At 43.8% G+C, this 143,263-nt stretch overlaps 1 protein-coding gene across 1 annotated transcript; it reads left to right on the top strand.

The window, feature by feature from the left end:
• Positions 1–26,379: 26,379 nt before the first annotated feature.
• Positions 26,380–138,309, top strand: KAT6A (lysine acetyltransferase 6A). The gene is made up of 17 exons (XM_067470662.1): positions 26,380–26,665; positions 33,943–34,880; positions 62,737–62,845; positions 65,988–66,103; positions 69,522–69,603; positions 69,851–69,986; positions 70,852–71,168; positions 74,807–74,925; positions 94,081–94,196; positions 95,709–95,850; positions 97,917–98,078; positions 104,552–104,645; positions 116,519–116,750; positions 125,739–125,943; positions 127,063–127,818; positions 129,054–129,357; positions 131,979–138,309. Exons 2-17 carry the CDS (start codon positions 34,278–34,280, stop codon positions 134,669–134,671), a joined length of 6,186 nt encoding a protein of 2,061 aa, XP_067326763.1. The 5' UTR covers positions 26,380–26,665; positions 33,943–34,277; the 3' UTR covers positions 134,672–138,309.
• The last annotated feature ends 4,954 nt before the right edge of the window (positions 138,310–143,263 follow it).

Raw genomic sequence — 143,263 nt, 5'->3', positions numbered from 1 at the left:
GCCTTCCACTTTCCCCAGCATCATTCCCTTCTCTAGGCTTTGCTGTCTCCTCATGATGTGGCCAAAGGACTTCAACTTTCCCTCTAGTTTCCTTCCCTCCAGTGAGCAGTCGGGCTTTATTTCCTGGAGGATGGACTGGTTGGATCTTCTCGCAGTCCAAGGCACTCTCAGCACTTTCCTCCAACACCACAGCTCAAAAGCGCCTCTCTTCCTTCGCTCAGCCTTCCCGAAGGTCCAGCTCTCACATCCGTAGGTGACTACAGGGAATACCATGGCTTTGACTAGGCAATGGATCTTGGTTGCCAGTGTGATGTTTACCAATACTGAATGGCAATTTGGATGCCCATCCAGTCTGAGATGTTTATTGAACAGCACAGTGTGTATATGAGCTATTTTTTTCTGTGTCCCACCAGGCTTTTAGTTTGTGGTCTAGTGAATCCATGTTGCTCATTAAAGTTGGTTTTCTGTTTTGTTTTGTTTTTTAGTATGTTGATAAGCTTGTTGTACCATATGTGTCACGAACACGTGTTGTTGTTCATTCGTTCAGTCGTCTCCGACTCTTCGTGACCTCATGGACCATCCCACGCCAGAGCTCCCTGTCGGCCGTCACCACCCCCAGCTCCTTCAAGGTCAGTTCAGTCCCTTCAAGGATGCCATCCATCCATCTTGCCCTTGGTCGGCCCCTCTTCCTTTTGCCTTCCACTTTCCCCAGCATCATTCCCTTCTCTAGGCTTTCCTGTCTCCTCCTGATGTGGCCAAAGGACTTCCACTTTGTCTCTAGTCTCCTTCCCTCCATTGAGCAGTCGGGCTTTCTTTCCTGGAGGATGGACTGGTTGGATCTTCTCGCAGTCCAAGGCACTCTCAGCACTTTCCTCCAACACCACAGCTCAAAAGCATCGATCTTCCTTCGCTCAGCCTTCCCTAAGGTCCAGCTCTCACATCCGTTGGTGACTACAGGGAAGACCATGGCTTTGACTAGGCAATGGATCTTTGTTGCCAGTCTGATGTCTCTGTTGTTGTTCATTCGTTCAGTCGTCTCCGACTCTTCGTGACCTCATGGACCAGCCCACGCCAGAGCTCCCTGTCGGCCGTCACCACCCCCAGCTCCTTCAAGGTCAGTTCAATCCCTTCAAGGATGCCATCCATCCACCTTGCCCTTGGTCGGCCCCTCTTCCTTTTGCCTTCCACTTTCCCCAGCATCATCCCCTTCTCTAGGCTTTGCTGTCTCCTCATGATGTGGCCAAAGGACTTCCACTTTGTCTCTAGTCTCCTTCCCTCCAGTGAGCAGCCGGGCTTTATTTCCTGGAGGATGGACTGGTTGGATCTTCTCTCAGTCCAAGGCACTCTCAGCACTTTCCTCCAACACCACAGCTCAAAAGCATCTCTCTTCCTTCGCTCAGCCTTCCCTAAGGTCCAGCTCTCACATCTGTAGGTGACTACAGGGAAGACCATGGCTTTGACTAGGCAATGGATCTTTGTTGCCAGTCTGATGTCTCTACTCTTCACTATTTTATCGAGACTGGACATTGCTCTCCTCCTTGAACATGTAATATATTGCAATGTGAGGTCTGGTGTGTATTTTGTTCAAATAAAAAAAACACCCCTTTGAAGAAAAAAAATGAGTCTGGCATGACTTGTTTTTGATAAATCCATGTTGACTATTAGCGATGACCACATTTGTTTCTAAGTGTTTGCAGACCACTTCCTTGACAATCTTTTCCAGAATCTTGCCTGGTATCGACGTGAGGCTGACCGGACATTGGTCATTGTTTGGGTCATCCTTATTTCCCTTCTTGAAGATTGGGACCACATTGGCCCCCCTCCAATCTGCTGGAACTTCTTCTTCTTCTTCTTCTTCTTCTTCTTCTTATTATTATTATTATTATTATTATTATTAGAAGTATTGCAGAGAAAGCGGAGGGGAGCAATTATATTGATGTTGTTGTTGTTTTTGTTATTGTCCATATTATTGTAGACAATGAGTCAACATCTTATTGTTATAAGATTGTTTCGGGGTACGGTGTCATCTGTACACGCAGCAATAATAGAACAAATAAACATGTTTTTGGAGATATATGTTGTGTATATAACATTGTCTTGTGGGGTTCCTCAGGGTTCCATACTGTCCCCTATGTTGTTTAACATTTACATGAAGCCGCTAGGGGAGATCATCCGGAGTTTCGGGGTACGGTGTCATCTGTACGCAGATGATGTCCAACACTGTCACTCCTTCCCACCTTCTTCTAAGGAGGCTGTCCAGGTCCTGAACCGCTGCTTGGCCGCTGTGACGGTCTGGATGAGGGACAACAGATTGAAATTGAATCCAGACAAGGCAGAGGTACTCCTGGTCAATCGCAAGACCAAACAGGGCATAGGGTTACAGCCTATGTTGGATGGGGCCGCACTCCCCCTGAAGACGCAGGTTCGCAGCTTGGGTGTGACCCTGGACTCATCGCTGAGCCTGGAACCCCAGGTTTCGGCGGTGACCAGGGGAGCATTTGCACAGCTAAAGCTTGTGTGCCAGCTGCGCCCGTACCTTGGGAAGTCTGACTTGGCCACGGTAGTCCACGCTCTGGTTGCATCCCGTCTAGACTACTGCAACGCTCTCTACGTGGGGTTGCCCTTGAAGACAACTCGGAAGCTCCAACTAGTCCAACGCTCGGCAGCCATGATTTTAACAGGAGTGGAGCGCAGGGAGCATACAACCCCCTTGTTGCGCCAACTCCACTGGCTACCGATCTGCTACCGGGCTGAATTCAAAGTGCTGGCGTTGGCCTTTAAAGCCCTAAACGGTTCCGGCCCAAGCTACCTATCCGACCGCATCTCTGCCTATGAACCCACCAGGACTTTGAGATCTTCCGGGGAGACCCTGCTCCCGATCCCGTCTGCTTCTCAAGCACGGCTGGCAGGGACGAGAGAAAGGGCCTTCTCGGTGGTGGCTCCTCGGCTGTGGAACGCCCTTCCCACGGACATTAGATTAGAACCATCTCTAATGGTATTCTGCAAAAAAAGTGAAGACCTGGCTGTTTGAGCAGGCGTTCCAATAATTAGTGCAATGATTGGTTAATGAACACTGGAATGGAACAATGGATGATGAATCTGAAACATGTTTTTGATGACGAGACGACAGTGAATGGGTATTGTAGTAACTGTTTATTAATTGTGTAATGTGTTAGGTTGTTAACTGTTTCTATACTGTAGCACTGAATTTTTGCTGTTTGTATTTGTTGTGAACCGCTGTGAGTCGCCTTCGGGCTGAGAACAGCGGTATATAAGTAAGGTAAATAAATAAATTATTGTTGTTGTTATTTAAAATGGTCATATCTCAATTATACAAATGAAATGGCAGGTTATATTCTAATGGCCTTTCCCATTGCCGCCCTCTTGTGGACACAGGAATATTTGCACTTGCCTTGAGATGGCAATCAAGTGGCAATCGTTTGCTGCCACCAAGTGGCCAGATAGGGTAACGCGCCCTTGAGCCGTGGAGACGCCTCTGTGCTGCCCTCCTGTGGACAGAGTGGAAACCGCACCTCGATATTATATTTCTCAAAATAATCACAAAAATAATGGAAAAAATACTGGAAAAATAAAATAAAAAATATTCTCCGAAATAATGGAAATAATAATGGAAAAAATCAAAATAATAATAATAACATATTATCTGAAATAATGGGAAAAATAATGGAAACATTACAATAAATAAATAAATAATAATAATAATAAATAATATCCAAAATAATGGAAAAAATCAAAATAATAATAATAAATATTCTCCGAAATAATGGAAATAATAATGGAAAAATCAAAATAATAATAATAAATATTATCTGAAATAATGGGAAAATAATGGAAAAAATCACAATAATAATAATAAAAGATATCCAAAATAATGGAAAAAATCAAAATAATAATAACAAATATTATCTGAAATAATGGGAAAAAATCAAAATAATATTAAAAATATTATCTGAACTGTTAGTTGCAAGTAATGGAAAAATAATGAAGTAATGGAAAAATAATGGAAAAATCATCATAATAATAAAAATATTCTACGAAATAATAGAAAAAATAATGGAAAAATCGAAATAATAATAAAAATATTGTCCAAAATAATGAAAAAAATCAAAATAATAATAATTCTCCAAAATAATGGAAAAATATAATAATAATAATAATTCTCCAAAATAATGGAAAAATTAATGTAAAATAAATAATAATAATAATAATATTCTCCGAAGTAATGGAAAAAATAATGGAAAGAATCAAAATAATAATAAAAATTTTCTCCAAAATAATGGAAAAAATCAAAATTAAAAAAATATTATCAGAAATAATGGAAATAATAATAATAATAATAATAATAATTCTCCAAAATAATGAACAAATTAATGTAAAAATAAATAATAATTAAAAATATTCTCCAAAGTAATGGAAAAAATAATGGAAGAAATATAATAACAATAATAATAATAATTCTCCAAAATAATGGAAAAATTCATGTAAAAATAAATAATAATAATAATAATAATAATAATATTTTCCAAAGTAATGGAAAAAATAATGGAAAAAATCAAAATAATAATTAAAAAATTCTCCAAAATAATGGAAAAAATAATGGAAAAAATCAAAATAATAATAAAAAAAAGAAGTTGGGCTGATAGGCTGATCAGTAAACATATTCATGGGTTCCCTGCTGTTATAGTAAGACTGTTACACACACTACAACATGCTTGAAGTCAAAATTTCATTTATTTGTAATTAGAAATAAATATTTCACAATATATATAATTACATATTGTTTTTGTGATGAATCACGATGCTTTATGTTCAGTTTGTAACAATGAAAATACATCCTGCATATCAGATATTTACATTATGATTCATAACATCTCTGCCTATGAACCCACCAGGACTTTGAGATCTTCCGGGGAGACCCTGCTCTCGATCCCGCCTGCTTCTCAAGCTCGGCTGGCGGGGACGAGAGATAGGGCCTTCTCGGTGGTGGCTCCTCGGCTGTGGAACGCCCTTCCTACGGACATTAGACTAGCACCATCTCTAATGGTATTCCGCAAAAAGGTGAAGACCTGGCTGTTTGTGCAGGCGTTTGAGTAATTTAGTGCAATCTGGTAATGGAACATAGGAATGGAACAATGGACGACGAACCTGGACTACGCTTGGATGATGAGAAGATTGGGTACGGTTGTTTTTTGTAATAATTGTGCATTGTAATTGCTTATTGGTAATTTATGGATAATGTGTTAAGTCAATTGTTATATGTTGTATGGAACCACTGCTCTTTCTACTGTTTTTACTGTTTGTGAACCGCCGTGAGTCGCCTTCGGGCTTGAGATACAGCGGTATAGAAGCCAAGTAAATAAATAAATAAATAAATAACAGTAGCAAAATACGATATATGCAGTGTGCATAGGAATTTGATCACAGGGTTTTTTTCAACCACAGTCCGGCCCTCCAACAGTGAACTGGCCCCCCATTTAAAAAGTTTGAGGTCCCTTGGTTTATAGCATCTCAATCATCTGCATCAAATCTGGTTGGCATGGTAAGGTTTCCTATTGCTTCCTTATTGCACTGTCCCAAAGGCTTGGTCCCACAGCCAAGTTTTTATCATCCTTCTGAAGGACAGGAGGGAAGGGTCTGGTCTGATCTTGATGTCGAGCAAGAATTTAGGGGTCTTTGCTGGGCCTGTAACAGCTCTACTTTTCTATCGGACGTATACTTTAAGCCCAGCGGGAAGCCAGGGTGCCTCAAAGAGAGGTTCTCAGGGATTTTTCTGAAGTTATGGTCTTTAGAGTCTTTAATGATGCAACAAAGTCTTTATTATGGAGGGCCGGCCAGACTCTGTACCCGAAAATTTCCATCAGTGCCTTGAGGCCATTACTGGATGGTTGCATGCCAGCAGGTTGAGGGTGAATCCAGCGAAGACGGAGATCCTTTGGCTGGTGGGAGGGAGGTCCAGCTGCCTACCCTGACACTACCAAGACACTACGTCCGTCATCTTCTGTAAAAAGTCTTGGTGTCTTGTCGAAGGCTTTCATGGCCAGAATCCCTAGGTTATTGTAGGTTTTTCCGGGCTATATGGCCATGTTCTGGAGGCATTTTCTCCTGACGTTTCACCCACATCTATGGCAAGCATCCTCAGAGGTAGTGAGGTCTGTTGGAACTAGGAAGATGGGTTTATAGATCTGTGGAAAGACCCGGGTGGGACAAAGGACTCTTGTCTGCTGGAACTAGGTGTGAATGTTTCAACTGACCACCTTGATTAGCATTTAATGGCTTGGAAGTGCCTGGGGGGGATCTTTTGTTGAGAGTGATTTGATGTGCCTGATTGTTTACTCTCTGTTGTTTTGCTGTTGTAATTTTATTTATTTATTTATTATTTACAGCGCTTATATACCGCAATTCTCAGCCCAAGAGCGACTCATTGCGGTGTACAACATAGAAAAACAGGTGCAAAATACAAAACATAGTGTAAAATAATCCACAATTCAACATTATCAGAAAACATCTCATCAAAACATCAGCATTGCTACAAAGCCATTCCGAGTCGTCTCATCGTCAAACCCACAATCCGATATCATTTCTGTTGTTCCATTCCTATGGTCAAATTACCAGTCATTGCACTTCTTGTTCAAATGCCTTCTTAAACAGCCAGGTCTTTAACTTCCTGCGGAATATCAACAGGGAGGGGGCAAGCCTGATGTCCACGGGAAGGGTGTTCCACAGCCGAGAAGCCACCACCGAGAAGGCCCTATCTCTCATCCCCGCCAGCCGTGCCTGTGAGGCAGGCGGGATCGAGAGCAGGGCCTCCCCGGAAGATCTCAAAGTCCTCGTGGGCTCATAGGCCGAGAGGCGGTCAGTTAGGTATTTTGGGCCGGAACCGTTTAGGGCTTTAAAGGCCAAAGCCAGCACCTTGAATTCAGCCCGGTAGCAGATCGGCAGCCAGTGGAGCTGGAACAACAAGGGGGTTGTATGCTCCCTGCGCCCCGCTCCTGTTAGTATCATGGCTGCCGAGCGTTGGACCAGTTGGAGCTTCCGGGCCGTCTTCAAGGGCAACCCCATGTAGAGAGCGTTGCAGTAGTCTAAACGGGATGTAACTAGAGCATGGACTACGGTGGCTAAGTCAGACTTCCCAAGGTACGGGCGCAGCTGGCGCACAAGCTTTATCTGTGCAAATGCTCCCCTGGTCACCGCCGAAACCTGTGGTTCCAGGCTCAGCGATGAGTCCACGGTCACACCCAAGCTGCGAACCTGCGTCTTCAGGGGGAGTGTGACCCCATCCAACACAGGCTGTAACCCTATACCCTGTTCGGCCTTGCGACTGACCAGGAGTACCTCTGTCTTGTCTGGATTCAATTTCAATTTGTTCGCCCTCATCCAGACCGTCACAGCGGCCAAGCAGCGGTTCAGGACCTGGACAGCCTCCTTAGAAGAAGGTGGGAAGGAGTGACAGTGTTGGACATCATCTGCGTACAGATGACACCGTACCCCGAAACTCCGGATGATCTCCCCTAGCGGCTTCATGTAAATGTTAAACAACATAGGGGACAGTATGGAACCCTGAGGAACCCCACAAGACAATGTTATATACACAACATATATCTCCAAAAACATGTTTATTTGTTCTATTATTGCTGTGTTACTGTGTTACTGTGTTGCATTCATCAAGCCCCGCACATCGCATGATGTGTTGTATGCAGAACACATCATGCGATGTGCGGGGCTTGATGAATGCAAGGCTGGGGTGAAAATTGCTGGAAGAAATATTAACAACCTCAGATATGCAGATGACACCACTCTGATGGCCGAAAGCGAGGAGGAGCTGAGGAGCCTTCTAATCAAGGTGAAAGAAGAAAGCGCAAAAGCCGGGTTGCAGCTAAACGTCAAAAAAACCAAGATTATGGCAACAAGAATGATTGACAACTGGAAAATAGAAGGAGAAACTGTGGAGGCCGTGACAGACTTTGTATTTCTAGGCGCAAAGATGAGTGCAGATGCAGGCTGTGGCCAGGAAATCAGAAGACGCTTCCTTCTTGGGAGGAGAGCAATGTCCAGTCTCGATAAAATAGTGAAGAGTAGAGACATCAGACTGGCAACAAAGATCCGCCTAGTCAAAGCCATGGTATTCCCTGTAGTCACCTAAGGATGTGAGAGCTGGACCTTAGGGAAGGCTGAGCGGAGGAAGAGAGATGCTTTTGAGCTGTGGTGTTGGAGGAAAGTGCTGAGAGTGCCTTGGACTGCGAGAAGATCCAACCAGTCCATCCTCCAGGAAATAAAGCCCGACTGCTCACTGGAGGGAAGGAGACTAGAGACAAAGTGGAAGTCCTTTGGCCACATCATGAGGAGACAGCAAAGCCTAGAGAAGGGAATGATGCTGGGGAAAGTGGAAGGCAAAAGGAAGAGGGGCCGACCAAGGGCAAGATGGATGGATGGCATCCTTGAAGTGACTGGACTGACCTTGAGGGAGCTGGGGGTGGTGGCGGCCGACAGGGAGCTCTGGCGTGGGCTGGTCCATGAGGTCACGAAGAGTCGGAGACGACTGAACGAATGAACAACAACAACTGTGTTTTTGCTTGAACACATATTACTGTAAAATAATTAATACTCAAAAGCCCTCCAATTATTTTTTCAAAGCACAAAATACCACAAAATCACCCAAGAAAGCTATTTTTTTTAAAAAAATTAAGCATGCACAAATTACATCCATACCAATTAGCAAGCAGCGGAACACCCAATTAAAAGAAATTCCTGCCCTGGTAGGAGGGTGGAGGGTGGTCTAGATGGCCATGGGGCCCCTTCCCACTTGGCTGTCCTGTCATTCTATTTCCAGAAGGTCAGCAAATGAGATAATATCTTTCAGCTTTGCAAACAGGGATCCAATTGCTTCTGCTGGAGTCTTGGCACGAGGGAGACACAAAGTGTTCCGTGACGCCACACACTTGATTACACGCTGTTGCATGATTTCGCTGTCTTGTTTATTGCAGGTGGGCCTCTCACCTGCCAACTGGTCAATGGCAACCACAGGCTTTGAATGAAAAATGTTTCCACCCACAATGCCTCCAGTCTTTCCGAATTTCTGGACTTTGGGTTTTCTTGCAGAGCAACAGCCTTTTGGGGCTGAAGCGTCTGAGTATTATGAATGCAGTTAATCCCCGACTTACAAACACCCAAACTTGGCACACAGTTCTCCCATGACCAACAGAAAATATTGGAAGGGTTTGGTGGGCAGTGTCCTTTGGTTTTAGAGTTGTAGTTCACCTACATCCAGAGATCACTGTGGACTCAAACAATGATGGATCTGGACCAAACTCTACACGAATACTCAATATGTCCAAATGTGAACACTGGTGGAGTTTGGGGAAAATAGAATCTTGACATTTGGGAGTTGTAGTTGCTGTGATTTATAGTTCACCTACAATCAAAGAGCATTCTGAATCCCACCAACGATAGAATTGGGCCAAACTCCCCACACAGAACCCCCATGTGGGCCACAGCAATGCGTGGCAGGGGACGGCTAGTGAGAAATATATATATCCCCCAAATGGGGAAAAATACCCACCCACACCAGTAAGGATAGAATGATAATAGGCTCACAGAGAGATGAATTTTAGTTCATATATATACCTACAATCACAGAGCTTTCTGAACCCCACCAATGATAGAATTGAGCCAAACCTCCCACACAGAACCCCCATGTGGGCCACAGCAACGTGTGGCAGGGGACGGCTAGTCAGTATAAATAAAAATGCAGTGTTTGTTTGTGGGATTAACATAACTCAAAAACCACTGGATGAATTGACACCAAATTTGGACACAAGATACCTACTAATCCAAGGAGTGACCATCACTCAAAAAAATTGAGTTTGTCATTTGGGAGTTGTAGTTGCTGAGATTTATAGTTAACCTACAATCAAAGAGCATTCTGAACTCCACCAATGATGGAATTGAACCAAATATGGTACACAGGACTCCCATGACCAACAGAGAACACTAGAAAGGTTTGGTGGGCATTGACCTTGAGTTTGGGAGTTGTAGTTTAACCTACATCCGGAGAGCACCGTGGACTCAAACAATGATTGATCTGGACCAAACTTGGCACAAATATTCCATATTCCCAAATATGAACAGATGGAGTTTGGGGGAAATAGCCTTAATATTTGGGAGTTGTGGTTACTGGGACTTATAGTTCACCTACAATCAAAGAGCATTCCGAATCCCACCAGCAATAGAATTGGGCTAAACTTCCTACACAGAACCCTCATGAGCAACAGAAAATACTTAAGGCCATCCAGTCCAACTCCCTTCACCAGGGCAAGAAAACGTAATCAAAGCCTTCTTGACAAAGATCCATCCAGCCATAGATATAGATAGATAGATATGATTCACACACAGAGAGAGATATAGTATCGTAGATTTGAAAGGGACCCCTAAAGAAGGACAATTCTATGTTGCATGTTCCAGAGGAGGCAAACCAGACAATCTCCACATCAACACTGACAAAGAAACAGCAAGGAATAGAATCATAGAATCAAAGAGTTGGAAGAGACCTCATGGGCCATCCAGTCCAACCCCCTGCCAAGAAGCAGGAATATTGCATTCAAATCACCCCTGACAGATGGCCATCCAGCCTCTGCTTAAAAGCTTCCAAAGAAGGAGCCTCCACCACACTCCGGGGCAGAGAGTTCCACTGCTGAACGGCTCTCACAGTCAGGAAGTTCTTCCTAATGTTCAGATGGAATCTCCTCTCTTGTAGTTTGAAGCCATTGTTCCCTTGCGCCCTAGTCTCCAAGGAAGCAGAAAACAAGCTTGCTCCCTCCTCCCTGTGGCTTCCTCTCACATATTTATACATGGCTATCATATCTCCTCTCAGCCTTCTCTTCTTCAGGCTAAACATGCCCAGTTCCTAAGCCGCTCCTCATAGGGCTTGTTCTCCAGACCCTTGATCATTTTAGTCGCCCTCCTCTGGACACATTCCAGCTTGTCAATATCTCTCTTGAATTGTGGTGCCCAGAATTGGACACAATATTCCAGGTAAAGTGGTCTAACCAAAGCGGAATAGAGCATGGGGAGCATGACTTCCCTAGATCTAGACACTATGCTCCTATTGATGCAGGCCAAAATCCCATTGGCTTTTTTTGCCGCCACATCACATTGTTGGCTCATGTTTAACTTGTTGTACACGAGGACTCCAAGATCTTTTTCACACGTACTGCTCTCGAGCCAGGCATTGTCCCCCATTCTGTATCTTTGCATTTCATTTTTTCTGCCAAAGTGGAGTATCTTGCATTTGTCACTGTTGAACTTCATTTTGTTAGTTTTGGCCCATCTCTCTAATCTGTCAAGATCATTTTGAATTCTGCTCCTGTCCTCTGGACTACTGTTTACACACAAAGCATAAAGAAATTACATATATTAGAAACCAACACTTTCTCATCGCTTATTTTCCAGATTACCAGACTAGGCCACAGCAAAGCGTGGCAGGGGATGGCTAGTAAATAAATAAAATAAATAAAATACGCAGGAGACACGAAAGGCCCCAACTCCAATGACATTGCAGGTTCTAGTGCAGTGGTTCTCAACCTTCCTAATGCCACGACCCCTTAAGACAGTTCCTCATGTTGTGGAGACCCCCAACCATAACATTGTTTACGTTGCTACTTCATAACTGTAATTTTGCTATTGTTATGAATTGTAATGTAAATATCTGATGCGTAGGATGTGTTTTCATTCATTAGACCAAACTTGGCACAAATACCCGATACACCCAAATTTGAATATTGGTGGGGTTGTGGGGGAGATTGATTTTTGTCATTTGGGAGTTGTAGTTGCTGGGATTTATAGTTCACCTACAATCAAAGAGCATTCTGAACTCCACCAATGATGGAATTGAACCAAACTTGGCACACAGAACTCCCATGACCAACAGAAAATACTGGGAGGGTTTGCTGGACATTGACCTTGAATTTTGGAGTTGTAGTTCACCTACATCCAGAGAGCACTGTGGATTCTAACAATGATGGAGCTGGACCAAACTTGGCACGAATACTCAATATGCCCCAATGGTGGAGTTTGGGGAAAATACCTTGACATTTGGGAGTTGTAGTTGCTGGGATTTATTGTTCGCCTATAATCAAAGAGCATTCTGAACTCTGCTAATGATAGAATTGGGCCAAACTTCCCACACAGGATCCCCATGGCCAACAGAAAACACTGTGTTTTCTGATAGTCTTTGGCGACCCCTCTGACACCCCCTCTGACGCCCCGACCCCCAGGTTGAGAAACACTGTTCTAGTGAGTGCCTGCCAATGTCCTCCCCCAACATCATACTACCCACCACCCAAGTTCAGGCTTTCATAGGAGACCATTTCATCCTAGATTTTTTATGTTTCCTCCTCCACCACAGGCATCCCAGTGTTTTTGACCCTTCCCATTGGTGTGGTTTCCCAGGGACAAAATGGGGGACGAAAAATCAATTTCCCCCTTTGTGTGCCTACAGCCACACATTCCCAAAATATGAACGATGAAACACACGACATCCACTAAGTCCTGGTTTATGAGGCAGTTAAGAGATCCCAGGGGCATTGCGAATCCCGGGCAAAACCAGCTGGTGTCCTGAAGTTGGAGCCTGCCACGCAGTTAACTCTTGCTGTTCTGCACTGACAGATGGCACGAAGCTCAAGTCTGGGGGTCGAGTGGGATTCTTCATCCGTTCCAAAACAATAGCGTCTTCTCCTTCGATGGTCCACCAAGTACCCCATGGTGAGCTACAGGAATACAAAAGGAGGCAGCATTATTGCACTTTGTGCAGCAGAGAATATTGTAACAGCAATATACGACCTCTTGTTGCATCTATTTAATTCTGCTTTGCACCAGACATACACATCATAACAAAAAAGGGACTGTGCTGGTACAACTGCACCAGGAGCTCCAATTTTGTTTGCTTTGCATTTAATGTTTTTTGTAGTCCTAAGTTTCAGGGACTCTGCAGATAGGTGGCTTCTTTTGGCTGCAATCATAGGGCAAACCACCTGTCAATTATAGTTAAGTTCCCTGGTCCCGCCCCCCTTTTGGGTTTTTGGAGGGAATAGGAGCCAGTTTGGGTTCAGTTCACACAGAGCAGCTTTCCATGCAGGACATAAAACCAAGAGCTCCTGTAGAAAGCTTCGTCTTCTACGGCTTGGCCGGGGAGATATACAGCCTGGCCGGGGAGAAAAGGCCCCACAGCTTGGCTGAGGATTTTACAGCCTTATAGCTCCTTTGCTGAAGGACTTCAGCTAGCCATCACAGCAACCTGAATTCCTTCTTTTCCCCTGGAAGTCTACAAAGCTCTGCTTGGTAAGGGTCGCTCGCGGAAGCCAGACTCAGTTGGTACTGGGTGCAGGGGCTCCACGCCAACAGAGGCAAAGACAGACTGCCCAGATTAGAAGTTAAGGATTTCCCCATTAGTTAGTATACAGTTATGAAGATAGTGCCTGTTCCCTGTGGACAAGATTGAAAGAGCCAATAGACTGTTAAGAAAGCTTGAAAGTACCTGTTTGTTTTCATCAATAAAGAACTTTGTTGGATTTACTTTAAGCAATCTAAAGACTCTGTTTGGGGGAATCTAAGGGCCTTTAATCTGAGGCAGCCCCGGCGTCCCGTTGGGCACACAGAATTTATGTCCTGTCTACAGTCTAATGCACAGGCCCAGCGTGCGACAGCACAGGACATATCTTAACAAAAAAGAGAAATGTCGTTATCTATCTCATATGCCAGCAAATATGGAAAAATTTATTTATTTATTTATCTAAAACATTTATATTCTGCCCTTCTCACCCCGAAGGGGACTCAGGGCGGAGCACAGGATATATACGGCAAACATTCAATGCCGGGACACAAATTCACATACACATACATAAACATTAAAAAACAATTATCAAAATATTGAAATACACCGTCCTAGTCATCCGCATCAAATCTAATTGGCCTGGTCACCTTTCCTATTGCTGCTTTTTGCCTGTCCCAAAAGCTTGGTCCCACAGCCAAGTTTTACCAAGGACAGGAGGGAAGGGGCCGACCTGATGTCACCAGAAAGGGAGTTCCATAGCCAGGGTGCACAAGAAAACACAAGAATGGCCATCAGACTGGAAAAAATCAACTTATATCCCCATACCAAAAAAGGGAAATGCTAAGACTGCTCAATCTTCTGTACAGTGGCCCTTATTTCTCATCATGCCAGGAAGGGAATGCTCAAGATCCTGCAAGGAAGAAGACTCCAGCAAGACACGGAGCGAGAGTCGCCAGATGGACAATCTGGGTTCAGAAAAGGCAGAGGAACCAAGGCAGAGACCCAATTGCCAATACCTGAATTCTGGATAATGGAGGAAGGCAGGGAGTTTCAGAAAAACATCTATTTCTGCTTCATTGACTCTTCTAAAGGCTTTGCCTGTGTGGATCAGAATAAATTGTGGCAAGTTCTTGGTGGGATGGGCATCCCAAGCCCCCTTCCCTCTCTCCTGAGGAATCTGTACAAGGACCAAGGAGCAACAGTCAGAACTGACCACGGAACAGGAGACGGGTTCCAGATTGGGAAAGGTGTACGGCAAGGCTGCATCCTCTCACCCAACCTTTTCAACTTGTATGCAGAACACATCATGCGAGGATGTGCGGGGCTTGAGGAATGCAAAGCTGGGGTGAAAATGGCTGGAAGAAACATTAACAACCTCAGATATGGCCGAAAGCGAGGAGGAGCTGAGGAGCCTTCTAATCAAGGTGAAAGAAGAAAGCGCAAAAGCCGGGTTGCAGCTAAACATCAAAAAAAACCAAGATTATGGCAACAAGAATGATTGACAACTGGGAAACAGAGGGAGAAAACGTGGAGGCCGTGACAGACTTTGTATTTCTAGGTGCAAAGATGAGTGCAGATGCAGACTGTGGCCAGGAAATCAGGAGACGCTTCCTTCTTGGGAGGAGAGCAAGGACCAATCTTGATAAGATAGTGAAGAGTAGAGACAACACACTGGCAACGAAGATCCGCCTAGTCAAAGCCATGGTCTTCCCTGTAGTCACCTACGGATGTGAGAGCTGGACCTTAGGGAAGGCTGAGCGAAGGAACAGAGGCACTTTTGAACTGTGGCGCTGGAGGAAAGTTCTGAGAGTGCTTTGTACCGCCAGAAGATCCAACCAGTCCATCCTCCAGGAAATAAAGCCTGACTGCTCATTGGAGAGAAAGATAGTAGAGGCCAAGATGAAGTCCTTTGGCCACATCATGAAAGAAAGGAAAGCTTAGAGAAGAGAATGATGCTGGGGAAAATGGAAGGAAAAAGGAAGAGGGGCCGACCAAGGGCAAGATGGATGGATGGCATCCTTGAAGTGACTGGACTGACCTTGAAGGAGCTGGGGGTGGTGACGGCTGACAGGGAGCTCTGGCGTGGGATGGTCCATGAGGTCACGAAGAGTCGGAAATGACTGAACGAATGAACAACAACAACATCTCATCATTAGCCACCATTTCATATGCGTGGGCTCATTAGCAAATATTTCCATCTGTTTGATATCATACCCCTGTATGATATAGCTGCTAATTTAATGATCCATTTTCCTTATGGCTTTGCCCTTTGTATTCTATTATGGCTGTCACTCACAAGAACATCTTTCATTGCACTAGAAAAGAGTTTTGTGCAATATTAAAACATTGAGTAAGATTAAAAACAAAGATACTCAACAAGAGGCGGCTTATCTCTTCCAAATCTACAACTCTACTTTCACACGTGCTGTTTGGACTGGATTAAAGAATGGGCGACTCTAGAAGACAATGAGATTTAGAAGGCATACATCTCCCATTTGGATGGCATGCATATTTGGACATACAAAAGGCCAAACCAACAGGTATGTTCAATGACCATTAAATACGGACACCAGTCCTAAACACCCGGAACAGATATGTAAAAAGAACTTACACAAAGACACCAACGTGGATAGATTCCCGTGAGGCAGACTACAAAAGGGAAATGGTTAAACTACAGCAGTGTTTCTCAACCTGGGGATTGAGGCCCCTGGCAGGGTTGTGAGGGGGTGTCAGAGGGGTTGCCAAATGCCATCAGAAACCACTGTATTCTCTGTTGCTCATGGGGGCTTTTTCCTAGGAAAGGAACCAATAGCCAGACAACCAGAGATTAAGAACAACCTTCATGAACGCTTTACATCTACTGAATTGGACATGGCTCTCAATAAATGTAAGAATGGCAAAGCAGCTGGCCTGGATGATCTATGGATGGAACAAACCAAAACCTTTGGTCCAAAAGCAAGGCGCTGGCTGCTGGAGCTGATGAACAACTGCACTGCATTTTGTCAGATCCCCAAAATCTGGAGAAAAGCAAGAGCCATCGCCATCTTGAAGCCAGGCAAAGACCGTAACGATCCAAAAAGCTACAGACCAATCTCCCTGTTGTGCCACTTCTAAAAAGTTCTGGAGAAACTTATTTTGCATAGAATTACGGAACAAATAGGCTCCCGAGTCGCACACCTGCAGTCTGTACCTTTCAGGTCTCTCTTCAGGTCAGACATGTGCTTTTCACCTTAAGAGCAGACAAGCATCCCAAGCTCTGAGGATGACCTGGGAAGGAATCCCACTGGAGCATTGCAGTGCACCCAAATCCCTGGGAGTCATCAAAAAGCTATAGACCAATCTCCCTGTTGTGCCACCTCTACAAAGTTCTGGAGAGACTTATTTTGCATAGAATTATGGAAAAAATAGACCCATGTCTGATCCCACAGCAAGCTGGCTTCAGGAAAGGCAAAAGCTGCACATCGCAAGTGCTGAACCTGACTCAGCACATAGAAAATGGCTTTGAAAGGCAGCAGATCACTGGAGCTGTCTTCATAGACCTGTCAGCAGCTTATGATACTGTGAACAACCTCCTCCTCCTGAGAAAAATGTATAATATCCCAAAGGACGACCACCTCACCCGCCTCATAGGAAACCTGTTACAAAACAGGAGCTTTTTTGTTGAGTTTCAGGGCCAGAGAAGCAGATGGCGGAAACAGAAGAACGGCCTGCCTCAGGGGAGTGTGCTTGCTCCATCCATGTTCAACATCTACACAAGTGACCAGCCAATGCCATAAGGGACAGAGAGTTTCATCTATGCTGATGATCGTGCCATTACTGCTCAAGCAGGGAGCTTTGAGATGGTTGAACAGAAGCTCTCCAAAGCTCTAGGTGCTCTTACCGCCTACTACAGGGAAAACCAGCTGACGCTAATCCATCTAAAACACAGACATGTGCCTTTCACCTGAAGAACAGACAAGCATCCTGAGCTCTGAGGATCACCTGGGAAGGAATCCCACTGGAGCATTGCAGCGCACCCGAATACGACATGCGAGTGTGGAGAAGAGCAAACTACAGACCACCTGCTGCAATGCAACCTGAGTGCCTCTGGTGTTAGTATAAGAAGGTCCATTGTGCATGTGGCAGGGCTCGGGTTGCATTGCAGCAGGTGGTCAGTGGTTTGCTCTTCTCCACACCTGCATGTCATGGACTCCACTTTGTGGCCCCATTTCTTAAGGTTGGCTTTGCATCTTGTGGTGCCAGAGCAGTCTGTTCAGCGCCTTCCAAGTCACCCAGTTTTCTGTGTGCCCAGGGGGGAGTCTCTCATCTGGTATCAGCCATTGGTTGAGGTTCTGGGTTTGAGCCTGCCACTTTTGGACTCTCGCTTGCTGAGGTGTTCCAGCGAGTGTCTCTATAGATCTTAGAAAACTATTTCTAGATTTAAGTCGTTGACTTGCTGGCTGATACCCAAACAGGGGATGAGCTGGAGATGTCTCTGCCTTGGTCTTTTCACTATTGACTGCTACTTCCTGGCGGATGTTAGGTGGTGCAATACCGGCTAGACAGTGTAGTTTCTCCAGTGGTATTGGGCGCAGACACCCCGTGAAAATGTGGCATGTCTCATTAAGAGCCACATCCAATGTTTTAGCGTGGTGAGATGTGTTCCACACTGGGCATGCATACTCAGCAGCAGAGTAGCATAGCGCAAGGGCAGATGTCTTCACTGTGTCTGGTTGTGATCCCCAGGTTGTGCCGTCAGCTTTCGTATGATATTGTTTCCAGTACCCACTTTTTGCTTGATGTTCAGGCAGTGCTTCTTGTAGGTCAGAGCACAGTCCAGAGTGACTCCCAGGTATTTGGGTGTGCTGCAATGCTCCAGTGGGATTCCTTCCCAGGTAATCCTCAGAGCGCAAGATGCTTGTCTGTTCTTAAGGTGAAAAGCACATGTCTGTGTTTTAGATGGATTAGGGATCAGCTGGTTTTCCCTGTAATAGGCAGTAAGGGCACCTAGAGCTTCGGAGAGCTTCTGTTCTACCATCTCAAAGCTCCCTGCTTGAGCAGTGATGGCACGATCATCAGCATAGATGAAACTCTCTGTCCCTTCTGGCAGTGGCTGGTCATTTGTGTAGATGTTGAACATGGATGGAGCAAACACGCTCCCCTGAGGCAGGCCGTTCTTCTGTTTCCGCCATCTGCTTCTCTGGCCCTGGAACTCAACAAAAAAGCTCCTGTTTTGTAGCAGGTTTCCTATGAGGCGGTGAGGTGGTCGTCCTTTGTGATATTATACATTTTTCTCAGGAGGAGGCGGTGGTTCACAGTATCATAGGCTGCTGACAGGTCTATGAAGACAGCTCCAGTGATCTGCTGCCTTTCAAAGCCATCTTCTATGTGCTGAGTCAGGTTCAGCACTTGCGATGTGCAGCTTTTGCCTTTCCTGAAGCCAGCTTGCTCTGGAATCAGACATAGTCTATTTTTTCCATAATTCTTTGCAAAATAAGTCTTTTCAGAACTTTGTAGAGGTGGCACAACAGGGAGATTGGTCTATAGCTTTTTGATGACTCCCAGGGATTTGGGTGTGCTGCAATGCTCCAGTGGGATTCCTTCCCAGGTCATCCTCAGAGCTTGGGATGCTTGTCTGCTCTTAAGGTGAAAAGCACATGTCTGACCTGAAGAGAGACCTGAAAGGTACAGACTGCAGGTGTGCGACTTGGGAGCCTTGAAGGCCGTGCTTTTTGCTTAGCGCAGAGACATTGATTACATCGTTTCTTGTCTCTCTTAAGAGCCCTCCATTCTCTCTCATTTTATCTGTGGCAGTCTTTGCAACAACTGGAACGAAGCATGGATTTTTCCAGCAACGGTCAGTGGGTTCAGCTTATAGGCTGTTGGGAGAAACCTCCGCGACTCTTCCGTCACTTCTGGGGATCCGAACAAACTAATTCAAATAGATTAAGTTAGGATTTTTCTTTCCAAAGAAAAAGGGCAGCTTAATTAAATTGACTTTTAATTTGATTGATTGAGTCTGGAATGTCAACATTAATTTAATTCCACAATTATGTTGCTAAATTATTAGTTAATTAAATGAGAGTTGGTGTTAAAGAGCCAATAAATTTCGCATTTCCCAGCTGGTTCTTCTGCCGGAGCCGAGTTCTTCTCTTGGAGGCCGGCAAGCCGACTTCTTTTGCAAACATCCATATTTAGAGATAGAGAGATAGACAGATAGACAGACAGATAGATAGATACTATATTGGGTTGTTGTGAGTTGTATGGCTATGTTCTAGAAGCATTCTCTCCTGACGTTTCACCTGCATCTATGGCAAGCATCCTCAGAAGTTGTAAGTTCTGTTGGAAACTAGGAAAATGGGGTTTATATATCTGTGGAATGATGCCCAGGGTGGAAGAAAGAACTCTTGTCTGTTGGAGGTAAGTGTGAATGTTTCTGGGTTGTTGTAGGTTTTTTCGGGCTATATGGCCATGTTCTAGAGGCATTCTCTCCTGATGTTTTGCCTGCATCTATGGCAAGCATCCTCAGAGGTAGTGAAGTCTGTTGGAACTAGGAAAATGGGTTTATATATCTGTGGAATGACCAGGGTGGGACAAAGGACGCTTGTCTGTTGGAGCTAGGTGTGAAGGTTTCAACTGACCACCTTGATTAGCATTTCATGGCCTGGCAGTTTTTTGGTGGCTTGTTACTGCCTGGGGTAATCTTTTGTTGAGAGGTGATTAGCTGTCCCTGATTGTTTCCCCTCTGTTGTTTTGCTGTTGTAATTTTAGAGTTTTTTAATACTGGTAGCCAGATTTTGTTCATTTTAATGGTCTCCTCCTTTGTGTTGAAATTGTCCACATGCTTGTGGATTTCAATGGCTTCTCTGTGTAGCCTGACATGGTGGTTGTGAGAGTGGTCCAGCATTTCTGTGTTCTCAAATAATATGCTGTGTCCAGGCTGGTTCATCAGGTGCTCTGCTATGGCTGACTTCTCTGGTTGAAGGAGTCTGCAGTACCTTTCATGTTCCTTGATTTGTGTCTGAGCAATGCTGCTGCGTTTGGTGGTCCCTATGTAGACTTGTCCACAGCTTCATGGTCTACGGTAGACTCCTGCAGAGGTGAGAGGATCCCTCTTGTCCTTTGCTGAATGTAGAATTTGTTGGATTTTCTTGGTGGGTCTGGAGATAGTTTGTACGTTGTGTTTCCTCATCAGCTTCCTTCTGCGGTCAGTGGTTCCCTTGATGTCTGGCAAGGACACTTTCCCTCTGGGTGGATCTTCATCTTTACTCTCGTGGCTTCTTCTCGGTTGTCTTGCAGTTCTTCTGATGTCTGAGGTGGAGTATCCATTGGCCTGGAGAGCCCAGTTGAGGTGGTTCACTTCATCTTGGAAGAGGTGTGAGAGAGAAAGAGCACTGAACACAGCCAATGATGGATCTGGACCAAACTTGGCACTCAGATGCAACATGGCCAACTGCGCATACAAGCCTGGTTTGGGGAGGATTGACCCATGGTTTTGGGAATTGTAGTTCACCCACATCCTTATGCATATGTTTATGTGTGTGTGTGTGTGTATATATATATATATATATATACACACACACACACACAGTACACAAACACACACACAAAGCTTTGGGCAGCATAGGGAAGGGTTAACATTCATGTGATGTTTTCCTTGTTCAGAAGATTCCACTTCACTTTCTGTCTATGTGATCATTGGATTTTGAAAAAATTGGCTTCTTGTGCAAACAAGGATTGGTGAGAAACCTTCAGTAGAGACACTTTTCCTCCTGATAATAACTTTTCCAGGAGTTAATTTCCTTCCGAGGGGAAGATTTCTCTCACTTCCTGTTGTCTTATCCCTGTTCTTAACTATGAGTCATTTGTAAGTCAGACGTTTGTTATTTGGGGACGGTTTGTATATACTGCACATTGACTCAGGGATAAGTTGACACAGATTTCCGGTTCCGTTTTCTGGCCAAAGTTTCTATTTTACTTAATTAGGCAATCTCTCATTGTCCAAGTAAGATTGTCCTCCAAGTGCGGTGTCCTGGTGGTAGGTTCGTAGGTGTGGAGCCCTATTCTTGACCTGCATGTGCTCCTGCAGTGAGGGCATTGGTTTCTAGGTGGAAGGCGGTCCCTGTCAGGGTTGGCTTGAAGCACCTTCCTCTTGGCACGTTTCTCCCTTTCTCCCTCTGTCCGTGCCTCTTCAATTTCTACAGCACTGCTGGTCACAGCTGACCTCCAGTTAGAGCGCTCACAAGCCAGGGCTTCCCAGTTCTCGGTGTCTATTCCATAGTTTTTCAGGTTGGCTTTGAGCCCATCTTTCAATCTCTTTTCCTGTCCTCCAACATTCCATTTTCTGTGGGGTTTTTTTTTCCATTTTTGTCTTTTATTTATTTATTTGCATTTCTGTCTTTTTTTTGCTTTATTTTTTTTATTAATTACTTGACACAATCTCATATATAATCAGAAAATATACATTCAGAAATAATGAAACATGTTTGGATCTGAATGCAGATGGCAACTTGTACAAAGTAAGTATAATATACTTTACCATTCACTCAAGTTTCAGGCCTTTCCTTCTAAAAACCATTTGAAGGGTTCCCAGTTTTTCCTAAATTCTGAAGGGTCTTTTGACTGGAGATATCCCATCAGAATGTCCATCTCTGCCACTTCCACCACCTTTTTCCGTTCTTGAGTTCAGAGTAGAGCTACTGCTTTGGGAGACGGTGGTCAGGCATTTGGACAATGTGGCCGGTCCAGCGGAGTTGATGGCGGAGGACCATCGCTTCAGTGCTGGTGGTCTTTGCTTCTTCTTCCAGTACGCTAACATTTCTCCGCCTGTCTTCCCAAGAGATTTGCAGGATTTTCCAGAGGCAGCACTGATGGAATTGTTCCAGGAGTTGTGTGTGACGTCTGTAGACAGTCCACGTCTCGCAGGCGTATAGCAGCGTTGGGAGGACAATAGCTTTATCAACAAGCACCTTGGTCTCCCTATGGATGTCCCGGTCCTCAAACACTCTCTGCTTTATTCAGAAAAATGCTGCACTCGCAGAGCTCAGGGGGTGTTGTATTTCAGTCTCAATGTTGACGTCTGTAGACAGTCCATGTTTTGTAGGCATATAGCAGGGTTGGGAGGACAATGACATTATCAACAAGCACCTTGGTCTCCTTACGGATGTCACGGTCCTCAAACAATCTCTGCTTCATTTGGAAGAATGCTGCCCTCGCAGAGCTCAGGCGGTGTTGTATTTCAGTCTCAATGTTGATGTTTGTAGACTGTCCACGTCTCGCAGGCATACAGCAGGGTTGGGAGGGGAATAGCTTTATAAACAAAACCCTTGGTCTCCCTACGGATGTCCCGGCCCTTAAACACTCTCTGCTTCATTCAAACTTTCTAGACTTATGCATAATATGCAAACAATTTCAAACAAGGGGATAAGCTATAATTAAGTTTTGGCCGTGGGTGGCGGTGAGCAGCACAGTCGGCACATTGACAACAGAGTTGTGACACCTGCCATGAGGAGAGTGCGGTTAGAAAGGAGGGCGGCAGGGCGGCCTTTGAACCCAGAGACAAGTCCTGGGATTTTAGAAATGTCAGGATCTGAGACCAGCTGGCAGCGATTGACGCAAGGCTCTCAAAAAGTCAAGAAACGAAAGCAAATATTCTTGGTGCTACAAGGCAGATTCCCATCTATATAAATAAAAATGTAATGTTCGTTTGTGGGATTAACAGAACTCAAAAAGCACTGGACGAATTGACACCAAATTTGGACACAAGACACCAATCAGGCCAATGAGTGACCCTCACTTATAAAAACACTGAAAAACACAACAAAAGGGACCTAAAAAGCCAAAAAAACACATTACAACGCATATACAAAACCATATATATATATATATATATACACAAACATACACATATATGCATATACACACACAAAACACATACACAGGAAGGGGGAAGGAAAGAGAGAAGGAGGGAGAGAAGGAGGGAAGGAGAGAAGGAAGGAAAAGGAAGAGCGGCCGACCAAGGGCAAGATGGATGGATGGCATCCTTGAAGTGACTGGATTGACTTTGAAGGAACTGGGGGTAGTGACGGCCGACAGGGAGCTCTGGCGTGGGCTGGTCCATGAGGTCAAGAAGAGTCGGAGACGACTGAACGAATGAACAACAATATATTATTATTATACTACAATATAATTCTAATAATACAATATAATATATAACAATATTGCAATACAGTTATATTGTTATATTACATATAATCAATACTGATAATATGTAATCATATCTTATTATTGTTGTATATCTGTATAAATTAAGTTGTCATGTTCTTCATTGTGAGCAGCTTTGAGGGCCCTTCCAGGGCCCTCTATCTCACAATATCAAGGCAGAAAATCCCACAATATCTGCTTTGAAGTGGGTTATCTGAGGCCCCTTCCACACAACCCTATAGATCCCAGAATATCAAGGTAGGAAATCCCACATTATCTGCGTGTGGACTCGGATAACCCAATTCAAAGCAGGTAATGTGGGATTTTCTGTTTTGCTATTCTGGATTATAGGTCTGTGTGGTAGGAAGGGCCCAGAGTCTCCGTAGAGAGAGATAAAGCGGGATATAAATAATAATAATAATAATTAATTTGTAGTAATTTTATAATATTTTTTTCCTTTATAAATTCAATTGAGTTTAAGCTTAATGTGTGTATGTGTTTTAGGCAGGCTTGGGCCAACTTGGGCCCTCCTTCCCTCCCTCCAAGTGTTTTGGACTTCAACTCCCATAATTATAAATAATAATAATATTTATTAATTTTTATTAATTTTATAATAATCTATACTAATTTAAATTCAATTGAGCTTAAGCTTAATGTTTGCATGTGTTTTGGGCCTTCCCTCCAATTGTTTTGGACTTCAATTCCCGTAATTATAAATAATAATAATATTTATTAATTTGTAGAAAGTTTATAATAAACTATATCAATTTAAATTCAATTGAGTTTAAGCTTAATGTTTGTGTTTTGGGCAGGCTTGGGCCAACGTGGACCCTTCCTCCCTGCTTCCCTCCAGGTGTTTTGGACTCCAACTCCCATAATTCCCAAGCGCCGGTAGGGATGATGGGAGTTGAAGTCCAAAACCCTGGAGGGAAGGAGGGAAGAAGGGCCTCCCTCCTTCCCTCCAGGTGTTTTGGACTTCAACTCCCATAATTATAAATAATAATAATATTTATTAATTTGTATCAATTTTATAGTAATCTGTATCAATTTAAATTCAATTGAGTTTAAGCTTAATGTTTGTATTTTGGGCAGGCTCGGGCCAACGTGGGCTCTCCCTCACACCCTCCAGATGTTTTGGACTCCAACTTCCATAATTCCCAACAGCCGGTAGGGATGTTGGGAGTTGAAGTCCCAAACCCTGGAAGTTGGCCCTGATGGAAGGCAGGTTCGGGCCAACATGGGCCCTCCCTCCTTTCCCTCCAGGTGTTTTGGACTCCAACTCCCATAATTCCCAACAGCCGGTAGGGATGATGGGAGTTGAAGTCCCAAACCTTGGAAGTTGGCCCTGATGGAAGGCTGGCTCGGGCCAATGTGGGCCCTCCCTCCTTTCCCTCCAGGTGTTTTGGACTCCAACTCCCATAATTCCCAACCCCCGGTAGGGATAATGGGAGTTGAAGTCCCAAACCTTGGAAGTTGGCCCTGATGGAAGGCTGGCTCGGGCCAATGTGGGCCCTCCCTCCTTTCCCTCCAGGTGTTTTGGACTCCAACTCCCATAATTCCCAACCCCCGGTAGGGGATGATGGGAGTTGAAGTCCCAAACCCTGGAAGTTGGCCCTGATTGAAGGCAGGCTCGGGCCAACGTGGGCCCTCCCTCCTTTCCCTCCAGGTGTTTTGGACTCCAACTCCCATAATTCCCAACAGCCAGTAGGGATGATGGGAGTTGAAGTCCCAAACCCTGGAAGTTGGCCCTGATGGAAGGCTGGCTCGGGCCAATGTGGGCCCTCCCTCCTTTCCCTCCAGGTGTTTTGTACTCCAACTCCCATAATTCCCAACCCCCGGTAGGGATGATGGGAGTTGAAGTCCCAAACCCTGGAAGTTGGCCCTGATGGAAGGCACCGCATCATTGCCTATAAATATAAGTCGCCTTGGGGGTAGAGAAGGCGGGGAATAAATAGGTTTGATTAATAAATAAATAAATGAATGCAAACAAATAAATAAATGCAAACAAATAAATGAATGCAAACAAATAAATAAATGCAAGCAAATAAATAAATGCAAATAAATAAATGCAAACAAATATATAAATGCAAACAAATAAATAAATGCAAACAAATAAATAAATGCAAACAAATAAATGAATGCAAACAAATAAATAAATGCAAATAAATAAATAAATGCAAACAAATAAATAAATAAATGCAAATAAATATATAAATGCAAACAAATAAATAAATGCAAATAAATAAATAAATGCAAATAAATAATAAATAAATGCAAATAAATAAATAAATACAAATAAATAAATGAATTCAAATAAATAAATAAATAAATGCAAATAAATAAATAAATGCAAACAAATAAATGAATGCAAACAAATAAATAAATGCAAATAAATAAATAAATGCAAACAACTAAATAAATAAATGCAAATAAATATATAAATGCAAACAAATAAATAAATGCAAATAAATAAATAAATAAATGCAAATAAATAATAAATAAATGCAAATAAATAAATAAATACAAATAAATAAATGAATTCAAATAAATAAATAAATAAATGCAAATAAATAAATAAATGCAAACAAATAAATAAATGCAAATAAATAAATAAAGGCAAATAAATAAGTAGAAATAAATACAAATAAATAAGTGCGCATGGCTCAGTGTCTGGCTTGGCTGGGCTGGGTGTGCTTTGTGCGCGTGCGCGTGAGCCTGCTCGGCTTCCTCCTTTTTCCCTCCCTCTCTCTCTCTCTCTCTCTCTCTCTCTCCTCGCTTGCCCATAATTACCACCAAGCCCGCGCAGGCGCAGTAGCAAGGCACACATCCTCTCCTCTCCGCCCCCCTCCCTCCCTCCCTTCAGATAGAGACAGACCTGGAGGCTGTTCCCTCAGCTGGGCCTCTCCTCCCTCCTCCTCCTTCCCCAGCCTTCTGAGCCAGAGCGAGCGGGGGCGCGCGCGCGAGAACGAGAACGAGAGCGAGAGCGCGAGCGCGAGAACGCGAAGGGGGGCTGTTCCGCTGGCAGGCGCCTCTCCTCCCTCCGCGGCGCTCGGGACCCGCCAAGATGGCCGCCGTGTCAGTTTGGGGCTTCTTCTTCTCCTCCGCCGCCGCCTGGGCGCCGCCTCAGCCAGGAACCCGGTGAGTGAGGGAAGGGGAAGGGAAGGAATAGGGAAAGCGAGCGAGGGGAGGCCCAACTCCTTCGCGTCCGGCGCCGCGGCCTATCCCGCTAGGCCTGGGCCCCTTTCCGCGGCAGGTGCAGGCCTCAGCCCGCCGAGAAGGCCTTCCGGGAGAGGGAGGGAGGGAAGAGAGAGGGAGGGAGGGGGGACGCCTCTCCACGCCAGGCCGCGGCTTCTCCCAGCAGGCCAGGCCGCGGAGGGCAAAGCAGGCCTGAGGCGGGTAGGCCTCGCTCTTCAAGGCGGGCCCCAAGGCTCTTTGGCCTGGAGGGAAGCCACCGCCACCGCCTTACGTAACGCCGCCGTTCCCCCTTCGAAGAGAGCGGCCCCATGGCTCCCATCCCTTGACTCATTTCCTATCATCATAAACAAATAGAATCATAGACTCCTAGAATCAACCCCATTCTGCCAAGAAGCAGGAACATTGCATTCAAATCTGCCCTGACAGATGGCCATCCAGCCTCTGTTTAAAAGCTTCCAAAGAAGGAGCCTCCACCACACTCAGGGGCAGAGAGTTCCACTGCTGAACGGCTCTCACAGTCATGGGCCATCCAGTCCAACCCCATTCTGCCAAGAAGCAAGAACATTGCATTCAAATCTCCCCTGACAGATGGCCATCCAGCCTCTGTTTCAAAGTCTCCAAAGAATCATAGAATCCTAGAGTTGGAATAGACCTCCTGGGCCATTCTCCAGTCCAACCCCATTCTGCCAAGAAGCAGGAACATTGCATTCAAATCACCCCTGACAGATGGCCATCCAGCCTCTGTTTCAAAGTCTCCAAAGAATCATAGAATCCTAGAGTTGGAATAGACCTCCTGGGCTATCATCCAGTCCAATCCCATTCTGCCAAGAAGCAGGAATATTGCATTCAAATCTCCCCTGACAGATGGCCAGCCAGCCTCTGTTTAAAAGCCTCCAAAGAAGGAGCCTCCACCACACTCCGGGGCAGAGAGTTCCACAGCTGAATGGAAGAGACCTCCTGGGCCATCCAGTCCAACCCCATTCTGCCAAGAAGCAGGAACATTGCATTCAAATCTCCCCTGACAGATGGCCAGCCAGCCTCTGTTTAAAAGCTTCCAAAGAAGGAGCCTCCACCACACTCCCTCCGGGGCAGAGAGTTCCACTGCTGAACGGCTCTCACAGTCATGGGCCATCCAGTCCAACCCCATTCTGCCAAGAAGCAGGAACATTGCATTCAAATCTCCCCTGACAGATGGCCAGCCAGCCTCTGTTTAAAAGCTTCCAAAGAAGGAGCCTCCACCACACTCCCTCCGGGGCAGAGAGTTCCACTGCTGAACGGCTCTCACAGTCATGGGCCATCCAGTCCAACCCCATTCTGCCAAGAAGCACGAATATTGCATTCAAATCACCCTTGACAGATGGCCATCCAGCCTCTGTTTAAAAGCTCCCATCCCTTGACTCATTTCCTATCATCATAAATAAATAGAATCATAGAATCCAAGAGTTGGAAGAGACCTCCTGGGCCATCCAGTCCAACCCCATTCTGCCAAGAAGCAGGAATATTGCATTCAAATCTCCTCTGACAGATGGCCAGCCAGCCTCTGTTTAAAAGCCTCCAAAGAAGGAGCCTCCACCACACTCCGGGGCAGAGAGTTCCACTGCTGAACGGCTCTTACAGTCAGGAAGTTCTTAGAATCATAGAATCAAAGAGTTGGAAGAGACCTCCTGGTCCTTCATCCAGTCCAACCCCGTTCTGCCAAGAAGCAGGAATATTGCATTCAAAGCACCCCTGACAGATGGCCATCCAGCCTCTGTTTCAAAGCCTCCAAAGAAGGAGCCTCCACCACACTCCGGGGCAGAGAGTTCCACTGCTGAATCGAAGAGACCTCCTGGGCCATCCAGTCCAACCCCATTCTGCCAAGAAGCAGGGACATTGCATTCAAAGCACCCCTGACAGATGGCCATCCAGCCTCTGCTTAAAAGCTTTAAAAGCTCCCTTCGCTTGACTCATTTCCTATCATCATAAATAAATAGAATCCTAGATTCCAAGAGTTGGAAGAGATCTCCTGGGCCATCCAGTCCAACCCCATTCTGCCAAGAAGAAGGAACATTGCATTCAAAGCACCCCTGACAGATGGCCATCCAGCCTCTGTTTCAAAGCTTTAAAAGCTCCCATCGCTTGACTCATTTCCTATCATCATAAATAAATAAATAGTAACATAAAAATGTAATGTTCGTTTGTGGGATTCACAGAACTCAAAAACCACTAGGAGGGTTTCACTCTCCAGGTCCAATCTGACCAGGGTTTCACTCTCCAGGTCCAGTCTGACTATTTACTAGCCGTCCCCTGCCACACGTTGCTGTGGCCCACTCTGGTGGTCATGGGGGTTCTGTGTGGGAGGTTTGGCCCAATTCTATCGTTGGTGGGATTCAGAATGCTCTGTGATAGTGGGTGAACTACAAATCCCAGCAACAACAACTCCCAAATGTCAAGATTCTATTTCCCCCAAACTCCACCAGTGTTCACATTTGGGCATATTGAGTATTCGTGTAGAGCAGGGGTCCTCAAACTAAGGCCCGGGGGCCGGATAAGGCCCCCCAAGGACATTTACCCGGCCTTCGCTCAGGCTCAACCTAGGTCTAAAACGACTTTAAAGCACACAACAACAACAACAACAATCCTATCTCATCAGCCAAAAGCAGGCCCACACTTCCCATTGAAATACTAATACGTTTATATTTGTTAACATTGTTCTTCATTTTAATTATTGTATAGTTTATAACAGGGGTCCTCAAACTAAGGCCCGAGGGCCGGATACGGCCCTCCAAGGTCATTTACCTGGCCCTCGCTCAGGGTCAACCTAAGTCTAAAACGACTTTAAAGCACACAACAAACAACAACAATCCTATCTCGTCAGCCAAAAGCAGGCCCACACTTCCCATCGAAATACTAGTACGTAAATATTTGTTAAAATTGTTCTTCATTTTAATTATTCTATAGTTTATAAGATGTGTGCAGTGTGCATAGGAATTCATTCATGTTTCTTATTTTCAAATCATAATCTGGCCCTCCAACAGTTTGAGGGACTGTGACCTGGCCCTCTGTTTAAAAAGTTTGGGGACCCCTGGTGTAGAGTTTGGTCCAGATCCATCCTTGTTTTGAGTGCACACTGATCTCTGGATGTAGGTGAACTACAACTCCAAAACCAAAGGACATTGCCCACCAAACCCTTCCAGTATTTTCTGAATTGACCCCAAATTTGGACACAAGACACCAAACAACCCAATGTATGTCCATCACTCAAAAAACACTGATTTTGTCATTTGGGAGTTGTAGTTGCTGGGATTTATAGTTCAGCTATAATCAGAGAGCATTCTGAACCCCACCAGCGATGGAATTGAACCAAACTTGGCACACAGAACTCCCATGACCAACAGAAAACACTAGAAGGGTTTGGTGGGCAGTGTCCTTTGGTTTTGGAGTTGTAGAACTCAAAAACCACTGGGCGAACTGACACAAAATTTGGACACAAGACACCAAACAACCTAATGTATGTCCTTCACTCAAAAAAACAACAACAACAACAACAGCACTGATTTTGTCATTTGGGAGTTGTAGTTGCAGGGATTTATAGTTCAGCTACAATCAAAGAGCATTCTGAACCCCACCAACGATGGAATTGAACCAAACTTGGCACACAGTTCTCCCATGACCAACAGAAAATGCTGGAAGGGTTTGGTGGGCAGTGTCCTTTGGTTTTGGAGTTGTAGTTCACCTACATCCAGAGAGCACTGTGGACTCAAACAATGATGGATCTGGACCAAACTCTACACGAAAACTCTACACAAATGTTCAAATTCTTGACATATTTAAAGAAGCAGAAATGTGGGTTGCTTTGAGTTTTCTGGCCTGTCTGGTCGTGTTCCAGAAGCATTCTTTCCTGACGTTTTGCCTGCATCTATGGCAGGCATCCTCAGAGGTTGTGAGGTCTGTTGGAATCTAGGAAAGTGAGGTTTATATATCTGTGGAATATCTAGGGTGGAAGAAATAACTCTTGTCTGTTTGAGGCAGGTGTGAATGTTGTAGCCAGAAATCTAATTCCAGTAGATTGTTTATGACAATGAGTAAAAGACAAGGCAAACTGTAATGTATACTATCCAGTTAAGACAGCTTGAAAACCAATGTTCAGGTCCTTGCTAAGCCATTGTTGTGTGTGTCAGGAGTGAACACTGGTGGAGTTTGGGGAAAATAGAATCTTGACATTTGGGAGTTGTTGTTGCTGGGATTTGTAGTTCACCCACAATCACAGAGCATTCTGAACCCCACCAACGATAGAATTGGGCCAAGCCTCCCACACAGAACCCCCATGACCACCAGAGTGGGCCACAGCAACACGTTGCAGGGGACGGCTAGTAAATAGTAAGATGTCAGGCTGGACCTGGAGAGTGAAACCCTCCCGCGATTATCCACACCAAGGGCTGAAATCGCTTCTCGGCTTCCTGATCATTGAGTGCCCACAAAGTTCATTAAAAACTATTGTGTTTCATTTCCCTCCCTTTGGGTTATTATACGACTTGGAGGTCCTTTATCCAGGCGTGGGCCAACTTCGGCCTTTATTGATTAATTTGTAGTAATTTCGTAATCTATATCAATTTAAATTCAGTTTAGTTTAAGCTTAAGTTTTGGACTTCAGCTCCCACAATTCCTAACAGCCTCAGGCCCCTTCCTTCCAGGCTGTTAGGAACTGTGGGAGTCGGAATCCAAAACACTCAGAGGGAAGGCCGAAGTCGGCCCATTCCTGCATTCTTTGGTATTTTATTTTGGGCTTTGCCTCATGTTACCCGTCCCGAGTCCCCATTGGGGAGGTGGTGGCAGGTATAAATAAAGTTTATTATTATTGTTATTGTTATTATATTGAAATGCTTCCTGGAAGGAAGGGGCCTGAGGCCGAAGTTGGCCTATGCCTGCACGATTCAGTATAGTGAAATACTTCATATGTATTTATTTATGAGGGAAGGCTGAAGTTGGTCCATACTTGCATTATTCTATAGGCTGTTCTGAATCGTAGGAGCTGAAGTCCAAAACACTCAGCGGGAAGGCTGAAGTTGGCCCATGCCTGTATTATTTGGTAGGCTGTTAGGAATTGTGGCAGTTGGAGTCTGAAACACCTGTAGGTAAGGCCAAAGTTGGCCCATGCCTACATTGTTAGGTAGGCTGTTAGGAATTGTGGGAACTGAAATCTGAAACACCCAGAGGGAAGGCCAAAGTTGACCCATGCTTGCATTATTTGGTGGGCTGTTAGGAATTCTGGGGGCTGAAGTCCAAAACACCTGGAGGGAAGGCTGAAGCTGACCCATGCCTGCATTATTTGGTATATTGAAATACTTCAAAATTAATATTTTTTTAATTAGTCCCCCTCAGGGAGATTATTTTATTATTTTATTTGGAGTGCTTCTACCCCGCCCTTCTCAACCCCCTCGGGGGGACTCCAGAATTGTAAAAAATATTGTGTATTAAATTACTTTTGGGTAATAGGTCTAATAAGATGTACAGGTTTATCTGGAACACCAAAACATTGTCTACCTGGGTGGCTGAGATAGTGACACTTATGCTTTTTTCATGGTTCAGTATTTGCAAACTTTGTTTTATGCACACATTTATTTCAAATATTGTATATAATATTAAATTCAGATTGCATGTGTAGGGAGCCTCTAATGGGTTAGGGAGTACAGCATTGCTGGAAAGTGACTTGCTTGGAAAGTGGAACCCAGTTTTTTTAAAGAACTTGCAGTTGCATTTGGGCTGGCTAAAAATGAAAATAATGCACTACAGTATGCTGTAGCATGTATGAGAGTGGTCCCAAGCAAGCCATACAGGCAAGAAGAACTGACAGAAGAGCAGATACGTTACCAATTTCATGGACCCAGATTGTAATTTGCAAACATAGTAAGAGCAAGGCATCACAAAGCGAGGCTCTTTTTCTTCTTCTTTTGTGTCAGGAGCAACTTGAGAAACTACAAGTTGCTTCTGGTGTAAGAGAACTGGCTGTCTGCAAGGATGTTGCCCAGGGGACATTGCCCGGATGTTTTGATGTTTTACCATCTTTGAGGGAGGCGTCTCTCATGTCCTCGCATGGGGACGTGCAGCTTACAGAGGGAGCTCATCTGCACTCTCTTCAGTGTCCAAAAAGACCTTTATATGATGTATATGAAACAGAGATTTATATTATCTTTAGACTTAGGTCCTATTGCCAAGAAATTTCATTAAATACATAAATTCAACAACAATATCAGGGGTGAAACCTCTCTGGTCCTAAACATTTTGAATAAGGGATATGCAATGCCTTCCTCTCAATTCTTTCTCACATCCGGTTCATGAAATGCTCAGTCCTTCCTTAGGAGGTGTCTAAGACTGGAACCAAGTTGATATTAGAGTGCCCCCCTAAGCAACTTAATAAAGGATTCCAAGTGAAAGAAAAGAAAACTTTCTCGGTGGGCTCAGTTTAGATGTTACTTCCAGCAGGCATTAAGGGTATTGTGGTTAGTCCTCAAATCTATACATCATGTGTAATTTAAGATTGTTTAAAAATGATATAGTTGCCCCTGACCTTCTCAGTTTTATCTACTTATATTGGCAGTGGCAGGTTTGGCTGTTCTGTTTTTGTATAATTGTTTACAAGCCCTTGTATCCCTCCCTTGAGGAGCTGACTTTTTTCTCCCTTTCCTTTGGAGAAATTTCACCTACCTTTGCAAGTTGCTAGCATTTTTCTCTTGATAGGTTGATGACACAAGTTCAGGGTTGTTGGAAAACCCCAGTAGGTCTATTTTTAAATGCTAGCTCTTTAATTGCTTTCAATTTCAGCCATAGCCAAATATTCTTGGATATCCTGTAGATTTCTGGCCAGCCACTGTGGGAACATCCCACTGGATAAAAATGGTCTTTGATTTGATCCAGCTTCAGGGCTTTTTGAAAACAATACAGATATATTGCCAGTGTTGCTGTGATGTCCTAGAGTTACTCAAGGTTGTGATCCATGGACTAGTGCTGTTCTGTGAGCCATTGGCTGCTGCTCCTTGGTGAATTTCCATGAAATAAATAAACAGCTGTAGCCAGTGGGCACAAATGTATTGTCAAGCCACAATTCATTTGGAGGGGCGACCCTGATGGTTCCCCACATTTGATAGTTTAATGAGTTCTAACCTAGAAAAAAATATACAGTATTGTCTGCTGTGAGATTTGTTCAAAAGTGACATAACTTTGTTTTTTTTCTTTTATTGCAGGTATATTACTTCTACTCACTTGTGGGTCTGATTTGAACATCGAGATCTGGAGTGAGATATATTGAATTCTTTTCACCTGTGTGCTGTACCTATTTACTGGCTGTTTTTGGGTTTTATGGGAAAACATGAAACAGTCCTTACCAGGATACGTGTTTTTTTAAACGGAAAGTGTGAAACACTCATGTTTGAAAAAGGAAGAGCAATTTGGGGCAAGAAACGTGTATGCTATGGTTAACTGGTCCCCATTCTCCGATCATTTGTTTTCCCACTGTGTGAAACTCCTTCAGCATAGGGATAAAGGATAGCGACTCTATGGATATACAGAATTTTTCACCATGGTAAAACTCGCTAACCCGCTGTACACGGAGTGGATTTTGGAGGCAATTAAAAAGGTCAAGAAGCAGAAACAACGTCCTTCGGAAGAGAGGATATGCAATGCCGTGTCTTCGTCCCACGGTTTGGACCGCAAAACTGTTCTGGAACAGTTGGAACTGAGTGTTAAAGATGGAACCATCTTAAAAGTTTCCAATAAAGGACTTAATTCCTATAAGGATCCTGATAACCCTGGGCGAATAGCACTTCCTAAACCACGGAATCATGGAAAGTTGGATGGCAAACCAAACGTGGACTGGAATAAACTGATTAAACGAGCAGTTGATGGCTTGGCAGAGTCCAGTGGCTCATCACTGAAGAACATTGAGCGCTTTTTGAAAGGGCAGAAAGATGTGTCAGCTTTGTTTGCAAACAGTGCTCCTTCTGCCTTTCACCAGCAATTGCGTTTGGCTGTCAAGCGTGCCGTTGGCCATGGACGGCTCCTTAAAGATGGACCTCTGTACCAGCTTAATACGAAAACAGCTACAAATGCTGATGGGAAGGAGAGCTCTGAGTCTCTTTCTTGTCTTCCTCCTGTATCTCTTCTTCCACATGAAAAAGATAAGGTAAGACTTGCTCACCAGCTCTTGCTAATGATGTCAAAAGTTGAGTTCAGGACTTGAGATTACCTTTTAAAATTACACTGCATGTAAAAGTATTTGTGACCCCTTTCTAGGAGGTAAGCTGTGGAATGGGAATTTCCCAGTTCAGATTTCGCCTGGCCTTTTACCCTCTTTCTATTATGTACTGTGAGATAATACCTTTACAGGCCCCTTATAAGGATTAGGTTAAACCCTTGTGTCTGGCAGGACTGAAGACCAAGCGGTCATAGGTTCGAATCTGGGGAGAACGCAGATGAGCTCCCTCTGTCAGCTCCATGCGGGGAAATGAGAGAAGCCTCCCACAAGGATGGTAAAGCATAAAAAACATCCGGGGACCCCCTGGGCAATGTCCTTGCAGAGGGCCTATTCTCTCACACCAGGAGCAACTTGCAGTTTCTCAAGTCGCTCCTGACACACACACACACACACACAAAATAAGGATTATAAAGTATCCATAGGATTTAATAATCTCTTTAAGATGCTGATAGGACTTCCAAGTAGTGTAATTAAAAGTTGCATGGACATGCATGTGGAGTTTATTCTAAACATTGGTTTTTTGTACCCTGTTTGGAAAGTAAATCTTGAAAAAAACCCAGTATTCTCTGTGAAAGAATGGGAATAGATCTAGCACGAGGTGGAGGAACTCTTTTTTTCAAGGTGTACATATTAAAAAAATCTGACATGCCGTATGTTAAATTGGGACTATCTTATTACTGAGTTGTGCGAAATCCACAGGACAAATATAATGCATTTGTAATTATTTTATTTACTGAATATACAGTTACCATCTGCCCCTGTTTGTCAGAATGGGTTCTTTTTTCTTTTAGAATTTCCACGTTTCGTATAGTAATACATTTTTTCTTGCCTTTTCCTAAGCTATGAACATAGCTAGGAGCCCCCGGTGGCGCAGTGGGTTGAACCCCTGTGCTGGCAGGACTGAAGACTGACAGGTCTCAGGTTCGAGTCCTGGGAGAGTGTGGATGAGCTCCCTCTATCAGCTCCAGCTCCCCATGCAGGGACATGAGAGAAGCCTCCCACAAGGATGGTAAAAACATCAAAAACATCTTGGTGTCCCTTGGGCAATATCCTTGCAGACGGCCAATTCTCTCACACCAGAAGCGACTTGCAGTTTCTCAAGTTGCTCCTGACGTGCCAAAAAAACCACAAAAAACATGCTTCATGAGAATACATAAGTTCTTGATGTTTTAAGTTTTGTGGAGTAAGGAATCAGAAATCACCCCAGATTGTTGAATGAAATTGCATTTGTACTTTTCTGCCAGTATTGGCAAGCGGAAAAAAACCTCATACATATGTGGGTTTAATTGTAAGTAGGTGGTGATGTTCACAATGTTTTGAGTGTTGTGCCAAATGTTTGTGCTGAATTTTTTCAACACATGCTCTTCCCCCTTCATTTTGGTACCATTGATTCTGCTTGCTAATTGTACAGTAAGTGTTTAATATTTTGAGGAATCTTAAGTGTTTGTGCTGATCAAAATCTTGACATATTTAGAAAACCAGAAACGTGGGTTGCTTTGAGTTTTCTGGCTTGTCTGGCCATGTTCCAGAATCATTATCTCCTGATGTTTCCCCTGCATCTATGGCAGGCATCCTCAGAGGTTGTGAGGTCTGTTGGAAACAAGGAAAGTGGGGTTTATATATCTGTGGAATATCCAGGGTGGAAGAAAGAACTCTTGTCTGCTTGAGGCAGGTGTGAATGTTGTAGCCAGAAATCTAATTCCAGTAGATGGTTTATGACAATGAGTAAAAGACAAGGCAAACTGTAATGTACACTATCCAGTTGAGAGAGCTTGAAAACCAGTGTTCGGGTCCTTGTTAAGCCTTTTTGTGTGTGTCAGGAGTGACTTGAGAAACTGCAAGACACTTCTGGTGTGAGAGAATTGACTATCTGCAAGGACATTGCCCAGGGGACGCCTGGATGTTTGATGTTTTGCCATCCTTGTGGGAGGCTTCTCTCATATCCCTGCATGGGGAGCTGGAGCTGACAGAGGGAGCTCAGCCTGCTCTCCTTGGATTCGAACTGCTGATCTGTTGGTCAGCAGTCCTGGCACAAGGGTTTAACCTATTGCACTGCTGGGGGCTCCTCCTAAGTCATTGGCTTGTTAGATGAAAAGTAGTTGGCTCATGGCCTCAGTTCACCTTCTGTTGAGTAAGAATAACTTTGGCTTGACTATTTGGCAGTTGCAGTGTGAACATTATGAACTCTGAAAGGCGTTTTGCAATTTGTTATTGCAAGGTTAGTAAATTGAGTGATACAGGTATGTGTTGTGTGAATCCTGCCCAGAATTGTAAACACTGAATATAGTTGCTCTGCTTAAGTATTTTGGAAGTTCATAACAATAATTCTGTATAGTTGCCAGTTCAGAATTCAGCTTCCTTTTTGATGTGTTGGTTTTTGAAAATCAGTGTTGAACATTCATTTCTTTAAAATACAGAAAATGAAGAGTCATTTCTGAAAAAAAAAAAACCAAATAAAAAATTAAGGAGCTACCGTACATATCATGTTCAATTTCTGTGGCACCTTTTCTATTGAGTTCCATTTCTTGCACCTTGAAATATTTGGCAGAGCATTTACATTACTATTAGGCCTCTGTTCGATCAGTGTTAACAATAAAACCTTAAACTCATTGTGCCACTTGCTTATATGTTCTTGGTTATCTTTACTTTCTATATACTTTCTGTGGTGTTTAGATGCAGTACTGCTCTATTTGAAAACTAAAAATTGCTAAAAGAGGATACATGCATATTGAAATCTAGGAAAAGGTAGTGATAACGTATTGGATCTGGAGACACAAACAGTCCCCCCAACACAGTCCTTAAGAAAACATGGACCAAGCAATCCATTCCCAGTCAGTGTTGAATTTCATTCTCAAGCCATACAACTCACTGGCTGGCTTTCCAGGTCTTCACAAAGTGGTGATCCACGAGTTGACATGAGTTAGTAAGCCATTGGCTACTAGGACTGCAGTGAGTTCCTGACACACATAATGTTCCAGTCCCTGGAACTTGGGGGAAAATTCACTCCACTACAGTGTTTCTCAACCTGGGGGTTGGGACCCCTTGGGGAGTCGGGAGGGGGTCTCAAAGGGGTCGCCAAAGACCATTAGAAAACCATTAGGAACCCCTTTGGCAAAAAAAGGCTGAAGATCTATCCGCCTGTCCTTTTCCTTTTTGGAAACAGACGGCAAATCCTCAGCCAAGGGAAGAGCTGTTTCTGAGACACCAAACAGGGAGGGGAGAGCAGGCGTGCTTGGTGCATGGCAGCGTGGTGTGCACGTGCGGATGAGGGAGAGCATGCAAGGTTGGAGGGAGGCTTGTGCCAACAAGTCCCTTCAAGGCATGGGAGTTCTGTATGGGAAGTTTGGCCCAATCTTATCATTGGTGGGGTTCAGAATGCTCTTTAATTGTAGGTGAACTATAAATCCCAGCAACTACAACTCCCAAATATCAAGGCCTATTTTCCCCAAACTCCACCAGTGTTCACATTTGGGCATATTGAGTATTCGTGCCAAGTTTGGTCCAGATCTATCATTGTTTGAGTCCACAGTGCTCTCTGGATGTAGATGAACTACAGATCCAAAACTCAAGGTCAATGCCCACCAAACCCTTCCAGTATTTTCTATTGGTCATTGGAGTTCTCTGTGCCAAGTTTGGTTCAGTTCCATCGTTGGTGGGGTTCAGAATGCTCTTTGGTTGTAGGTGAACTATAAATCCCAGCAAACACAACTCCCAAATAACAAACTCAATCCTCCACAACCCGTATCCAAATTTGCATGTATCAGGTATTTGTGCCAAATTTAGTCAAATGAATGACAATACATCCTGCATATCAGATATTTTACATTATGATTCATAACAGAAGCAAAATTACAGTTGTGAATTAGCAACGAAAATAATGTTATGGTTGGGGTCACCACAACAGGAGGAACTGTACTAAGGAGTCATGGCATTAGGAAGGTTGAGAAACACTGCTCTACTATATATCACATGGCACAAGAAACACTCCCTCAAAGCAGTCTTGTAAAGCACTTACACTCCTGTCTTGTAGTAGCTCCTAGTCTTTTCAAAACAAGAACCAGTGTTAAACAGATACAGTAGGACTAGAACTGCAGCCTTTTCATAAGTGTCTGCTTATCTCTGCAGTGTTGATGAACACTTCAGATACCAAACAGAGTTACAGAAGGATCTGTTTAAATACTGGCTTGGATAATTAGTACGAGTGACCTTCTCTCTTGTTTTCATTTCGAGCCTTCAAGATTGAAACAATTCTTTACTTTTCCTTTTATCTGACCTGGGGATGGGAAGATGCAGCCCTCCAGCTATTTCTGGGTTGCAACTGTGTTGATCCGGTTGTTGTATTATGTTTTAATTGCACTGTAAACCGCATTGAGTCGCCTGTTAAGGGCTGAAAAATGCGGTATAAAAGTGAAGGAAATAAATAAATAAATAAATAAATAAATAAACTCCATGCAGCTTTAACAATAATAGCCAACGGCATCTGGACTCCCACTTCAGTCTTGCTATTCCGTTAAAGGAAATGCTGGCCATGAAATAGTGCATACTTTAATTATAATTGTAAGGAACCAATTTTGCATAATTGCAAGTAAACCTTTCTAAGAGTAGAATAATAGGAACATACTGTACATTCTAGAAATATTAAATCAAAACATCATGGCACTGAAATAGGGTGTGGTTTGTACTGGAAGTAAAACAAAATGAAAAGAACTTTGAGGCTTTTTGTGCAGAACTGGAGTGTATGTGTTCGTCTGTCGTTAATATAGTTAATAGCTTTTGATTGATATCAGAGGATTGTGTAATTCTGTGGGATCTCCTGCAGAAGCATTAAAACTAAGTTATTCAGAAAGGGGTACAAGAGTACATTATTTTTAAACTGTGATGTCCTTTTAGTTTTAACTGTTGGATAACTTTTTGGTTCATTGATATTCGACATTGTGGTACTTTGGGAAAACTTGTAAGGACAAAAATTTTCTTGTTTAAGACACGTTTCAGAGTCTCAGGAAAAAGATATCCTGTTGAAGGCTTTCATAGCTGGAATCACTGGGTTGTTGTGAGTTTTCCAGGCTCCAAAATCATAACAGTAAATAAAGAACACTCAAAAACAGGGGAATTCCAGACAAGAAACCACCAGGACCTGCTAATCACCTACCAACAAAGGATTCCCCCAGGCAGTAAGAAGCCAGACCTTGAAACTGTTTGCCATAAATGCTAGTCAAGGTGGCCAATTGCAATATTCACACATACTTCAAACAGATAAGAGTTCTTTCTCCCATCCTGGACATTCCACAGATATAAACTCAATTTTCCTAGTTTCCAACAGACCCCACAACCTCTGAGAATGCTTGCCACAGATGCGGGTGAAACCTCAGGAGAGAATGCTTCTGGAACATGGCCAGACAGCCTGGAAAACTCATAACTCAAAAAATATCCTGTTGATTGGACATAATCATGATTGGACATAATAACTGCATTGGAATGTCTCAAATTAACAAAAGGAGATATGTACGATTTTTCACAGCCTCTTTATGAGAGTTGGTAAACTGGGAAGTCTTTTCACCAAGTATAATTTCCCGTGTTGTCTAAATTGATTAATTGTGTTGAAACAATCTGTTTTAGATGTACTGGGAACTTAGTTAATAGAAAACATATTGGCTTGTGAAAATATCTAAAGACTCATTTAAATCTCAATATGTTATTGGATTGTTTCCTGTGGTGGCTATACTTCCTGACCTTCATTTTGCAGCACCCTTTGAGAGCCTAAGTGGTCAGGAATACTTTTCCATATTTTCCAGTTCATGCTTAATGATCATCCTAGCTGTATTGTCTAAGTGCAAGGCAGAAGTGTGGGTAACATGTCAGACATGTGTAACGTGTCAACCAGGCTGTATTCCTGACTCCCTCATGTTAGTCTTGTTTTGCACATACTTTTTTTAAAGAATTTTTTTTTGGCTCCAGGAAGAACTGCTGGAAGCAGACTTAGTGTGGTCTTCATTTTCACAGACGGAAAAGGAGCTATCCAGAGTCTGAAAATGCATTGCCCATTTCATTTGAGGTGCTGCAGTTACCACCTCTAGAGGATAATTGTTTTTTAAGTTGGTTTCTTCCCCCCTTACTGTAGGTATACTGTGGTACACAGCTTGTGTCAAATTTCCACCTTACAGCACCTTTTCAAACACAACCATCAGCAGTTCTTTAAGCTGAGATGTGCTCCTTTAAGGCCTCCAGCATGTCCCTGGACAATTGCAGACCAGAAGTCAATTGATTCACCATGTACTCTGGCCATGTCCTGTCAGTTTTGGTATCACTTACTGCTTGTTTTGTTTCATATAGTGTTTACTGTCCTTCTGTCCTTGTCTTGTTTCCAGGACAAAGGAGTTGGCCATTTGTAAGTGATGTGTTGTGTTTACTTTTGGTCTACCTGTAGCCATTATCTCTTTTCAGCTGGAAACTGAGCAGTCTTTGCCCTCAGGAATCTGATCTTGGAGGAAGAATAAAAAAGAAGAGTACAAATGATAGGAAGCTTTTTTTTTTGTTTGCCTCTTGCATAACATGCTCATCTCTGCCTGCTGTGCTGGAGGGAGGATCAAAATGTAGGATCTCTGTTATGATCTTTGACTGCAAATACTTTAGTTATGCCTTCCTTTTTCTGGTGGATGAGATCTGTACAAGATTTTGAAGGCATAGATGTAGGGAGATATTTTTGGCTCTATTTTGGTGTTCTCTCTAGAAATCTCGAGGCCCTCCAGCATGATTGGACAAGGCTAGCCATAGTGCCACACTGGATAACCTAGAGATTCTGTGAGTAATGAAATCTGCAAAAGTGGAGGGACAACTGTATTTTTAACTAGGTTGTTCTTTAGAAGCCGATTTCAAAATCAAGTTCAAAGTCTTTTGCAAGAAATTATTGGTTTGTGTCCATTTTGAAAAACATCTTTAGAATTTTTCCACTCTACTGATTGTTTGGATGGGTCAGTTAGAGCTGCATTAACATAACTAGAGATTATCCTGCCCGAGGGATCTTTGGTCACAGAAGATATCATAATTCAGAGAATTTCTGTTTCTGCGTAATGAGTTCTTAATACCGCAGCGGTTCCTCTTGCCAAAAGGAGCATCGTTAATACTACTTAGCAGAGGGAGAGGAAGCAAACAGGCTATTTATATCTGCATTTTATAATGCTAGGGATTGCCTGTGATATAAATGATTCAATAACAGATCTTCTGAAACTTTACTGATACCACAAGCTACAGTTGTATATCCACATATCTGAGTATTAGGCACATTTAACTCAGTTGGATTTAACAGCTCTGAACAGATACGTATAGGGCAGGGGTCCTCAAACGTTTTAAACAGAGGACCAGGTCACAGTCCCTCAAAATGTTGGAGGGCCGGATTATAATTTGAAAAAAAACATGAATGTATTCCTATGCACACTGCACATACCTTATTTGTAGTGCAAAATACACTTAAAAACAATACAATAATTAAAATGAAAAACAATTTTAACAAATATAAACTTATTAGTATTTTAATGGGAAGTGTGGGCCTGATTTTGGCTGATGCAGTAGGATGGTTGTTGTTGCTGTTGTGTGCTTTCAAGTCGTTTCAGACTTAGGTTGACCCTGAGCAAGGGCTGGGCAAATAACCTTGGAGGGCCTTATCCAGCCCCTGGGCCTTAGTTTGAGGACCCCTGGTATAGGTCGATGCTTGCAAACTTTCTGAGCTTTCCAAAGTAAGGAGCAAAACATAGATATTGTTTTGTTCCTCTTTTTAGCCCCAGGAAAAACAGATTAGAGAAGGCCGTTAGGTGCACATACAAAGTAGAATTAATGCAGTTTGGCACCAACTTAAGTGCTCTGGCTCAGTGCTATGGAATTCTGGTAATTGTAGTTTTACAAGGTCTTTAGTGTTCTCTGTGAAAGAATGCTGTTGCCCCACCAAAATACAACTTGCAGGTTTCTGTAGCATTGAACTATAGCAGTTAAAGTGGTGTCAAACAGCTTTAAGTCCATACCGTAGATGTACCCTAAGTGGATTTGGAGGCGCCTAAGGGAGAGATTCCAATGGAAGGAAGTAACAGTGCTATTTAGTGAAATGTCACACTGTATGGGTTATGCATCTGATTTATTAATTCATATATTTTAAAAATTATATCAATGCACCTTTTAAATATTTAGTCACTTATAGCTACCTCTGGGGTAGTGAGTGTATTGCATTATAATTGTACTACTGTTTTCAAGGGAGCAAAAGGTAGATTTCCGATCATGATACTGATTATTCATCTCTATGGCAGTTCTTTCCAGAACACTTCGATATCTGCATGGCACTTTTGGGAGAGGTAGTCCTGCTATCATATTCTTTAGTGTAATAAGTAAAATGATAATATTGACATCTATTTGTCATCTACACTGAATCCAGATGAAGTCCTTGAAATTATATCTGCTTGTGGTTGAAGACTTACTAATTGAAGAGGCATGAATCTAGTGCCCTCTAGTCTTGGGCTGCCACCCACATCATCGCCAGCCAGGATGGCCAATGTTTACTCAATGGATAATCTCTTTTGCACAAATGTATGCTGCTTTTCATGTAGCAGTAGCTTTAGAAACAAACTTAGGAACATCTTAGAAAGTTGATACCTTTCTAGAATTGCCACTTTTAGTCTCCTTTGAGAAAGAATCAGTAGATATAATTGCATGTAGCGACAACAACAATAGTTGTTTTGAGTGGAGCTAATTTCAAAATGGTTTGTGGCAGGCAGTGTCGTACAAAGAGATGGGAAACCTCACTCTCCATGTGAGCATGGCTTGTCCCAGCTGGAGCAGGATTAGGGGAGTTGCTGTATTCCTGCTTGTTTCCCTGACAGAGAGTCATGCTCTGAACAGATGGCCACCATCTGTGCGTAACTCTGGAAACCCCAGTGCCAGAAAATTAGTCTGAATGTGCTTCACTGGGTTTGTGAACAGTTGAAATGGTTCCTAATAACTGAGTATATTGGGCAAATGGTAAACAAAAAACAAAGCAACAGGAGGACAGTCCGGCCTGGGTGGAATTTTAAACAAAGGAAGTGGGTGTGTGTTGGCATTTGATTTGAAAGGTTCAGGACTGTGATGCTTTCATGCAAAGTCACAGAAGTTGATGGCAGTGGAGATATTTCGGAGGAAGAAATTGTAGCTTGTGGAAGAGCTGGATTTGGTTTGATGTATTGAGATTGAACACTTGTGGTTGAATGCAGCAATGTTCACAAATGAAATCGCCCTTATATATTCTATATGACTAGTGTTTTCTCACCTTAGAGCTGTTGATAAAGAAGGAGAAGAAGATATTATCAAGATTTATAATCTATGAGATACGTTTTGGCTGTAAAAGTATTCATGGTCATATTAATAGACTTCTGGATTCTGTAGGTTTGTATGGATCATTCTCACTTATGCTTATTAATTTTAGCAGAGATGGTAGTATATAAGAAATGAGCTACATTGATTTTTTTTTGTCGTGTCAGGAGCGACTTGAGAAACTGCAAGTCGTTTCTGGTGTGAGAGAATTGGCCGCCTGCAAGGACGTTGCCCAGAGGACACCCGGATGATTTGATGTTTTTTATCATCCTTGTGGGAGGCTTCTCTCATGTCCCTGCATGAGGAGCTGGAGTTTATAGAGGGAGCTCATCCGCCTCTCCCTGGATTCAAACCTGTGACCTATCGGTCTTCAGTCCTGCCGGCACAGGGGTTTAACCCACTGCGCCACCGGACTTGAGGAAGCAAATTGAAATAACTTTGGTTTTTCTAGTCTCTCTTGTAGATTTATTTACTGGGGTCTGCAAACAAGAACAACAAACATCTTGTATCATAAGGTATCTCCTCTCAACTCCCCACTTATGAGCTTGCTCTCTTTGACTGCTAGTACAGCAGAGTCTTGCTTATCCAACATAAATGGCCAGCAGAATGTCGGATAAACGAAAATGTTGGATAATATGGAGTCTCCAACTGTTACCCATCCAATGTGGCATTAGACACCTAGAATACTAACACCAGGGACTCAAAGAATTAAGGCAAGGCAATGCATTGGGGCTAGAGTGGCCCAGCAGGAAGCGCCCGAATGCGGAAGAGGAGCTTGGAAATCACAGAAGGAAAGAGGGAGAGCGCTTGTGCTTCTGGTCCTGCCTCTTTTCCCCCTTTCCCCCCTCCTCCTCTTCCTCCTTGTCTTCCCTTTTTCACTTATTGGGAATGGAGAGAGATTTTGGGAACGCTCATTTAATTGAAGGGGAAATGCTGGAGGAAAAGGGGGCATCGGATAAGTGTCAGATAAGACAAAATGTCAGATAAGCGAAGATCGGACTCTACTTTAAATGGAATATCAATGTTATATTGATGATAACAAATAGCGATAATTCAAAACACAAATTATAAACATAGCTTTTTTAAAAGCCCATTCACACACCCTGCCCTTACATTCAATAACAACAGCAACAATAATTTTATTTCTTGTCCGCCTCTGTACGTAGATCAAGGTGAGTTACAACATTGCTAAAAATACATAATCATCTAATTTTTTTTTGTAAAATACACATATTAATACATTTTTCCCCAAAATATAAAATACAGAGAACAAAGAGTAAAACACAGAACACAAGTTTAAAATTCATGATTAATATCGGTTTACATCACTTAGAAGAAACAAATTTAATTCTCCCTGGCATCAGTAGAAACAAGAGCACTGAGAATTGGTACAACTACACCTAGCACCAGGGACAGAGCTGTTGGGCAGCCACTTTCTTTTCCCCCTCCAAAAAATTCAAAATAGTCCTCTGTTGTTTTCTAGTTGGCTCTGTGAGACAAAATTCCATTAATCAATTTTTTTTCTGTTCAGACATAGTCCCCAAAAGGCAACTTGGTTGCTTGTGATGCAGTTAGGTTTTTTTTTTTAACCTTTGCAATATGAGTGTTATGAATTCTGCTCCACAGCTGTGACAACTAGAATTTCCTTTTTAAATCTTTCTAGCAAATATTGCCTGAACTAGTAGGCTCTGTTGTATGGGTTGCCTGCCTTCCTCTTGTCATGCTGCTGTTCAGGTCTTTTTGTTTGAGCCTTTAAGTCAGGGGTTGGCATTATGCAACCTTCCAGGTGATGATGGAGTGCAAACCCCAGCATTTCTCGAAGTTTGTTATGCTGACTGTGATTGTTGGGACTTGCTGTTCAACTGCTTTTGGAGAGTTGCATGATTCCCCTCCGCTTTTTAAAACTATTATAGACAGGATTCTATTTCTATGTATGTTCCCTGCTCTCATCCTAAAAGAAATTAAAATTCTATCTTAGAATACATTGCAATATAATTAAAAGAACCAGTCTTCAGTGGAATATGCTTCCTAGGAGTCCAGTGGAGTCTCTTCTGGAGGTTTTTAAGCAGAGGCTGAATGGCTATCTTTGGAGATTATTTTGATTGGGTATTCCTGCATGGCAGAAGTTGGATCGAATGGGTATTTTTGTCTCTTTATGATTCTGTGTATTCTGAGACATGCATCAGTTGTGCAGATGAGTAAATCTCTCATATTCCTTGTATTTTGCACAAGATATTGTATAGTAACATCTCACAGCCTGACTGGGAATTGGCAAAAGAAAGGTTGCATATCCAGTTATTTTCATTCTTGTTGTCATACATGGGTTCTGGATTTCTTTTTTTCTTCTTAGTGTGCTTTTTTTTGCTTCAGTTATCTTCCAAGTACATGGAGACATGGAATATAATTCTTGCCTGCCATTTATTAAGTTCCTCCCATTGTTGAGCTGATGGCTCATGTTTAGATTTAATTCTCTTGTGCCTTGGTCAGACCACAACTGGAATACTGTGTCCAATTCTGGGCACCACAATTGAAGGGAGATGTTGACTCTAAGCTGGAATGTGCCTGGAGGAGGGTGACACAAATGATAAAGGGTCTGGAGAACAAGCCCTATGAGGAATGGCTTAAAGAGCTGGACATGTTTGTCCTGCAGAAGAGAAGGCTGAGAAGAGACATGATGGCCATGTATAAATATGTGAAAGGAAATCATAGGGAGGAGGAGGGAGAAAACTTGTTTTCTGCTGCCCTAGAGACTAGGATGCGGAACAGTAGCTTGAGACTACAGGAAAGGAGATTCCACCTGAACATTAGGAAGAACTTCCTAGCTGTGAAAGCTCTTCAGCAGTGGAACTCTCTGTCTCAGAGTGTGGTGGAGGCTCCTTTGGAGGCTTTTAAACAGAGGCTGGATGGCTATCTGTTGGGGGTGCTTTGAATGCAGTTTTCCTGCTTCTTGGCAGAATGGGGTTGGACTGGATGGCCCACGAGGACTCTTCCAACTCAAGGATTCTATTATTATATTGCTGGAAGTAATGTGTATGTTTAATTGGGGCTACACCAACAGAATTATCATAGAATTGTGGGGCAGTTGGAGCATAGACATGAGATTGAAAGAACTGGAGATATAATAGGAAACAATTAATAAGGAAACTAAAAATTAACTCACAGTTTATTTAGTTGGTACTCTCCTGCTTTGTGGCCATTGCAAATAGTAAATGTTTGAGGAATTAAACTATGCAATATTGAGCCAGGCCTTTGATCCAGTGAAGTCTGCTTTGATAGGCAGTAGCTCTCCGAGATCTTAGACAAATGTCCTTCCCCTTTTAACTGGGAATCCTTGGGATTTGAGCCTGGTGCTTTGCCGGTTTGCTCTTCCCCGCTTTATAATAACTTCAGTAACTTTATTCTTATATCCTGCCTCCATCTCCCCGAAGGGACTTTGGGGCAGCTTACATGGGGATCCAGCCCATTATAAGCAAAGTTACAAAATAACACAATCAAAAACATATATAACAATCAAATACATTAAGACAATAAAACCCAATAAAATCTAAGACATCATAAAACATAACCAAACAGCAAGCAACTAATGGCCAAGAAAAGTGGGCATGTGCAGATTTGGGATTAATAGGGGAGGAGAGGGCCAGTGCAACATAAACTGTAAGGTCAGGGGATGGGAATAAAGTGCTGGAGATCCTACCAAAAGATGAGGGCTATGAAGACTTGATCAGTAGTTGAACCATTATTTGAAGGCATATTGGAACATCCAAGGCTTCAGGTGTTTCCGAAAGGTGGACAAGGTGCGGGCTAATCTAACCTTGCTGGGGAGAGAGTTCCAGGTTTGGGGAGCCCCCAACAAGAAGGCCCTTTCTCTCATCCCCACCAACCAAGCTTGCGATGGAGGTGGAAGCAAGAGAAAGGTCCCCCCAGCAGATCTTAGCACTCACGCTGGTTCATAGAGGGAAATACGGTCATGAAAATAAGCAGGACCCGAACTGTTTAGGACTTTATAGGTAATGACCTGTCCTTTTTGGGCCCAGAAACTTATTGGTAACCAGTGGAGCTGCTTCAGTAGAGGCGTTGTCTGCTTGTACCACTTTGTGTGTACAAAGGCGTGTACCACTTTGTGGTACAGTTGCAGTTTGGGGCACTTTAAAATATCCGTTTGATTAGTTTTTTAAATTTCCTCTCCTTGCCAAAAGGAAACTTAAATCCCAGTTATTACCAACCATAACATTGCTTAGGAAATGTTTGTTTTTATGTGATAGAACACTTTCAGTGGACCAAATGCATTTTAGAGAAATAGGCAACTTTTTCCTCTTCTTGTTTGATTCATGAAAAGCTTGTAAATGTTAATAGCATTAGTCTGTGTTACAGTCAGAGTAAACTCTGAAAACTTTTGTCAGATCAACCTGACAATTTCAGAGTGTGTTGTAGCCTTCGATAGATATATAATATAAATTGTGTATATAGAGTATGTTGCTGTTCCTTGTCCCTTGAAACTATAGTGTGGAATGTAAACAAATAGAAGCTTATCACCAACTTGTGTGTAATTGTGAAAGGTCAGGTGCCGTTTTGATGGCAGTAGCAATGCATAGCAGTGAAAAAAGTCTGTAGCGGTATAGAGGATAATTGCTGATTTTTGAGCTTACATTCTGCGTCCTATTTCTTTAGCAAAACATGGACTGTGTCCTTGATGCAAAGTTACCATGACCTAAATCCAGAGCTGGCAACTAGTGCCTAAATTAACTTTCCCCATGCACCCTAGAATAGCCCTCGACTGCAAGGGTTATTGGCCTCTACTTTTTATGCACCTCAGCCATTTTCAAGTTAAGAGACGGGCATCGACAATTTAAATCCTCATCCCACTGTTATAAACCATAGCTGAAGAATGCCAGAGTTTTGCTTTTATTAACGATGGTAGCTTTGGCCCTTCCACACAGTCATATAACCCAGAATATCAGGGCAGAAAATCCCACAGTATCTGCTTTGAACTTGGTTATCTGAGTCCACACTGCCATATATTCTAATTCAGAGCAGAAAATGTGGAATTTTATTCAGCAGTGTGGAAGATCCTTATTCTCTTGTGTGAATCCAGACACAAGGAAATAGAAGTGCCGTATATACTCAATATAAGCTGACCCGAATATAAGCCAAGGTATCTAATTTTACCCCCCAAAACTGGGAAAACGTATTGACTCAAATATAAGCCCGGGGTGGGAAATGCAGCAGGTACTGGTCAATTTCAAAATGAAAATAGATACCAATAAAATTACATTAATTGAGATATCAGTAGGTCCAATGTTTTTGAATATTTACATGAAACTGTAATTTAAGATAACTGTCCAGCTCTGATGAAACCATTATTTTCATCTTCTTCAATGTAAATGTGCTTATGTATCCTTGCAATAATAATAAAGAGAATATAATTAATAAAAATAATTTTTTACATTTATTATTATTATTATTATTATTATTATTGATTAAAATAATGGAAATGTAGTAATAGGAGTTATAATAGAGTAAAATAATAAATGTAAATTTTTATTTATTTATTTATTTATTATACGAACTTATATGCCGCCACTCCCCTGGGGCTCAGAGCGGCTTACAAGAATGACTAAAATCTAACACAATTTAAAACAATTTAAAAACAATTTAAAAACAGCAAATCAACAATTAAAGACCTGTCAAAACAGGTATGTCTTGCATGCCCTGCGGAAAGCTAATAAGTCCCCTCAAGGCATGGACTTCAGGTGGCAGAGTATTCCAGAGTGATGGTGCCACTGCTGTAAAGGCTCTGCGTGTGGTTGCTGTTAGACGCAATGTCTTGACACTGGGAATTTCCAATAGATCGTGGTCCTCAGAACGGAGGGATCTCTGGGGTTGGGAGGGGGTGAGGCGGTCCCTCAGGTACATTGGCCCCAGACCACGCAAGGCCTTCAAGGTGAGTACCATCACTTTGAAAGTGATCTGGTGCTCAACTGGTAACCAATGCAGCTGTAGTAATTAATGTAATAACAATAATAAAGTAAAATAATAAGTGTAATAATACTAATAGAGTAAAATTATAAATGTATTACAAATAATAATAATACCAGAGTAAAATAATAAATAACCTTGACTCGAGTATAAGCCGAGCGGGACTTTTTCAGCCTTAAAAAGATCTGGAAAACTAGGCTTATACTCGAGTATATACAGTAAGTTACTGAAGTGATGTGCGGTTCATAGGTGAGTGAGTCAGCAGGCAGAGCTAAAGTTATCAAGAAATCGTTGCCCTTCCTGTGTTCAACGCATGCCCTTTAAAAACAGTTGTTAAGCAGGGATCTGATATGTTTAGTCTTCAAAGAATAAACATTCGTTGATACTAAAAGAGCAACCTTTGTCAAGATGTGGGTTCAAAGTGCTTGAACATTCTAGATGTGGAAGAGAGTGATGCCTATGATTGTTGTCATACTTTTCTTTGTGGAGGTAGGGCACTTTCTGAAATTGAAATATTCTTTTCTTTTAGGGTACTAAAGGAGCTGCTTTAGTGAGACTAGTGTGGCACAACTTTAAACTGCCCCCTTGTTTGTGAAAGTAGCAGGAAGCTCTATTCAGGAAAATGATGTGCAGCAGCTGCTAAGAACTTTCTGTTCTTTGCTTCATGTCTTCATTTGCAATGTCTTTTGTGCCTGAGCCGGAGTTGCAAAATCCTGATGTCAGCCTTGTGGCAAAATAAATCTAGAGGAGTGCATTTATCTGATCACCGTATAAGAGAAATCATGATACAGGCCCTTTCTCCCACCTACTCAATTAATTATTTCTCTCTCTACCACTGAAGCAGGAGCTGGTTTTGTGAATATGAAGCTCAAGTACCTTGAGACCTGTATGTCTGACAGTCTTTCTAATTCTGGAAATTCATAGGCATAGCAACAGAAGACCAAAGTCATCATGATATATTATAGTAAATGTGATCCCTCAGGAGCAAACCGTGGTGCTGAGAATCATTGCAGATCTTGATACAGTTGCCTGTCACAATTGTTGGACAAACAGATTAAATTTTAGGTGGATTAAAATTTTGCAACAAAGTGAGAGGCACCCTCCCAAAGCAAGGAGCTAGTTTTCAGCCATTATGCAATCATATCTAGTGAGTATCCGCCTCTTAAAGCCATAGGCAAAAGTTGGCAGCTTCCTAGGCAATACAGCACAGTAACCCCAAATTACTTGAAAGGCAGGTTTTGTTGGCCTCAAGAGTAAGCAATGCAAATTAGGCAGAGAAATATTATGTTTTATATTCTTAGCAACCTCCAGAGATGGGATGGAGAAGGTTGGCAGTTGTACTTATGGAAGAACTTTCACATTTTTTTCTTACTGTGTCAACCCACCGTAGCACTACCTTTCCATTGTGATGGGATTACATCCTTCTGTGAGAGAAGAGGTTATGTTGGTGATAGCTGTGCTGCTGGGAGGGTCTCTCAGTTCAGATACCTGTTCGGGGCCCTGGGGTCCTGCAAGGTTAGATTCTATCCCCTACGCTTTTCAATATCTACATGAAACCTCTGGGTGAGGTCATCCAGAGTTTTGGAGTTGGGTGCCAACTCTGCTCAGATGACGCAACTCAACTTAATCCAAGAAAGCTCCCTGGATTCTGGACCAGTGTCTGGCAGCTGTGATGGACTGAATGAGGGCTAGCAAGCTGAAGCTTAATCCAGAGAAGACAGAGGTCCTCCTGGTTAGTTACAAGGTTGATTGGGGTATAGGGTGGCAACCTGTGCTGAATGGGGTTACTCTCCCCCTGTGGACACAGGTCCACAGTCTAGGGCAGTGGTTCTCAACCTGAGGTCCCCAGATGTTTTTGGCCTTCAACTCCCAGAAATCCTAACAGCTGGTAAACTGGTTGGGATTTCTGGGAGTTGTAGGCAAAAAACATCTGGGGACCCCAGGTTGAGAACCTGATGCCTTCCTGACGCCTGAAGCTCAGGTTTTGGCAGTAGCCAGGAGGGCCTTCACACAGCTAAAACTTGTGTGCCAGCTGCAACCGTACCTCAAAAAGCCTGACTTGGCCATGGTGGTCCATGCCTTAGTTACATCTAGAATGGATTACTGTCATGCACTCTATGTGGGGCTGCCTTTGAAGATGGCTCAGAAATTGCAGTTAGTTTAAAGATCAGCAGACAAGCTACTAACTGGGGCTAGCTATAAGGAGCACACCATACTCTTGTCAAAGCAGCTCCACTGACTGCTGATAAGTTTCTGGTCCCAATTCAAAGTGCAGGTTTTCACGTACAAAGCCCTATACGGTTTGGGTCCAGCCTATCATCGTGACCGCCCCCCCCCTCCACTCCCCCCCCCCATGAACCTGAATGGACTCTAACATCTCCTGGGAAGATCCTTCTCGTGGTCCTACCTCCGTCTCACATGCTGTTAGTAGGGTGGAGGGAGAGAACCTTCTTGGTGGTGGCTCCCTGGCTTTGGAACGCCCTCCCCAGGGAAATCAGGCAAGCCCCCACACTGCGGTGCTTTAGGGGAGAGTAAAAAACATGGTTTTTCAAGCAGGCCTTTGACAAGGGTTAACGCAGCAGCTAAACTGATTGCTATTCTACTTTGACACTTCAATGTTGGCATTTCAACTGGTTCATGGCTGGGATGGTCAAGTTCATTGTAATAATAATAATAATAATAATAATAATACCAAGCCCACAGTACATCAATAAACGATTGTACTGCCCTTTTTAACTAGTGGCAACTGAGCACTTTACTTAAATTGAGTTGAGTTCTTGTTTGTTGTTTTATGTAAATTGTGTATCATTGATTTTATAAATGCTGACGCATTGTATTCTATGTGTTTTGTGTGGTACCATCATGTGCTGCTCTGTCAGCCACCCCAAGTCCCTGTTGGGAGATGGTGGCAGGATAAAAATAAAGTTGTGGTTGTTGTTGTTATTATTATTATTATGACCACCTGCAGACTGAAAATACCTTGAAAACATTAAAAAAAAACCCAAACGGGTTTTACATAAGTGTCGGAATTTTACTATGCTTTTGAGAAGAAGCTGAGGCAGGGCGGAAGACCCACATCATCCTAACTGGGATCTCTCACTTTCTTATTTTAGAGCTTTGAGCACCTTCTAGAAACTGTTATGAAGCCAGGGTACTTGAGGGCATGCCTTTAAGTCTCCTTATACATCCAGGGTACTTTTCAGTGATCTGTTTTTATTCTTTCAGGGCAAAGAAGGCTGTGACAGAAATTTCATTAGTTTAGCAGGTAAAAACAATCTGTTTGCTGTGGCTGGCCAGACTCAGGCTAGAAACAAAGGCAAATGCTTGACCCTTGAGGTTGCAGTAGTTTATTGATCTGCTTCTTGAGCCAAGTAGCATCCTGTCTTGGTCTCTTTAAACTGTGATTGAGTGTAGTCCTAGGAGAGAACTTCATAGCTCCTTCTCAAGCTGTGGGCTGGATGTAGGAACTGAGTCGAATTTTATGTATCCTGCAGCAGGAGATAACAAGCGTCTGTTCTTAAAATCTCTGCATGTTAATAGGATTCTGCAGTTTCCAAGGGTACAATTGGTCAAGGAGTTCAGCTATTGTCAGAGCATTTCAGGATTTATGATACTCGGAGTGTTGTTGAAAGTCTAAAAGAGATATTGGTTCTCAGCATCATTAGCTTCTCATTTAAGAGTGGGGGTCAGTTAATGTGAGATAGCCTCTTATTTTTTCCCGGGTGTCTACATTAATTGACTTTGCTATGGATTTTTAATATTTACAGTATCTTTTTTCCTGGTGGGGAAACACCCTCTGTTATCATTTTCCCCACATCCTGATGCCCTGCACTGGTAAACCAGTAGAGGGAAAGAAGAGTTGGGAATGGTTCTTCATGTCCTTAAATATATGTTATGTCTAATTTAATTTTGTTCATAAGTTCCTGTAACTCCCTTTGATTTGGGTCTTTTACAATCTTATTGGTACAATGTGAGTGGTACTTTTAAATCTCCTCCTTGTTCCATCTTATTGTTGAGTGAGAATTTCAGCATATTTCCCTAGTACAACATACTAGGGCAGTGTTTCTCAACCTGGGGGCCGGGACCCCTGGGGGTTGCGAGGGGGTGTCAAAGGTGTCACCAAAGACCATCGAAAATACAGTACTTTCTGTTGGTCATAGGGGTGCTGTGTGGGAAGTTTGGCCCAATTCTATTGTTGATGGGTTCAGAACGCTCTTTGATTGTAGGTGAACTATACATCCCAAAAACCACAACTCCCAAACATCAAGGTCACGTTTCCTCAACAACAACAACAAAACTTTATTTGTATACCGCTCTATCTCCTCAAGGGGACTCAGAGTGGTTTCCAAGAAACATAATCAATGCATACAAAAAAGCCAGCATAAATATAAAATTAACAAGACAATATAAGCATTAAAACCACAATAGCACATATATATTTAAAATAATCCTGCCTGTTCAAGGCAGTTTAAAAGGCCAGGCCGGGCTAGTGTGATTGTAGAGGGCCCGGGAAATTAGGTAGAGTCTATGGCTGTACATTTCCAGGGCCTAATAGAAGAAAGTGACCTGGGTAATTGGTAGAAAAAGATATGGCCAATTTCAACAGTATCTGGGGCAGAGCTAGAGCTAGTCGTTCCCAAAGGTTGTTTAAATCACCAGGTCTTCAGGCTCTTACGAAAAGAGCGGAGGAATGGGGTCTGTCTTATTTCTCCAGAAAGGGCATTCCAGAGGCAGGGGGCCACCACCGAGAAGGCCCTCTCTCTTGTTCCCACCAACTGTGCTTGTGACGGTGGTGGGAGCGAAAGGAGGGCCTCTCCAGAAGATCTTAACGTTAGCGCCGGTTCATAGAGGGAGATGCGATCGCAAAGATAGGTGGGGCCCGAACTCCACCAGTGTTCACATTTGGGCATATTGTGTATTTGTACAAAGTTTGGTCCAGATCCACCACAGCTTGAGTCCACAGTGCTCTCTGGATGTAGGTGAACTACAACTCCCAAACTCAAGGCCAATGCCCACCAAACTCTTCCACTATTTTCTGTTAGCCATGGGAGTTCTGAACTCCACCAATTCCATCATTGGTGGAGTTCATAATGCTCTGATGGTAGGTGAACTATAAATCCCAGCAACTACAACTCCCAGATGACAAAATCACACCCCCCCCCTTCAACCCCACATGTATAGAAATTTGGGTGTATTGGGTATTTGTGCCAAATTTGGTCCATTTGGTTTTGAACTCATCTGACTGACTCTCTGGAACATTTTTGTGATATGGGCAACCCAGGTTTATACCCTTACTTAGCCATGAAAATACATCCTGGAGATCAGATACTTACATGACAATTCATAACAGTAGCAAAATGACAGTTATGAAGTAGCATTAGGAAGGTTTAGGAAGGGTTGCAGCATTAGGAAGGTTGAGAAACACTGTCCTAGAGTTTTGAACTCAGAGCATCTGACTGACTCTCTGGAACATTTTTGTGATATGGGCAACCCAGGTTTATACCCTTACTTAGCCATGAAAATACATCCTGGAGATCAGATACTTACATGGCAATTCATAACAGTAGCAAAATGACAGTTATGAAGTAGCAATGAAAATAATGTTGTGCTTGGGGGTCACCACAACACAAGGAACTGTATTAAGGGGTTGCAGCATTAGGAAGGTTGAGAAACACTGTCCTAGAGTTTTGAACTCAGAGCATCTGACTGACTCTCTGGAACATTTTTGTGATATGGGCAACCCAGGTGTATACCCTTACTTAGCCATGAGGGAATTGCACTTGGTTTTAGCACTTCAGGGTTGTTGGGAGGACATAAATATACCATCACAGCTTGACTTTGGGACTTGATTTTCTTATGAAATAAAAGTTATCTATCTCAAGGCAACTTACTCTGTGTCTGTATGTGCATATGTGTACATGCACATGTTGTTTCTAAACTTGTTATTCAACTTTTATTGTCTCTTTCCCAGTCGTTTTTGTTTGCTTCAAGCTATTGAGAAGAGAAAGGAGTAAATGCAGTACATTCTTGTAACGTGGGCCCTTATTTCTCAAAGCAGGATTTGGTATCCAAGCCTCCTTAAGATCTTTCGGGGATGCCCTTCTCTTGCTCCTGCCCCCGCCTCAGGCACGGTTGGTGGGGACGAGAGAGAGGGCATTCTCGGTGGTGGCCCCCCGTCTCTGGAACTCCCTCCCCAGGGAGATTAGGCTGGCACCCTCCCTATCCACATTCCGTAAGGAATTAAAGACGTGGATGTTTCGCTGTGCTTTCGACTGATGACTCCTGTGACAAATGGCCTGTATCATGACTTGAATTGTCATTCAATCTGATGTCCTATATTATATTAATTGATCCTATATTATATTAATTGTTAATTTGCTCTGTTTCCATGATTTTTCCTATGCCTTAATACATTGTCATCTACCTTACTAAACCACTTTATCCTTTAACTAGTTCACATAGTGGTTTTCCTCCCCCCTCCAAAATTAGTCTGCTGTTATTGTTGTTGCTAGCTATTTTGTTATATTGTTTTATGCTGTTTTTATGTTGTTTTAATTGTTATTGCTTTATTTTAATTGTATTCTGCCTGGGTTTGGGTCCCATGTAAGCCGTCCCGAGTCCCTTCGGGGAGATGGAGGCGGGGTAGAAAAATCAAGTTGTTGTTGTTGTTGTTGTTGTTCTTCTTCTTCTTCTTCTTCTTCTTCTTCACGGAGCCTCATGAGAGACCAGGGTGGTTCGACTGAGGCTGTCGTGCTTTGGACAGCTTGCCTTCCTTTAGAAGACAAGACAATAATGTTGGTCAAAGTGGAAGGCAATGTGGCAGGTGGACGGATTCAATAAAGGAAGCCACAGATCCCCTAGAACAGTGGTTCTCAACCTTCCAAATGCCACCACCCCTTAATACAGTTCCTCCTGTTGTGGTGACCCCCAACCATAACATTATTTTCGTTGCTACTTCAGAACTGTCATTTTATGAATCATTGTAATGTAAACATCTGATCTGCAGGATGTATTTCCATTCACTGGACCAAATTTGGCACAAACACCCAATATGCCCAAATCTGAATGCTGGTGGGGTTGGGGGGGATTGATTTTGTCATTTGGGAGTTGTAGTTGCTGGGATTTATAGTTGACCTACAGTTTTTATGCTGTCTTAATTGTTATTGCTTTGTTTTTAATTGTATTCTGCTTTGGGCTTGGGCCCCATGTAAGCCGCCCCCAGTCCCTTTGGGGAGATGGAGGCGGGGTAGAAAAATAAAGGTGTTGTTGTTGTTGTTGTTGTTCTCCTTCTTCTTCTCCTTCTTCTTCTGTTTGCAGACGTGTGACCACAAAATGAGATAAAAAAGAGCCCATATGTCTGCAGAACAGACTGGCTGGCTGTGTGCGTTGTGTGCGTATGTATGCATTTTGTGCGAAAGCCTTCCTTTCCAGAGATGGTTCTTTGCTCTGCATCTCTCCGTGGGAGCTGTTCAGTCTTTGAATCTGTCAAGCAAGTTGGCTTCCCAGACATCCTTTGTATAGTAACAGCATGTGCTGAGAAACTGGCAGCTTTTAAAACACAGTCACTCTTTCTCTCTTGACTCTTCCCTTTCCCTCCCCTTGTCCTCCCCTCCCTTTTTCCCTCCAGCTCTGGTGACATTACATAGATGGATGTGCTTGCAAGGAAAACAGCAGCGAGAGTTGAGTGTCTGCCAAAACTCGGCTGTTGGAAGTGGAGCTGCCCTTCCCCCCTCCTTACCTTTGTTTTCCCCGTCTTCAGTCGTATGCATTTAATTTTTCTTCTTTTTCCTCGGATTTTTCCACTGAGCAGATACACACACACACGGCGGCAAGGAAATCCTCCCCGTGAACTGTAATGTTTGATTCAAAAGATTACTCTGCCCAGGCTCCCACACCTATTTGGTGTAATTACATGTATCTTTATCACATCGTGGTAGCATTCAATATGCTCTCCTTCTAAATATACTGGCATTGATTGGACTTGTAAAGCTGTTAGTTTATTGTTCAGTGACTCCCTTAGGGATGATAGCTAGAGGAAAACCTCAAGCTGTGAAAAATGTTTTTCTTACCCTTCCGTTCCTTTCTAGGCTGCTCTCTCAGAATTGTCTGGTTGTTTGTTTTAATGGGCCAATTGCGCCGCAGGCGTGAAAAGAGCCAGGTAAAGGGACACGGGCAGCTGCGGCACAAGACAAGTAAATTGTCTCTTGTTCTTATCAGCCATGAGAAAGTTGTATTATGCAGTTTGTATGGAGGAGGGAGAATTACACAGACAAGTGAGGGATTAGCTAAGGATTCCCTTTACACACATTTGGCACTGTGGCTCTCAACAGCCACAGCCATCTTGGGCAGTGATTAGGGGATGGAGACGGAAACATATTGAGAGCCCCACTTTTGAGAATTTTGGAATAAATACGCGGTGGCTGTTGATCACCTTGGAAACAAGTCCAACCCTCTCCCTCCGACTGCCCTTTTTAGGGCCCTAGCACAAAAAGCTGATTTCTGCATTGTTCTCACCAAATTTCTCTCCTGCTTAGGCAAAATCAGTTCAGTTCTCAACAACATTTGTGTGATTTAGGATTATTGTTTCCATTTGCATCCTTTAACACATATATTAAATGTCTTTTGTCCTATTCCCGTGTCTAGAGACTGCGTTGTGGAGTTCTTCACTCCAGATCATCGTTTCTCAACCTGAGGGTCCCTGGGCAGGTTGTGAGGGGGTTTCAGAGGGGTCGCCAAAGACCATCGGAAAACACATCTTTCCGATGGTCTTAGGAAGCCCTTTGGCAGAGAAGGATGAAGATATCTCCGCCTGTCCTTCCCTTCCTTTTTGGAAACAGACAGCGAGTCCTCCCACCAAAAGCCCCCCTCCACTGTGATTGGCCAGCCTCTCAGCCAAGGAGAGGGCTGTTTCTGAGACCCCACGCAGGGAGGGGAAAGCAGGCATGCTTGGCGCATGGCAGTGCAGTGCGCATGTGCAGGTGAGGGAGAACGTGCAAGGCTGGAAGGAGGCATACGCCAGCAAGTTCCTTAATGGCATGGGGGTTCTGTGTGGGAAGTTTGATCCAATTCCATCATTGGTGGAGTTCGAACTGCTAATTGATTGTAGGTCAATTGCAACTCCCAACTGTCACACTCTATTTTCCCAAAACTTCATCAGTGTTCACATTTGAGCAAATTGAGTATCCATGCTATGTTTGGCCCAGATCCATCATTCTTTGAGTTCACAGTGCAACTCCAAAACTAAAGGTCAGTGTCCACCAAACCCTTCCGGTATTTTCTGTTGGTCGTGGGAGTTCTGTGTGCAAAATTTGGTTCAATTCCATCATTGGTGGAGCTCAGAATGCTCTTTGATTGTAGGTGAACTATAAATCCCAGCAACTACAACTCTCAAATGACAAAATCAATCCCCCCAACCCCACCAGTATTCATATTTGGGCGTATTGTGCCCAATTTGGTCCAGTGAATAAAAGCACATCCTGCTTATCAGATATCTACATGGGAATTCATAACAGTAGCAAAATTACAGTTGTGAAGTAGCAACGAAAATAATGTTATGGTTGGGGGTCACCACAACACGAGGAACTGTATTAAGGGGTCATGGCATTAGGAAGGTTGAGAAACACTGGTCTAGAAAGTGCCTTTTAGAGTTCTTCACCCTAGATCAGTGGTCTTCAATGTGTGGTTCCCCAGATGTTTTGACCTTCAACTCCCAGGAATCCTAACAGCTGGTAAACTAGCGGGGATTTCTGGGTGTTGGGGACCCACAAGTTGAGAACCACTGCTCTAGATTGTTTTGCACGCTCCTGAAAAAATTGGTCATGGGAAAGCTATCTCATTTTATACCTCACTGTATCAGGGTGGATAAGTGTGAACCTCCAACATTACTTGGACTACAACACCCATTGTAATTGAAGATTAGCTATACTGGCTGGGCTGTTGGGATTTGAAATTCAACACAATCTTAGTCATTTTGTTCTTGGTGATTTAGGAATTTTAAATGAGCCGAAAGAGATCCCAGACCTGCTGTTTACCTCATTCTACAGAGGAAAACATATACAATGGAAACCATCCTCTACTGCAGTGGTTCTCAACCTGGGGTCCCCAGATGGTTTTGGCCTACAACTCCCAAAATCCCACCCAGTTTATCAGCTGTTAGGATTTCTGGGAGTTGAAGGCCAAAAACATCCGGGGACTCCAGGTTGAGACCCACTGCTCTACTATGTTGTGAATTCAGTCTTCTGAGAGTTAGAACTTTCCATTTCAGTCTTCATACATACCTTTTAGGTAACTACTCCAGAAACAGACCGGTTAATTCTTCCTCATTGTTCACTGCTTGTCAACTCAATTTATGGCAGCCCTATAAATGAGAGACTTCCATGTCTCTCTGCCATCAACTTCTCTGCCTCGGTTTGCAAAATCAGGACAGTCCTGGTTCCTTGACTAGTGTCTCCCATTTCAGACAGATTTTTACTTCAAAGCCAGATGAAATGGGACACTCCCACAAGTCAGCTTACAATGCTGGGCTGTTATTAAAAAAAATTCAGCTTGCATGTTTTATCTGGAGATCTTTCAGGAGAAAAGGGGATGCAAATGTGATCAATAATCAGCATATTTATTTGTGTGCTGTGTGTATCTTGAACATTGAGCCAGTCATGTTGCTTAAGACCTTTGGTTCACCACGGATACTCAATGCCTGCATTATGCATAGGTAGATCAATGGCAGTGGAAGACATGTTCACTAGTGAACTGTGGGAGTAACTTTCCTCAGGCCCCACCCAGGAAGCCTGCATGGCAGAGCAGGGACGGGCTCCCTCCCCTCCCTGTTGCTAGTTGGCACTTGCCACTTATCAGGTAGACATCTTGGCTAAAATCTTCTCTAGGTAGCAAAGCTTGCTGTATCAGGGCATCACTGCACTTTGCACTCTGGAACCACACCATTTTTTCCCTCATGGGGCTCAGTTCTTACCACAACCAGACTCTAGAGCAGGAGTCCTCAAACTATGGCCCAGGGGCCAAATATGGCCCTCGCTCAGGGTCAACCTAAGTCTGAAACTTGAAAGCATGCAACAACAACCACAATCCTATCGCATCAGCCCACACTTCCCATTGAAATACTAATAAGTTTATATTTGTTAGAATTGTTCTTCATTTTAATTATTGTATTGTTTTTAGGTGCCTTTTGCACTACAAGTAAGACACGTGCAGTGCGCATAGGGATTCATTCATGTGTTTTTCAAATTATAATCCAGCCCTCCAACAGTTTGAGGGACTGTGACCTGGCCCTCTGTTAAAAAGTTTGAGGACCCCAGCTCTAGAGCAAGCATGGGCAAACATCGGCCCTCCAGGTGTTTTGGACTTCAACTCCCACAATTCCTAAGAGCCAGTAGACTGTTAGGAATTGTGAGAGTTGAAGTCCAAAACACCTGGAGGTCCGCGTTTGCCCATGCCTGCTCTAGTGCAGTGGTTCTCAACCTTCCTAATGCCGTGACCCCTTAATATAGTCCCTCATGTTGTGGTGACCCCCAACCATAATATTGTTTTCATTGCTACTTCATAATAGTCATTTTACTACTGTTATAAATCATCATGTAATATCTGATATGCAGGATGCATTTTCATTCACTGGACCAAACTGGGCACAAATACCCAATACACCCAAATGTGAATGCTAGTGGGGTTGGGGGAGGATTGATTTTGTAATTTGGGAGTTGTAGTTGCTGGAATTTATAGTTCACTTATAATAAAAGAGCATTCTGAACTCCACCAGCGATGGATTTGAACTAAACTTGGCTCTCATGACCAATGGAAAACACTGGAAGGGTTTGATGGGCATTGACCTTGAGTCTGGGAGTTGTAGTTCACCTATATCCAGAGAGACTCATGCCATGGTGGATCTGGACTAAACTTGGCACGAATACTCCATTTGCCCAAATGTGAATACTGGTGGAGTTTGGAGAAATTAGAGCTTGACATTCGGGAGTTGTAGTTGCTGGGATTTATAGTTCACCTCCAATCAAAGAGCATTCTGAACTGCACCTACAATAGAATTGGGTAAAACTTCCCACACAGAGCCCCCATGACCAACAGAAAATATTGTATTTTCTGATGGTCTTTGGCAACCCCTTTTATACCCCCTGGCGACCTTTCCAGGGGTCCCGACCCCCAGGTTGAGAAGCGCTGCTCTAGAGTGAGGTTTGCGCTTGCTTGTCATATGAATCTTCATTATAAGATACTCTGAATCAGTGTTTTCTGATGGTCTTTGGTGACCCCTCTGACACCTGACTCGTAACCCACCCCAGGGGTCCTGACCCCCAAGTTGAGAAATGCTCCTCTGAATATAAATTCAAAGGTTCCTTCTCAACTCTCCTTTCGCATTCGTTGTGACACCTTTTTATTCTGTTTATATAAGTGTTACATTTTGCAAAACATGCTAAAAACAATGACAATGTGTGTTCTTTTCCTTTCTTCCCCCTTGCAGCCAGTTGCTGAACCAATCCCAATCTGCAGTTTCTGCCTTGGTACAAAAGAACAAAACCGAGAAAAGAAGGCCGAGGAGCTCATCTCATGTGCTGACTGCGGCAATAGTGGTAGGTGACTGCCTGTATTTCAAGCGATGTGCTCTACTGTGTTGGTGACAACAGCTGGTCCCATTGGTTTGGAGTCACCCAGGAAAGGCCTTTGTGTACTTCCTTAACTGTACACAAATTCACATTTTTGAAGTTTAATTCCCCTGTTGCCCTGATCTCCATAGGGGGGGGGGGGGTTGCCATATTACAATCTCTGCTAATTGTGGGAGGGGGGTTAATTTAAGATTTTCCATATACTGCTTGGTGAACTGCCAAGTCTTAAAGTTGATGGAGACTGAAAAAGTATTGCAAAAAACATGGAGTTCTGTACCTTAAGTCATCTATTGCTGGAACCACCATGGTGCGTGGTGTTGCTATTTCAGGGCTTGCGCTTCGCCACAGTACTGCTGGATTCACATTGTTTAATGGCCAGAAGAAATAATGCCTGATACTGTATCACCAGCTGTTTAGGTTGAAGTATGACAATCTAAACGGCTCTTGTGCTTTCGCATAATGGTTTTTGTTTTCATAAAGCAGTGGGGAACCTGGTACCTTCAAGGTCAATGAATTAAGCTTCCAAGTGCACCTCAGAAAGTGGGCTTTTTAACTCATGCAAAAGTATGTAATAATATATTGCGCAGTCCTTCCAGAGTTCTTCCAGGAAAGAGGTGATGAGTGGAGTGCCATCAGCAGGATTCCATCCTGGGCCCGGTCTTGGTTCAGGAACTTGCTTAATGGCTTAGATCAGTGGTTCTCAACCTGGAGTCCCCAGATGTTTTTGGCCTTCAACTCCCAGAAATCCTAACAGCTGGTAAAGTGGGTGGGATTTCTGGGAGTTGTAGGCCAAAAACATCTTGGGGACTCCAGGTTGAGAACCACTGACTTAGATGAAGGGTGAGATGGCAGGATCATCCAGTTTGCAGACCGGACCCAATTGGGAGGGGGAGCCAATACTCCAAAACACAGGAGCAGAATTCAAAACCATCTTCACAGATTGAAGAGATGATTGGCCAAAATTAACAAAATGAAGTTCAACAGGGACAAATGCAAGAGACTCCACTTAGGCAGAACAAAGGAAACGCAAAGAGACAGAATGGGGGACGAGGATGCCTGGCTCAACAGCAGGACGTGTGAAAAAGATCTTGGAGTCCTTGTGGGGAGGAAGAGGAACGTGAGCCAGGAATGAGATGCAGCAGCTAAAAAAGCCAATGGGATTTTGGCCTGCATAAAAAACAACTGATTTTAAGTAGATGTAACTGTTTTTAGTGCTTGTCTATATTTATACTTATTTTATGTTCTGGCATGGAATACTTGCCATATGTATGCTGTGCTCTGCCCTGAGTCCCCTTCGGTGTGAGAAGGGCAGAATATACTGCATATACTCAAGTATAAGCCTAGTTTTTCAGCCACTTTTTTAGTCTGAAAAAGCTCCCTTCGGCTTATACTGGAGTCAAGGTTATTTATTATTTTTCTCTGTTATTAGCATTATTTTTATTACATTTATTTTACACTATTTATTATTATTATTATTATTACCTTTACAGTATTTTACCCTATTATTATTACATTTATTATTTTACTCTATTTATTATTATCATTACATTTATTAATTTACTTTATTATTATTGCATTTATTATTTACTCTATTTTGCATTTCTATTATTTTACTCTATTATTATTATATTTGTTATTTTACTCTATTATTGTTGGAAGGATACGTAAGTATGTTTACATTAAAGAAGGTTAGAATAATGATTTAATCAGAGTTGGGCAGTCTTATCTTAAATTACAGTTTTATGTAAATATTCAAAAACATTTCACCTCCTGAAATTTGAAATTTACCCATAGCGCCTGCATTTTCCACCCCCAGCTTATACTCAAGTCAATATGTTTTCCCATTTTTTTGTGATAAAATTAGGTGCCTTGGCTTATATTCGGGCCGGCTTATACTTGAGTATATACGCTAAATGTTTCAAATAATACATGAAATAAATGTGTGCCTAGATCCAGGGAAGTCATGCTCCCCATGCTCTATTCTGCCTTGGTCAGACCACACCTGGAATACTGTGTCTAATTGAAGGGAGAGGTTGACTCTAAGCTGGAATGTGTCCTGAGGAGAGCGACTCAGATAATCAAGGCTCTGAAGAACAAGCCCTGTGAGAAGTGGTTTAAAGAGCTTGGCATATTTAGCCTGCAGAAAAGAAGGCTGAGTGGAGACATGATGAGGGCCATGTATAAATATGTGAGGGGAATATAGCATAGGGAGGAGGGAGCAGGCTTGTTTTCTGCTGCTCTGGAGACTAGGATGCAGAACAATGGCTTCAAACTACATGAAAAAGGAGATTCCACCTGAACATTAGGAAGGATATTAGGAAGTTCAGCAGTGGAACTCTCTCTCTGCCCCAGAGTGCGGTGGAGGCTCCTCCTTTGGAAGCTTTTAAACAGAGGCTGGATGGCCATCTGTCTGGGGTGCTTTGAATGTGATTGCCCTGCTTCTTGGCAGAATGGGATTGGACTGGATGTCCCACGAGGTCTCGTCCAACTCTAGGATTCTAGGTGTTCAGGTCATATTAGCATGGACAACAAACATGACAACCTCTCTAGAATTTTGTAGGGTATCCACACTATAAGCAATGTTTTCACAGAAAAAAGATATTTATCTTTCTGTGTCTTGTGTGTCTCAAAGGCCAGTAAAAGCAGGGGGAAGATAAATATCTCAATCATAACAGTGTAGGGATACCTTAATTTCTTTTAACTACCATGGGAATAGAGTTGGGAATTCTGGTAGCATTCATGTATTTAATGAAACTTAATTAGAGCCAAAGCATTTTGAATTGCTCTACCTTTTTTTGCAGAATGTGAAACTAAAGAACATGAAGTGGATAGAGTTTATGTTTGTATCATTCATACAGTTCCTCCAGGGTTGAAAGATTCTCATAACTCTGAAAATTGTGTGCTTGGGCAAGGAACCAGTTTCCTTCCAAAGAGACATTGTGTGAGTTAATCTTCGAGTGCTGAGCACATGTCGAACTCCTCTGATAGAACTCAAGCCTTTGAGAGATATCAGCTGTTAACTGCATTTGAATCTGTACCTTGTGCTCTCCCAGCGCACGGGCTGCTCCTACTTCGTTATGCTGAAATTGTTCTCAACACCTTGGTACAGGTCATCCATCCTGCTTGAAGTTCTCCCCAGAGTTGACGGTTCGGGTGAAGGCCTTACGATGGCAGTGCATTGAGTGCAAAACGTGCAGTTCCTGTCGAGACCAGGGCAAAAATGCTGTAAGTACTACTTGAGTTGGCAATCCTTTCACTGATAGATTGTCGATAGTCCCATTTTCTAACCAGTTGCATAATACTAAACTCATGGAGACAAAGCTAGGAGTAACAGAAGGGGAGGGGAGGGGGATTGTCATACAGTGGCAAAAAAAAAAAAAAAAGCCAATGGGATTTTGCCCTGCATCAATTGGAGTCTGGTGCCTAGATCCAGGGAAATCATGCTCCCCATGCTCTACTCTGCCTTTGTCAGACCACATTACCTGGAATCACATTGTGTCCAATTCTGTGCACCGCAATTGAAGGGAGATGTTGACTCTAAGCTGGAATACTGTGTCCAGGGAAAGAAGGCAACTCAAAGGATCAAGGGTCTGGAGAACAAGCCCTATGAGGAGCGGCTTAAAGAACTGAGCATGTTTAGCCTGCAGAAGAGAAGGCTGAGGGGAGACATGATGAGGACCATGTATAAATATGTGAGGGGAAGTTGTTTTCTGCTGCCCTGGAGACTGGGACGGAGAAGAATGGCTTCAAACTACAGGAAAGGAGATTCCACCTGAAAGTTAAGAAGAACTTCCTGACTATGAGAGGTGTTCAGCAGTGGAACTCTCTGCCCTGGAGTGTGGTGGAGGCTTCTTCTTTGGAGGTCTTGAAGCAGAGGCTGGATGGCCATCTGTCAGGGGTGCTTTGAATGCAATTTTCCTGCTTCTTGGCAGAACGGGGTTGGACTGGATGGCCCACGAGGTCTCTTCCAACTCTAGGATTCTATGATTGTGTGGATGGTGCTCAGCAGAAGAATCCAGGAAGGGATTACTTTGGTTACATCCTGGTTAGACCTTTCTATGGAATTGCTATTTTTTTTTTTTAGCTTCAGTGGCGTGAAGTATGATGTTCAGGGTTCTGACAAGTATCTATATAAATAAAAATGTAATGTTTGTTTGTTTGTGGGATTAACATAACTCAAACACCACTGGACGAATTGACACCAAAATTGGACACAAGACACCTCTCAGGCCAATGAGTGAAAAACACAGCAGAAGAAACTTAAAAAGCCAAAAAACAATAAATACATTACAACGCATGCATAAAACCACACACACACACATATGCACATATACACATATACGCAAATATATAGACACACATATGCACACACAAAACACATACACAGACTGGGCCACAGCAACGCGTGGCAGGGGCATCTAGTCTGTTATAAGGGAGTGCATGTTCCTTCGGTTATGTTGCTTTACTTCCTTCTGGATCCAACTTAGAGTGCTGTGGTCAGCACTCAAAGCTCATGGATGATCTTCTCCAGTATAAACACACCAGGGAATCTCTTCAGATCGTCACCTAAAGGGCTACTTTGCAACCCTATCTCTTCTGATTGCCACCATCTGAGATTAGCCGAGTTAAAATACACAAGCAGCTCCTTTGCGGCCATTACACTGAGCGGTACCTTCTCTCTTGAGAGTTCCTTTTATACCCTCTGCCTTTCACACACCGTCCTAAAATCTTTGTGTTCCAAAAACGGTTAATATTTCTTACTAATCTCCCCCCCCCCCGCTAGTTTCTTGGTAGAACTGCATAGTAGAAGAATGAAGTAAACTGTGTGTACATTTTTATAAGCAGAATGAACAAATGTTCTTGACTCATTAGCTCTGTGTCCTCAACCTTTGAGTGAATAAATCAAATTTAGCTAGAAGAGGGAGAATGTATTTCCATCCTTCAATAAAACACATCCGCAGTAAAGTAAAGGCATAGGTTTTCCCCTGACATTAAGTCCAGTCGTGTCCAACTCTGGGGTTGGTGCTCATCTCCATTTCTAAGAGCCGGCGTTGTTCGTAGACACCTCCAAGGTCATGTGGCTGGCATCACTGCATGGAGCACCATTTCCTTCCCACAGATGCAGTACCTATTGATCTACTCAGATTTGCAGGTTGGCACAAGCTGGGGCTAACAGCGGAAGCTCACCTCGCTCCCTGGATTTGAACCGCCGACCTTTCGGTCAGCAGATTCATCAGCTCAGCATTTAACCTACTTTGCCACCAGAGCCTCCAAAATACATCCATAGCAGGAACTAATAATGCGATAAATGATAATGACAGTAATACTAATAATATTAATGGAGCAGTCAGTCAGAAAGCATAGTGAAACTGAACTGTATTTGTTAAAAAATGATCTAAAAAAGACATTTTCAAGACCCAAAGAAGACCGAGCTCGTCATTTTGATAGTTTTGATATTGCAGATGCTTCTACAATCTCTGAGTCAGAAAAGGAGACAGTCCCTATTATCAAAATGCAGGAAAAGGGGGAAAGCCCATTGGGATTGGTCCAAGTTTTAGATTTCTGTTCAAGTGCCATATGTTTTATTTCCCAGGCTTATATGTGAACTAAAATTCATCCCTCTGTGAGCCTATTCTCATTCTGTCCTTAGTGGTGTGGGTATTTTTTCCTATTTGGGGGATATATATATTTCTCACTAGCCGTCCCCTGCCACGCATTGCTGTGGCCCACATGGGGGTTCTGTGTGTGTGTGTGTGTGGGGGGGGATTGGCTCAATTCTATATGTGGTGGGATTCAGAATGCTCTGTGATTGTAGGTGAACTATAAATCCCAACAGCTACAATGCCCGAATGTCAAGATTCTATTTTCCCCAAGCTCTACCAGTGTTCACATTTGGGCATATTGAGTATTCGTGTAGAGTTTGGTCCAGATCCATCATTGTTTGAGTCCACAGTGATCTCTGGATGTAGGTGAACTACAACTCCAAATGCAAAGGACACTGCCCACCAGTATTTTCTGTTGGTCATGGGAGAACTGTGTGCCAAGTTTGGTTCAATTCCATTGTTGGTGGGGTTCAGAATGCTCTTTGATTGTAGGTGAACTATAAATCCCAGCAGCTACAATGCCCGAATGTCAAGATTCTATTTTCCCCAAACATAAAGATCAAGTAGACAGAACATATTGTAAAGAACAAAAATAACTTTCTGGCCTTGCATCGCACATTTTAGTGCAAATATTAAGACACAAATAGTGTTCAGTTCGTGTAGAGTTTGGTCTAGATCCATCATTGTTTGGTCATGGGAGAACTGTGTGCCAAGTTTGGTTCAATTCCATCGTTGGTGGGGTTCAGAATGCTCTTTGATTGTAGGTGAACTGTAAATCACAGCAACTACAACTCCCAAATGAAAAAAGCAATTTTTTGAGTGAAGGATATACATTAGGTGTATTGTGTCCAAATTTGGTGTCAATTTGTCCATTGGTTTTTGAGTTCTGTTAATCCCACAAACGAACATTACATTTTTATTTATATAGATTAGACTGGAATTGTAATGAGCTACATTTAAGAACAATCAAAAGTGTTGTTGTTTTACCAGTTGAAGTTTGTATTGGAAAGGCATTAACTCTGAACCTCTGTCTGTTACAGGACAATATGCTGTTTTGTGACTCATGCGACCGGGGCTTCCACATGGAGTGTTGTGACCCTCCTTTGACCAGGATGCCAAAAGGTACCCAGGGCATGATTGACAGAAGGGAAAACTTTCTTTAACAGTAGCATTTTGTTACCGCTTTCAACTTACAAAAGTGGAATTGGATGGTAGCATAGCCCAAGTGAAGACTTTTGGAGCATTTCACGTCTTTTATACTTGCACGCCAGTATAATTAAGTGTGCTGTTTTGACGTGGAAGTGGCTCAGGGTGTGAGCCCAGGGTTAAATTGTGTCCTAACTGTGTGCTGGCTTTATTTCCCTTACAGGCATGTGGATATGTCAGATATGTCGGCCCCGTAGAAAAGGAAGAAAACTTCTATATAAGAAAGCAGCACAGATTAAGCGGCGATATGCCAACCCAATAGGACGACCCAAAAACCGATTAAAGAACCAAAATGCAACGTAAGTCACTCTAATGTTTCTGGAGAGGTACAGCGTTGGAGCAATAACCAGTACAATTCTCTTGTTACAAATGTTGTTACTACCAAAATGACTCATTACATATTTTGGGAAATTTTTGTCCAAATTTAATGGTTTGTGTTCTTAAACCCTATACCGTGTATACTCGAAGATAAGCCGGGTTTTCGGGCCCCCTTTTTTTAACTGGAAAATGTATCCCTCTGCTTATAATGGGGCAAAGCTGGCAGTGGAGCCTGGAAGCCATTGCTTGCAATATAGGATCTATTTCTTTCTCCTCTTCCCCTCCCTTGACAGTGTGTTTTCTTTTCCAGTCCAAAGGAGGAAAGGTCCTCGTTGTTTGTATGGCTCTCTTTCAAACCCACCCAATTTCCTGGCTTTTTGTGCATGTATCTAAATGTATTAACTTTATATATGTTTGTTTTTGTTCCCTTGCAGGAACAAAACAATCATTACAAACAAACATTACATTTTTATTTATATAGATTGACCAGTAGTTGCTATATTTCCCACCCTTGTCTTATACTTGAGTCAGTAAGTTTTCCCAGTTTTCTTGTGGTAAAATGTCTTGATAAAAAGGTTCTATAACACCCATAATAATCTTTAATTGATTTTTTATTCTAAATGAGAGATTACTTCAGAGTTGTCATTCTGTGCACCATTAACATGAGAGTAAACTCATTGAAGGCAATTGGACGTATTTCCAAATAAACCCACACAAGGTTATCCTGTAGTTACCTTAAAATGCATCACTTACTCACGCAACAGACCATTTGCACATGGTTCATTAATGTTCCGTGTAACGTCTTTTGCCGTTTTCCTGACTTCTTTTGTTTCCTTGTCCCTTCAGATCAAAGGGTCCCTTCAGCAAAGTCCAGACGGGACCAGGCCGAGGTCGTAAGCGGAAAACTCCCTTGTCCAGCCAGTCGGTTTGCTCTTCGGAAGGGAGTTACCTGGAGCACGTTGACGGCCTGGAGTTCTGCCGCGATGCCAGCACCACCTTGAAGTTCAACAAGAAAACCAAAGGGCTCATTGATGGCCTCACCAAATTCTTCACCCCGTCCCCTGATGGGCGTAAAGCTCGAGGAGAAGTGGTGGACTACTCTCAGCAATATAGGATCAGAAGAAAGGACAATAGGAAATCAAGCACTTCGGACTGGCCCACAGGTAGCTGAATGCTGGAGCGCGTTGAACTTAGCACTCTCTGAAATTCACTCCCCAAAGGAAGAATCCTCCTCGCTCTTTTTCTGAGGAGAACTTTGCCGTAATCAGTTGGTTTGTCTGTTAGAGCATCATCACAATGATAGCTTGGCTTACATCTCAAACTGATTGCTTTGGCTGATAGTTTCTTGAGAAACAATGTTAAATATGGCTGAGCCATTGCATTCCTAAATTAAGGCCTTGAGGGTACAGTTAAAATGTAATAATAATAATAATATTTATTTATTTGACCAGTCATATGACCATTTCAAAATAGAACATAATAGAGTAAAAAACAAGGCAAAAAAGTGAGGACAGCAGCTGACCTTCTATTTATAGTCAGAATCTTATTTTCCTGGTTCTTCTTTCAGGAAATCTGCTCTTTTCTTGATACCTTTCAGAATAAAAAGTCTTACTCTGATTATGTTGGATCTTTCCTGACCTTGCAAGAGGGATGTCGGAATATCATTTCTGTTGGGGGACCTGCAGTTGGATAATATAGGATGTAAATATCTGCCTCACAGTTCAGTGTATGCTGGACAGTCAATTAAGAAATGTTCAATGTCTTCCACTGTTTGTTCTCCCCAGACGCAGAATCTCTCCCTTCTTGGGATGTTACAGTAGCGCCCGGTTTGCATCATAATACCGAGTTGTTCAAACCTAGCCCTAGTATATATTCTTCTTAAGGGTAGAGGAAGTGGAATAGTTAGGTAGTGCTCTAAATGAATATTCCTTTTGTGGGAAGCTTGTGGTTGAAGACCTACCTATGCTCTCTAGGTCCAGCTGTGCATAGACATCCCGAATGCGCCGCTTGAGCACTTGCCCTGCTCCCGGACCCAGAACACACAGAAATTGCAAAGGCAGAAAGAATCCAGCCAACTCATTATTCTGCAGTTAAAATGTATTTAAAACAGAAACAAAGTTTAAAACTTGGCCTTTTTGCTAAATGTTCTTTGACCAGAAGCAACCCACTTGGAGTGCCTCTGGTGTCGCTGTGAGAAGGTCCCTCATTGTGCATGTGGCAGGGCTCAGACCGCATTGTAGTGGGTGGTCAGTGGTTTGCTCTTCTCCGCACTCGCATGTTGTGGACTCCACGTTGTAGCCCCATTTCTTTTTTTAATATATGTTATTAAGGTTTTCAGATAACAATAAAAGTGGGGGAACATATGATTGGTATAGGAAAGTAGGAAAGCATAGATTCGGGATCCAAAAAAAAATGAGGGAGAGAAAAATGTGAAAAAAAGTGTTGGGGTTGTGGTTAGAATTTGGGTTAGGTTGTTGGTTTGACTTCCAATCTTCTTCACCTCGGATAGGACCTTTTTTAATTTAATCATCTGATCTTTCATGATTATTCGGTCAGTTTCTTTCCATATTCTCTCTTAAGAGCTTTTGTTGTTTATATTTATCTTATATCTTATTAACCATTTCAGGTTTTCTTGAATTATAAAGATTTTTATTGGTGTCCAATCCATTTTGGATATTTTTAAGTTCTGCTTTACGCTCATCCGTTGAGTCAATTTGTCCATATTCATAATATCCAAAATTTGCTTTAGCCATTGATCTTGGGATGGAGTCTCTTTCGTTCTCCAAATTTTTGCGTAGTTTATTCTGGCTGCCGTCACTAGGTAATTGAAAAGTTTGTCTTTGTTTAAATCAACTTCAAAGTATATTCCTAAAAGGAAATATTCCGGTTTTAATTTGAACTTCATGTAGCCCCATTTCTTGAGGTGGCTCTGCATCTTGTGGTGCCAGAGCACAATCTGTTCATCTCCTTCCAAGTTGCCCAGTCCTCTCATCCGGCCTCAGCCACGTTTTGGTTTGAGCCTGCCACTTTTGGATTCTCACTTGCTCAGATGTTCCTGTATTTCTGTTGATCTTAGGAAGCTGTTTTCTTGATTTAAGGTGTTGGCATGTTGGCTGATATCCAAACCATATTGGCTGCAACTTCCCAATGGATGTCAGGTGGTGCAATACCGACTAAACTGCATAATTTCTCCAGTGGTGTACGTCGTAGACATCCTGTGATAAGGTCTCATTAAGAGCCACATCCACTGTTTTAACATGGTGAGATGTGTTCCACACTGGGCATGCGTAGGGTAGCAAAGCACAAAAGCACAGCAGCAGGGTAGCAAAGCACAAAAGCAGATGCCTTCACTGTGTCTGGTTGTGATCCCCAGGTTGTGCCAGTCAGCTTTTGTATGATATTATTTCTGGCACCCACTTTTTGCTTGATGTTCAAGCAATGCTTCTTATAAGTCAGAACATGTTCCAGGGTAACTCCCAGGTATTTGGGTGTGAGCAAATGCTCCAGTGGGATTCCTTCCCAGGTCATCTTCAGACCTCGATATGCTTGTCTGTTCTTAAGATGAAAAGCACACGTCTGCATTTCAGATGGACCAGGAATCAGCTGGTGTTCCATGTAATAGGCAGCAAAAGCATCTAAAGCTTCAGAGAGCTTCTGTTCCACCATTTCAAAGCTCCCTGCTTGAGCGGTGATGGCACGATCGTCAGTGTAGATGAAACTCTGTCCCTTCTGGCAGTGGCTGGCCTTTTGTGTAAATATGAGACATTGATGGTGCAAGTTCACTGCCCTGAGGTAGTATGGTGCAGTGTACTTTGACTGAAGGGTCTTGGAAAGGTTTTATTTGAAAACTAGCTGCCCCCTGCCATGCGTTGCTGTGACCTAGTCTGGTGATCTGGAAAGTAAAGTCATGAGAAAGTGTTGGTTTCTAATATATGCAATGTCTTCATGCTTGTGGGTAAACAGTATTTCTTGCTGTTTCTTTGTCAGTGTTGATGTGGAGAGTGTCTGGTTTGCCTACTCTGGAACATGCAACATATAATTGTCCTTCTTTAGGAGTCCCTTTCAAATCTATGATACTATATCTCTCTGTGTATGAATCATATATTTCTATCTATGTCTGTGGCTGGATGGCTCTTTGTCAGGAGGGCTTTGATTACGTTTTTTGCCCTGGTGAAGCGAGTTGGACTGGATGGCCTTAAGTATTTTCTGTTGGTCAAAGGGGTTCTGTGTAGGAAGTTTGCCCCAATTCTCTTGTCCGTGGGGTTCAGAATGCTCTTTGATTGTAGGTGAACTATAAATCCCTGTAACTACAACTCCCAAATGACAAAATCAATTTTTTTGAGTGATGTCACTCCTTGGGTTAGTAGGTGTGGCCAAATTTGGCGGCAATTCGTCCAGTGGTTTTTGAGTTATGTTAATCCCACAAACGAACATTACATTTTTATTTATATAGACGTATGCTTCTCCGTTTGGGATGTTTTCACAGTCCAAGCACCTGCCCCTTTTACCAAAATTGAGAGGTGATTATTGTTAATTGCAAACTGCAGACATTAAGCTTCCATTTCGACGTCAATTTGTCCTGTTGTATTAACATGTTGAAAACATTTCCACCACAACAGATCAGGGTGTCATACAAAATGTATAGTTTTAGGTGGTGGAGAATTAGTACACCCTCATTTAATATCGCAGTTGTACTTCACTTTGCCTCTCTTTATAGGAAGCTATTATTTGAAACCACCCGATGGGTTGCATGCTGAGAGTCATGAAAAGATCCCAACTGTCCTTCCGTTTTTATTTTCAGACAATCAGGATGGCTGGGATGGAAAGCAAGAGAACGAGGAATGGCTCCTCGGAGGCCCAGACGTCATGGCTGAAAAGGAAATGGAGTTGTTCAGAGACATCCAGGAGCAAGCACTGCAGGTAAAGTTCAGAGAAGGAAGTGTGGGTCATATCAGGCGTTCTTCTCTAGTGTGGAGGAGAAGTGGAGCAAGCAGGATGTCCTGGGCATCATCCAGCAATGGAGTAAGTTCCCAGATGGGGGAGAGAAGTAGTCAGTCTCCTGCGAGGAGAATTTAGAATTGCGTGGCTCAGAATCAATACACTGACAGCGGGTGCTTAAAAGTTGTCTAATATTACGAGGCTTTCCATGCTAAATACAAACATTGGCTTTGTTTTTTCTAAGGTAATCCACAATTTTTACTGTTCTGTGCTCACGTACATGGCCCCCTCCTCCTTCTGTGTACATGAAGTTCTACTAAGTCTTATTTAGGATCAGAAGCAGTGTAATAATAATATTTATTTATTTATTTATTTATTTGCTTCATTTTTATACCGCATTTTTCAGCCCTTAACAGGCGACTCAATGCGGTTTACAGTGCAATTAAAACACAACAATGCAACAACAGGATCGACGACATCGATCCACAACAATTAACAATCAGACAGGACAAATCAACAAACAACATATATAACGCCTCAGTTGAAATCAGATCCGTTCTCATAGTCGTTGTGCCGTTCCTATGTTCCATTTACTGTCTTCCTTGCTTAGTTGCATTGCTTAGCCAAACGCTTGTTCGTAAAGCCAGGTCTTGACCATTCTCCGAAACGTCAGCAACGAAGGTGCCTGTCTGATGTCTACCGGCAAGGCATTCCATAGCCGAGGGGCCACCACTGAGAAGGCCCTGTCTCTCGTCCCCGCCAAGCACGCCTGTATTTATACCCCGCCACCATCTCCCCAAGGGACTCGGAGCGGCTTACATGAGGCCAAGCCCAACAACACATCAATAAAAACAAGAAAGCAGTAAGCAAATACAATACAATACAATACAGTTAATATAAATCACATATAAACAATAAACAACAACACACAAGGATTTAAAAACCTATGGCCGGGCCAAATGTAGTAGTTTAAAATTTAAAAAATAAACGGTGGGCATAAACAAGGTAGGATATATCTGGTATAAGGGATTTAAAAGAAATGAGGGAGCGCAGTCCAACCCAATCCAATAATAAAGTGCATTCTGAGGACATATTGCTGGGAATTTTTCCTTCTTTCGGGAAGGCACACTGTTTACTTGTTTGTCACCATCCGATAGAAAGTGTACTACCTCATTACACATCGGACAATTTATTTATTTTATTTATTTACAGCTTTTATATTCCACCCTTCTCACCCCGCAGGGGACTCAGGACAGATTACAGTGTACACATATATGGCAAATATTCAATGCCAATTTTTACATACAAACATATACAGACATAAAAAGGTAAAGGTAGTCCCCTGACATTAAGTCCAGTCATGTCTGACTCTGGGGTGTGGTGCTCATCTCCATTTCTAAGCCGAAGAGCCAGCGTTGTCCGTAGACACCTCCAGGGTCACGTGGCCGGCATGACTGCATGGAGTGCCGTTACCTTCCCGCCGGAGCAGTACCTATTGATCTAGTCACATTTGCATGTTTTCGAACTGCTAGGTTGGCAGAAGCTAGGGCTGACAGCGGAAGCTCATGCCGCTCCCCGGAATCGAACCTGCGACCTTTCAATCAACAAGCTCAGCAGCTCAGTGCTTTAACCCACTGTGCCACCGGGGGCCCTATACAGACATACACAGAGCCTATTTAACTTTTTCTGTCCGCCAGGGGAGCTGTTGCTTTCATCGTCCATCTGCGACACTGGTGAAGCACTTCCGCATTCCTCGCATGCCTCCCCGCTGGAATGCTTTGCTGGAGTCTTTATGGCCTCAGAAATTAGTTAATTTAGTCTCCCCACACTTTAAGGTGGTACCTAATTTTCTTACTTGACAGATGCAACTGTCTTTCGGGTTGCAAAGGTCGACAACAGGCTACACCGGTCCTGAACCGGTGCTTGGCCGCTGTGACGGTCTGGATGGGGGCGAACAAATTGAAATTGAATCCAGACAAGACAGAGGTACTCCTGGTCAGTCGCAGGGCCGAACAGGGTATAGGGTTACAGCCTGTGTTAGACGGGGTCGCACTCCCCCTGAAGACACAGGTTCGCAGTTTGGGTGTGATCCTGGACTCATCGCTGAGCCTGGATCCCCAGGTTTCGGCGGTGACCAGGGGAGCATTCGCACAGTTAAGACTCGTGCGCCAACTGCAACCGTACCTTGGGAAGTCTGACTTGGCCACGGTAGTCCACGCTCTGGTTACATCCCGCCTTGACTACTGCAACGCTCTCTACGTGGGGTTGCCTTTGAAGATGGCTCGGAAGCTCCAACTAGTCCAACGGGCGGCAGCCATGGTACTAACAGGAGCAGGGCGCAGGGAGCATACAACTCCTCTGCTGTACCAGCTCCACTGGCTGCCGATTAGCTACCGGGCCCAATTCAAAGTGCTGGCATTGGCCTTTAAAGCCCTAAACGGTTCTGGCCCAACATATCTATCCGAACGTATCTCGGCCTATCAGCCCACCAGGACCCTAAGATCTTCGGGAGAGGCCCTTCTCTCCATCCTGCCTGCTTCACAGGTGCGGCTTGCGGGAACGAGAGACAGGGCCTTTTCTGTGGTGGCCCCGCGGCTTTGGAATGCCCTCCCTATAGAGATAAGATCAGCCTCCTCGCTGATGGTATTTCGAAAACAACTGAAGACATGGTTGTTTGAGCAAGCATTCGGCTAATCCGATGCGATGAAGTCTCTGATCAAGGACTGGCAATCACAGACAACGAAATTGGATTATGATTTTAATTTAAGAGATGCATTGGTCTGTATTGGTGGCCCAATACTGTGTATTGTATATGTATGTGTTTTATATTTTTAATCGGAATATTGTTGTTTTTAAATGTTGTAAACCGCAATGAGTCGCCGATTTAGGCTGAGATATTAGCGGTATACAAGTGTACTAAATAAATAAATAAAATAAATAAATACACACAATTGGTTGGAAACCCACTCCAACCTGGGCTGGCTTCGAACTCATGACCTTTTGGTCAGAGTGCTCTTAATGCAGCTGACAGTCAGCCAGCTGCGCCACAATCCCGGTACACAAACCACTGTACGTATGTTGGAAAACTTTCAGTGAAAGTTGTAGGCTGCCTTTGTGGTTAGACACAGTGAAAAACAACAAAGATTTTAGAATATACAGAACAAGGTGGATAAAAATTTAAAAAAAATCTGATCTTGAAATTTTAAATTGATTTCTAACTTCAATCAGTTTTTTTAAATTTAAATTTACTTGCAATTTAAATAACTCAACATATCCTCAGCTTCCTTTCAAAACAAATGAATGGATCTTTCGTTCTTGCTTTGTCCTCAGTCATTGACCAGGGACACGCTTCCACTGTCCCCAGTGTAGTCTGACAAAGCCGTTCCTGTCCCATAGCCAGACCTGAGACCAGATTGAAATGGATCTAGATAATCCATCTAATCCAGAAACTCTTGGAGCTGGGTGGCCATGACACACTCGAGAACATAAATCCTGATTACTTTGACTTAAATCAGTCTTGCTTGATGGTAGAGTCTAGTGGATTTAATAGAAAGGTTTTGAGCATTTGTGTCCCAGATGTCCCAGTCAGAGATTGAACCACAGACTGTATATACTCGAGTATAAGCGGAGTTTTTCAGCTCTTTTTAGGCTGAAAATGCCCACCTCAGTTTATACTTGAGTCAAAGTTATTTATTATTTTACTTGTCATGATAATCATTTTATTACATTTATTACTCTATTATTATTACATTTATTATTTTACTCTATCATTACTGTTATTATTACGTTATATTACTATATTTCCATCATTATTACATTTATTATATTACTATATTTCCATCATTTATTCTACTGTTATTATTATACTAATAACATTATTATTCCTATATTTCCATCATTTACTCTATTATTATTATTACATTTATTATTTTACTCTATTTTTATTGGGTAGGATACGTACGCACATTTACATTGACGAAGGTTAGAATAATGGTTTAATCAGAGTTGGAAAGTCTTTTCTTATTACAGTTTTATTTAAATACTAGCTGTACCCGCCACACGTTGCTGTGGCCCACCTTCCCTCACCATTTCTCTCCTTCTTTCTTTCTCTCCTTCTTTCCCTCCCTCTTTCCTTCCTTCCCTCTTTTTCTTTCCCTTCTTTCTTCCTTCTCTTTTTATTTTCTCGCTTCCTTTGGTCTTTGGTTCCATCCTTTCTTGTCTCTCCCTTCCTTCAGTCCCTTTTTCTCTTTTTCGTTCCTTCTCTCCTTCCTTCCCTCTTTCACTTTTTTATTTCCTTCTCTCCTTCCTTCTCTACCCTTCTTTCTTTCCTTCTTTCTCTCCTTCCCTCTTTCTTTCCCTTCTTCTTTCCCTCTTCTTTCCCTCTTTCTCACCCTCCTTCCTTCTCTACCCTTCTCTCTTTCCTTCTTCCTCTCCTTCCTTTCTTCTTTCCCTCTTTCTTTCCCTCTTTTTCTCCCTCCTTCTCTCCTTCCTTCCTTCCTTCTCTACCCTTCTTTCTTTCCTTCTTTCTCTCTTTCTCTCCTTTGTCTCCTTCTCTCCCTCCTTCTCTCTTTCCTTCCTTCTCCCTTTCTGTGTATGTGTTTTGTGTGTGTATAGGCATATATGTGTGTGTTTGCGTATATATATGTGGTTTTGCGCATGTGTTGTAATGTATTTTTAGGGAGTTGCTTTTTCAGTCCCTTCCGCTGTGTTTTTCAGTGTTTTTATGAGTGATGGTCACTCGTTGGCCTGATAGGTGTCTTGTGTCCAAATTTGGTGTCAATTCGTCCAGTGGTTTTTGAGTTACGCTAATCCCACAAACGAACATTACATTTTTATTTATGTAGATTCCAAAACATTTAACCTCCTGATGCCTCAATTAATGTCATTTTATTGGTATCTATTTTTATTTTGAAATTCCCCAGTCACTGATGCATTTCCCACCTTCTGTTTATACTCGAATCAATGTGTTTCTCCAATTTTTGGTGGTAAAATTAGGTGCCTCGGCTTCTGTTTGGGTCGGCTTATACTCGAGTATATATGGTATGCCTTGGAGAATTTTTTCAGACCTTTGAAAGAAATAGTTTTGTTTCTTGTAATGAAGTGAAAAATATGGTTATCTTTGTTGACATTATGGAGCTACCCCACATCTCTTGCAAGCTCTGAGAGAAGTTTTTTGGTGCAGGTCCTGTGCTTGCCTTTGCAGAGCCAGGTGGATTACTTTCAGAAGAGATGGGGTTAACCTGGGCTGAGTGCTGACGCAGCCTGTCTCCAGGTGGAGCCGAGGGCTGCCCCCGAGAGCGGAGGTACAAGAATGTTCACCTGACTACGGAAGTAGGGAGACGTGGGGCAGAGCGCAGCCAGCGAGGCAACAGTCTACCATGGTTTGATGACGTTTGGGGCAGTGGTGATGTGCAAGCAGTTGTACTGGAACTGGGACTCTTCTTTTAGCTCAGGCATTCATTTGGAGGAATCTCTGGATATCGGGAAGGCAGAAGCGCTACAGGTGCCGATTGCATTCCTGCCTCCTTGCAGCACCTCCTGTTTACCTTGGCAGCATTGCATGAGCTTGGTGTTGCAACACTCTCTGTCTTGGATGGGATCAAGGGTTGCATTCTGGGCGTTTTTCATCGTGATTATGAGGCTTCCATTCTTTTTTAAACAGTGGTGTCTTGGTAAATGAGCTTCTGTCAGTAAATAGAAGTCTTCCACTGCATAAATCCTTTTTCTGTAGCAGATGGAGCAGTGGCTCTTTTGCTGCCATTCTGTTTGAGCAGCTGAGTATAAGACCATTGCTAGCATCAAACTTGTTTTCTAATTTGTCTATTGTATTTCCCTCCCTGTTTCGCTGGAGGCTGTCTCAAAGTGTAGGGGAAGGTAAATCCGCTGCTTCATCTTGTATCCCTCCCTTGAGGAAAACCCTGCAAATCCCCAGGCTCTTCCTCCCCATGTTTGGTTTTGTTTTTCAAGAGCCCCGGGAGTCAGTCAGTGAGCAGTGAAGAAGAAGTGCTGTTTAGCGTGGCTGAACTCGCTTATCACTGAACGACGAGCAAAGGCTTTTGTTTTGTTTTTCTGGTGCTACAGAAAGGTACAAGAGGTTGTGTTGAGTACAGTGTGAAAGCAGAGGAAGGAAAGGTTTTGTGCGGATGGCCGCCTACCTTATTTGTGCTTTTACGATGTTTACCAAGTGAGGGCAAAGTAAGAGCTGCTTCTGAAATTCCCCCAAGAGGAAAAGAAAGTTTACCTTTGATAATGTGAATACATCTTCCTTGGAGTCCCCGGTGGCGCAATGGGTTGAATCCTTGTGCCGGCAGGACTGAAGACCAACAGGTCAGAGGTTCAAATCCGGGGAGAGAGTGGATGAGCTCCCTCTGTCAGCTCCAGCTCCCCATGCAAAGGGGACATGAGAGAAGCCTTCCACAAATTATGGTAAAACATCAAAACATCCAGGCAACGTCCCTTGGGCAATGTCCTTGCAGGTGGCCAATTCTCTCACATCAGAAGCGACTTGCAATTTCTTAAGTCACTCCTGATACGCCCCCCCCCCCCAAAAAAAAATCCTTGGTGAAGGAGGTTCAGCAGCCGGCCCAAACTTCAGTCCAGTAAGTCATGGCCATGGTATGGTAAAAGTAGTTGCCTCTTGTTGCTTTTATCACTAACTATCTTGGGGACCCGGCAATGCTTGGGTTATTTGAAAAGCACATTTGTCGGCTGGGTTCAGTGCTCTCTGGATAAGAGTGAACTACAATTCCCAGGTCCAAGGTGAATCACATCCAAACCCTGCCTGTATGCACAGTTGGCCATATTGGGTCTGTGTGCCAAGCTTGGTCCAGAACTGTCGTCAGCTAGGTTCAGTGCTTTCTGGACGCGAGTGAACTATAACTCCCATGCGGGTGGGTCAGTTTCCCAAACCCCTCCATTATGTTCTGTTGGTCATCAGGGTTCTGTATGCCAAGTTTGGTTCAGGTCCATCATGGAAGGTTTTCAGAATGCTCTCTGGATGCACGGTGAACTACAACTCCGACGTGGGTGGGTCAGTCCTCCCAAAACCCCTCCCCTATGTTCATGGGTGTTCTGTGTGCCATGTTTGGTCCAGACCTATAATTCGTGGGGGTCGCAGTGGTCTCAGGAAGTGTGTGAAGGTACTGCGAGTCCCATCATCCGTGATCCATCCTCCTCTCAAAGAGTTAAGGGTGAGGCAGTAGGCGGGGTCATGCAAATTCCACAGCAGTGGAGAGAAAGAAGCACTGGTATGTCTGTGGTGGAGGAAATACATGAAATCTAGGGTGAAATTGTCCCTGTATGAAAGCCTTCCCTTGGGTGGTGGGCAGTATTGTGTTTGTGGAGGACATTGATAGGGCTCTTGGTTATGTTCATGGCGCTTACGATTACCTGCAATGTCATTGGAGGTAGGGCCATTGGTGTCTCCTGAGTGGAGGAATCTGTAGCTGTTTGTGGAGCCGAGAGATTGTCTGTGTAGGTGGACACCTCAGCTACATATTTATTTATTTATTTATTTATTTACTTTGCTTATATACATAGACACATATATACATAGACACATACAGATTTTCAGACTTACTGGGCCTTATCGTAGAAGCTCAGCGTAGCAGGCATTGGTTTTGCTGCCCTCTCGATTCTTTGGTTTCCTTTGGTAACAAATTCCAAAGTTAAATGTCACTTTACATGGAAAAGTCAAAGTCTCAGAATCAAAGCTGGTAGCCAGTTCTTTCTTACCTCTTTCATGTTCTGCAACTAAATTAGAAATGCATTTTACATGCCTGACCAGCTACAAGGGAAATGTTCTCGTATTACAGAAAAGCATTAGCAGGGTGTACTCGCTGCTGCCACTTGGCATCCGAGAACATTTATTTGAATATGTTCTCTGTGCTCTTCCAAACACCCAGTGCAGATTAAGGCATCTCAGCCTAATAAATCATGGTTTATTGGGCTGAGAAGGAGGGCTATAATCCAGCCATTTGCTCACTAAAATGTAAAGCCTCCATGGTTTGTCAAAACCAGAGTTTACATCAAAATCAGGATCTGAGGACGCCGAGAGCTCATGAATGAATGCTTGTTTTCAGCCAAACAAACAATGGTTTTTTGGAGGTTTTATGGGATCAAGGGAGAGAAAGCAAATAGTAATAATAACTTTATATTTATACCCCGCCAGCCGTCTCTCCTAGGGGACTCGGGGCGGCTTACAAGGGACAAGCCTAAAAATTACAATTAAAACACAACAGTAAAACACTTACCAATTAAAAACATCGAATAAACCAGGGGTCCTCAAACTTTTTAAACAGAGGGCCAGGTCACAGTCGCTCAAACTGTTGAAGGGCTGGATTATAATTTTTTTTAAAAAGAATGAATTCCTATGCACACTGCACATATCTTATTTGTAGTGCAAAAAAACACTTAAAAACAATATAATAATTAAAATGAAGAACAATTTTAACAAATATAAACGAATTAGTATTTCAATGGGAAGTGTGGGATGATGAGATAGGATTGTTGTTGTTGTTGTTGTGTGCTTTCAAGTAGTTTCAGACTGAGGTTGACCCTGAGCGAGGGCAAGGTAAATGACCTTGGAGGACCGTATCTGGCACCCGGGCCTTAGTTTGAGGACCCCTGGGATAAACCAATACAACACAATTGTCTGGGGGGGGGGGGCTTTTTTCGCCCCTGCCAATTTCACAAGCTCACCTAGTAAGTACACGGGAGAGAGCTTTTTCCCCTGTGCCCCCCCCCCCCCCAAACTCTGGAACTCACTACCTGGAGAAATTAGGAAAGCCCCTACCTTAGAAACCTTTAAAAAGGACCTTAAAACCTGGCTCTTCCGCTGCGCTTTTGATGAATAGGTTTACATTCTCACACTATTGCTTAGCCTCAACGTTTTGTCATTGGAGTATATGTGTGTTCCCCACTTTGTGGGAAAGCTTGATCCCACAACCCCCACTATAATGAGTCCTCCTCCGCAAATAATCTGTCTCTCTCTTACCTCGCCTGAGTTTTAACTAGTTTTAATCAGTCTCTCTTTTAATCATTACATGTAGCCCGCCCATTGTCATTGTGATTGTGCCTATTGTAATTTTATATTGCTATGTTTTCATATGTTTTATGTTGTTTGTTGTTTATTGTTTGCGTTTTCGGTTTTATTTTATTGTAATTTTCTGTTTGGACTTGGCCTCATGTAAGCCGTCCCGTGTCCCCTTGGGGAGATGGTGGCGGGGTATAAATAAAGATTATTATTATTATTATTATTATTATTATTATTACCAACATAAGAGCAGTAAGGCTGAGAAAAAATCAATGAGTACAATAAATTTTACAGGAGTGCCAGAAAAGTGCAACAAACCAATAGATTGGGCAAGAAATAGTGTCATAAAACTTGTTGACGTAGATCATATGAGGGCTGGAGTATAGTGAGGAATTCAATAGGGACAGGGAAATTACTGGTGAGCTCCTTAATCGAAAGCACACTGGAACATCCAGGTTTTTATTTGACTGCGGAAGGAGGATAAGGTGGGAGCCTGTCTGATCTCCCTAGAGGAGGGAGTTCCAGAGCTGGGGGGCCATCACCGAGAAGGATCTCTCCCTCGTCCCCACCAACCGTGCTTGAGATGGCGGGGGGAGAGAGAGCAGTGCCACCCCAGATGGGCTCTGGTTCATAGGAGACAAGGCGATCACAAAGATAAGCAGGTCCCAAACCATTTAGGGTTAGGGGTCTTCGAAGTTTAGGGGTCTTCAAACTTTTTAAACAGAAGGCCAGGTCACAGTCCCTCAAATTGTTGGAGGGCCGGATTATAATTTGAAAAAAGAATGAATGAATTCCTATGCACACTTCACATATCTTATCTGTAGTGCAAAAAACACTTAAAAACAATAGAATAATTAAAATGAAGAACGATTTTAACAAATATAAACTTATTAGTGTTTCAATGGGAAGTGTGGCCTTGCTTTTGGCTGATGAGATAGGATTGTGGTTGTTGTTATGTGCTTTCAAGTAGTTTCAGACTTAGGTTGACCTTGAGTGAAGGCCGGGAAAATGACCTTGGAGGGCTGTATCCGGCCCTTGGGCCTTAGTTTGAGGACCCCTGGTTTGGGGCTTTATAGGTGATGACCTGAACCTTGAATTGTTTTCTTGAAGGCTTTCATGGCTGGAATCACTGGGTTGCTATGAGATTTTTGTGCTGCCTGGCCGTGTTCCAGAAGCATTCTCCCCTGACATTTCGCCTGCATCTATGGCATGCATCCTCAGAGGTTGTGAGATCTGTTGGAAACCAGGCAAGAAAATCGAGCAAATGCTCCGTTCAGCAAAGGACAAGAGGGATCCTCTTACTTCTGCAGGAGTCTACCGTGTACCATGCAGCTGTGGACAAGTCTACAGAGGGACCACCACACTCAGCAGCATGGCCCAGACACGAATCAAGGAACATGGAAGGCACTGCAGACTCCTTCAGCCAGAGAAATCAGCGATAGCGGAGCACCTGATGAACCAACCTGGACACGGCATATTATTTGAGAACACAAAAATGCTGGACCACTCTCACAACCACCATGTCAGACTACACAGAGAAGCCATTGAACTCCAGAAGAAGCATGTGGACAATTTCAACAGAAAGGAGGAAACCATGAAAATGAACAAAATCTGGCAACCAGTATTAAAAAAAAACCTCTAAAATTGCTACAGCACAACAACAGAGAGGAAGCAGGCAGGGACATCTAATTACCTCTCAACCAAAGTTTGCTCCAGGCACAGTCAGCCCATTGTATGCTAATCAAGGTGGTCAGTTGAAACATTCCCACCTAGCTCCAGCAGACAAGAGTCCTTTGTCTCACCCTGGTCATTACACAGATATATAAACCCTTTTTCCTAATTCCAACAGACCTCACTACCTCTGAGGATGCTTGCCATAGATGCAGGCAAAATGTCAGGAGAGAATGCCTCTAGACCATGGCCATGCAGCCCGAAAAAACCTACAACAACCCAGGCAAGTGAGGTTTATATATCTGTTGAAGGTCCATGTGGGAGAAAGTACTCTTATCTGTTGGAGGCAAGTGTGAATGCTGCAGTTGATCACCTTGATTAGCATTGCAAAGCCTTGCAGATTCAACGCCTGGCTGACTGCTGCCTTTGTTGGGAAGTGTTAGCTGCCCCTGATTGTAAAGGGATTTCCCCCATTATCAGAGTGTTGCTCTTTATTTCCTGTCCAGATTTAGAAACCCCATTTGCCTTGATTCTAACAGACCTCACAACCTCTGAGGATGCCTGCCATAGATGTGGGCAAAACATTAGAGGAGAATAATAATAATAATAATAATAATAATAATAATAATAACAACACTTTATTTATACCCCGCTACCATCTCCCCAAGGCACTCGGTGCGGCTTACATGAGGCCGAGCCCACAATGCATTAGTAATAAAAACAATAACAACAAGTAATACAAACAATAAAAATAAAACTCATAACAGAAAATAAGCAATAAACATTAACAGTAACACAACAACGTTTAAAAACCTATGGCTGGGCCAAATGTAATAATTAAAATTTAAAAATAATGCTGAGCATGAACAGGTGAAATATGACTAGAATAGAGTTTTCAGAGAGGGATGGGTGTGCAGACACTCCTAGATCAATAATAAAGTGCATTTAGAGGACATATTGCTGGGAGTTTCCTTATTCTGGGAAGGCACACTGGAACAACCACGTTTCCAGGCTCCTCCTAAAGACTTGGGGCATGCCTGATGTCCTTGGGGAGTGAGTTCCAGAGTCGAGGGGCCACCACCGAGAAGGCCCTGTCCCTCGTCCCCACCAATCGCACCTGTGATGGAGGTGGGAGCACAAGCAGGGCCTCCCCAGATGATCAAATGCTTCTGGAGCATGGCCATGCAGCCCAGAAAACTCACAGCAACCCAAAGCAAAGGAACTTTAGACAGATCATAGACATGGAGACTGGCAGTTTGCCTCCCTCCGTGTCATCACCCTGATGTCAATATTTGTACCTATTATAAGGCAGGCTCGAATAACTTGAAACTCTTGAGAATGTGATAAGCTGACATTGGGCCTGTGCACTTCTTTGCTCCAGTGCTGTGATTTAGGCTTGCTGTTATGTCCAAACTGTGGCTACTGTTTGCTGTCAAAAGAAATCAACTTGCAAATGGTAATTGGAGACTGATTAAGTCCTGGCTTGAACTGTGAGCACAGGCTCTACGTTATCAGTCGGAACAGAACGATCAGCTTTGGCCGATACTCAAAAGGCAGTGGCTTGTGGGACGGGAGGGAAGGGGCACCAGGCGGGAGTGCGCGCATGTGCGCATGAGCCATACTCTTGGAGTGCCAGGGGAAGAGGGAAGAAGAGTGTGCCATAACTTGTTTCTGAGACTGAAAGCAGGGAGGGGACATCAGGCGAGCTGTTGGCCACGAGAGTTCTGTGTGCTAAGATTGGTTCAATTCCATTGTTGGTGGAGTTCAGAATGCTCTTTGATTGTCAGTGGACTATAAATCCCAGCAACTACAACTCCCAAATCTCACTGTCTATTTCCCCCAAACTCCACCAGTGTTCACATTTGGGAATATTGAGTATTTGTGCCAAGTTTGGTCCAGATCCATCATTGGTGGAATTCAGAATGCTCTTTGGTTGTAGGTGAACTATATATCCCAGCAACTACAATTCCCAAATCTCACTGTCTATTTCCCCCAAACTCCACCAGTGTTCATATTTGGGCATATTGAGTATTCGTGCCAAGTTTGGTCCAGATCCATCATTGGTGGAATTCAGAATGCTCTTTGGTTGTAGGTGAACTATATATCCCAGCAACTACAACTCCCAAATGTCACTGTCTATTTTCCCCAAACTCCACCAGTGTTCACATTTGGGCATATTGAGTATTTGTGCCAAGTTTGGTCCAGATCCATCATTGGTGGAATTCAGAATGCTCTTTGGTTGTAGGTGAATATAAATCCCAGGAACTACAACTCCCAAATGTCACTGTCTATTTCCCCCAAACTCCACCAGTGTTCACATTTGGGCAAATTTAGTATTTGTGCCAAGTTTGGTCCAGATCCATCATTGGTGGAATTCAGAATGCTCTTTGGTTGTAGGTGAACTATAAATCCCAGCAACTACAACTCCCAAATGTCACTGTCTATTTCCCCCAAACTCCACCAGTGTTCACATTTGGGCATATTGAGTATTCGTGCCAAGTTTGGTCCAGATCCATCATTGTTAGAGTCCACAGTGCTGTCTGGATATAGGTGAACTACAACTCTAAAACTCAAGGTCAATGCCCTGCAAACCCTTCCAGTATTTTCTGTTGGCCAGGGGAGTTCTGAGTGCCAAGATAGGTTCAGTTCCGTTGTTGGTGGGGTTCAGAATGCTCTTTGATGGTAGGTGAACTATAAATCCCAGCAACTACAACTCCCAAATGACAAAATCAATTCCCCCAACCCACCAGTATTCAAATGTGGGCGTATTGGGTATTTGCGCCAAATGTGGTCCAGTGAATGAAAATCCATTCTGCACATCAGATATTGACATGACAATTCGTTGCAGTAGCAAAATGACAGTTATGAAGTAACAACAAAAACTATTTTATGTTTGTGAGTCACGACAACATGAGGAATTGTATTAAGGGTCGCGGCATTAAGAAGGTTGAGAACCACTGGTATATAGGCAAGCAAAGAGGCCAAAGGGAAGAAAGCAAGGGATCCTGTCCTGTTAAGCTGAGCTAATTGGTCCCTCCTGAGCGGCTGGATGCCGAATGCTGAAGAAATGTGAGTGTGTGCAATGCAAGGGAAGGCGAGCAAGGGCTGGGCCTTCCGGTCTTAGCTGGCATACATTTAGCACTTGTTTAGAACCGGACATTTGAAAACTTCCCAGGATTGGAAGGCCTTCCGGCACGACACACAGCACTTGAAGGTCAATAGCAAAACACAGTAAAGGGCTATAGGGACATTTCCATGCAAGGAACCATAATAGTGATAGTAAGAGATAAGGGTTATGGAAGTCTAATCCATACTTTTTCTGCTCCTTTCATACTTTTGCCTTAACTTGCTCTGGCAGTTTGCAAGGGATCCTCTTTTCAAAGCCTATGTGAAAAGGAAGCTGAGGGGTGGAAGCCAGAAGGAAGGAAGAAAACGGAATAAATAGATCAATCAGAAGAAACGATGGAGGGCAGAATTATTTTGTTTTTATTGCTTCTATTGTGGTTTTATACTGTTTTAATGTTTATATTTTGTTGTTATGTGTACCTACTTGTTGTAAACCGCCTTGAGTTGCTGATAAGGCTGAGAAAGGCGGTATACAAATATAGTAAATAAATAAATAATGCATATTTTTTTTTGCTAGAAGGCATAAATTGCTTCCCAACATTTCTGGCCCATGGAAAAAAAAACCCAAAGCAGTTCCCTTTGCTTCTATTGTGGTTTTATACTGTTTTAATGTTTAATTTATATTTTGTTGTTATGTGTACTAACTTGTTGTAAACTGCCTTGAGTCACCAATAAGGCTGAGAAAGGGGGTATACAAGTATAGTTAGTAAATAAATAAATAAACAAACAATGTAAATATTTTTTGCCAGAAGGCAGAAATTGCTTCCCACCATTTCTGGCCCATGAAAAAAAACCAAAGCAGTTCCCTTTGCTTCTGTTGTGGTTTTATACTGTTTTAATATTTAATTTATATTTTGTTGTTATGTGTACTGACTTGTTGTAAACCGCCTTGAGTCGCCAGTAAGGCTGAGAAAGGTGGTATACAAGTATAGTTAGTAAATAAATAAATAAACAAATAATGTAAATATTTTTTGCAAGAAGGCAGAAATTGCTTCCCACCATTTCTGGCCCATGAAAAAAAAAAACCAAAACAGTTCCCTTTGCTTCTGTTGTGGTTTTATACTGTTTTAATGTTTAATTTATATTTTGTTGTTATGTGTACTGACTTGTTGTAAACTGCCTTGAGTCGCCAGTAAGGCTGAGAAAGGCGGTATACAAGTTTAGTTAGTAAATAAATAAACTAACAAATAATGCAGATATTTTTTTCCAGAAGGCAGAAATTGCTTCCCAACATTTCTGGCCCATGGAAAAAAAAAACCCAAAGCAGTTCCCTTTGCTTCTATTGTGGTTTTATACTGTTTTAATGTTTAATTTTTATTTTGTTGTTATGTGTACTGAGCTTGTTGTAAACTGCCTTGAGTCGCCAATAAGGCTGAGAAAGGCGGTATACAAGTATAGTTAATAAATAATAATGCAAATATTTTTTGCCAGAAGGCAGAAATTGCTTCCCAACATTTCTGGCCCATGAAAAAAAAAAAAAACCAAAACAGTTCCCTTTGCTTCTATTGTGGTTTTATACTGTTTAATGTTTAGTTTATATTTTGTTGTTATGTGTACTGACTTGTTGCAAACCGCCTTGAGTCGCTGATAAGGCTGAGAAAGGCGGTATACAAGTATAGTTAGTAAATAAATAAACAAACAAATAATGCAGATATTTTTTGCCAGAAGGCAGAAATTGCTTCCCAACATTTCTGGCCCATGGAAAAAAAAAACCCAAAGCAGTTCCCTTTGCTTCTATTGTGGTTTTATACTGTTTTAATGTTTAATTTATATTTTGTTGTTATGTGTACTGAGCTTGTTGTAAACCGCCTTCAGTCACCAATAAGGCTGAGGAAGGTGGTATACAAGTATAGTTAGTAAATAAATAAATAAACAAATAATGTAAATATTTTTTGCAAGAAGGCAGAAATTGCTTCCCAACATTTCTGGCCCATGAAAAAAAACCAAAGCAGTTCCCTTTGCTTCTATTGTGGTTTTATACTGTTTTAATGTTTAATTTATATTTTGTTGTTATGTGTACTAACTTGTTGTAAACCGCCTTGAGTCACCAATAAGGCTGAGAAAGGCGGTATACAAGTATAGTTAGTAAATAAATAAATAAACAAATAATGTAAATTTTTTTGCCAGAAGGCAGAAATTGCTTCCCAACATTTCTGGCCCATGGAAAAAAAAACCAAAACAGTTCCCTTTGCTTCTATTGTGGTTTTATACTGTTTTAATGTTTAATTTATATTTTGTTGTTATGTGTACTGACTTGTTGTAAACTGCCTTGAGTCACCAATAAGGCTGAGAAAGGTGGTATACAAGTATAGCAAATAAATAAATAATGCATATATTTTTTGCCAGAAGGCAGAAATTGCTTCCCAACATTTCTGGCCCACGAAAAAATAGTTTCCTTTAAAACAAAAGATAATTCTACCTGCTTATCTATTTTGGGTTGGGCTGGAGCTCATTTTCAGATGTAAATATTGTTCAGTATGGGAAGCAGTTTACATCCAGAATGCAAATAGCTGCTATTTCCTTTTTGCATCTATGCAAATTGATGTAACTCGGGCATGGGCCAACTTTCTATTTTGGGGGCTGCATGGCGGGCCAGGAGGGAGGGGGTTCTCCCCAAGCCCCTTTCCTCCCCTTCCTCTTCTCTTTAGGAGGCAGAAAGTGAAGGGAAAGACGGGAAACATTTTGTTGGTCTTGGTCAGGATGAGATGGTGGACAGTAGAGAAAAAGTGACTCCATGAGAGCCCATATTGCTTGCTCCTGATATAGAATCCTAGAATCCTAGAGTTGGAAGAGACCCCCAGGGCCATCTAGTCCAACCCCCTGCCATGCAAGAAGGCACAGCTGTTGTGGCTCAGTTGGAGCCTGAGTTTTCTGAGCCTGAGTTTCCTCAGGATGAGGAGGATGATGGGTTACAGATTTCTGAACATGGCCCTGTTGTTGAGGCAGACAGTGTTGATTCTGAAGAAGAGACGGCATTTCTGTTTCCCAGAGAAAGGAATGTTGTTTTAGATGAAGGTCATGATTTAAGGGAAACTTCACAGCTGCAGGTGGAGGAGTTGGCCGCTCTATCTGGGAGCTCAGTGCCTCTCAGTTCCCAGTGTGACCAGTCCCGGGATAATGAGATATCCAGCCTTGAAGGTGAGGGAGATCTGGGTAGGGAGGACCGTTTGCAATTAAGGGTACGCGGAAGTGCTTGGCTTGCCAGCAAATGGGCAGTTGGAGGTCAATGTAATGCTTTCATGCTTTGTTGTTGTTCATTCGTTCAGTCGTCTCTGACTCTTCGTGACCTCATGGACCAGCCCACGCCAGAGCTCCCTGTCGGCCGTTACCACCCCCAGCTCCCTCAAGGTCAGTCCAGTCACTTCAAGGATGCCATCCATCCATCTTGCCCTTGGTCGGCCCCTCTTTCTTTTGCCTTTTTTCATGCTAGGGAAACATATTTAACGATCTGATTGAAGTCAATCTGTGGTCAGTGCAACTTTGCTTACACCCTGTTAACTTCTCTGGAATTGCCTCGGCTTTTGGGGAAAGCTTTGGCTCTTTGGGACTTTGGTTTTGATCTTGGCTTCTGGGGACTTTGTCATGCTGCCATGGATTCTTGTTTGACCCATGTTTGTGAATTATAATTCATGTTATTTGCCTCTGGATCTTGGAAACTCTGCCTTTGCATTTAAGACTCTGTTTTGGCTATTGAACTTTTGCAACCTTATTTCTATGTTTATGATTTTGCTTTTTCTTCAATAAACTACAAAATCTACAGCCTTGGTGTGTGGTGTTGTTCTGAGCAAGGTGAATCTATCCTGAGCTGTGACAACAGCCAAAAGCACTCCCGATAGACAGCCTCTGCGGAAAAGCCTCCAGTGAAGGAGACTCCACCACACTCCAAGGCAGCCTAGGCCACTCTCCAACAGCTTTTACTCTCAGGAAGTTCTTTGTAATCTTTTCAGATGAATCTCTTTTCCTGCCATTTGAACCCATGGCTCCCTTCTTGTGCCCTAGTCTCTAGAGCAGCAGAAAGTCTGTTTTCCCCCTTCCCCTCTCCTCCTCCTCAATGGGACACCCTTTTACATGTTGCAGCATGGTTTTCCTGTTCCCTCTGTATCTTCTTTTCTCCCAACAAAACATCCCACAGGAGGGAAGAAGGAAGGAAAAAGGGTAGGGAGGGAGGAAAGGTGGAAGGTAATGGAGGGAAGGAGGGAAGAGAGAAGGAAGGAAAAAAAAGAGAAGAAAGGAGAAAGAGAGAGGGGGGGAAAGAGGGAGAAAAAGGGAAGGAAAGACGAAAGGAAGGAAGGTAGAGAATGGAGGGAGGGAAGAAAGAGGGAAGGAAGGAAAACAAAAGCAAAGGAAGAAGAAAGAAAAGGGAGGAGAGAGGCAAGAGGGAAGGAAGGAAAGACGAAAGGGTGGAAAGAAATGAAGGAGGGAGGGAGAAAGGGAGGGAAGGAGGAAGGAAGGAAAGACAAAAGGAAACAAGGACAGGAAGGTGGAAGGGAATGGAGGGAGGGAGGAAAGAGAGAAGGAAGGAAAGAAAAAAAGAGAAGAAAGAGAGAGAGAGAGGGGGAAGGAGGGAGAAAAAGGGAAGGAAGGAAGAGAATGGAGGGAGGGAGGGAGGAAAGAGAGAAAGAAGGAAAACAAAAGCAAAGGAAGAAGAAAGAGAAGGGAGGAGAGAGGAAAGAGGGAAGGAAAGAAGAAAGGGTGGAAAGAAATGAAGGAGGGAGGGAGGGAGGGAGGGAGGGAGGGAGGGAGGGAGGGAGGGAGGAAGGAAGGAAGGAAGGAAGGAAGGAAGGAAGGAAGGAGAAAAGGAAACAAGGACAGAATGCTGAGAGAGAGGAGGGCCTGAGAAAAGTGCCCAAGGGGGCCACATCCAGCCCCCGAGCCTGGGTTTGCCCATTCCTGATATAACCCTACTGAGTTTTGTGAAGGTAAAAAAAAAAAAAATGAAACCTTGTCCTTTGGTGACTCAGTCCTTTATAAACAATTCATGTCAGATTGTGCTATTGTAGAAGTGTGTAGGGAGTACTCATGAACCTTTTTGTTGTTTTTTCAGAGGCCGATGATTTTCTAGATTTATAAAGGGGGATATAAATAGCATTGTTAAAGTTGAACACGTTAAGAATAATGGTGCGTAAGAAATGGCTGGCATTAAATTTTCCCCAGCACACACCTGTTTTCATAGTTGTCTTGCATCTTTGTGGATCTGTGCAGAGGAAGAAAGCTTTCTTTACCCAAGGCTGTTGCTTTGATAGACTCCTGGATCTGTTATATAGCATTTTTTGGTTAATGCTGGCGGATGTTTCTTTCCTTTACAGAAAGTGGGGGTGACCGGAGCCCCCGACCCACAAGTCCGCTGTCCATCTGTCATTGAATTTGGGAAATATGAAATCCACACCTGGTATTCCTCGCCATACCCACAAGAGTATTCCAGGTACAGTGCACACACCTTCATTCTTTTGCCACAAGCCGAATAGGCAGCTAGAAATGCAGAAGCGCTCTAGTTCTAGACTTAGCCTGATATTACTAGTTTACTCTATTATTTTTATTACATTTACTGTTTTACTCTATTCGTTATTATTACATTTCCATTCTCTTACTCTATTATTATTATTATTATTATTATTATTATTATTATTATTATTTGAAACACAACAAGACGAGTCCACAGCAGACACTCTGCTGGCTGTTGTATGGGATCGCACATCAGACACTTCCCAAGTGCCTAGGACTGTGTGATGTATCAGTGAATAATGTGTGCAGATCCCAGTAAGGTGGCCTCTTGCAGCTGGCAGGTGGTAAGCTTGTTAGTACCGATTGTGTTTAAGTGCAGGCCAAGGTCTTTAGGCACTGCACCCAGTGTGCCGATCACCACTGGGACCACCTTTACTGGTTTGTGCCAGAGTCTTTAAGCCCTCATATCGTGTCATCTTTTTCAGTTGTTTAGCTTCAATCCTGCTGTCACCTGGGATTGCAACATCGACAATCCATACTTTGTTTTTTAACACGATCGTAAGGTCAGGAGTATTGTGCTCCCAAATTCTCTCTGTCTGAATATGGAAGTCCCAGAGTATCTTGACATGTTCATTCTCTGTAACTTTTTCCAGCTTGTGATCCCCTCAGTTCTTTATCGCAGGCAGATGGTCTTTGTGGCACAAGTTCCAATGAATGATCTGAGCAATGGTGTTATGCCTCTGCTTGTAGTCTATCTGCGTGATCTTCTTGCAGCAGCTGAGGATGTGATCTATTGTTTCATCTGCTTCCTTGCAGAGTCTACACTTGGGAGATGTCGTCGACTTTTCAATTATTATTATTATTATTATTATTATTACCTTTATTATTTGACTCTATTATTATTGGAAGGATACATAAGTACATTTACATTGAAGAAGGTTAGAATAATGGTTTAATCAGAGTTGGACAGTCTTATCTTAAATTGCAGTTTTATGTAAATATTCAAAAACATCTATGGCCGCCTCATTTAATGTAATTTTATTGGTATCTATTTTTATTTTGAAATTTCCCAGCAGCTGCTGCATTTCCTGCCCTTGGCTTATACTTGAGTCCATAGTTTTCCCAGTTTTTTGTGGTAAAATGAGGCACCTCGGCTTATATTTGGGTTGGCTTATACTGGAGTAATCCTTGCCTGCCACTTACAGTTTAAATAGATGTGACTAAACGGGACAGAGTTGTGAAGGAGGTTGCAAAGGAGAACAAATGGGCTATTAGCAGAGCTGGTGGAGTGGCTCCTGCCTTCTTGTTAAACTCCAGCCGAAACCACCTTTAGACCTTCTCCTGTACTTTCACTTCTGCATTCTCTCATTCAGACCCAGCTTTTAAGGCAAAGCATTTTTTTTTTTGCAATACTGCAGTGAGCAATTGAAGAATGTTGCAATTCTCCAGTGCATTTTTGATTGAAGAAATATAAACGCTGTCTCTCTTGCAGGCTGCCTAAGCTCTACATTTGTGAATTCTGTCTCAAGTACATGAAAAGCAGGACTATCCTGCAGCAGCACATGAAGAAATGTGGTTGGTTCCATCCCCCGGCAAATGAAATCTACAGGAAGAGCAATGTTTCTGTCTTTGAGGTAAATTTCTGAAATTCCTAACAACTATCTATAGCCGTGATGGTGAACCTATGACACGCGTGTCAGCACTGACACACTTGGTTATTTTTGATGACACGCGGCCACATGCGACCGCATACAGAGAAGTACACCTTATAAGAGCCAATCTAATTCCATCCTTAAATTTGTAAAAGGCTCTACAAATTTAACATCTGCATGTTTGAGCATTGTTCACTCCATAACTCAGCGTGGAATATACATTTTTCTTATTTAAACTATAAACATTGCAAAATTATGGGTTTTTTTGTCTCGAAGTTGACGCCCCGCCCAAGTTATGCTCAGGTTTTTGGCAAATTTTGACACACCAAGCTCAAAAGGTTGCCCATCACTGATCTATAAGATACTGGCAGCCAAAGTGACTACTTATCCCTAACGTCATCTTTTTATGCTGTTCTTTAAGCCTCTTTAAGGTATTGGATGGGTTCGTTGTAAGGGGACAGTTCCATCTTGTCTCCTAATGTGGGTCTGGGAAAAGAGAGGATTTAACACACTATCTGTTACATTGCCCACTGTATAAATGACCCTCGAAACAATCTTTTGGGAGCCCTTTTGGAAGAAAGGGCATCCTGGCAACAGTCAGTAGTTATCTGTGACTTGTTAGCAGATTATTCCAAAAATATAACATTAAAGGTTGCCACATTTGCAGTCGCAGCCCAAAAAAGGCGAGCCAAACTAGTAAAGTCCACAGCAGAAGCTAGAAATGGAAATTAAGATGTTTTGGGGATGATACAAACCAGACATTTGTAATTGTCATTATATCACTACTATAATTTTAAAGAGCTAGTATACGGTACTTGTTTTAATACTTGTATTGGAAAACGCTTATTGTACCTTTAAAGGTTGTATATTTTATGTCATGGCCTATGGCTAGTACAATAAACAATTCATCATCTTTTCTCCTGCATATGTCATCAGTTGGAGACCCCTCCCCTCAGCAACAACCGCTGAGGTTGAGCTATAGTGAAGACAGGGGAGGCCAGGGGACAGTTCCACCATGTCTCCTGTGCTATGCTAAAATATAATATAATATAATATAATATAATATAATATAATATAATATATTGTATATACATATAATATTTATAATATTTTAATGTAATACAGTATAATAATAATAATAATAATAATAATAATATATTATAATTATATATTTTATATTACATGTAATAGTACTAATAATATTACAATATAATTGTATAATACAATATAGTGATGTATAGCGCTGATATTGTACTGTGCTAATGGTATAATGTATTGTGTGTGTGTATATATATACACACACACACATACTAGCCGTCCCCTGCCACGCGTTGCTGGGGCCCACATGGGGGGTCTATGTGGGAGGTTTGGCCCAATTCTCTCGTTGATGGGGCTCAGAATGCTCTTTGACTGTAGGTGAACTATAAATCCCAGCAACTACAACTCCCAAATGTCAAGATTCTATTTTCCCCAAACTCCACCGGTGTTCACATTTGGGCATATTGAGTATTTGTGTAGAGTTTGGTCCAGATCCATCATTGTTTGAGTCCACAGTGATCTCTGGATGAAGGTGAGCTACAACTCCAAAACCAAAGGACACTGCCCACCAAACCTTTCCAGTATTTTCTGTTGGTTATGAGAACTGTGTCCCAAGTTTGGTTCAATTCCATCATTGGTGGGGTTCAGAATGTTCTTTGATTGTAGGTGAACTATAAATCCCAGCAACCACAACTCCCAAATGACAAAATCTTTTTTTTTTAGTGAAGGACCTACATTGGGTTTTTAGGTGTCTTGTGTCCAAATTTGGTTTTTGAGTTATGTTAATCCCACAAACAAACATTACATTTATATATATATATATAGAGAGAGAGAGAAAGCCGCTCTGAGTACCCTTTGGGGTGAGAAGGGCGGCATATAAATGTTGCAAATAAATAAATAAAATATAAATAAACAATCCTGCTGGGCTCCATTGGAGCACTAGCTATGGTTGCCTGTTAGCAGCGCTTTTTCAGGATGACAATATCACCTCTTTCATTTTTTTCTTAAAGGTGGATGGGAACGTCAGCACCATTTACTGCCAGAACTTGTGTCTATTGGCAAAGCTCTTCCTGGATCACAAGACACTCTACTATGACGTGGAGCCGTTTCTTTTCTATGTGCTGACGCAGAACGATGTGAAGGGCTGCCATCTCGTTGGCTACTTCTCTAAGGTCAGCTTGCAGAGATCCAGAGTGAAATTCTGCACCATGATATTACCAATGCTGTGTTTTAATAGGTTGTCTCTTGTTTTATTGAGCCTTGAGCCACAGGGAGAGGCGGGTAATGAACAACAACAGTAATGTAAAACTGAAGCAAATTTGCAAGCTATTTTTATTCCACTGCTGTTTTCTGTAATTTTCATTTTATTTTATTTTTTGCTATTTTGTATGAAAACTAATGCTACTTGTCATAGGAAGGTTCAAGGAAGCCCATAGTATTCAGTATATTTTGGTATTTAGTGCATATTTCAAGTTTTTATTGTAATTTAACGAATATTTAATTGGGTTCTTGTAGGTTTTTTCGGGCTCTGGGACCATGTTCTAGAGGCATTTCTCCTGACGTTTCGCCTGCATCTATGGCAAGCATCCTCAGAGGTAATGAGGTCTGTTGGAAATAGGAAAATGGGTTTATATATCTGTGGAATGACTGGGGTGGGGCAGAGAGCTCTCTGCTGAAGCTAGGTGTGAATGTTTCCGCTGACCACCTTCATTAGCATTTGAAGGCCTGGCTGAGCCTGGGGAAATCTCTTGTTGAGAGGTGCTAAGATGTGCCTGGTTGTTTCCTCTCTGCTGTTTTGCTGTTGTGATTTTAGAGTTTTTTAATACTGGTAGCCAGAATTTGTTCATTTTCATGGTCTCCTCCTTTCAGAAAGGAGTTTTTTAATACTGGTAGCCAGATTTTGTTCATTTTCATGGTCTCCTCCTTTCAGAAAGGAGGAGACCATGAAAATGAACAAAATCTGGCTACCAGTATTAAAAAACTCTAAAATCACAACAACAAAACAGCAGAGAGGGAACAACCAGGCACATCTTAACACCTCTCAACAGAACATTTTCCCAGGCTCAGGCAGGCCTTCAAATGCTAATGAAGGTGGTCAACGGAAACATTCACACCTAGCTTCAGCAGAGAGCTCTCTGCCCCACCCCAGTCATTCCACAGATATATAAACCCATTTTCCTAATTCCAACAGACCTCACTACCTCTGAGGATGCTTGCCATAGATGCAGGCGAAACGTCAGGAGAAAATGCCTCTAGAACATGGCCATAGAGCCCGAAAAAACCCACAAGAACCTAGTGATTCCAGCCATGAAAGCCTTCGACAATACAATATTTAATTGGTTTTTTAAACATTTTTGTATTTACTTTGTTTAACATTGTTATTGTTATGAGAGTTGCCAGATGTACAAACTTGAGAATTGCCAGATGTACAAACTTGGTTTTAGAAAATGAGAGACCAAATTGCAATATCTGGATGCTGGATAACGGAGAAAGGCAGGGAGTTTCAGAAAAAAAAATCTAATTCTGTTTTATTGAAAGCCTTTGACTGTGTGGATCATAATACATTGTGGCAAGTTCTTGGTGGTCTGTATGGGGAGACCAAGCCACCTTGTCTGTCTCTGGAGGAATCTGTATAACGACCAAGTTGCAACAATAAGAACTGACCATGGAACAATAGACTGGTTCAAGATTGGGAAACTGGTTCAAGATTGAGTACAGCAGGGTTGTATACTCTCACCCTCCCTATTTAACTTGTATGCAGAACACATTCTGTGGCATGTGAGGCTTGATGAATCCAAGGATGGAGTTAAAATTGCTGGAAGAAACATTAACAACCTTAGATATGCAGATGATACCACTTTGATGGCTGAAAGTGAGGAGAAGCTGAGGAGGCTTCTAATCAAGATGAAAGAAGAGTGTGCAAAAACTGGGCTGCAGGGAAACATCCAAAAAACCAAGACTATGGCAACTGGACTGATCAATAGAATCAAAGAGTTGGAAGGGACCTCATGGGCCATCCAGTCCAACCCCATTCTGCCAAGAAGCAGGAATATTGCATTCAAATCACCCCCGACAGATGGCCACCCAGCCTCTGTTTAAAAGCTTCGAAAGAAGGAGCCTCCACCACACTCCTGGGCAGAGAGTTCCACTGCTGAACTGCTCTCACAGTCAGGAAGTTCTTCCTCATGTTCAAATGGAATCTCCTCTCTTGTAGTTTGAAGCCATTGTTCCGTGTCCTAGTCTGCAGGGCAGCAGAAAACAAGCTTGCTCCCTTCTCCCTGTGACTTCCTCTCACATATTTATATATGGCTATCATACCTCCTCTCAGCCTTCTCTTCTTCAGGCTAAACATGCCCAGCTCTTCAAGCCGCTCCTCATAGGGCTTATTCTCCAGATCCTTGATCATTTTAGTTGCCCTCCTCTGGACACATTCCAGCTTGTCAGTATCTCTCTTCAATTGTGGTGCCCAGAATTGGACACAGTATTCCAGGTGTGGAATAGAGGGAGAAAACGTGGAGGCCATGACAGCATTTGTATTCCTAGGCGCAAAGATGACTGCAAACACAGACTGAGGCCAGGAAATCAGGAGAAGTTTCCTTCTTGGGAGAAGAGCAAGGACCAATCTCGATAAGATTGTGAGGAATAGAGACATCACACTGGCAACAAAGAACCGCATAGTTAAAGCAATGGTATTCCCCATAGTCACCTATGGATGTGAGAGCTGGACCATCAGGAAGTCTGAGTGAAGGAAAAGAGACGCTTTTGAATTGTAATGTCAGAGGAAAATTCTGAGAGTACCTTGGACCACGAGAAGATCCAACCAGTCCATCCTCCAGGAAATAATGCCCGATTTCTCACTGAAGGGAAGGAGATGAGAAGCAAAAGAGGAAGTACTTTGGACACATAATGAGAAGACAGGATACTTTGGAGAAGATAATGATGCTGGGGAAAATGGAAGGAAAAAGGAAGAGAGGCCGACCAAGGGCAAGGTGGAGGGATGGTCTCCTTGAAGGGAGGGACTGGCCTGACTCTGAAGGAGACCCTGGGGGTGGCCAACTGGGAGCTCTGGCCTGGGCTGGTCCAGGAGACCACAAAGAGTTGGATGTGACTGAACGAATAAACAACAACATTGTTATTAGATTATGTGGTGTGGTTGTGAGCTGCCTTGAGTCCCTATGGGAAGAAAGGCAGGATATACATAAAGATCATCTTCATCTTCATCATCAGCACCGGGACTGTGGCGCAGCTGTCTCAGTGTCATCTGCATTAAGATCACTCTGACCAAAAGGTCATAAGTTCGAAGCCAGCCCGGGTTGGAGTGAGCTTCCGACCAATTGTGTAGCTTGTTGTCAACCTTTGCAACCCGAAAGACAGTTGCATCTGACAAGTAGGAAATTTAGGTACCATGTATGTGTGGGGAGGATAATTTAACTAATTTATGAGGCCATAAAAAAGACTCTAGCAAAGCACTCCAGCAAAAGCATGCGGGGAATGCGGAAGTACTTCATCAGTGTCGCAGATGGATGATGAAAGTGACAGCTCCCCGGGCGGCCAGAAAAGTTAAATAGCCCCTGACTGCCTGTCTATATCTGTTGTGTGTCTTTGACATTGAATGTTTGCCATATATGTGTACATTGTAATCCGCCCTGAGTCCCCTGCGGGGTGAGAAGGGCGGAATATAAATACTGTAAATAAATAAATAAATAATCATCGAAACTCACTAAGCATCTCAGCATCCAGATCTGAATCCCAATACTTGTTGGGTGGCAACTTAGAATTGTGCCATATGTATGAAGTCCTGGCCATAGCCCAACAATTCCTACGTGCCAGGAGGTGGGTGGTTCTTTTGCTCTCTCCCTGACAGACCCAAGTGTGTAACTGTGTCTTATTTTAAGGCCAGAGTTGTCATGCCACGCCATGCCTCTGCAAAGGTCTGTTGGAACTGGTCTGACTTGCCTGCAAGTAAATATGATTGGGATTGAGTTGTCAGCTTAACAATGTGAATTGAATATAAGCCAGTTTTAAGTGGCTCTAAAACAATTCTCATTCCGCTTAACTGTATGTGGTTTAACCAGCCCAGTGATCTATGAAATGATGAGTGCGGCTTGCCATGCATTCTTAAAATCGAAATCCAGGGAAGTGAAGCAGTTAATTAGGCTGGCTTTCCCTTTGCTCCGTTGTAAGGAGTGTATCCTCCAAGGAGGTGGCTCTGCGGAGAGTGGGTTTTACACGACTTCCGAGTCTCTTGGGTGGCGAAGAGGAGAGCAGAGCGAGGCGGTGGAGTAAACATTAATTGTGACCTCCACGACGACGGGGCTTGTTTCTCAAAATCAGATGCTGATCTCATTTCAAAGCTTTTGTTTGCACTTTGGGAAAGACAGGGTTGAGTCTGAATGTGGCCTTAGTATTTCCCATTGAAAGAGGGCCCCATCTTTACATTCGCCTCCCCTCCCTCCCTCCAACTCCAGTGTTGAGGCTGTTTTGCTTGGAGAGAAAACTTTGGAGGAGGGCCTTATTGTGAACCTTACTCCATGCCTCTCTCCTTTTGTCTTTACAAACAAACACACAGATTGGATTCTGATTGGGTTTTAAGTGCCCCAGTCTCCTCAGGGTAGCAGCAAGGATTGTATTCTTTTATCCTAGACACCTGTCACATTGCCAGAGCTCTGCCTTATTTAGGTAGAGATGAATCAAACTCCCAGTTTTAACAAACAGTTTAATTAAAACAGCACTTATCTGCTGGCTGTTTTTATAGTCCAAAATATAAAACACAAAGTTAGCACTCAGCTACAGAGTAAACAAAAACTGACAGCAAAAATAACTTCGTAGTCAAAAGAGTCCAGTCCAGTTCAATAACAGAGTCCAGGGATCAAGAGTCTATACCGTAGTCAAAAGCCAGTCCAAAGGTTCAAGCTTCCAGGGTTCCAAGATTACAGGAGACAGGTCAGGATACCAAAAAATCCAACAGACTTGGGGGGAAAACCAGCAGCATCCACCACCAAAATACAACAAATACTTTTCTCCCAAAGATCAGTCCCAAGGTTAGCTCCTTAAATCCAGTAACGCCCAATTGCAACCCATCTCATGCACACCTCCACCCCTAATTGCTTTCGCCCATGAACTCCCACTTACAGATCACCAAACCCTCTAGAACTAATACTCACATTAACCCTTCCACCACCATCAACTGCAGACCATATGGCAACACTGGGCTAGATCTCCCAGTAGCCAACTTGGGAATAAGCAGGTTCATGTGTTCCTTGGCAGCTCGTTCATTCATCCCCCATTTCTGGACAGCAGTTGCTGTTGGGCGAGTAGGCTTGTTAACAGAAGACCCTCCCCATAAATGTACAGCAGTATAACTTACTAGCATCAGCGTGACCCAGCACCAGGAGCCCAAAGTGAGAAAAGGAACAAAAAACACACAGAGACCAAAGTTATCTCTTCCTTAGAAGGCTTTTTAAAATAGCAAAATAATATGGTTGCACTATTTACAGGAACAAGGATTCCATAACACATGGTACTACATATTATATACTATCATACAGTCTATAAAGTCTTTCATTAATAAAAAAAAGGATTCCATAACGCAGAAAAGTTCTTTATACTTCCCGCTTTGCTTCCACGCTGGGCTTTCTTTCTCATGCAGATAAACAGCTTTGCTCTCACTGAGCTCCCTCTCACACCAGACTTACACAGTAGTCTTTTACACACACCACCCTTCCGACTGGAGCTTTACACAGGAGGCCTTCAACCTGGGGCTCCTCTCACCGAAGCCTCTCACATTGAGCCTCTCTCACACTGAGGCATTCTCATACGGAGGCAAACTAACACTGGGGTTGCTGTAAAGGAACAAGAACACACAGACCAAAGTTATCATCTCTTCCATAGGAAGCTTTTCTTTTTGTAGTAAAATAATATGGTTGCACTATTTACAACTACAAAGTTTCCATAACACAAATAAACAAATACATAGTATTGTCGAAGGCTTTCATGGCCGGAATCACTGGGATGTTGTAGGTTTTTCCAGGCTATATGGCCATGTTCTGGAGGCAGTTTTTCTCCTGACATTTCGCCTGCATCTATGGCAAGCATCCTCAGAGGTAGTGAGGACCTCACTACCTCTGAGGATGCTTGCCATAGATGCAGGCGAAACGTCAGGAGAAAAATTGCCTCCAGAACATGGCCATATAGCCCAGAAAAACCTACAACAAACCAAATACATAGTAGCTTTACACGCAGCAGCCTTCATACACTGGAGCTTTCTCACACAAGGCTTCTCTCACACAGAGGTTTACCTCACACTCCTCAGGACGGCAGTAGCTTTGGCCCACTCACTCTAACAGGCTGTGGCCTACCAACTCTTTCAGTGCTTGACTTACACTTTTGTAATCAAATTACTCAGTTAATTTTTAATATTTCTGACAGTTGCCTCAGTAGCAATGACTTAATACAATGATGTGTGCTTCCACCGGGTACTTGTTTTAGGCTGATGCTCATGAATTTCCCGGTGGGGCTATAACGGTGCGTGTCTCTTACTGGAATATTCCATCTGAATTCATTACTATCCCAGAAGAACTTCCTTTCCCTCTCACTAATCCCTTGCTTTTAAAAATCTCTGTTCCTTCTCTCTATCTCTCACCAGGAGAAGCACTGCCAGCAGAAATACAACGTTTCCTGCATAATGATTCTTCCCCAATACCAGCGCAAGGGCTATGGCAGATTTCTCATCGATTTCAGTAAGCATCTTTTCAATTTTTTTTTTAAATCCTCTTTTAAGCTTTGCACAATAATTCATGAAGATGCACAATATTTCAGGACTGTGTTTTGTTGCACTGGGCGTTAGGAGCATTAATGATCTTCACTGGCTGCCTTTTGGGATTCTGAGGAGAACCCTTTTTCTGATTTATGTGGAGACATACATTCCTACTCCTTTCAAATAGAAAAATATATGTACCATCCTGGTCTTCCTTGTCACATTTCAGCACAAAAAAATCCTGATATTGGGATTTATAATCCCTAATCTGCGTCCTTGCATGAAGGGGTGTATCCTTCCTTATTATTATTTGTAAAAAAAAAATGTCTTCTTTCTTTCTATATAACAACCTGGGGGGTCAGGACCCCGGGGGGGGGGGTCATGGGGGGGGTTCAGGGAGATCAGCAAAGACAATCGGAAAGCATGTGTTTCTGATGGTCTTAGGAACTCCTTTGGCAGAAAAGGCTGAAGATCTCTCTGCCTGTCCTGCTCTTCCTTTTGGGAAACAGACGGTGAATGCTCCCACCAGAAGCCCTCCTCTGCTGTGATTGGTTAGCATCTCGGTCAAGGGGAGAGCTGTTTCTAAGACTCCAAGTGGGGAGAGGAGCGCAGGCGTGCTCGGCACATGGCAATGTGGTGCGCATGTGCAGGCAAGGGAGAGCGGATGAGGTTGGAGGGAGGTTCACACAAACAAGTTCTCACTGTGAGAGCCGTTCAGCAGTGGAACTCTCTGCTCCTGAGTGTGGTGGAGGCTCCTTCTTTGGAAGCTTTTAAACAGAGGCTGGATGGCCTCTGTTTAAAAGCTGTCAGGGGTGCTTTGAATGCAATATTCCTGCTTCTTGGCAAGGGGTTGGACTGGATGACCATGAAGTCTCTTCCAACTCTATGATTCTATGATTCTAAGTCGGTGTTGGGTGTTCGGTGTGGGATATTTGGCCCAATTCTGTCGGTGAGGTTCAGGATCCTCTTTTATTGAACTATTATTTATTTATTTATTTATTTATTTCATTTACTTATACCCCGCCCTTCTCACCCCGGGGGGGACTCAGGGCGGCTTACAGAGGAGGCACAATTAAATGCCTAAATCAATTGACAGTAATACAAAATACAAAAAGCAATTCAGCAGTTAAAATTAAAACATCAGTACATAATAAAATATTAAAACAATCTCATGCTCGGGTTCAGAGTCCATATATCCATTCCATTCCATTTGTCGTTATCTGTCGTCAGATCCTTAATTTAGCTGCCAGTGTGTCCAAAGGCTTGTGTGTCCAAACTATAAATTGCTGCAACTACAACTCCCAAATGTCAAGGTCTAGTTTCCCCAAACTCCACCAGTGTTCACATTTGGGCATATTGAGTATTCGTGCCAAATTTGGTCTAAATCCACCATTGTTTGAGTCCACAGTGCTCTTTGGGTGTAGGTGAACTTCAACTCCCAAACTTAAGTCAGTGCCCACCAAACCCTTCCAGTATTTTCTGTTGGTCATGGTAGTTCTGTGTGCCAAGTTTGGTTCAATTCGCTTGTTGGTGGAGTTCAGAATGCTCTTTGATTGTAGGTGAACTATAAATCCCAGCAACCACAACTCCCAAATGACAAAATCAATCCCCCCCAACTCCACCAGCATTCAAATGTGGATGTATCAGGTATTTCTGCCAAATTTGTGCCAAGCCGGCCTTGAGGAGGGCGATGACGAGGCCCTCCTGGGCCTGTTGGTCCTGTGGCAATATTGTTAACTATGTACAAGAACAAGGTTTCCATATTATTCAGCCCAGTTTACTTGTCCAAACATATCTCCCTCGATGAACCATCACGGAGGTTCAGATCATCTGGGGAGGCCCTGCTCTTGGTCCCACCTCCGTCGCAAGTGTGATTGGTGGGGATGAGAGGCAGGGCCTTCTCAGTGGTGGCTCCTCCCCAGCGAAATTAGATCAGCGCCCTCCCTCCTGGCCTTTAGCAGGAGAATAAATAATGCTAATAAATAATAAAGTATAAAGAATAATTAAGGAACATGAGCAATGACAATTCGGAATGGCTATGGTATACGAATTTTGGATTGTGGGATTTTAATGTTTATACTAGGATGATTTTAAATGTGGCCTCGCAACCCTGAATAAAAGAAATCCAGAGCAGCCGGATGTTGACCCAGAAACAATGGACAAAAGGGTAGGAACGAAATATCCTAGGATTTCCTACCCTTGAATTTGGTGTGATTTTAATATGGAATGTAATGATTTTAAATGTTTAATATGTTTTTAATTTATTTTAATTTAATTTTGGGGGGTGTTTTAAGGTATTTAATGATCACCTCTATGTAATCTGCCCCCAGTCAGTTTCGGAGTAAAGAAAGGCAGGGTATAAGTAGGGTAAATAAATAAATAAATTGGACGGGCTCCCTCTCTCTACAGAAGTTGCATTTCTGTTACTGTGGTTTATTTATTTGCATTCTGCCTTGTCCTCATCCTGGGGAGTCAAAACAGTCTACAAAGATCACAAGAGATACCAATGAAAGCTCCCATAACTAAAAACATACAAAAGCTACAGTATAATTACAAAAACCAAGAGAGATAAAGGTCTCATAACTAAAAACAGAAAAGTTGCAACATAATTAAACTGTCCAGAGAATTTGTTTTATTTTTTATTTATTTGTCGTGTCAGAGCAACCATTACATTTCTAACAGAACAAAGTAAACAAACAGACAAAATACAAAACTTGTGAGTTTGGTAGTTGGTTAAATGTCCTTTGACCAGTATCTGGCCCCTTGGAGCGCTTCTGGTGTTGCCGCAAGGAGGTCCTCCATGGTGCATGTGGCAGGGCTCAGGTTGCATTGCAGGAGGTGGTCTGTGGTTTGCTCCTCTCCACACTTGCATGTCATGGATTCCACCTTGTAGCCCCATTTCTGAAGGTTGGCTCTGCATCTGGTGGTGCCAGAGCGCAGTCTGTTCAGCGCCTTCCAGGTCGCCCAGTCCTCTGTGTGCCCAGGAGGGAGTCTCTCATTTGGTATCAGCCATTGGTTGAGGTTCTGGGTTTGAGCCTGCCACTTTTGGACTCTTGCTTGCTGAGTTGTTCCAGCAAGTGTCTCTGTAGATCTTAGAAAGCTATTTCTAGATTTAAGTCGTTGACGTGCTGGCTGATACCCAAACAGGGGATGAGCTGGAGATTTCTCTGCCTTGGTCGTTTCACTATTGGCTGCTACTTTCCAGCGGATGTCAGGTGGTGCAATACCGGCTAAGCAGTGTAATTTCTCCAGTGGTGTAGGGCGCAGACACCCCGTTATAATGCGGCATGTCTCATTAAGAGCCACATTCACTGTTTTAGTGTGGTGAGATGTGTTCCACACTGGGCATGCGTACTCAGCAGCAGAGTAGCACAGCGCAAGGGCAGATGTCTTCACTGTGTCTGGTTGTGATCCCCAGGTTGTGCCAGTCAGCTTTCGTATGATATTGTTTCTAGCACCCACTTTTTGCTTGATGTTCAGCCAATGCTTCTTGTAGGTCAGAGCACGGTCCAGTGTGACTCCCAGGTATGTGGGTGCGCTGCAGTGCTCCAGTGGGATTCCTTCCCAGGTGATCTTCAGAGTTCGGGATGCTTCTCTGTTCTTGAGATGAAAGGCACATGTCTGTGTTTTAGATGGTCCAGAGAATTAAAATATAAGAGGACTGAGAACAATGTAGTGCACCATTAAAAACCCTTTAATAATAATAATAATAATAATAATAATAATAATAGCCTTATGTTTGTATCCCGCTTTCTTCTGGTGCAGTCAGTAGCAAGGACAGGGCTGGTGGTTAACGTGCAAAAGTCGTATGGCAGAATTAGGAGTAGAAGGGCAACATGAAGTAGAACTCTCTATCTATGGGCAGGGGACAGTAGTAAAGTGCAAGGACTAGATCAGCAATCCTCAAACTAAGGCCCGAGGGGCTGGATACGGCCCTCCAAGGTCATTTACCCGGCCCTTGCTCGGGGTCAACCTAAGTCTGAAATGACTTGAAAGCACACAACAACAACAATCCTATCTCATCAGCCAAAAGCAGGCCCACACTTCCCATTAAAATACTAATTTGTTAAACTTGTTCTTGGTTTTAATTATTGTATTGTTTTTAAGTTGTTGTTTTTTTGCACTACAAATAAGATATGTGCAGTGTGCATAGGAATTCATTCATGTTTTTTTCAAATTATAATCTGGCCCTCCAACAGTTTCATAGAATCATAGCATCAAAGAGTTGGAAAAGAGCTCCTGGGCCATCCAGTCCAACCCCGTTCTGCCAAGAAGCAGGAATATTGCATTCAAATCCCCCCTGACAGATGGCCATCCAGCCTCTGTTTAGAAGCTTCCAAAGAAGGAGCCTCCACCATTCTCCGGGGCAGAGAGTTCCACTGCTGAACGGCTCTCACAGTCAGGAAGTTCTTTCTCATGTTCAGATGGAATCTCCTCTCTTGTAGTTTGAAGCCATTATTCCGCGTCCTAGTCTCCAAGGAAGCAGAAAACAAGCTTGCTCCCTCCTCCCTGTGACTTCCTCTCACATATTTATACATGGCCCTCATCATGTCTCCTCTCAGCCTTCTCTTCTTCAGGCTAAACATGCCCAGCTCCTTAAGCCGCTCCTCATAGGGCTTGATCTCCAGACCCTTGATCATTTTAGTCACCCTCCTCTGGACACATTCCAGCTTGTCAATCTCTCTCTTGAATTGTGGTGCCCAGAATTGGACACAATATTCCAGGTGTGGTCTAACCAAAGCGGAATAGATCATGGGGAGCATGACTTCCCTAGATCTAGACACTATGCTCCAATTGATGCAGGCCAAAATCCCATTGGCTTCTTTTGCCGCCACATGACATTGTTGGCTCATGTTTAACTTGTTGTCCACGAGGACTCTAAGGTCTTTTTCACATGTACTGCTCTCGAGCCAGGCATTGTCCCCCATTCTGTATCTTTGCATTTCGTTTTTTCTGCCTAAGTGGAGTATCTTGTATTTGTCACTGTTGAACTTCATTTTGTTAGTTTGAGAGACTGTGACCTGGCTCTCTGTTTAAAAAGTTTGAGGACCCTTGGACTAGATCTTGTGTCATAGCTGGGCCAAAAGTATCTGGGGAACTGTCTAATCAAAGGCACAGTAGAAGGCCCATCAACCAGAACAAAACAAATAGCCCTTAACTTGTTGATAAAAGAGAAAGCCCCCACAGAAAACCAGACTTTCCTGTGACTTCAGCCTGCCGCAGGCTGTGCCCCTCTTCCCCCCAGTTGCTTCTCATTATTTTGTCAGATTGCAAACTGCCACTTGAGCCAGAAATAGTTCTTGAAAAGCCACACTTCCGTTATTTAATGATGAAAGGAAATTGATGTGATCCTTCCCTTTTGCAAGATCACGGGAGACTGAAGTGACGTGTGAATTCTGGTGACGTTTCGGCTCCTGTGCTCCCTCCCTCCCCAAAATGTACTGCTCCGTGAATAGTGCATGTGCATGGGACTCCAGCCAAACCAGAGAGAGGCAGGGGTATCGGCACGCTTGGGGGAAAAAAACAGCATTTGCAGATAATGCCACCCTAGGAAACATTTTCAGGCAGAAATGGTCCCAGGATGGGCCACAGAGTGCTGCACATGCTCAGTGGCTACTGTGTGCGGCTGGGGCAGGGTGGGGAAAGTCGCCTCCGTAATCAGAGTGGTGTGGAATGGAGGATTCTGGAAGAAATAGCATGGCTGTCTGGCAGGAGCGCTCCACCTTGGGCTGTTTTGTTTGTGTTCTCCTGTGAGCGATAGAATGGGGAAATCTGCCATCTAGTGGCCCTGTCGTCCTCAGGTGTGGCCTGCAGAGTCTTTCCTCCAAATCGGCCAGCACTGATTCCCCTTTTGTGGCCACTGGAACTGGGTCCAAAACACTTCAGCTCTCTGGCAGAGCAACATGTCTTCCTTGCCCCCCAATACTGTCTCGACTGACAACATCTCATGCAGAATGTAGGACTTGAACATGGTCACCATTTTGTCTCTTGAACAATTTTGAATGCTTTTGCCCGATGAAGCTGCCACTAAAGTGTCCAAAGCTTGCATGTCCCTGCCCTTAAAATATTTCAGAGTAAAGTTATAGCCCAGATTTTGTATGGTGCTGCTGTCTGGGGATGGGATGAGTCTCAGATAGCAAAACTGGAGGCTCTCCAGAACACATTTCTTAAGAAACTAGTGAGACTCCCACCGGGCACCCCGGCAGCCTTGGTCCGGGCAGAGGTTGGTCTTCCCTCCATTAGATCACATGTTCATTTTACCCTATTTAATTATTGGAGAAATGTCAAAGACTCCTCAGTTAGGGTTCTTCCCAAGGGATGTTTTGAACAATTAGCAAAATGCAAAGTCTGGAATACTAGATACCAGAAGCTGCTGGAATTTCACCCCACTCTGTCTGATAAGCCTTCTATCTTGAACTCAAGGGTGAAACTCCAGGAATATTTTTTTTAATAATTGTGCCCACTATGATTAGTATGATAAGAAACAAAGATGGCAGGGACCTAACAGAAGCTGAAGAGATCAAGAGAAGGTGGCGAGACTATACAGAAGATCTGTATAGGAAGGATAATAATATCGAGGATAGTTTTGACAGTGTGGTGAATGAATTAGAACCAGACATCCTGAGGAGTGAAGTTGAATGGGCCTTAAGAAGCATTGCTAACAACAAGGCAGCAGGAGATGACGGGATCCCAGCTGAACTGATAAATCTTAAAAGATGATGCTGTCAAGGTGATGCATGCCATATGCCGGCAAATATGGAAAACACAAGAATGGCCATCAGACTGGAAAAAATCAACTTATATCCCCATACCAAAAAAGGGAAATCCGAAAGACTGCTCAAACTTCCGTACAGTGGCCCTTATTTCTCATGCCAGTAAGGTAATGCTCAAGATCCTGCAAGGAAGACTCCAGCAATACATGGAGCGAGAGTTGCCAGACGTTCAAGCTGGGTTTAGAAAAGGCAGAGGAACCAGAGACCAGATTGCCAATATCCGGATGCTGGATAATGGAGAAAGGCAGGGAGTTTCAGAAAAACATCTACTTCTGCTTCATTGACTCTTCTAAAGCCTTTGACTGTGTGGATCATAATAAATTGTGGCAAGTTCTTGGTGGGATGGGCATCCCAAGCCCCCTTCCCTCTCTCCTGAGGAATCTGTAGAAGGACCAAGTAGCAACAGTCAGAACTGACCACGGAACAACAGACTGGTTCAAGATTGGGAAAGGCGTACGGCAAGGCTGCATCCTCTCACCCAACCTCTTTAACTTGTATACAGAACACATCATGCGATGTGCGGGGCTTGAGGAATGCAAGGCTGGGGTTAAGATTGCTGGAAGGAATATTAACAACCTCAGATATGCAGATGACACCACTCTGATGGCCGAAAGCGAGGAGGAGCTGAGGAGCCTTCTAATCAAGGTGAAAGAAGAAAGCGCAAAAGCTGGGTTGCAGCTAAACATCAAAAAAACCAAGATTATGGCAACAAGAATGATTGACAACTGGGAAATAGAGGGAGAAAATGTGGAGGCCGTGACAGACTTTGTATTTCTGGGCGCAAAGATGACTGCAGATGCAGACTGTGGCCAGGAAATCAGAAGATGCTTCCTTCTTGGGAGGAGAGCAATGTCCAGTCTCGATAAAATAGTAAAGAGTAGAGACATCAGACTGGCAACAAAGATCCATTGCCTAGTCAAAGCCATGGTATTCCCTGTAGTCACCTACGGATGTGAGAGCTGGACCAGGGAAGGCTGAGCGAAGGAAGAGAGATGCTTTTGAGCTGTGGTGTTGGAGGAAAGTTCTGAGAGTGCCTTGGACTGCGAGAAGATCCAACCAGTCCATCCTCCAGGAAATAAAGCCCGGCTGCTCATTGGAGGGAAGGATACTAGGGACAAAGTTGAAGTCCTTTGGCCACATCATGAGGAGACAGCAAAGCCTAGAGAAGGGAATGATGCTGGGGAAGGTGGAAGGCAAAAGGAAGAGGGGCCGACCAAGGGCAAGATGGATGGATGGCATCCTTGAAGGGACTGGACTGACCTTGAAGGAGCTGGGGGTGGTGATGGCCGACAGGGAGCTCTGGCGTGGGCTGGTCCATGAGGTCACGAAGAGTCAGAGACAACTGAACGAATGAACAACAACAACATGATAGGCAGGCCATTAATAACTCCAAATTCTCCCACTGGTTTAGACCGTACAAATTTGACCATGATAGGGCTATCTACCTGACTAGGCTCACATTTCCAAAACTTAGACAAGCCTTCACTGCCCTTCGTTTTCAAAGTATGCCCACAGCAGTGATTGAGGGCAGATATACGGGCACCCCTCTGGCTCATCATTTATGTGTTTGTGGGGCCCGGAAATTGAGGATCTGCCTCACTATTTGCTTTCCTGCCCTTTGTATTCTGATCCAATAACCAAAATCCTGGGGTTTATTCTTCACCTCCTTCAGACCAACACTGTGTCCGAAAAGATTTTCTACCTCTTGGCTGACACTAACCCCGTGGTTATTCACAAGGTGTCTCTTTTTGCCCTGGCAGCACAGAAAATCCGGGCAAAACTAATCTCTGATATTGCAGTTGACTGTGCTGGGGATGCTTTCAATTAATAGTGGCTTTTTATGTAGTTTTAATAATGCTGTATCTATTTGCTTTTACTTGTTTTTTAATTACGCAGGTATGAGTCTATACATCATGTAGTATTTTAAAGGTGCATCTTGCCATCGATATATGTAGCATTTTAATGATTTATAGGATTTTATTGTGTATTTTATATTGTATTTAATAATCTGGTGTTCATGTATTTATTTATTTGCCTTGCCTTGTATGAGAAAGACCTATGGTCTAAGCATCGAATAAACTATTCACAATCTATTCGCATGGTGCCTTTACATGCATTGGGGTTGGTCCAGTAAAAGTATTGCCGCTTGTGGCTTTTGGATTTCCTCCTTTGAAATGGAGGGTTTGACATTATAGAGGAGTTTCAGGCATTTCTATTCAAGCATAAAGAAACCAAAACAAAATGTCTTTATAGAATGATAAGTTTGAAGGGACGGCATGGGCCTTTCAGTCCAATCCCCACCATGTAGGGAAAAGTACATAATAATAATAATAATAATAATAATAATAATAATAATTTATTTATTTATTTATTTCTACCCCGCCACCATCTCCCCAAGGGACTTGGGGCGGCTTACATGAGGCCAAGCCCAACAACACATCACTAAAAACAAAATTCAGAGTACCCCTGACAGATGGCCATCGGTTAGAGTCCTATGGCTGACTCATTGTCTACGTTGAACCAGAAAGAGCATTTACTGACAAGCACAGAAGAAGGAAATTCTGGCCCATACTGGTGGTATTGACGGAGCTGTTTTCCTTTATTAGAGAGGCCCGGCTGTAGTGGTTCAGTCTCAAACAAATCCCGTTAACTCTAGCTGAAAGACAGGGATCAGCTCCTCTGGTTGTGTTGATGGGGAATAATGCTCCGCTGCCTTACAAAGCCCAGTCTCTTGGGCGAGTGGGCTTATTAACAAAAGACCCTCCTCTTAAATGTACAGCAGAGTAACTTATTAGCAGCAGTGTGACCCAGCACAAACAATAAAAAGAACAAAAAGCACACAGACCAAAGTTATCTCTTTCTTAGAAGGCTTTTTAAAATAGCAAAATAATATGGTTGCACAATTTACAGGAACAAGGATTCCATAACATAGAAAAGTTATTTACAGAGAGAGGTCAACCCTCCTGTTTAAGGAGCTCCACTGGCTGCCATTTACCTACCGAGCCCAATTCAAGGTGCAGGGGCTTACCTACAAAGCCCTGAACAGTTTGGGACCTGCCTACCTGCGTGACCGCATCTCCGTCTACGAACCCACGCACTCACTTCGTTCATCCGGAGAGGCCTGGCTCGTGATCCCACCTGCGTCGCAGGCGCGTTTGGTGGGGACGAGAGACAGGGCCTTCTCTGTGGTTGCCCCCCGACTTTGGAACACCCTTCCCAAAGACATTAGACTAGCACCCACGTTGGCAGTCTTTAGGAAGAACTTGAAGACTTGGTTATTCCAATGTGCCTTCCCAGAATAGGATAATCTCCAACACTCTGTCCCAGAAGCACTTTATTAATACTCTCTGCACATTTAATACTCTCTGCACATTGCACTTGCCCAGAACTCCAACATACCACCTCACACACCCAGCACTTTTTAATCTGTACCCATCATTGGCCCGGCCCTGATTTTATTGTGTAATAGTGTAATGTTCTGTTGTGTTATTGCTTATGTTTTTAATTTGCTGCATTGTTATTGTCTGTTGTTATTGTGTTGAAGCCTTGGCCTTTGTAAGCCGCATCGAGTCCTTCGGGAGATGCTAGCGGGGTACAAATAAAGTTTAATAATAATAATAATAATAATTTATACTTCCCCCTTTGTTTCCACGCTGGGCCTTCTTTCTTATGCAGATAAACAGCTTCACTCTCACTGAGCTTCCTCTCACACCAAATTTACACAGGAACTTCACACAGTAGCCTTTTACACACACCACCCTTCATAGAATCATAGAGTTGGAAGAGACCTCCTGGGCCATCCAGTCCAACCCCTTTCTGCCAAGAAGCAGAAATATTGCATTCAAAGCACCCCTGACAGATGGCCATCTAGCCTCTGTTTAAAAAGCTCCAAAGAAGGAGCCTCCACCACACTCCGGGGCAGAGAGTTCCACTGCTAAACGGCTCTCACAGTCAGGAAGTTCTTCCTCATGTTCAGATGGAATCCTCCTTTCTTGTAGTTTGAAGCCATTGTTCCATTGCGTCCTAGTCTCCAGGGAAGCAGAAAGGAAACTTGCTCCCTCCTCCCTGTGACTTCCTCTCACATGGCTCTCATCATGTCTCCTCTCAGCCTTCTCTTCTTCGGTCTAAACATGCCCAGCTCTTTAAGCTGCTCCTCATAGGGCTTGTTCTCCAGAGCCTTGATCATTTTAGTCGCCCTCCTCTGGACACTTTCCAGCTTGTCAATATTTCTCTTCAATTGTGGTGCCCAGAACTGGACACAATATTCCAGGTGTGCTCTAACCAAAGCGGAATAGAGCTTGGGTAGCATGACTTCCCTAGATCTAGACACTATGCTCCAATTGATGCAGGCCAAAATCCCATGCCCAGCTCTTTAAGCCGCTCCTCATAGGGCTTGTTCTCTAGACCCTTGATCATTTTAGTCGCCCTCCTCTGGACACATTCCAGTTTGTCAATATCTCTCATGAATTGTGGTGCCCAGAATTGGACACAATATTCCAGGTGTGGTCTAACCAAACGGAATAGAGCATGGAGAGGATGACTTCCCTAGATCTAGACACTAGGCTCCTCTTGATGCAGGCCAAAATCCCATTGGCTTTTTTTGCTGCCACATCACATTGTTGATTCATGTTTGGTAAAGCTTCAGTCTGGAGCTTTACACAAGAGGCCTTCAACCTCGGGCTCCTCTCACACACTGAGGCTTACTAACACTGAGGCGTTCTCATATGGAGGCAAACCAACACTGGAGCTGGGTTGCTGTACGTTTTTTGGGCTGTCTGGCCATGTTCCAGAAGCATTCTTTCCTGACATTTTGCCTGCATTTATGGCAGGCATCCTCAGAGCTTGTGAGCTTCTCATACTGAGGCCTTCCTATACTGAGGCTGTTCTCCCACAGAGACATTGCGCACTGAGGTCTACTAAGCTACAGGGACACCTGCTTATATAGAGCTGCAGCTTTTGCTGAGTCATTGCATCCATTTAACCCTTTCAGTGCTTGGCTCACGTTTTTGTAATTAAAAATACCTAGTTATTTTTAATATTTCCAACACGGCCTTCAGTCCTTTCTGCTTTTCTTTTCCCTTAGGTTATCTCCTCTCCAAACGTGAAGGCCAAGCGGGATCCCCAGAGAAGCCGTTATCTGATTTGGGCCGCCTCTCCTACATGGCGTACTGGAAAAGTGTAATCTTGGAGTGCCTTTATCATCAAAACGACAAGCAGATCAGCATCAAGAAGCTCAGCAAACTGACAGGCATCTGCCCTCAGGACATCACTTCCACTCTGCACCACCTGAGGATGCTGGACTTCCGCCACGATCAGTGAGTGCTTCTGTGATAGGGCCAGGAGGGATGAAAGGGCAAAGTCTGTGAGCAAGGGAAGGAAGGGCCCAAGTCCTGCAGTAGCAGGCAGGAAGGTAGCCGAAATCCTGAAAACCATCGTTTTCCCATTACGGATTCATCACTAAGTCTGGGAATCTGTGGGCAACGCTTGTTGAGATTTATTTTATTTACAGTATTTATATTCCGCTCTTCTCACCCCGTAGGGGACTCTGGGCGGATTACAATGTACACATATATGGCAAACATTCAATGCCAAAGACACACAACAGATATAGACATACACCAGGGGTCCTCAACTAAGGCTCGGGGGCTGGATATGGCCCTCCAAGGTCATTTACCCGGCCCTCGCTCTCGGAAACCTACCTTTTGCTCCCTTGAAAACAGTAGTACAGTTGTAATGCAATACACTCACTGCCCCAGAGGTAGCTATAAGTGACTAAATATTTAAGAGCCGCTTTGATATAATTTTTAAAATATATGAATTAATAAATCAGATGCATAACCCATGCAGTGTGACATTTCACTAAATAGCACTGTTACTTCCTTCCATTGAAATCTCTCCCTTAGGCGCTTCCAAATCCACTTGGGGTACATCTACAGTATAGACTTAAAGCTGTTTGACACCACTTTAACTGCTATAGGTCAATGCTACAGAAACCTGCAAGTTGTATTTTGGTGGGGCAACAGCACTCTTTCACAGAGAACACTAAAGACCTTGTAAAACTACAATTACCAGAATTCCATAGCATTAAGCCAGAGCAGTTAAGTTGATGCCAAACTGCATTAATTCTACATTGTATATGCACCTAAAAGCCTTCTCTGATCTGTTTTTCCTGGGGAAATGACTTGAAAGCACACAACAACAACAACAACAACAATCCTATCTCATTAGCCAAAAGCAGGTCCACACTTCCTACTGAAATACTAATAAGTTTATATTTGTTTAAATAGTTCTTCATTTTAATTATTGTATTGTTTTTAAGTGTTTTTTGCACTACAAATAAGATATGTGCAGTGTGCATAAGAATTCATTCTTTTTTTTTTTCAAATTATAATCCAGCCCTCCAACAGTTTCAGGGACTATGACCTGGCCCTCTGTTTAAAAAGTTTGTGGACCCCTGACATACACAGAGGCTTTTAAACTTTTCTGGCCCCCAGGGTAGCTGTCGCTTTCATCGTCCATCTGCGACACTGCTGAAGTACTTCCGCATTCCCCGCATGCTTTGCTGGAGTGCTTTTTGCTGGAATCTTTTTTATGGCCTCATAAATTAGTTAAATTAGCTTCCCCACACATGGGTGGTACCTAATTTTCCTACTTGACAGATGCAACTGTCTTTCAGGTTGCAAAGGTCGACAACAAGCTACACAATTGGTCGGAAACTCACTCCGACCCGGGCTGGCTTCGAACTCATGACCTTTTGGTCAGAAGTGATCTTAATGCAGCTGACACTCAGACAGCTGCGCCACAATCTCAGCAGCCAGGGAGATAGCTGGAATTGTAATGACTTTTTGTGGATAGGGTCTGCCTTTTCGGATACTTTATCATTTTGAGGTATCACAATGACCACAATTATTATTTGTTGGTGCCTTTAAGTGGAAATCAAATTGTGGTGCCTCCATCTTAAATCGTTCTAATAGATTTCCTATTGTCTTTTTGTAAAGGTCACAGTGATACACCGATAGTTATCCAGTGGGTTCCCGCAGTTCAGGAAGGGTTCAAGCTTTGGCCTCCCCAAGTCCTAATCCAACATTATAATTTCTGCACAATTTTGGCTCCAAATCATAGAATCAAATCATAGAATCAAAGAGTTGGAAGAGACCTCTTGGGCCATCCAGTCCAACCCCATTCTGCCAAGAAGCAGGAATATTGCATTCAAATCACCCCTGACAAATGGCCATCCAGCCTCTGCTTAAAAGCTTCCAAAGAAGGAGCCTCCACCACACTCCGGGGCAGAGAGTTCCACTGCTGAACGGCTCTCACAGTCAGGAAGTTCTTCCTAATGTTCAGATGGAATCTCTTGTAATTTGAAGCCATTGTTCCGCGTCCTAGTCTCCAAGGAAGCAGAAAACAAGCTTGCTCCCTCCTCCCTGTGGCTTCCTCTAACATGTTTATACATGGCTATCATATCTCCTCTCAGCCTTCTCTTCTTCAGGCTAACATGCCCAGTTCCCTAAGCCGCTCCTCATAGGGCTTGTTCTCCAGACCCTTGATCATTTTAGTCGCCCTCCTCTGGACACATTCCAGCTTGTCAATATCTCTCTTGAATTGTGGTGCCCAGAATTGGACACAATATTCCAGGTAAAGTGGTCTAACCAAAGCAGAATAGAGGGGTAGCATGACTTCCTTAGATCTAGACACTATGCTCCTATTGATGCAGGCCAAAATCCCATTGGCTTTTTTTGCCGCCACATCACATTGTTGGCTCATGTTTAACTTGTTGTCCACGAGGACTCCAAGATCTTTTTCACACGTACTGCTCTCGAGCCAGGCGTCACCTATTCTGTATCTTTGCATTTCATTTTTTCTGCCAAAGTGGAGTATCTTGCATTTGCCACTGTTGAACTTCATTTTGTTAGTTTTGGCCCATCTCTCTAATCTGTCAAGATCGTTTTGAATTCTGCTCCTGTCCTCTGGACTATTGGCTATCCCTCCCAATTTGGTGTCTTCTGCTTATTAAATGTTTTAATAAGGTCACAACAATCAAGATGATAGATGTCCTTGAAGTGGTGTCTGTGGACGTTCAATGAGAATGGATCTTGGTGTTCTTTTCTGTCCTTTTTGGGATCAAGCAGTAGATAACATTTGGTTGCAGTGAGTTTTCTGGGCTGCCTGGCCATGTTCCAGAAGCATTCGCTCTTGACGTTTCACCCACATCTATGGCAGGAGGCATCCTCTGAGGTTGAGGGGTCTCTTGGAAAACTAGGCAAGTGAGGTTTATATCTCTGTGGAATGATGTCCAGGGTGGGAGAAAGAACTCGTTGTCTGTCGGAGGCAAGAGTGAATGTTGCCATTGGCCACCTTGATTACCATTAGCCATTGGCCACCTTGATTAGCCACCTTGATTAGCATTTAATACAGAAATGCTGGACCACGCTAAAAGCCAAAAGACATGGTCAGATAAACAGAAGAAAATTAAAGAAATTTGGACTATTTAAAAGATGGTTATAGGTCGTTAAACCAGATGATGAAAGCTGGAAGAAAAAAATGGATAGAATCGAAAAAAGGCTCATGTAACGGGTAAAAAAAGGATTACATTGTCAACAGGGTAAAGGGAGGGGTGGGAGTGGGGAGGGAGAAGGGAATGAAAAAGTATAAAATGCATGATAATTATGGTTATGTATGGTTGTTTTATAAGAATAATAAAAAAATAAAGAAATGCTGGACAACTTTAACAGCTACCATGTCAGACTACACAGAGAAGTCATTGAAATCCACAAGCATGTGGACAACATCAACAGAAAGGAATAAAACATGAAATTGATCAAAATCTGACCCTTGTATTAAAAAAAAACTCTAAAAACAGGACAGTAAACAAAGAGCAACACTCAAAAAGCAGGGAATCAATCAGGAATCAATCAGGGAATCAATCAGGGCCAGCTAACATCTCTAAATAAAGGATTCCCCCAGGCAGGAATCAGCCAGGATTTGAAGCAGCAAGGCCATTAAATGCTAATCAAGGTGGCCAGTTGCGACAATCACACTGGTCACAAGCAGACAAGAGTTCTTTCTCCCACCCTGGACATTATTCCACGGATATATAAACCTCACTTGTCTGGTTTTCCAGCAGACCCCTCAACCTCTGAGGATGCCTGCCATAGATGTGGGTGAAACGTCAGGAGGGAGTGCTTCTGCAACATGGCCAGACAGCCCAGTAAACTCACAGCAACCCAGTGATTCTGGCCATGAAAGCCTTCGACACAGTAGATACAATTTAGAGAACCTTGGTATCTTTTTCTCTACTAGCAGAATAAATAATGCAAAATAATTTTTAAAAATGAAGAATTTGCAGGCAAATTATGCAGCTCACCTCAATTTTCATAATTTGTGCATATCTTTTCATGGCAGAGGATTCCGATTGCCTAGATCAGTGTTTCTCAATCTGGGAGTCGGGACCCCTGGGGGGTCGCGAGGGGATGTCAGAGGGGTCGCCGAAAACCAGAATATACAATATTTTCTGTTGGTCATGGGGGTTCTGTGTGGGAAGTTTGGTTCAATTCTGTTGTTGGTAGGGTTCAGAATGCTCTTTGATTGTAGGTGAACTATAAATCCCAGCAACTACAACTCCCAAATATCAAGGTCTATTTTCCGCAAACTCCATCTGTGTTCACATTTGGGCATATGGAGTATTCATGCCAAGTTTGGTCCAGATCCATCATTGTTTGAGTCAACAGTGCTCTCTGGATGTAGGTGAACTACAACTCCAAAACTCAAGATCAATGCCCACCAAGCCCTTCCAGGGTTTTATGATGGTCATGGGAGTTTTGTGTGGCCAAGTCTGGTTCAATTCCATCATTGGTGGAGTTCAGAATGTCTTTTAATTGTAGGTGAACTATAAATCCCAGCAACTACAACTCCCAAATGACACAATCAACCCCCCCCCCCCAACTCCACCAGTATTCTAATTTGAGCATATTGGGTATTTGTGCCAAATTTGGCCCAGTGAATGGAAATACATCCTGCATATCAGATATTTACATTATGATTCATAACAGTAGCAAAATTACAGTTATGAAGGAGCAACAAAATCAATGTTATGGTTGGGGTCACCACAACATAAGGAACTATATTAAGGGGTTGCAGCATTAGGAAGGTTGAGAAACACTGGCCTAGATAAAGAGTTGTAATATTCCTACGGACACAGAACCCTGGCCCTGAGCTCTCTTACTTTAACAGCTCCCTGTCGTAGTAAAAAGCATGGAACAAAATGAAATGGAGAAGCAGTTACATAATTGGCGTGTCGTGCCTCTACTGGCTGCCTAATTAGTCGTTTGGAGGCAGCCGGTGGAATGTCGCAAAGAGCTCATGGAAGAGAAAAACATGCTTTTGCTGCTCTTCCAGTTTGTTCAGGTGTTGGGAAGATTAGGACATCGGGTGTAGGCCAGTGACTTCCTTGTGCCGACTAGTCGCTCAAATCTAGTACGTTGGCAAAAGAGTGACAAGCAGATGGCCATTGAGACTATGAACAACTCAGAAACTGAAATTTTGTACCCATGCAGTCAGAATGATTGACAACTGGAAAATAGAGAGAGAAACCGTGGATGCCGTGACAGACTTTGTATTTCTAGGTGCAAAGATTACTGCAGATGCAGACTGTAGCCAGGAAATCAGAAGACGCTTACTTCTTGGGAGGAGAGCAATGTCTAGTCTCGATAAAATAGTGAAGAGTAGAGACATCACACTGGCAACAAAGATCCGCCTAGTCAAAGCCATGGTATTCCCTGTAGTCACCTACGGATGTGAGAGCTGGACCTTAGGGAAGGCTGAGCGAAGGAAGATCGATGCTTTTGAGCTGTGGTGTTGGAGGAAAGTGCTGAGAGTGCCTTGGACTGCGAGAAGATCCAACCAGTCCATACTCCAGGAAATAAAGCCCGACTGCTCACTGGAGGGAAAGATACTAGAGGCAAAGTTGAAGTACTTTGGCTACATCATGAGGAGACAGGAAAGCCTGGAGAAGGGAATGATGCTGGGGAAAGTGGAAGGCAAAAGGAAGAGGGGCCGACCAAGGGCAAGATGGATGGATGGCATCCTTGAAGTGACTGGACTGACCTTGAGGGAGCTGGGGGTGGTAACAGCCGACAGGGAGCTCTGGCGTAGGCTGGTCCATGAGGTCACGAAGAGTCGGAGACGACTGAACGAGTCGGAGACGACTGAACGAATGAACAACAACAAGCAGTCATTGGTGCTGGAAGAGTAGATAGAGGACATCTGCAGTCTACATCTTGTTCAGACATCCGCAGTTACTCTTACATGTCATAATATGTATTGGATGTTTATGTTGGGTGAGTGGGCTTATTAATAAAAGACCCTCCTCATAAATGTACAGCAGAGATGAAAAAAATTTAATAGACATTCTATTAACAGCAGCTAGACTATTAGTTGCAAAATATTGGAAAGGGGCAATGAAAATACTGATTAATGAATGGTATAAAGAAATCTGGAAAATGGCATTGACTGATAAGCTAACATCAAACTTGAAAGTAAAGAAGGGATTATGTAAAAAAAAAATGACTTTGAAAGTATCTGGAGAAAATATCTAGAAAAATTATTGCAAAAAGAAGATGGGAATTTACCTCCAAATGAAGAACTGATTTTTTGGTGGGACTTTAAGAAAAGAGATGGCTCTGGAGAAGGGGAGCACAGGGGTGAATGTAAATAAAAGAGAGGGAAATGTATAGTATATGTCTATATAACTGTATTTTCTCTTCTCAAATATTTTTTTTTAAAAAAATAGAAAAATATAAATGTACAGCAGAGTAACTTAGCCGCAGCAGTGGCGTGACCCAGCACCAGGAGCTCAAAGTGATAAAAAAGAACAAAAACACTGGACCCATGTGATCTCTTTAACAGGAGGCTTTATTTATTTATTTATTTATTTTATTTTATTTACTTCATTTATATACCGCTTTTCTCAGCCCTTGGGCGACTCAAAGCAGTTAAGAATAGCAAAATTCAATGCTCAACATCATAAAAAGAGTTAAAAAACAGTTAAAAACAATGATATAATAAACAATCAATTAAACATAACTATAATATCTCATTAGCATCTCATAGGTAGAATCAAGATCCAATCTCATAATCCATTGTTCCATGTCCCTATATTCAATACACTAGTATTGTCATTCTAGTCCATGTCCTTTAAACTCTACAAACATCCACTGTCCAAAGGCCTGGTCCCAAAGCCATGATTTTAATTTCTTTCTGAAAGCCAGGAGGGAGGGAGCAGATCTTACCTCATTTGGGAGTGTGTTCCATAGGCAAGGGGCCACCACAGAGAAGGCCCTGTCTCTCGTCTCCACCAGACGCATTTGCGCAATTGACAGGAGCGAGAGCAGGGCCTCGCTGGATGATCTTAGATTACGAGATGGGACATAGGGGTGGATGCGTCAGGACAAGTAAGCTGGGCCAGAACCGTATAGAGCTTTCTAGGTCAAAACTAGCACTTTGAATTGGGCTCAGAGATGGACTGGCAGCCAGTGGAGCTGGCACAACGGGGGGGTGGTATGCTCCCTGTATGTCGCCCCAGTTAGTAATCTGGCTGCCGCCCATTGGACTAGCTGAAGTTTCCGAACCGTCTTCAAAGGCAGCTGCATGTAGAGCACGTTAGAGTAATCTATTCGGGATGTAACCAGAGCGTGGACGACCGTGGCTTTTATTGTAGTAAAATAATATGGTTGCACTATTTACGACTACAAAGTTTCCATAACGCAAACGAAGTTCTTTATACTTCCTTCTTTGCTTCCATGCTGGGCTTCTTTCTCATGCAGATAAACAGCTTCACTCTCACAGAGCCTCCTCTCACACCAGTTACACAGGAGCTTCACACAGTAGCTTTTTACACACAGCAGCCTTCACACTGGAGCTTCCTCACCAAAGCTTCTCAAACCAGGCCATCTCAAACTGAGGCCTAACAACAACAACAACAACAACTTTATTTTTGCACCCTGCCTCCATCTCCCCAAAGGAACTTGGGGTGGCTTACATATGGCACATTGTGCCTAAAACAATACATAAAATAAACACACAATGCAATACAAGATAAAACCAATAACATAAAAAACAAAGTTTAAGCTCAAAACAGCGCCCAATAACCTATGGTGAGAACTGTCGTAAAACATAGCCAACTGTGAACAGGAGCAGGGAATAGGATAGTGCACATTTTGGCTAATGAACTAGGGCATGGGACGAAAATGCAGTGCAGTGGCATTAACTAGCACACTGAGGCCTACTTCACACTGAGGCCTTCTCCCACTGAGGGCTCTCTCAGACTGAGGCCTTTTTCCCACAGAGACCATTCATAGACTGAGGGCTACTAAGCTACAGTCATATATAGAACTAGCTGTACCCATCACGCGTTGCTGTGGCCAACCTTCCTCCTTCTTTCTCTCTCCTTTTTTTCTCTCCTTCCTTTTTTTCTTTCCTTCTCTCCTTCCTTTCTTCTCTTCCTCTTCCCTTCCTCCCCACTTTTCTTTCCCCTTTGCTTTCTCCCCTTTCTTCCATCTCTACCTATTCTTGGACTGCAACTCCCAGCAGTCCTCCTGACCAATCTATCCACCTACCTATCTATCTCTATCTAATCTACCCATCTTCTCTATCTGAAGGATTGCTAGGAGTTGTAGTCCAGAATTGGAAATTGGAAATGTGCAGGGATTAGGATGTTCTCAAAGAAATCCAAGGAGAAGAAAGCTTGCAGCTTGGAAGCAGTGCATTTGGAGCATCCTCCTCTCCTAAAGGGCCTGGTCTAGGGGATGCTGGGAATCGTTTTGCGCATGAGTGGTAGCGTCTTTTGGGTTTTTTTGTTTTGTTTTTCCTTTTTAAGTCCCTTCCGCTTTGTTTTTCAGTGTTTTTATGAGTGATGGCCACACGGTGACCTGGTATAGTGTCAATTGGTGTCAATTCTTCCAGTGGTTTTTGAGTTATGTTAATCTCCCAAACGAACATTACATTTTTATTTAGTCGCCCAAGGGCTGAGAAAAGTGGTATATAAATGAAGTAAATAATAATAAATAATAATAAAATAACATCTGGGTGGATGCATGTCTCCCACCCCAAGACGTGTATCAGTTAGCATGACATGAAGATTTGGGAGCTATCTTGAACTGTGGTGAGCTTTATGTGCCCTGTTTTTCTGGGCTGCTCACATCATCTCTTTGGCTGGCTCTTCCCCGAGTCCGTTTTCCTTTCCTTGCATTGTTATGGGTGCGACCTGCACTCGACAACAACCAACTGAAGATTTTGTTTCTTCTCAGATTTGTGATTGTTCGGCGGGAGAAACTCATCCAAGACCACATGGTGAAGCTGAAACAGAACCACCGGCCTGTCACTGTGGATCCGGAATGTCTACGCTGGACTCCTGTCATTGTTTCAAACTCTGTGGTTTCAGAGGATGAAGAAGAAGAACCTGATGACGGGGACAATGAGGATCAGCATCAGCCAAAGGAGAGAGAAATAGAGGTCAGCAAGAAATACATTTTATTCCTTATTTCTCTTCTTCTTCTTGTTTTAAAAATTATCTGTATGTAAAACTCTAGTAAAGATATACTAAAAAAGAAATACATTTACACTAATACACACTCGCTACCTAATTTAGTTATGCAGCCCTTGTGAATAGCAATTTATTGTGAGTCTGGCTACAGGATTATTCTTTTGTACCTTTTCTTCCAACAGAGGTTGTCAGGAATTTCTAGTATGCTAAATGTTTCTAGTATGACTGCCTTGAGTCATGGGTAAGGAGAAATGCAGGATATTAAGAAAAGAAAAGGATGCTTCTGTGTTGATAAAGGTAAAGGTTTTCCCCTGACATTAAGTCCAGTCATGCCTGACTCTGGTGCTCATCTCCATTTCTAAGTCGAAGAGCCGGCTTTGTCCGTAGACACCTCCAAGGTCATGTGGCCGGCATGACTGCATGGAGACCCATTACCCTGTGTTATCTGTGCTGATAACAAGTTCAATTTTGAAAATGGCTACAGGGATTGTTCAGAAGAGAGGAAAGAAGGGAGGAGAGGATAGATGAGCTGGGAATCGAGGAAGAAGGACGGGAAATCAGAGGCAGCAGGAAAGTGGCTTGATATAACTTGGGGGTTGGGACGATGATTGACACTCCCTCGATGTATACTTAATTAAAAAATTCTCAATAAAAATTATTAAATTAAAAAAATTAAAAAAAGAATTTTGGAGTTGTAGTTCACCTACCTTCAGAAAACACTGTGGACTCAAACAATGATGATCTAGACCAAACTTGGCATGAATAATCAATATACTCAAATGTGAACACTGGTGGAGTTTGGCGAAATAGATCTTGACATTTGGGAGTTGTAGTTGCTGGGATTTATAGTTCACCTACAATCAAAGAACATTCTGAACCCCACCAATGATGGAATTGTGCCAAACTTCCCACACAGAATCCTCATGACTAACAGAAAATACTGTGTTTTCTGATGGTCTTAGGTGACCCCTCTGACACCCCTTCACGACCTTCCAAGGGGTCCCGACCCCCAGGTTGAGAAACACTGTCTTCAGAGGTGAGATAAATAAATTTAAAATATTTTTTTTTGTTTTTCCTCCCTGTGTCAGGTGATCAAGTCTATGTCCTGGGAAAGAAAAGAACGAGAAGTGTCTTGCTTCCCTCTGGAGATTGAAAAAAAGGCAGAAGCCGCCCCTCCCGCCAACCCTGGTCGGCACAACAAGCCAAGTCTTCCCCTGGCCGGTCTTCCCGCAAACAGCCAGGCGCCGCGGAGGGGCCGGTGGAGCCGGAAGAACAGCCGGAAGCAGCGGGAGGCCTTTGCTAAGAAGGACTCCAAGCCCCACTTAGAGGAGAAGTCAGCCATGGCCAGAGGGGGCCGCTGTGGGGAGTGCCAGGAAAAGGCTGCCGCCGCTGCTGCCGCTGCCGCCGCTACTGCTGCCGCCGCCTCTCGAGGAAGATTTGGAGAGAGTGAAGAGAAGACCACTTCTGCTGCTGCCCAGGGACAGTGCGGGAAGTGTGAGGAGAAGGCTCCATCTCACCGCGGGCACTTTGGCAAAGATGAGGAGAAGCCCGCCATCTCTCAAGGACAATATGGGAAAGGGGAAAAGCCCTCGGCGACCCAGAGGCGTTACAGCGACACCATGGAGACCTGGAGAGGGCAGCTGAAGACCCTCGAGCCCCTCAAGAGCAGCAGAGTCTCCCAGGAGTGCGGGAGGATACCCCGGCGGCACAGCACTCCCAGCGAGAGGGCCCTGCCCAGGCACTTCAGCGAGAGCAGCGAAGAGGAAGAGGAAGAGGAGGAGGAGCCCGCCTCCCCCTGCTCCAGCTCCCCTCCGGTGCTCACCAAACCCACGCTGAAGCGAAAGGTGCGTGCTTCACCTCTCGGGGTTGCGTTTGGCTCCGTAGCTTCAGGCACTATTCTTGGAGGACCCGCTTTCCTCTGCTAATCTGTGCTGCAAAGCTGTTGCCATTTCTTTTTCCTTGGATTGTGCCCATATTACAACTCTTCAGCAGCCAGGGACTGCTGAATCAAACAGCAGTCAAACAGCAGCAGCGGAGGTGTTTCAGGCCACCTCCTAGCTGTTACCTTGGTCCATCTTTTGGGGGTATCGTATACACTCGAGTATAAGCCGACCCGTCCTGAGTCCCTCTTCGGAGGTTGAGATAGGACGGGATATAAAAGCCCAAAATAAATAATAAATAGATATGCCAAGGGACCTAATTTATACCAAAAAAAATCTGGGAAAACTTATTGACTTGATAATAATAATAATAATAATAATAATAATAATAATAAACCATTAAACCATTATTCTGACCTTTTTCCATGTAAATGTGCTTCCATATCCTTCCCAATAATAATAGAGTAAAATAATAAATATAAAAATAATAGAGCAAAATAATGGAAATGTAATAATAACAATAATTAATAGAGTAAAATAATAAATGTAATAATAATAATAATAATAACAACAACAATAATAAATTATAAATGTAATAATAAACAATAAAATAATACATGTAATAATACTAATAGTAGTAACAACAGAGTAAAATAATAAATATAAGAATAATAGAGCAAAATAACAGAAATAATAAATATAATAATAAAAATAATAAATAAATTATAAATATAATAGTAATAAACAGAATAAAATAATACATGTAATAATAGTAATAGTAACAACAACAGAGTAAAATAATAAATAACTTTGACTCAAATATAAGCCAAGGGGGGATTTTTCAACCGAAAAAGGGGGCTGAAAAACTAGGCTTATACTGGGGTATATGAATTAATTCCACGGTGTGGCACAGTGTGGGGAGAGAGCGGGCCTTCTCGGTTTTGGCCCCCTGGCTCTGGAATCCCGAGAGAGATTAGATTAGTCCCTTCTCCCCCTAGTTTTCCATTCCAGTCTAAAAACATGGCTTTTTAAAACAAGCCTTTGATCTTAGGATTAGCCTGAGGATTTAGTGTTGGCTTAACTTCGGCACTGGCTTCGTCAGTCATGGTGTTTGTACAAAGGCCACACAATTCCAGAATGTAGGTTTCTATGACTGGTTTTGCTTTCCGTAATGCTCTGCTCTTTCTTGCCTCTTACAGAAGCCCATCCCTCGAAAGCGGCGGGTCCGGAAGCGCAAGTACCACAACAGCAGCGTGGTGACGGAAACCATCTCTGAGACGACCGAGGTTCTGGATGAGCCCTTTGAAGACTCTGACTCGGAGAGGCCCATGCCTCAGCTGGAGCCCACCTTCGAGATGGAGGACGAGGAGGACGAGGAAGAAGAAGAGAGTGAGCCGTTCTCCCGGGGGTACCTTCGGCACCTCTCTCCCCAGGACTCCCACAGGCACCGGCCCTCCTCCAAAAGGGCGTCCCAGGCAGAGGAGGACTCGGATGAGGCCGCTGGTATGCTTCCCAAACAGGGATACCAATTGTGTGCATGGCTCAATCTTCCTTTAGGCTGTTAGGAATTGTGGGAGTTGGAGTCCAAAACCCCTGGAGGGCTGAAGTTTGCCCATGCCTGATACGGAACATGTAGGATTGCCTCATCAAGGGGAGACATCATTCCCACCTCATTTTTGACTTTGGGTGGCACAGTGAACTGCAAAATGGGGTGGGAATTATGTCTCTGCATAAGGAGGCAATCCTACATGTTCTATATCAGGCATGGGCAAACTTTTTAACTTAGGGGCCACATGGTGGGCAGGTCGGGAGGGAGGGGGTCCTCCCCAAGCCCCCTCGCTGCCCTTTCCTCCCCTTCCTCTTCTCTTTCAGAGGCAGAAAGTAAAGAAAAGACAGGAAATGGTTGGATCCCCAAAGGGTTGGCCTTGGTCAGGAGGAGATGATGGAGGGGAGAGAAAAAGGGTATCCGTTACACCCCTTATTGCCTACTCCTGATAGAGAATCCTAGAATCCTAGAGCTGGAAGAGACCCCCTAGGGCCATCCAGTCCAACCCCTTGCCATGCAAGAAGGCACAATCCAAGCACTCTCAACAGACAGACTATGAAAAATCCCCCAGCGAAGGAGCCGTCACCACACTCCAAGGCAGCCTAGGAAGGAAGGGTGGAAGGGAATGGAGGGAAGGAAGGAAAGAAGGAAGGAAGGAAGAAAAGAAAGAAGGAAAGAAAGACAAAGGGGAAGGAAGGAAGGAAGGAGAAAGAGGGAAAGAGGGAAGGAAGGGAGAATGAAAGGGTTGAAGGGAAGGAGGGAGAAAGAGGGAGGTAAGGTAGGAAAGGAGGGAGGGAGGGAAGGAGGAAGGAGAGATAAAAGGGAAGAAAGGAAGGACAAAAGTATGGAAGGGAGGACGGAAGGAAAGAAGGAAGGGTGGGTGAAGGGAATGGAGGGAGGGAGGGAAGGAAAGGAAGGAAGGAAGGAAGACAGACAAAGGGGAAGGAAGGAAGGAGAAAGGGAGAGAGGGAAGGAGGGAGGAAAGAGGGAAGGAAGGGAGAATGAAAGGGTGGAAGGGAAGGAGGGAGAAAGAGAGGTAAAGTAAGAAAGGAGGGAGGGAAGGAGGAAGGATTGATAAAAGGGAAGAAAGGAATGACGGAAGTGTAGAAGGGAGGGAAAGGAAAGAAGCAAGGAAGGGTGGATGGGTGGAAGGGAATGGAGGGAGGGAGGGAGGGAGGGAGGGAGGGAAGGAAGGAAGGAAGGAAGGAAGGAAGGAAAAGAAAGAAAGACAGACAGACAGACAGACAAAGGGGAAGGAAAGAAGGAGAAAGAGGGAGAGGGAAGGAAGAGGAAGGATGAAAGGGTGGAAGGGAAGGAGGGAGGGAGAAAGGGCGGTAAGGGAGGGAGGGAAGGAAAGAGAAATAAAAGAGAGAAGGAAGGAGATAAAAGGGAAGGAAGGACAAAAGGGTGGAAGGGAATGGAGTGAGTGAGGGAGGGAGGAAGAAAGAAGGAAGGATAGAAGGAAGGAGAAAGAGGGAGAGAGGGAAGGAGAAAGAGATAAGGAAAGGAGGGAGTAAAGGAAAGAGAAGGAAGGATCCCCAGGTTGTGCCAGTCAGTTTTTGTATGATAGTATTTCTCGCACCCACGTTTTGCTTGATAGTCAACCAGTGCTTCTCGTAAGTCAGAGCACAATCCAGAGTGACTCCCAGGTATTTGGGTCTGCTGCAGTGCTCCAGTGGGATTCTTTCACAGGCAGTCCTTAGAACTCAAGATGCTTGTCTGTTTTTAGGGTGAAAAACGCATGTCTGCATTTTAGATGGATTAGGAATCAGCTGTTTTCCCCTGTAATAGGCAGCAAGAGCACCTAAAGCTTTGGAGAGCTTCTGTTCAACCATCTCAAAGCTCCCTGCTTGAGCAGTAATGGCATGATCATCAGCATAGATGAAACTCCCTGTCCCTTTTGGCAGTGGCTGGTCATTTGTGTAAATGTTCAACATGGATGGAGCAAGCACGCTCCCCTGAGGCAGGCCATTCTTCTGTTTCCACCCTCTGCTTCACTGGCCCTGGAACTCAACAAAAAAGCTCCTGTTGTAGCGGATTTCCAATGAAGCGGATGAGGTGGCAATCCTTTGTCATATTATAATTTTTTTCTCAGAAGAAGGTGATGATTTACAGTACCACATGCTGGTGACACATCTATGAAGACAACTCCAGTCCACATGCTATCTTTTTGGCATATCCAAAGGGCACACAGATTCTAGCGTTCTGCTACGAAATAGAACTACAGTGTTTAATTGTATGTGATAATACTTTGTGGCCCTGGGTGTTAAGGAGACCCATCTTAGCCTGAGTGCATGTCATGGAAGCTATGTCGTTTGTTAATTCAATGGTGATCAAGAATGGGAAAAGGGCAGTTGAAATTCTCATTGCTGCTTTCAGTAATGAGCGGTAACCTAACTAAATCATAGATTATCATTTCTTTTCCTCCAGTGTGTTAATGGAGAATGTCTGTTGAGGCTTCGGTCATTGTTGGTCATACGTTCAAACATCTACAGGTCCTTCTATTTCAGATCCGATTAGAGGGGGGATTACAGGTCCAGCTTTTTAACCTTCTCTCTCCTGTTTGCATCTTCTTCAGGTTCTCCCACCTTGAAACCAGTCGCTATGCTGAGAAAATGTGAGGCAAAAGATTCTCCGCTCCAGCCGGACACCTCCACGCCCATGAAAAAGAAGAAGGGTTGGCCCAAGGGCAAAAGCCGGAAGCCCATCCACTGGAAGAAAAGGCCCGGCCGCAAGCCGGGATTCAAGCCGAAGAGGGGGAAGGTCCCAGCCCCTTCCCCAGAAGAGGAATCAGATCCCGTGGAGGCCACGCCAAAACCCGGGCGCAAACCCAAAGCGCAGGAGAAGGAAGAGCCTGTTGAGCAGAAGGAAGAACTGCCTGTTGCAGAGGAAGGGAAAGAAGAAGACGCGTCTACCGAAGCTGGGGATCTGGGGGAAGGGGAGGAAGAGGAAGAGGAAGACGCACCTGCCAGCGAAGCCCGAGTGGCATCTCCTTTAGGAAGCAGCAAAAGCCCGGCCGCAGAAGTGAAAGAACCTGAAATGGAGGAGGAAGCAGAGAAGCCGCCGGTCCTGGAAGAGCAAAGACAGTCCGAGGAAGAGAATCCGGAGATGGAGGAACCTGAGCGTGAACAAGAGGAGGAGGAGGAGGAGGCGGCAGCTGCAGCGGCCAACGAGAATGAAGACCACGATGCTGATGACGAAGAAGACGATGGCCACATGGAATCCACCAAGAAGAGTGAGTTGGAAGAGCAGGCGGCGAAAGAGGAGCTGAAGGAAGAACCAGATGCCCAGGAGCCTTTTTTAGAGCCAAGCACCCAGGATGGTAGGGAGGAGGATGTGAAGAGCAAGAGTGAGGGAGAGGCAGACTCCGAGGAAGAGCAGGCATCCCACGAGACGTCTGTGGGGTCCGAACCTGCTCCTGCTTCCGAAGACGACCAAGAGGAAGAGCAGCAGGCGAAGGAAGGGCTGGTTGAGCTCAAGGAAGAGGAGCCAATCCCTCACAGCGAACTGGACCTCGAGACCGTCCAGGCAGTGCAGTCCTTGACGCAAGAGGAAGAGAACCACGACCATGAGGTGGCCTACCAGGACTGCGAGGAGACCCTGGCCGCCTGCCAGAACCTGCAGAGCTACACCAACGCGGAAGAGGACCCTCCGATGTCGATGGTCGAAGACTGCCAGGCCTCGGAGCACAACAGCCCCATCTCCTCGGTCCAGTCTCACCCCAGCCAGTCCGTGCGCTCGGTCAGCAGCCCCAGTGTGCCCAGCGCTCTGGAGAGCAGCTACACCCAGATCAGCCCCGAGCAAGGCTCTCTTTCCGCGCCTTCTATGCAGAACATGGAGACCAGCCCCATGATGGATGTGCCTTCCGTATCGGACCATTCCCAGCAGGTGGTGGACAGCGGCTTCAGCGACCTGGGCAGCATCGAGAGCACCACGGAGAACTACGAGAACCCCAGCAGCTATGACTCCACCATGGGGGGCAGCATTTGCGGCAACAACTCCTCGCAGAGCAGCTGCTCCTACGGCGGGCTCTCCTCCTCTAGCAGCCTCACCCAGAACAGCTGCGTGGTCACCCAGCAGATCGCCAGCATGGGCAACAGCTGCAGCATGATGCCCCAGGGCAGCGTCCCGCCCACCACTAACTGCAATATCAAGTCTCCCCAGAGCTGCGTGGTTGAAAGGCCGCCGAGTAACCAGCAGCCGGCGGCACAGCCCTCTCAGCCGCAGGCTCAAGCTCAGCAGCCACAGCCACCACCTCCTTCACAGCAGCAGCAGCAGCAGCAACAACAACAGCAGCAGCAGCAACAACAACAACAACAGCAGCAGCAGCAGCAGCAGCAACAACAACAGCAGCCACCGTTGTCTCAATGTAGCATGAACAACAGTTTCACCCCAGCACCGATGATTATGGAAATCCCTGAATCCGGCAGCACCGGCAACATCAGCATCTATGAGAGGATTCCCGGAGACTTTGGTGCCGGTGGCTACTCCCAGCCCTCGGCCACCTTTAGCTTAGCCAAGTTGCAGCAGCTGACCAACACCATAATGGACCCCCATGCCATGCCTTACAGCCATTCTCCTGCGGTGACTTCCTATGCAACCAGCGTGTCTTTGTCCAACACCGGCCTGGCTCAGTTGGCCCCGTCTCACCCCCTGGCCGGGGCGCCCCAAGCACAAGCCACCATGACGCCCCCGCCCAACCTGGCCTCCACCACCATGAACCTCACCTCGCCCCTCCTCCAGTGCAACATGTCCACCACCAACATCGGCATTCCCCACACCCAGCGGCTGCAGGGGCAGATGCCGGTCAAGGGGCACATTTCCATCCGCTCCAAGTCGGCCCCGCTGCCCGCAGCCACCGCCCACCAGCAGCAGCTCTACGGCCGCAGCCCTCCCGCCGTGGCCATGCAGGCCAGCCCCCGGGCCTTGGCCGTCCAGCGGGGCATGAACATGGGGGTGAACCTGATGTCGACCGCCCCGTACAACGTCAACTCCATGAATATGAACACCCTGAACGCAATGAACAGCTACCGGATGACCCAGCCCATGATGAACAGCAGCTACCATAGCAACCCTGCCTACATGAACCAGACGGCCCAATATCCTATGCAGATGCAAATGGGAATGATGGGGAGCCAAGCCTATCCCCAGCAGCCTATGCAGCCAAACCCTCATGGGAACATGATGTACACTGGCCCCTCGCATCACAGCTACATGAATGCTGCCGGGGTGCCCAAGCAGTCGCTCAACGGACCCTACATGAGAAGATGAGCGAGCAGACCTGGCCAGCGCTTTCGAAACTCACACACAACCAAGAGACACGCAGACACAAACCTCACAGGAAAAACAAAATCATAACGAACTGAAATCCCTATAAATAAAGGAACCTTTTATACTGACAAAGCCGACGATGGACCTTTTTCCAGTTAAATATTGCTGTAGATTTTAGATGGGGTTTTGTTCCCTTTGGTTTCTTTTGTTCTATTATTATTATTATAATTATTATTATGATAATTATTATTATTGTTATTATTATTTTTAGGGGGCCTGGTCTCTATTCTTTTCACGTTTTGTGGGGTTTCTCTTGTGTTGATGGGTCTTCGTTTTCCTCCGCAGTACCTGGAACGCTTCACTCAGTCCAAAGCCATTTTTAAAATGGGCTACGGTCTTTCTTCCTTCCCCCTCCCCTCTCCCCTTCGGTTTGGTTTCAGGGAGGGGATGATGGAGTATGTGCACAAGGCCTTTCCGTAGCTGGACACAGAGCCTGACTTTGCTGGCCACCTGCGCAGCGCGAGGACATGTCCAACGGCCACATCCCTCCCTCCCTCTCCCCTTGGGCACAGCTCTTAAGATGGCCTGATCTCTAAAGGCTCCTGTCTTCCCCTTCTGAGTCTTATTTCAGGTCTGTCGTGGGACATGCGGTGCCCATATAGCGCCCAAAGCAAACTCTCTGACCCTCTTTGACCACCTCTCTCTCTCTCTTCCTGCTTGACTCTCCTCTAGCAATCGGAACGGTTTATTTCCTTGCACCCATACACACACCCTTCAAATATATTTAAGCGTAGCTTCTAAAAAGTGTACTCATCATGCATACCCTAGACAGATACGGTTACCTGCGGCACCTTAAGGGAGAGTTATGCGGGCGTTGTTTTGCCAGGGACCCCATGGAGCTCCATCAGGAATCTGACAGGCGAACCTTGCCAGCCGGGATGCCCAGGGTGCAGCTTGAAGGCCCTTGTTAGCCGGAGCGAACATTACGACTGCTTTGGGCTTCTCGCAGTTCACCTTTCCCTGTTTGGGAGAGAGTGTGGCCCTGTCAGCCCTTTCCCTTCTCCTGAGGGGCATTGCGGGACTCCAGGCGTTCCCTTGGCCATGTCTTACGTGCCTGAAGGGGATAGAGGAGGGAACGCCAGGGAGGCTCACTTCAATATCCAGTCCCCCAGAGCTATGTGGTTGAAAGGCCAGAGGTTGGCCTTGTTAGCCGGAATGAACACTGCAACCACTCTCGCGGTTTGTCTCTCCTTGTTGACATGTTTTGTAGAGAGAGGGTGGCCCTATCAGTCCATCTCCTGGGGGGCATTGCAGGACTCCAGGCGTGTTCTTGGCCTTGTCTGTGCGTGTCTTTGCGTGCCCGGAAGGGATAGAGGAGGGAACGCCGGGGAGGTTCCCACTGCAATATCTAGTCTCCCCAGAGCTATGTGGTTGAAAGGCCATCAGCAAACGGTTGGCCTTTTTAGCCGGAGTGAACATTGCAACCACTTTGGGCTTCTCGCAGTTTGTCTCTCCTTGTTGACATGTTTTGGAGAGATAGCATGGCCCTGTCAGTCCTTTCCCATCTCCTGAGGGGCATTGCAGGAGTCCAGGCATGCTCTTGGCCTTGTCTGTGCGTGTCTTTGCATGCCCGGAAGGGATAGAGGCGGGAACGTCGGGGAGGCCAGCGGCCAACAGTTGGCCTTGTTAGCCGGAGTGAACACTGCAACCACTTTGGGCTTCTCACGGTTTGTCTCTCCTTGTTGACACATTTTGAAGAGATAGGGTGGCCCTGACAGTCCTTTCCCATCTCCTGAGGGGCATTGCAGGAGTCCAGGCATGCTCTTGGCCTTGTCTGTGCGTGTCTTTGCATGCCCGGAAGGGATAGAGGCGGGAACGTCGGGGAGGCACTCACTGCAATATCCAGTCCCCCAGAGCCATGTGGTTGAAAGGCCAGCGGCCAACAGTTGGCCTTGTTAGCCGGAATGAACACTGCAACCACTTTGGGCTTCTCGCGGTTTGTCTTTCCTTGTTGACACATTTTGGAGAGATAGGGTGGCCCTGACAGTCCTTTCCCATCTCCTGAGGGGCGTTGCAGGAGTCCAGGCGTGTTCTTGTCTGTGCATGTCTTTGCGTGCCCGGAAGGGATAGAGGCGGGAATGTCAGGGAGGCACTCACTACAATATCTAGTCTCCCCAGAGCTGTGTGGTTGAAAGGCCAATGGTTGGTCAGCGGTTGGTCAGCAGTCCAACCCTCCACAGCCTACCACCGCCAGCTAAGGTAACACAACACACCAGGAGGAGGGAAACGTTGCTTGTCCTGATGTAAAGTTCTCTCTGTATATTCTTGTAGAGCTACAGATGCACTTAGAGTGACTTAGATGTGTAAAGACATTTCTACTTCTCCTACTTCTGCAAAGAAACCTGAAAGGCCGTTGTGGAGGGAGAGAGGGAGGAGGAGGAAGAGGGTTCAGCTGCACTAGGAAACAAAACAAAGGACTTCCTCTGTACTATCGAATATCTTGAAATAAAATTTAACAAAAGATAGAATCCCAAGGGCTTCCAGCCCGCGTTTTCTCTTAGTTCTTGAGCATGTGTACAAGGCTGAGGGTAGGACCCGCGGACCCACGTCCCTGTATATATATATAGATATATATCTACGAACCTGTCGTGCGCCAGAAAGGTGTTGCTCTCCTCCTTCTCCTTCTCCTTCCCGGAGGGAGACCCATTGCATTGGCGCCACTTCCGTGGGGCAGGTTTGTCAGGTGTCGAAAGCGAAGCTGTTGGCACAAGGGCCGTGAAATTTATTTTTTTTTTAGTTTTGTCTGCCGTTTACCCTTTTTTCCCAGTTTTTTGGGGGGTCTTTTTTGTATGTTTTTGTTTTGTTTTTAAGTCAAATTGGGCAGCTCCCCTTTCCCCCCACAAACCTTTGTGACTGTAGAGCTATTGTAGAGAACCGGCGTTCTTTTTCTATATTATTATTATAAAAAAAAAGAAAGTAAAAAGAAGTCTCTCCGACACAGTAATATTGGTACCTTGTCATTTTTTTTCCACTTCCGTTTAAGAAGAAAAAATAATAATTAATAATAATAATAATGTATTTTTAGCAAAAATAAAACTTGGGTAATCTAAAAGAAATTAAAAAAAATCTCACTGTTAGTGACTTTGATGCCTTTTAAAGAAAAAAAAGAGCTTTTTTCATTTCATTCCATCTTTAAAATTTTTTATCTTTGTTGTAGAATATTAAAGACTATTTTAAGAAAGATGAAAATTCTCTTTAAAGAGATCTCTAGAGTGTGTGACTAGAGCTCCAGATGCCTCTAAAGCCGCATGTACAAAATGAAGCCGCGCGTCTATTCCTGTCTGTTTATATTTGCTTTTCCTGTTTTGTAACTTCTTTGTACTTTGTTCTTGGTGACTTGTAAGCTTCAAAGGGGAAGGGGTGCCTGGGTGAAAGACACAACACAACACAACAAAAACCAACAAAACCCTTTGTAATTCTCCACGTCGTCATGCGCTCCCGGCCGGCCGGCCTCCCTTCCTCCCTTTGTATGTAAGATCACTTCCTCCCTCCCTCCCTCCCCCCTTTCTAGCAAGTACTTTCAAAAGAACTCTGTACATTTTAACATAAAAAAATAAATTATGTTGAGCCATTTTGGATGTCTGGTTTTGCACATGGATTTCTTCTGGTTTTCTGTTGGGGAGCGGAATTGCGCAAGAAGTTGGTGGGTCAGTGTGTGCCGATTTATTGGGATTTCGAGGATATTTTGATCAAGACAGTGGAGGTTAAAGCTCCACCAGTTTCCATCGTTTGTATCTTTGAGTCTTTTCCAAATAATTTAATTATTTCATACCAAAAGCATTGCATAAATTAGTATAAAACCGATAGAAGTAGAAGGAACAGGTAAAAAGATAAAGGTTATTTATTTCTCAAGCTGGGGTGAAAATTGCTAGAAGAAACATTAACAACCTCAGATATGCAGATGACACCACTCTGATGGCCGAAAGCGAGGAGGAGCTGAGGAGCCTTCTAATCAAGGTGAAAGAAGAAAGCGCAAAAGCCGGGTTGCAGCTAAACATAAAAAAAAAATTATGGCAACAAGAATGATTGACAACTGGGAAATAGAGGGAGAAAGTGTGGAGGCCGTGATAGGGTTTGTATTTCTAGGCGCAAAGATGACTGCAGATGCAGACTGTGGCCAGGAAATCAGGAGACGCTTACTTCTTGGGAGGAGAGCCATGTCCAGTCTCAATAAAATAGTAAATAGTAGAGACATCACACTGGCAACAAAGATCCATTGCCTAGTCAAAGCCATGGTCTTCCCTGTGGTCACCTACGGATGTGAGAGCTGGACCTTAGGGAAGGCTGAGCCAAGGAAGATTGATGCTTTTGAACTGTGGTGTTGGAGGAAAGTGCTGAGAGTGCCTTGGACTGCCAGAAGATCCAACCAGTCCATCCTCCAGGAAATAAAGCCCAACTGCTCATTGGAGGGAAGGAGACTAGAGGCCAAGTTGAAGTCCTTTGGCCACATCATGAGGAGACAGCAAAGCCTAGAGAAGATGATGCTGGGGAAAGTGGAAGGAAAAAGGAAGAGGGGCCGACCAAGGGCAAGATGAATGGATGGCATCCTTGAAGTGACTGGACTGACCTTGAAGGAGCTGGTGGTGGTGACAGGGAGCTCTGGCGTGGGATGGTCCATGAGGTCACGAGGAGTCGGAGACGACTGAACGAATGAACAACAAATTACTCAAGTCAGGGCAGCCAGTCAATTATATTACATTTCTAACAGAACAAAGCAAACAAACAGAGAAAATACAAAATGTGAGTTTGGTAGTTGATTAAATGTCCTTTGAGCAGTATCTGGCCCCTTGGAGTGCTTCTGGTGTTGCCGCAAGAAGGTCCTCCATCGTGCACGTGGCAGGGCTCAGGTTGCATTGCAGCAGGTGGTCAGTGGTTTGCTGTTCTCCGCACTCGCATGTCGTGGACTCCACTGTGTGGTCCCATTTCTTGAGGTTGGCTCTGCATCTCGTGGTGCCAGAACGCAGTCTGTTCAGCGCCTTCCAAGTCGCCCAGTCTTCTGTGTGCCCAGGGGGAAGTCTCTCATTTGGTATCAGCCATTGGTTGATGTTCTGGGTTTGAGCCACTTTTGGACTCTCGCTTGCTGAGGTGTTCCAGCGAGTGTCTCTGTAGATCTTAGAAAACTATGTCTGGATTTAAGTCATTGACGTGCTGGCTGATACCCAAACAGGGGATGAGCTGGAGATTTATTTATTTATTTATTTACTTTGCTTATATACCGCTGTTCTCAGCCCGGGGGCGACTCACAGCGGTGTCTCTGCCTTGGCTGCTATTTCACTATTGGCTGCTACTTCCCGGCGGATGTCAGGTGGTGCAATACCGGCTAAACAGTGTAGTTTCTCCAGTGGTGTAGGGCGCAGACACCCCGTGATAATGCGGCATGTCCCATTAATAGCCACATCCACTGTTTTAGTGTGGTGAGATGTGTTCCCCGCTGGGCATGCATACTCAGAAGCAGAGTAGTATAGTGCAAGGGCAGATGTCTTCACTGTGTCTGGTTGTGATCCCCAGGTTGTGCCAGTCAGCTTTCGTATGATATTGTTTCTAGCACCCACTTTTTGCTTGATGTTCAGGCAATGCTTCTTGTAGGTAAGAGCACGGTCCAGGGTGACTCCCAGGTACTTGGGTGTGCTGCAATGCTCCAGTGGGTAAAGGTTGTCCCCTGACATTAAGTCCAATTGTGTCCGACTCTGGGGGTTGGTGCTCATCTCCATTTCTAATCCGAAGAGCCGACGTTGTCCTTAGACACCTCCAAGGCACCGGGATTGTGGCGCAGCTGGCTTAGTGTCAGCTGCATTAAGATCACTCTGACCAAAAGGTCATGGGTTCGAAGCCAGCCCGGGTTGGAGTGGGTTTCCAACCAATTGTGTAGCCTCTTGTCGACCTTTGCAACCCGAAAGACTGTTGCATCTGTCAAGTAGGAAAATTAGGTACCACCTTAAAGTGTGGGGAGGCTAAATTAACTAATTTATGAGGCCATAAAAAAGACTCCAGCAAAGCACTCCAGCAAAAAAGTATGCGAGGAATGCGGAAGTACTTCATCAGTGTCGCAGATGGACGATGAAAGCGACAGAAAAAAGTTAAATAGCCTCTGTGTTTGTATATGTTGTAAGTCAAAATTGGCATTGAATGTTTGCCATATATGTGTACACTATAATCTGCCCTGAGTCCCAAATCAATCAATAAATAAATAAGGTCATGTGGCTGGCATGACTGCAAGGAGTGCAGTTACCTTCCCGCCGGAGCGGTACCTATTGATCTACTCACATTTGCTGACAGCGGAAACTCACGCCACTCCCCGGAATCGAACCTGCAACCTTTTGGTCAACAAGCTCAGCAGCTCAGCGCTTTAACGCACTGTGCCACCGGGGGCTCCATAGAAGGAGCACAAGTGGCTAAATACCTTTTGACCAACAACGGGCAACAGCGACCGCATTGTCTGTAGCATCAAACAGTTCTCCTTCCGGTGGCCAATGGCAACATTAATACTTGCCTCCAACAGACAAGAGTCCTTTCTTTCTCCCACCCTGGACATCATTCCACAGATCTATAATCCCCACTTGCCTCGTTTCCAACAGACCTCACAACCTCGATGATCCTGCCTTCTCACCCTTCATCTAAGTCATGAATGAAGATCCTGAACAGGACCGGGCCCAGGAGGGAACCCTGGTGATGGCCTTCCATGCCTCACTTCTTTCCAGGATGAAGAGGAAGGAAGCCTTGGGGAGAATCACCCTCTGGGTTTGTCCATGTAACTAATTACAGATCCACTTTCTTACGGAGTTTTCTGGGGCTGAGAGAGTGAGACTTGCCCAAAGTTTCCGTTGCTGAGCAGGGATTTGGACTTTGGTTTCCGAAGTTGTATTCTAACACTGAAGCCACAAAGGAACTTCACTCTTATACAGGATGCGGCATCATAGCATTTTTAAAATGCGCGCCATTCAGTCGGTTGACGTAGCGGAGCGCTAGGTCTCGTTTGAGAGGTGGGAGTATAAAGTTTTGTCCTGACACAGTTCAGTCGCCATCCTGCGTTGGAACAGTGAGGAGCGTGCTTTTGCCGTTGAGGCCTACTTTTCGATCACAGAGCGGATGTTCTGTGATCGTGTCACGTTGCCAGGGCTCTACCTTGTTTAGGTAGATATGAACCAAACTCCCAGTTTTATCAAATAGTTTAATTAAAACAGTATTTACTTGCTGGCTGTTTTTATAGTCCAAAATATAAAACACAAAGATAGCACTCAGCTACATAATAAATGAAAACTGATAGCAAAAATAACTTCGTAGTCAAAAGAGTCCAGTCCAGTGGTCAAATGTTGAGAGTTCAGTAACAGAGTCCAGGGATCAAGAGTCTATACTGTAGTCAAAAGCCAGTCCAAAGATTCAAGGTTCCAGGGTTCCAATATTACAGGAGACAAGTCAGGATCCCGAAAATCCAACAGACCTAGGGGGAAAAACCAGCAGCATCCACCACCAAAATGCAACAAATACTTTTCTCCCAAAGATCAGTCCCAAGGTTACCTCCTTAAATCCAGTAACACCCAGCTGCTACCCATCTCCTGCACACCTCCAACCCACTTACAGATCACCAAACCCTCTAGAACTAATACATTAACCCTTCCATCACCAACCACCATCAACTGCAGACCATATGACAGATCGCAATCCAGCACACCTTTCAGAATTACTTTAATTTAGCCCCATTAGCCCTTGTCCCGGACCGGAAATCAATTGTGACATGGGTCACTACATTCAGACAAACTGCAAGTGCGACAAGACGAAGAACTGGAGTCCCTCGGCCCATTAGATCACCTGAGAACATTGAGGCAGTGAGAGCTTTCGTATAATATTGTTTCTAGCACCCACTTTTTGCTTGATGTTCAGGCAGTGCTTCTTGTAGGTAAGAGTGACTCCCAGGCATTTGGGTGCGCTGCAATGCTCCAGTGGGTAAAGGTTGTCCCCTGACATTAAGTCCAATTGTGTCCGACTCTGGGGGTTGGTGCTCATCTCCATTTCTAACCAAAGAGCCAGCGTTGTCCATAGACACCTTCAAGGCTCCGGGATTGTGGCGCAGCTGGCTGAGTGTCAGCTGCATTAAGATCACTCTGACCTTGTTTAGGTAGATATGAACCAAACTCCCAGTTTTATCAAATAGTTTAATTAAAACCTCACTTACTTGCTGGCTGTTTTTATAGTTCAAAATATAAAACACAAAGATAGTACTCAGCTACATAATAAATGAAAACTGATAGCAAAATTAACTTCGTAGTCAAAAGAGTCCAGTCCAGTGGTCAAACGCCGAGAGTTCAATAACAGAGTCCAGGGATCAAGAGTCTATACTGTAGTCAAAAGCCAAAGATTCAAGGTTCCAGGGTTCCAATATTACAGGAGACAAGTCAGGATCCCGAAAATCCAACAGACCTGGGGGAAAAACCAGCAGCATCCACCACCAAAATGCAACAAATACTTTTCTCCCAAAGATCAGTCCCAAGGTTAGCTCCTTAAATCCAGTAACCAGCTGCAACCCATCTCCTGCAC

This window comes from Anolis sagrei, chromosome 7, assembly GCF_037176765.1.
Source record: "Anolis sagrei isolate rAnoSag1 chromosome 7, rAnoSag1.mat, whole genome shotgun sequence".
Taxonomy (NCBI): Eukaryota; Metazoa; Chordata; class Lepidosauria; order Squamata; family Dactyloidae; genus Anolis; species Anolis sagrei.
Note: the sequence above shows the minus strand (reverse complement) of the source record. Positions and strands in the feature narration are given on the sequence as shown.

Bases quoted from the DNA above. Each gene is read 5' to 3' on its own strand.
- KAT6A (XM_067470662.1), top strand. From the start codon at position 34,278: ATGGTAAAACTCGCTAACCCGCTGTACACGGAGTGGATTTTGGAGGCA. The intron at 125,944-127,062 runs GTCAGCAAGAAA...TCCCTGTGTCAG, and splicing joins CAAAGGAGAGAGAAATAGAG to GTGATCAAGTCTATGTCCTG. The intron at 127,819-129,053 runs GTGCGTGCTTCA...TGCCTCTTACAG, and splicing joins AACCCACGCTGAAGCGAAAG to AAGCCCATCCCTCGAAAGCG.